The 144,179-nt window shown below is 44.2% G+C and overlaps 3 protein-coding genes across 5 annotated transcripts; 1 reads left to right on the top strand and 2 right to left on the bottom strand.

The window, feature by feature from the left end:
- Positions 1-18,485: 18,485 nt before the first annotated feature.
- LOC123086035 (uncharacterized) lies at positions 18,486-20,580 on the bottom strand. Its single transcript, XM_044507732.1, has 3 exons — positions 20,228-20,580; positions 19,461-19,672; positions 18,486-19,230 (listed from the first exon to the last, which is right to left on the bottom strand). The coding sequence occupies exons 1-3, from the start codon at positions 20,469-20,471 to the stop codon at positions 18,628-18,630; spliced, it is 1,059 nt and encodes a 352-aa protein (XP_044363667.1). The 5' UTR covers positions 20,472-20,580; the 3' UTR covers positions 18,486-18,627.
- A 5,748-nt stretch (positions 20,581-26,328) lies between these two features.
- LOC123105807 (uncharacterized) lies at positions 26,329-102,159 on the bottom strand. 3 transcript variants are annotated; one of them, XM_044527965.1, is made up of 3 exons: positions 101,823-102,159; positions 100,960-101,171; positions 26,329-27,053 (listed from the first exon to the last, which is right to left on the bottom strand). In XM_044527965.1, the coding sequence occupies exons 1-3, from the start codon at positions 102,100-102,102 to the stop codon at positions 26,454-26,456; spliced, it is 1,092 nt and encodes a 363-aa protein (XP_044383900.1). In that variant the 5' UTR covers positions 102,103-102,159; the 3' UTR covers positions 26,329-26,453. The 3 variants fall into 3 exon arrangements, with proteins under 3 accessions (XP_044383900.1, XP_044383908.1, XP_044383897.1); XM_044527973.1 differs by lacking the exons at positions 100,960-101,171; positions 101,823-102,159 and adding exons at positions 27,560-27,771; positions 28,236-28,517 and having other exon boundaries at positions 26,354-27,053; XM_044527962.1 differs by lacking the exon at positions 26,329-27,053 and adding an exon at positions 99,966-100,728.
- A 25,469-nt stretch (positions 102,160-127,628) lies between these two features.
- Positions 127,629-128,448, top strand: LOC123086024 (uncharacterized). The gene has a single exon (XM_044507727.1). It carries the CDS (start codon positions 127,711-127,713, stop codon positions 128,443-128,445), a length of 735 nt encoding a protein of 244 aa, XP_044363662.1. The 5' UTR covers positions 127,629-127,710; the 3' UTR covers positions 128,446-128,448.
- The last annotated feature ends 15,731 nt before the right edge of the window (positions 128,449-144,179 follow it).

Below are 144,179 nucleotides of genomic sequence, written 5' to 3'. Positions count from 1 at the left end.
GTAATGCTTCATAACCCACTGACTTAAGTCTCCTGGCATGCTACATGTTGCAATCTGCAATAGACCTTCAAACTCAATTCGAATTACCTTGTCCTTCTGAAATTGCACTAAATCTTTGTTTAGTTTGAAAAACCTTGCTGGTGATGCCCTGTTCCTGCGACCCTACAAGCACGAAAAAAATGGGCTAAGTTAAACTTTGTGTGACAGAAATTAGCAAGTATCAATATTGTTTCCATGATGATGCGATGTTTATCCTATACATAATACCATCATTTGTTCTTACAACTTCAACATGCTCAAAACTGCTAGTGGCCTTGCTTACGCACGAGTTAACAGCCAAAAACCATACCTAGAATTGCTAAAAAATAACACATTCATCTCGCAACTTCTAAAAAGAACGCACAAAATCCATACAGCCTTGAAAAAAATGGAATCTGAAAACTACGATTCATGATGCATGAATACCTCATTTCCGCATGTTTTTCGGCATTTTGGCTTTGATTCACCCTTCTCTGTGACCTCCTTGCCTTCTGAATCATCATCTTGTGCACTGGCATTGCTATCTGTGTCTGACGGGCGATTCCCGCGACAAATTATTCCTTTAGTGCACATACGCTTGTAGCCAATCATAGTTGGGTTCTGTTGTTGTAATGAGTGTGCCTGCATTGGAGGAAATGTGTTCATCTGTTTCGCATTAGAAAAAGTCACGAAACTCGAACATGGCAAACATGACAGACGCTCCACCGTGCCACGCTCAAAGCTCTTACCTCTGCTCCTCGTACACCCTCTTGGTTTGCTTGTAAACCCTGACCATCACTTTCCTTCCTTGCCTCGAACATTTTGGACACTGCAAACACATAATACAGTATTTTCAGGTTGCTAATAAAAAAGGGACTTCACTACTTGTAACACTGTAGGTTGCTTACAACACATGAAAAAAGACATTTCCTAGAGCTCATTGATGAACCATTAAAGCAACACAAACTTGATTTAGGCAACGAAGACAAACTTACACAACTACTGATTAGGAAACTTTGGTTCAGACTAACGCACAACTTCTATGCTGATTTGTGGCAAGTTACTAGAAAAAAAGGGCCTGACAAAAATCTAGAAAGACAAGTCCAACAAATTCTGTTTAAAACGCTGCCCCAACAATCTGTTAATTTCAGCAAACTACACCATCATTGATCAGACATCTTATATATTAAGAAAAGTTTGGGCATCTTAAAGCTTGTAATCCTCTTATACAATTGGCAATTTTGCAGTTCGAGAAAATTGTGATGGAAATATACAACACAATAATAGATGTCCATAAGAGATACATGCAGAAAACAACAAACAAACACTTGTCAAACACATCTATGAATTGTTATCATGAGTATAACGGAAAGACACGGTTCAGGGAGCACCATGTGTGGTGCCAAACACATGGCATAACAAAAAGCAAGTATTCCGTGAAGTGGTCTGTTGTAGTATGATACTTTAGCATATGTGTTGCAAATGGCAACGGCTATCGACGCTATTCGATGAAAACTGAACTAAACAAACTCCTTTAAAAGTTTCGGCAACTCATCCAGCCTCAATCAAGCAACCCATGCACAATGTTGAAGCAACTCGGTTAACAGCCCCAGTACAGGTAGTTCAGACAGCTCTAAAAAAGTTTCGGCAACTTAATCAACGTTGAACAGGCAACTTGTATACAATGTCAAATCAACTCGGTGAACGCTCCCACGCCTAGTAGTTCAAACAACTCTAATTTTGCCAACTCATATAGCCTCAATCAGGCAACTCCTGCACAAAATTGAAGCAACTCCATAAGCTGTTTGAAGCAACTCTTCAAACAGTTCTAATTTCGCCAACTCATATAGCCTCAATCAGGCAACTCTTGCACAAAATCGAAGCAACTCCTCAAAAAATCCTAAACGAAGTTCACAAACATCTGCCAAAACAAATGCCCATCTCATACCAACCAGATCTGGGACGAGAACTGATAGCACACCAACAATCCCTCACGGCATGACCCCATGGTTTCCCACCACGAGGCACCACGATTCGTCCCTAAGTGAAGCAAAACCACTACAACCTATGGGAGTGTGATTACATCCACCTCCATGCTCGCATGAATCCCCGCTAAATCCCAACCCTCCGCAACCGAGGACACGCAGAAAGCAGAGAGAACGGCGGCGATGGGTGCATACCTCAGGATTCCAGAATCCTATAGAATACTAGGCCATCGGACACGCAGCGCCGTCGGCGACCTTCACCACGCACCCTTTTGGCCCTGGGCGCGGCGAGATTGAACCCGTTCCGCCTTATTCTGCGGGGGCTGCGCGCACCTACGCACACTCGCGGAGCTCTGTCGCTCAAACACCGCCGCCGTGCACGCCCTTCGCTCTCCGGCAGCCGGCGGCGGCTTGGGGGCCGCGGTTGAACTGCGGCTTGGGGGCTTGGCGTCGAGGAGGGAGAGAGAGAAGGGGAGAGAATGGGGGGCGGATTGGGAGGATTGGGGCGGTGGCTCTCGGCAGTTTCGAACACTCCACCAACGGACGGGACGTGTGGGTAGTGGTGGGCCATCCCAGGTGAATACGTGTCCGCGGGGGGAGGCCGAACCGTTCGTCCCGACCAAGAATACCTGGGCTCGATCGCGCGCGGTTCGTCTCGATCGAACGGTGATAAAGGGTGTGTGCTGAAACGTGACAACCAGCATCCAGTTGCTTTTTAGCATTTAGAAAGATTAAAAAACTGAAGGAGTGTACGGTACAGTAAGTATGGGCATCTTATTTGATTTTAGGAAAACACTTGTTTTCCACCGGCTAATAACAACGAAGCTTAAGCCGTCTCTCTCTCCCACCACGTGTCCCCTGTGAACCACGCACCTCTTCCTCTCTCCTTGTTGTCTTCTTCAACAGCCACAACGAGGTAGCAGCGAGTCACCACCGGCTACCGGCACAACAAGGGATGAAGCATGATTGCTTCCCATCCCGGCCATTGGCCATCACCGCCGTGTGCTGCAAAGCAGCAACCGCCGTTGATGCCCCGCTTTGCGTCGCATCCGCCGTTGGTGTCATGCACTTCGTCCAGCATCTGCCATCGCCGTCGCCGTCACACGCTGCATAGCATCAACTGTCGTCGCCGCCATGCGTTGCATTGCAGCATCCGCTGGCGCCCCCGTGCGCTGCATAGCAGCAACCGTCAAAGCCGCGCGCTGCGTCGCAACCATCGTCGCAGCCATGTGTTGCCTCGTAGTCATAGCATCCGTCGGCGTCGTCGCGAGCTGCATAGCAGCAACCGTCGTCAAGTTATGTTGTTGGAAAGGGATCGCCGGGATGGCTGTTGGCCACCATGCTGCGATGCAACACTTGTCGGCTCAGCTAGTGTTGTGTTGCTGGCTTCAGCACCCACCGGCGCTACTAGCCGGATGGACAGCGACGCCGTGGGGTCATAGCTGGTGCTGCGATGCAGCTTTGGCTGGTGCTGCTAGCCAGCTGGGGGAACGATGCCATGTGGCTGCGATGCAACGCTTGTCGGCGTAGCTACCGCTAATAGCCGGATGTGTAATGACGCCCGCGGTGCAACCCTCGTCGGTGTAGTTGGTGCTCGTCGCAGCTGCCAATGCTATAAGCCGGATGGGGCGTCGTGGTACTGCTTGGCTGAGTGGCCGACGAAGCGGGCGTCAATTCTTCCAGCGACAATGCGCGCACTTGATTTCAGCGGACAGAGAAGCCTGAAGTGGGGCAATTTGGAGGCGGCAGCCGACGCGCTGCGGGGTACCGCCGTGCTGCAAAGAAGCCGCTGATGTTTTGGAGCGACATCGGTGCTGCATTGCGGGAAGCCGGCGGTGTTGCGTCCAGTGTTGCAGAGCGCCGCCAGAGCTGCGGCCAGGGCCGTACCTTAAAAAATGGAGGCCCGGTGCAAAATCAAAAACAAGGCCCTCGGCATAGAAAAATGGCAAGTAGAAAACAAGGCTTTGTTATGTATATCATCTTTCTTTCTGTGCTTTTTAATTGATAATCTCATCGCCATGAACCTCAACAGCACAAGTATCTACACTACAAATTTCAGAAGGAATATTCGATTCTTTTGCTAATAAGTTATCAAAAGCGTCTTTTTGAGGTCGAGTGAGTTTTTCAATCTCTTTCATTTTCTTACATTTTTCATACCCGACTCAAATTTCCTAATTCTAGAACTACAAGACATCTCAGAAAATAAAACTAAAGAGGCAAATTTCATGCACTAAAAACTGAACATAGAAACAACAAGGGATGAAGCAACCTTTGATTCCATAAAAAAAAATCCTTTGATAGACATGGAAAGAAGATCATGTGGCGGTACTGTATGTGGCATTGGTACTGGTAGTCCAGTTGATCCTCTTGATGAACCAATGACCTAGCGATGGTGGCCTCCCTCTGACTTTGATCGGTGCACGGGCCACCAGCAAGCAAAAAGGGGATTGAAATAATCAGATGAGAGAACAGAGAAAAAGGCACCGAATAGACATATGGATTGAGGGTGGAGCAGTTCATACTGATTGCGTCAGGGATTTGTTTTGGGGAAAATGTGAGTGCATTACTCCATTGGAGAAGACCGGGAGCTGAGATAAAATACTTGGACTATGCGAAGAGAAAGGGATGTTTGTGCTGCAAGAGAGAGAAGAGGAAGACGTGAATGAGATGGGGTTGGGAGTAAATTTCTTGCAGATTCCGAAGCAGCATTGTTTGCTAGATGCATTGTTTAACCATAGTTAAAGTATTCATTAGTACTAGTAAAAATTTGGGGGCCCTGCCAAGTTGGGGGCCCTGTGCACTTGAACACCCTGCACAGGTGTCCGGTACGGGCCTGGCTGCGGTGACACCGGTCGTGCGTTGACGATGCCGCGAACTTAGGGAAGCAACAAACCGTGATGTGTTCGATAGGGAAGACGAGGCAAAGTGCTCTGTTTGTGTTGGCATCCAATGGCTAGGTGCGTTCTAATCAGGGTGGATCGGACGGTGGAAGAGCCTGACTTATTTTCCACCAAAATCAGCCGGCTGATCCCTAGCATCGGCCTTAATTTCAAGTTTGAAAAAAGTCAAAGTTGGTACAAAGTTGAGTCACTTATTTTGGTATGGAGGGAATAATATATTCTACGATATATTGTCACAACCAAGGCTGTAATTAAAAATATTTTAATATTACATTTCATTGTTATTCAAATTTTCAATGCTATGAGAGCAAAACTTGATTATTATTACACCTCTTTTAACTTTAACGGATAACCAACTAGATTGTTTGCACTTGTATTTATGTCCGGTATTTTATTTTATACTAGCACATATGCCCTTGCGTTGCAACGGGAGATATGTTTTTTATGAGAAACAACGGGAGCCATAATTGACGTGTCAATCGAAAACGGTCTCAGCGACAAATCTAGGAGATGCGGTCTTCTCTCTCGTCATGTTTTGCCGGTGAGATCTTGATACTCGTGGGGTTGGTCGGTGTGGCGGCAACCATCCAACTCATACCTTTTTTCTCCCTCCGGGTCTACCTCCGTCTTGGGGTTGTGGCCACCTCCTCCTATGGTGGCGCGACGACTATGGTTGCTTCGACCACTCTCTTCTACGATGGCGTAACCAGATGGGTTACTAACTGCAGCGCATAAATTCTGTTTCATTAGAATAATAAACGCTTATAACTATGTATGAATGTCTCTTCTTTATCAGGGTTTATTTTAAGTATTTTAGCGCTCACATGCCCATATTTTTTACGTTAGAAACAAACAGACATATCCCCTTTTTATTATCAGGTGCCCACAATTTCTTTCAATTATAGCCAACCAATATATACTCCCTTTTATTGGCATGTGTAAGTTACCACCGGCAATAATTTATGGAGTGCCTTGTTCTGCTCATGATTCTTAAGACAATTTCCTTATTCCCAGACAACCTCTTTATTTCCAGACAACGTAAGCTGGCGTGATTTGGTATAAAGCTTCAAGGTGTGATTATTCCTATCATAATTGCAAGCTAACTAAGTTGGTTTTGTTGATCGGCACAATAGGGAAGGTCCATAGTTCAATCCTCTCGCGGCCTAAATTTTTTGTTACTCATCTGTCCGACAAAAAGGAAAATATGTGGTAGACCCAATTCGGACCAGTAGGGGGACAAAGAGAAAAATGTCGTGAACTATGTGCGAAATGGGCGGAACAAAATCTTTACTTATATTTAATAGGAGGACCAACCGTTTTTATGTAACAAAGGAGACCTACTCGGTTCATCCTCTTGAGGAATTGGACGAGACCTTGCAAGTTCGATTCCTTATGGCTGCAAAATATGTTTGCCTAGCTCGGTGAAGATCGATGGGCTGCATACGGAGCTGGCCTAGTAGGGAGTGCGGATGAGGCCAATATAGCCTGAGCGGTAGAGCAATTATTTTTGTCTTTTCCTGTTTAAGTGCGGCTAACCACTCGAACAAATGTGTCCTACTAACCAATGGCCAGCATGAATACTTCACAACATACTGCAGCATTAGAGTTGAAACATTTTTTGATATTTTTTACTTTAAAAAAACTATGAATTGCCGAATATTCTTGGAAATGTTAACTAATTCAAAATTATGAAATAGTCTTTTGAAATTCCATATATTTTTTGGAAAACACGAACAAAATTTGAAACAACAATTTTTTTTGAAATTCAGAAAAAGTTGTAAAAACATGATCCTTTAATAAAAACATGAATATTTTTTGAGTTTGTACATATTTTGAAAATGGAAACATGTTTTGAACATTCAGAATGAATTTAGAAAATGTGTTTAATAAATATGAACATTAGTTTGAATTCATGAACATTTCACTGAAACAAGAAAATTTTCTGGATTTAGCACCTTTTTAAAAATGAACTTTTAAATCTTGAATAGTTTTAGAAAAACAATTTTTTTTGAAAAAAAGGGGAATTATGTAGAATTTCTAAGAAAAATTGGAGCAAGAAAAAAATTTAAATTTTGTTTATTATTCAAATCCGGAACATTTTTTAAAATTTTGACTCTCTTTTAACAATTTGAAAAATTGAAATTCTATTTTTTTGGAAATTTTGAATTAATAAAAATAGGAAAAGTAAAAATAAACTTGGAAGGGATAAAAGAAAGAAAGGAACAGAAACGGTAAAATAGAAACAAGAGATAAAAAACAGAAATGGGCTGGCCCAATCATGGGAGCCCAGTGCAAAGCAAAGACTATTTGCCGCATAGGGCTTTCCAAGCTGCATTGGCAGGAAAATGACTAGGCTAGTTTCACTCTACGAAAAGCGCAACCTACATATGAAATTCTAGACAAACCGGTTTTCCTATGATGGCAGACGACAAAAATTTAGTACCACCTCAGATAAAAATATATCTTTTCGACGAAAAACGGATGGAAAAATCGAAGAGACACACCTTGCTTTATTAGATAAATATAGATATATAGAGATATAGATTGAGACAAGATGCCTTTATTTTAGGACCATAATAACTGACTGTCTTCAGCGGCCGGGAAAGCGCGCAAAAATGGCTTATAGTAGCAACCGTTGTCGAGCTATGTTGCTGGAAAGGGGATCGCCGGGATGGCTGTTGGCCACCATGCTGCGATGCAACACTTGTCGGCTCAGCCAGTGTTGTGTTGCTAGCTTGCAGCACCCACCGGCGCTGCTAGCCGGATGGACAATGACGTCGTGGGGGCGTAGCTGGTGCTGCGATGCAGCTTTGGCTGGTGCTGCTAGTCATCTGGGGAACGATGCCATGTGGCTGCGATGCAACGCTCGTCGGCGTTGCTGCCGCTAATAGCCGGATGTGTAAAGACGCCCGCGGTGCAACCCTCGTCGGTGTAGCTGGTGCTCGTCTCAGCTGCCAATGCTATAAGCCGGATGGGGCGTCGTGGTACTGCTTGGCGGAGTGGCCGACGAGGCGGGCGTCAATTCTTCCGGCGAGGATGCGCGCACTTGACTTGCAGCGGACAGAGAAGCCTGAAGTGGGGCAATTTGGAGGCAGCAGCTGACGCGCTGCGGGGCACCGCCGTGCTGCGAGGAAGTCGCTGATGTGTTGGAGCGACATTGGTGCTGCATTGCGGGAGGCCGACGGTGTTGCATCCAGCGCTGCAGAGCGCCGCCAGAGCTGCGGCGACAACGGTCGTGCGTTGACGATGCCGCAAACTGAGGGAAGCAACAAACTGTGATGCGTTCGATAGGAAAGATGAGGCAAAGTGCTCTGTTTGTGTTGGCATCCAATGGCTAGGTGCGTTCTAATCAGGGTGGATCGGACGGTGGAAGAGCCGACTTTTTTTCCACCAAAATCAGCCGGCTAATCCCTAGCATCGGCCTTAATTTTAAGTTTAAAAAAAGTCAAAGTTGGTACAAAGTTGAGTCACTTATTTTGAGGCAATAATATATTCGACGCTATATTGTCACAACCAAGGTTGTAATTACAAATATTTTAATATTACATTTCATTGTTATTTAAATTTTCAATGCTATCAGAGCAAAACTTGATTATTACTACACCTCTTTTAACTATGACGGATAAGTAACTAGATTGTTTGCACTAGTATTTATGTCCGGCATTTTATTTTATACTAGCACATATGCCCTTGCGTTGCAACAGGAGATATGTTTTTTTATGAGAAACAACGGGAGCCATAATTGACGTGTCAATCGAAAACGGTCTCAGCGACAGAGCTAGGAGATGCGGTCTTCTCTCTCGTCATGTTTTGCCGGTGAGATCTTGATACTCGTGGGGTTGGTTGGTGTGGCGGCAACCATCCAACTCATACCTTTTTTTCTCCCTCCGGGTCTACCTCCGTCTTGGGGTTGTGGCCACCTCCTCCTATGGTGGCGCGACGACTATGGCTGCTTCGACCACTCTCTTCTACGATGGCGTAATTAGATGGGTTACTAATTGCAACGCATAAATTCTATTTCATTAGCATAATAAACGCATATAACTATGTATGAATGTCCCTTCTTTATCAGGGTTTATTTTGATTATTTTAGTGCTCACATGCCCATATTTTTTACGTTAGAAACAAACAGACATATTCCCTTTTTATTGCCAGGTGCCCACAATTTCCTTCAATTATAGCCAACTAACATATACTCCCTTTTATTGGCATGTGTAAGTTACCACCGGCAATGATTTATGGAGTCCCTCGTTCTGCTCATGATTCTTGAGACAACTTCTTTATTCCCAGACAACCTCTTTATTTTCAGACAACCTAGGGACATATAAAAACTGGTGTGATTTGGTATAAAGCTTCAAGGTGTGATTATTCCTATCATAATTGCAAGCTAACTAAGTTGATTTTGTTGATCGGCACAATAGGGAAGGTCCATAATTCAATCCTCTCGCAGCCTAAATTTTTTGTTACTCATCTGTCCGACAAAAAAGAAAATATGTGATAGACCCAATTCGGCCCAGTGGGGGGACAAACAGAAAAATGTCGTGAACTATGTGCGAAATGGCCGGAACAAAATCTTTACTTATATTTAATAGGAGGAGCAACCGTTTTTATGTAACAAAGGAGACCTTGCTCGGTTCATCCTCTTGAGGAATTGGACGAGACCTTGCAAGTTCGATTCCTTACTGCAAAATATTTTTGCCTAGCTCGGTGAGGATCGATGGGCCGCATGCAGAGCTGGCCTAGTAGGGAGTGCGGATGAGGCCAATATAGCCTGAGCGGCAGAGCAATTATTTTTGCCTTTTCCTGTTTAAGTGCGGCTAACTACTCGAACAAATGCCTTTTCCTTTTGTGGAGGAGGCTAGGTTGAGGTGCTTGGTAGAGGAGTTGGAGGAGAAGAAGAACACCATGTGGAAACAGAGGGCGCATGTCTGGTGGCTGGTAGATGGTGATCGGAATACAAGATACTTCCACCTCGTGGCGTCAGGGAGGAAGAAAGCTAATAGGATCAAAGAGTTGAGAAGGGAGGATGGGTCGGTTGTGGAGGAAGGAGACTTACCTAACTATGTCTGCTCGTTTTTTCAGGAACTTTTCTCCTCTTCGGCCGGGGATAGAGCCCATGAACTGATCGATACGGTCAGCCACGAGTAACTCCTGCCATGCGTCGTACCCTTGATGCTGTATACACGAGATAAGAAATCAAGTCAGCCCTGGATCACATTGGCGACCTCAAGGCACCGGGTCCGGACGGCATGCCCTCCGTGTTCTTCAAACGACATTGGCATTTCATGGGTGACCAAGTGGTTGAGGAAGTCCTTCGGGTGCTGAATGGTGGTAATATGCCCGCGGGTTGGAATGACACTCTTGTGGTCCTCATACCCAAGGTGAAAGACCCCTCCAGAATAAAGGATCTGCGACCGATCAGCCTCTGCAACGTTGTTTACAAGCTCATCTCGAAGGTCATAGCAAATCGGTTGAAGGTGGTGCTCCCGGACCTTATCTCTGAAAACCAAAGTGCCTTCGTACCGGGCCGGCTGATAACGGATAATGTTCTGATCGCCTATGAGATTTCGCACTTACTAAACAAGAGGAACGGACAGGAGGGGGTGACAGCGGTAAAGGCTGATATGAGCAAGGCATACGACAGAGTTGAGTGAAACTTTCTCCAGGCAATGCTGACCAAGATGGGCTTCAGTACTCGATGGGTAAATCTCGTCATGTCTTGTGTGCGTACGGTGCGTTATCAGATCAAGGTTAATGGCATCCTGACGGACCAGTTTTGCCCATCGCGTGGCCTGCGTCAAGGAGATCCTCTGTCGCCCTACCTCTTCGTCCTTTGTGCCGAGGGTCTCTCTTCTTTGCTGCATGAGGCTGAACGGGCGGGCAGGATCTCGGGCGTCAAGATATGCCAAGCTGCACCGAGCGTCTCACATCTCTTTTTTGCTGATGACTCTATGATCATGCTTAAAGCGAACCAGCAGGAGGCGGTTGCCCTCAGGGAGATTCTGGATTTGTATGAGAACTGCTCGGGACAATGTATCAACTTAGAAAAATTTGCTCTTATGTTCTCACAAAACACTTCGGAGGAGTCCAAAGACGAGGTCAAGGCTGCACTTGGCATTGTCAGTGAGGATTGGAAAGAAAGATATCTCGGGCTACCGGTACATGTGGGTAGATCACGAAGGAAGGTGTTTGCATACATCAAAAAGAACCTGTGTGGACGCATGAATGGATGGCAGGAGCGGCTGCTGGCCAAGACGAGCAAGGAAACTTTGGTTAAGGCGGTTGGACAGGCTATACCGACCTTCGCCATGTCATGCTTCGACTTAACCAAGGGTTTTTGCAAGGACCTCGATTCTCTGATGAACAAATTCTGGTGGAGTCAACAAGATAAAGAGAATACGATGCATTGGATCAGTTGGGATACGTTGACACAACCAAAGGCGCTGGGAGGGCTGGGATTCAGGAACATGCACGATTTCAATATCGCAATGCTTTCAAGGCAAGGGTGGCGATTTCTTCAAGACCCAGAGAGTCTATGTGCGCGCATTCTGAAGGCTCACTACTTTCCTCACTGCTCAATTCTGGAGGCCGAGGCGAAAGAGGGTACCTCTTATTCCTGGAGAAGCATTTTGCATGGTCTTCAGCTCATCAAGCAAGGGTACATCTGGCGTATTGGGGACGGTACTCAAGTGAACATATGGACGGACCCGTGGATTCCTAGGGCCTGGTCGCACCAAGTTATCACCCCCAAAGGGCAGAACATCCTAACACATGTCAGCGAGTTGATTTGCCCCATCACGGGCTCTTGGGACTCACAACTGGTGCATGATTTATTTTGGCCGGATGATGCCCAACGCATCCTACAAATTCCCCTACGGGAAGGTGCTACTGACTTCATTGCGTGGCACTTTGACTCCAAAGGGCAGTTTTCGGTCCGAAATGCGTATAAGCTTCAGGTTCACCTTGAAAGAAGGAGCACCACGACTCGAGCTGGGAGTAGCACTACGAGCATGGGAAACTTTGAGAGATGCGAAGGCCTGGAAGCGCCTCTGGAAGCTTCCATGCCCACGGAAAATTCAGATGTTTGCATGGAGGATAAAACACGAGTCACTTGCCTTCAGAACCAATTTCACCCGGAGAGGGTTGAAGCTCGACAACACAAAGTGTCTGTTCTGCGGATGTGCTGACGAGGATGGAGCTCATCTCTTCATCAAGTGTAAACACGTGAAGCCAGTGTGGAGGGCACTCAGGTTCGAGAAGGAGAGGAATGAGCTTGAAGAGATCACGTCTGTGCATGCAATGCTGGACTATTTATGGGGTCTAAATGAAAAAAAAACGCGTGCAGATTCTCACCATGTGGTGGCACTGGTGGAACAATCGCAATAAGCTTAGAGAGGGAGAGCTGACAGTACCTTGCGAAGAACTGACACGACGAGTGTTGGCAAACTCGCTGGAGTACTTGCAGCTCTTCGCGAAAATGAAGGAGGAGCTAAAATGGCAGCCCCCGGAGGAAGTGATGATCAAAATTAACCTGGATGACGCCTTCAGACCGGGCGACAACTTTGCCACTTGGGGAGTCGTGGCCCGGGATGGATCTGGAGAGGTAATCACTGCCCGAGCAGGCAAGACGGAACAGGTGACAAGTCCCTTCGGAGCTGAAGCCATTGCACTCTCGGAAGCAATCAACACTGCAGCGGATCTCGGGGCGTTACGTGTGGTTTTTGAAACCGACTCGACACTTCTCCAGGAAGCTATGAACATGAGGAGAGCTGACTCGTCACCGTATGCAGCACTCATCGAAGATACCAAGCTCCAACTCAGGCTGCAACAGGTCCAAGTGTGCCGTAGGGAGGCAAACTCAATTGCACATGAACTGGCCCAACTAGGACGTCAGTGTATGTCTAATAAATGTATCGTGTGGAACGATGATGTACCGCCCCGAGTGGCGATTTGGCCAGGCACCGTTAAGTTATAAAGCTTTGCTTTACCCTAAAAAAAAATCTACTCGAACAAATGTGTCCTACTAACCAATGGCCAGCGTGAATACTTAACAACATACTGCAGCATTAGAGTTGAAACATTTTTTGATTTTCTTTAACTTTAAAAAAACTATGAATTGCCGAATATTCTTGGAAATGTTAATAAATTCAAAATTATGAAATAATTTTTTGAAATTCAATTTTTTTTGAAAAACATGAACAAAACTTGAAACAACAATTTTTTTGAAATTCGGAAAAAGTTGTAAAAACATGATCCTTTTATAAAAACACGAATATTTTTTGAGTTTGTAAATATTTTGTAAATGGAAACATGTTTTCAGTATTCAGAATGAATTTATAAAATGTGTTTAATAAATATGAACATTATTTTGAATTCACAAACATTTCACAAAAACTAGAATATTTTCTGGACTTGGCACTTTTTAAAAAATGAATTTTTTAAATCTTGAATAGTTTTATAATAACAATTTTCTTTTGAAAAATGGGGAATTATGTTGAATTTCTAAAAAAATTGGAGCAAGAATTTTTTTTTGTTTATTATTCAAATCCGGAACATTTCTTTAAATTTTGACTCTCTTTTAGAAATTTGAAAAAAAAATGAAATTCTATTTTATGGAAATTGTGAATTAACAAAAATAGGAAAAATAAAAATAAACTTGGAAGGGATAAAAGAAAGAAAGGAACAGAAACGGTAAAATAGAAACAAGAGATAGAAAATGGAAATGGGCCGGCCCAATCATGGGAGCCCAGTGCAAAGCCAGGAGTATTTGCCACATAAAACGGCAAATAGGGCTTTCCAAGCTGCATTGGCAGGAAAATAACTAGGCTAGTTTCGCTCTACGACAATGCGCAACCTACATATGAAATTCTAGACAAACCGGTTTTCCTATTATGGCAGATGACAAGAATTTAGTACCACCTCGGATAAAAAAATATCTTTTCGACGATGAACGGATGGAAAAATCGAAGAGACACACCTTGCTTTATTAGATAAATATAGATATATAGAGATATAGATTGAGACAAGATGCCTTTATTTTAGGACCATAATAACTGACTGTCTTCAGCGGCGGGAAAGCGCACAAAAATGGCTTATAGCAGCAACCGTCGTCGAGCTATGTTGTTGGAAAGGGGATCGCCGGGATGGCTGTTGGCCACCATGCTGCGATGCAACACTTGTCGGCTCAGCCATTGTTGTGTTGCTGGCTTGCAGCACCCATTGGCGCTGCTAGCCGGATGGACGGCGACGCCGTGGGGGCGTAGCTGGTGCTGCGATGCAGCTTTGGCTGGTGCTGCTAGCCAGCTGGGGAACAATGCCATGTGGCTGCGATGCAACATTCGTCGGCGTAGCCGTGTAGCTGCCGCTAATAGCCGGATGTGTAATGACGCCCGCGGTGCAACCCTCGTCGGTGTAGCTGGTGCTCGTCGCAGCTGCCAATGCTATAAGCTGGATGGGGCGTCGTGGTACTTCTTGGCGGAGTGGCCGACGAGGCGGGCGTCAATTCTTCCGGCGACAATGCACACACTTGATTTGCAGCGGACAGAGAAGCCTGAAGTGGGGCAATTTGGAGGCAGTAGCCGACGCGTTGCGGGGTACCGCCGTGCTGCGAGGAAGTCGCTGATGTTTTGGAGCGACATCGGTGCTGCATTGCGGGAGGCCGGTAGTGTTGCGCCCAGTGCTGCAGAGCGCCGCCAGAGCTGCGGCGACACCGGTCGTGCGTTGACAATGCCGCGAAATGAGGGAAGCAACAAACTGTGATGCGTTCGACAGGGAAGACGAGGCAAAGTGCTTTATTTGTGTTGGCATCCAATAGCTAGGTGCGTTCTAATCAGGGTGGATCGGATGGTGGAAGAGCCGACTTATTTTCCACCAAAATTAGCCGGCTGATCCCAGCATCGGTCTTAATTTGAAGTTTGAAAAAAGTTAAAGTTGGTACAAAGTTGAGTCACTTATTTTGATATGGAGGGAATAATATATTCGACGATATATTGTCACAACCAAGGTTGTAATTACAAATACTTTAATATTACATTTCATTGTTATTCAAATTTTCAATGCTATGAGAGCAAAACTTGATTATTATTACACCTTTTTTTATCATTGACGGATAACCAACTAGATTGTTTGCACTAGTATCTATGTCTGGCATTTTATTTTATACTAGCACATATGCCCTTGCGTTGCAACGGGAGATATGTTTTTTTATGAGAAACAACGGGAGCCATAATAGACGTGTCAACCGAAAACGGTCTCAGCGACAGAGCTAGGAGATGCGGTCTTCTCTCTCGTCATGTTTTGCCAGTGAGATCTTGATACTCGTGTGGTTGGTCGGTGTGGCGGCAACCATCCAACTCATACCTTTTTTCTTCCTCCGGGTCTACCTCCGTCTTGGGGTTGTGGCCACCTCCTCCTATGGTGGCGCGACGACTATGGTTGCTTTGACCACTCTCTTCTACGACGGCGTAACCAGATGGGTTACTAACTGCAGCGCATAAATTCTGTTTCATTAACATAATAAACGCATATAACTATGTATGAATGTCCCTTCTTTATCAGGGTTTATTTTGATTACTTTAGCGCTCACATGCCCATATTTTTTACGTTAGAAACAAACAGACATATTCCCTTTTTATTGCCAGGTGCCCACAATTTCTTTCAATTATAGCCAACCAACATATACTCCCTTTTATTGGCATATGTAAGTTACCACCGGCAATAGTTTATGGAGTCCCTTGTTATGCTCATGATTCTTGAGACAACTTCCTTATTCCCAGACAACCTCTTTATTTCCAGACAACCTAAGGACATATAAAAACTGACGTGATATGGTATAAAGCTTCAGGGTGTGGCTATTCCTATCATAATTGCAAGCTAACTAAGTTGATTTTGTTGATCGGCACAATAAGGAAGGTCCATAGTTCAATCCTCTCGCGGCCTAAATTTTTTGTTACTCATCTGTCCGATAAAAAAGAAAATATGTGGTAGACCCAATTCGGCCCAGTGGGGGGACAAACAGAAAAATGTCGTGAACTATGTGCGAAATGGGCGGAACAAAACCTTTACTTATATTTAATAGGAGGACCAACTGTTTTTATGTAACAAAGGAGACCTAGCTTGGTTCATCCTCTTGAAAAATCTTGAATAGTTTTAGAAAAACATTTTTTTTTTGAAAAATGGGGAATTATGTTGAATTTCTAAAAAAAATTGGAGCAAGAAAAAAAATTTAAATTTTGTTTATTATTCAAATCCGGAATTTTTTTTAAATTTGACTCTCTTTTAAAAAATTGAAATTCTATTTTTTAGAAATTTTTTATTAATAAAATTAGGAAAAATAAAAATAAACTTGGAAGGGATAAAAGAAAGAAAGGAACAGAAACAGTAAAATAGAAACAAGAGATAAAAAACGGAAATGGGCCGGCCCAATCATGGGAGCCCAGTGCAAAGTCAATACTATTTGCCGCATATAGCGGCAAAAAGGGCTTTCCAAGCTGCATTGGCAGGAAAGTAACTAGGCTAGTTTCGCTCTACAACAACGCGCAACCTACATATGAAATTCTAGACAAACGGGTTTTCCTATTATGGCAGACGACAAAAATTTAGGACCACCTCGGATAAAAAATATCTTTTCGATGATGAACGGATGAAAAAATCGAAGAGACACACCTTGCTTTATTAGATAAATATAGATATATAGAGATATAGATTGAGACAAGATGCCTTTATTTTAGGACCATAATAACTAACTGTCTTCAGCCAAGAATGCTAGGCAGGGGGATGGGGAGCGAACGATTTCATTGGCCAGAAAATAGCCCAGCGCGGCCTTCCCGCTTCATTTATGCCAAACAAAAAATCATGGACATATTCAAACCCAAAACAACAATCCAAACATTTACTAAATACTATGAAAATGTCAATTAGCTAAAAAATGTGTGCTAAATATATTTAATTACCATGTTATTAAAAATACTATTAAACGAGGACTTAGGAACACAAATTTATAATGACCATACTCTAAATTATAAAAAGTGAGGCAAAAAGTGCTAACCATCATAATTAAATTGAAAATTGTATACAATTTGCCATGAGGCATTTCAAGACATTCCAATAAAATTTGCATGGGCATAATTCTTTACAAATCTTCGATGAGTATTATTTTCAAAAATATTGTTGTGTGTACAAAGATATTTTTTTTCCCGGAAGTTGCCAATTGTATAAATTAAGCATCACCTGAAAAAAAGGAATTGTCATGTTATGTGCAATGAACTTGCCAAATTATTGATTGTAGATTTATTTACTGGCCCACAAGATCCAAGTCAATTTTATTCGTGGTTGATATCTTCAATTGTTACATGTCTGCTGGTTTCATAACAGCCCTCAAGGTGTGCAAGAACATCATAAGCCTTTGTTTTTGTGCTGTTTAAATAATGGTTCACAGAAAATCGATAAATTATGGTAAGGAGAAGCATGCCTCTTGATGCTCATCAATGCGTTCAGAACAGCCAGTTAGGCCAAGCCATCAAGAGTGTTGCAACCAACTGTTTTGAGAGGTAGAGATGGCAATCATTCAGAAGTTCAGATTGAAGTGGCAAATATCACAACATACTAACCTTTATCCTCTCATGGTGCTAAATCCATGTAGCCAAGTCAGCAATTCCAAAATTTTCCTTCTTATTTTTTGCGGTAATTCCATCATTTTCTAGTGCACTTCTCATTACCACCAACTTCACGCACTAGCATATTTAGAACAAGAAATTACACTCATGCATAACTTAAGAGCAAAATCATATACTGTAAAAATCATCAGTTGTTTGTCTATGGGCTAATGACATTCACGTATGTGATAGGAAAGGCACTAGGTAATATACTTGATTTAGTGGGAAAATAAACGTATGCCCTAGGTAATAGACTTGATTTAGTGGGAAAATAAACGTATGCCCTAGGTAATAGACTTGATTTAGGAGAAAAATCAGCATAGATGTTGTAAATTAGCATATCCACATATGCATATGTAGAGGCATGCCAGAAGCACAGAACCAACACTATTTATAAAAGAGAACATGGGAAGAAAAAGTACCTCCAGCGGCATGATGTCTTGAAGATCGTTTCCTTTGTAAAGATCCTCAAATTTATTATGTACCACCAAATTTTTGTCTCTTGAACAGGCAACATGGATCTAAAAATGAAGCCACATTCGGGAAGGAGACGCCTTCTCAACAAACATGTGGTTCAGAACCTTGAACATGCAGGTACCTCCTGCCTTCCTAGTTGAACCATCTTCCTAGTTGTGCATCAGAAGTTAGTTCAGAATAACAGCAACGAAATGCAATGGAAGCCATCTTCCAAATAATTTAATTTTAAGGATATTTAGCTAACACAGGAGTGACCATGAGCAATCAATACAAACCGTAGATAAATATGATAGAAAAGTCCCTTAAAGTGACATATATATGTTCATATTTCCGCCTAATGCATGTCTAAAAAAAACGCCAAGTGCACTAATCTGCTTTAATTATGCCAAAAAATTAAACCAACAAATTCAGTATAACATTCCACCATAATACATAATAACTTACTAGTTCGCTACTCATTACTTATAATCCATCAGTTTACTTAATAACAAAAATATAACTTAGTGGACGATATCACTACATCATGATTAACTTAGTTCACTACATCATTACATCACTCCATTACATCAGAACTAAGTTTATAAAGGCACAAGATTACAGCCTGAAGTCCATCAAGGACCAGACAACCCTAAATCCGAACTTCCCAGCACCACACGTAATTTCCTCTTCATTTGCGCCAGTGCGGTGTGGAGTGAAATAAAAGGTTCGTTCAGCACAAACACCAGCAGCCACATTATTGATTTGAAACTCCACCGTTCCTTCCAGACAGATAGTAATGACACTTCGCCGGAGTTTGATAACTCCACTTTCATCACTTCTAACCACGCCATCTAAAATGCTATCATGAATCACAATCGCTTTGTCAATATTCAGCTTGCGAGCTTTATCCGCTATGCCAACTGTTATATTTCCTTTAAAATGCCCCTCAGTGAGCTTGATTTCAAAGGTGCACTCGACTGCGTTAAGAACAGTTGCGAATCTCACTTCCGTAGTGCTGAGCCAGCTCTCAAGGGTTTCACTTCTAACCATGACATCTTCCTCTCTAGACAGTACTCGGCCATCAATGCTTATCAGACCCTTGCTGAATGGCCTGTCTGGAGACACTCCATCTTCCCTGATTTTAAGATCTATCTCTAGATAGATGAAATCAACCAGCACTAGACCTCGGCTTGGGCCAGTTAAAATCAGCATTCCATCCTATGAAAAGAATTGCACGAGAGATTAGAGTATGCTCATCCAAACACTGCTCAAAATGAAAATTGGAAGCATGCCATAAAAGCTACTCCATTTATATGCAAATGACTATCTGGATCGACAACCAGCAGCACTAAGATGACTCCATTTAGATGCCAATTAACAGTTGATATTAAATGCATCACGGAATAAAGTGAAACCCGGCTGGAACGAACTTAGAAACAAGGATGTACCTCGTTGAGACGCTGACAATCATCTCTATTGCGGTGGAAGAGATAAATGCACTTGTAGTCAATGCTGTCTCTGGCAATGACACGGCCATAGACATTGACTGGGAAGCCTACATCCGAGGAGACTATGCTGACGGAGAGGATGTTTGCAGAGTCTTCTAGCCCAAATTCATCTTGGTAGATACTATCGGTGTATCGCATTGGACGGACAGAAGCTGCAATGTATGGGCAATATAAATCAATCAAATTATTTCATCACAATAGACAGCCCCAGTTTGTGTTTTCCCCATTTCAATCCCACCGAGTTAAACCATCTAATATTCCTATTTCACTTCCGAGTTAACTTCAAGAGAAGCTATCATCTTACCATTTGTACCAAGTTAATTTCAGGTTTAGCCAAATCCGCGGTTTCTGTTGCTAAGTGATAATTCCTCCGTCCGGAAATATTTGTTGTAGAAATGGATGTATCTAGATGTATTTTAGTTCTAGATACATCCATTTTCATCTATTTTGATGACAAGTAATTCCGGACGGAGGGAGTACATATGCAGCATAAAAATGAATTCAGACTCGCTGTTCACTGCTATCCATCAATAATGAACATGTCGAGGATTCTCCAAATAGACGATTATACAGGTGAGAGACATCCTACTGTAACGTAATTCAGTTGCCAGACATCAGAAATTTAGTAATAACCCCTCCTTCCCAAAATCCCTGTCTTAGATTAAACAAGAAAAGAACAAGCAAGGATGAAGATGGAGGCCACTTACACTCCTCGTCGATGTTGAAGACGGAGAAGTCTCTGAGGAAAAACCGCGTGTAGACCTTGCGCCCTGCCTTGGGGTCGTGTTGGATGATGGAGTCCATGACCGCATCGTGTGCCTCGCTTCTCCGTCGGTTCTCCTCCGTCTTCCGCGCCTTCTCCTCCTCCTCCCGCCGGCGCCTCTCCACTTCCTTCTCCTTATCTGCCTCCATCTCCGCCCAGTCCTCCTCGTCAAGGAAGAGAAACTCCATGTACACGACCTCCTCCTCCCAACTCGCCGCCGCCCCAAAGCCGCCGCTGCCGCCGAGCCAATCGAGCGAACCCTACAGCGCCGCTGTCGACCCCTTTCCTTTTGTTGATCTATTTTTCTTTCTTTTTGAGCCGAACTCTTGATTCTTTGGGCTGGGCCAAAGCTCCTAGTGGCGTGTCAGCCACTCAGCTTACGCACAGTCCGTAATATTAGCGAGAGGTGTCCAAAAAGAAAAAAAAATCGTTTGAAGAATATACACAAGGTTTATCGGTTTTTTTTCGTTCATGTGTACTCTATGCAGTCACAAACTAAATAAACTAGTAGAACACCCGTGCGTTGCCACGGGCTCTTAATTCTTTTATTATTGTATCTATCAATACAATGCATATGAAATTTTGCATGTATAGATTTTATCTGATTGCGCATATAATGTATTATATTTTGTATGTAGAGAAAAGATAGCCGGCAACAATTAAAAATTAATGGAAATCCACTTCACGTGCAATGTAACTTGGCGATATATACACATAGAATAATGATTCAAATAATTATACGTTACAAACTAAGATCTACTTGATGTGATTAAGATATTACCTTACAACATCAAGTATGTTGTCTTAAGCTTCATTTGCATGGTACTTTAGCAAATGTAATAAAAAATTATTTCTCAACTTATCCTGCACAAGGAATATATATATTATATTTCAAACATAAAGTTTTGGAAGGATAAGGCACATCAAATGGCATATTTTAATGAAACATAGCCAACCTTTTTGTACCCATACATCAGAAATTCAGAAAAGATAATGTATTAGCAAAGTAAAAAACAAGCATGGATTTCTACTTACACTCTTCATCGATGTCAAAGACGGAGAAATCTCTAAGGAAGAACCGGGTGTAGACATCGCGCTCGACCTTGGGATCGTGCTGGATGATGGAGTCCATAACCGCTTCGTGTGCCTCGCATCTCCGCCGGTACTCTTTCTCCTCCCGCATCTTCGCCTCTTCCTCCCGCCGACACCTCTCTTCCTCCTCCTCCACATCCGCCACCATCTTTGCCATGTACGCCTCGCTAAAGAAGAGGGGCTCCATGTCCACGACCTCCTCCTCCTCTACATGCACCATGAATCCCAAGTCCCCACCGCCACAAGTCACCCAAGTCGTCGCCGCCGATGAGGCCTCGCCTGTCCGATACCTGTTTTTTTCTTTGGGCATCTAGAATAAGTTGTCTCCGAGCCCATCCAAAATATTTTCCTAGAAGTTTACTAGTAAAGTTTTAGTTAGTACTCCCTCCGTAAAGAATCATAAGAGCGTTTAGATCACAAAAGTAGTAATCTAAACGCTCTTATATTTCTTTACAGAGGGAGTAGGACTCTAAAACAATTGGCTGCGCTTCAAAATAAGATGAGCATATTCCAACTTATTCTAAAAGCCAGCAAAAAAACTGGCCCTTAAGATCATTTCTGGCCAACTAAAAAGGGATTTCCATGTTTTTCTGTAAGCCAATAGATTCAGAAAAATTCTATCCTTGTTGTGGACAATGGATAGGATGAATCGCTCAAATTGCGCACCTTGCTTGGCCATTTCATAAGATATGGGCAACAACTGGTTCTCCTTTAATAAAAGGCCAACAGTCCCACCAGTTTTGTTTCTCTTCTCTTTTCCTGGGTTGATCGTTCATTCTGTGCTCTCTTTTCCGCTTTTGTTTTGCTTGTTTATTTCTTATTTTTAATTTTTTAAACTATGGTGGTCCTCCCATCGCTCTTAGAGCAACTCTAGCAGAGTCATCATATCGACAATGGTGCACAAACCTACCTCCCCCCGCTCTCTCTCTCTCTCTCTCTCTCTCTCTCTCTCTCTCTTAAACACAAAGACACAACAATCCCTAAAAAAGCACAACAAAATATTCAACAATTTTAGAAACATATTTTTATTTATATGGAAACAAATCCACTTAAATTACTATTTGGGGCAAGATGGGCGTTAAGGTTGAGAAGGACATTATGTTTTATTGAAGAATGTCTTGGATTGTACTCCCTCCATTTCTAAATATTTGTCTTTCTAGAAATTTCAACAGTGACTACATACGGAGCAAAATGAGTGCATCTAAACTCTAAAATATGTCTATAGGGTTCGAGTGGCATTTCACCCCTAACCACAACTCATCCGCTGATTCTTCAACATCAATCGGTTCGGACCTCTGCTTAGTTTCGTCCAAGCTTCATCCTGGTCATGGATAGATCACCCAGGTTCGGGTCCATAAGCAGTGACATCCGTATGTGGTAATCCATTTGAAATCTTTAAAAAGACAAATATTTAGGAATGGAGGGAGTAGCTCTTAAGGAAAAATATGAGGGTTGAATAAATCCTCATTTCCAATTAAATTAAATTGAATTAAATTAAATTAAATTAAATTAAATGCTGATGAAATGATTATGATGCAGAATCAATTCCTAATAAAACATGTTGCTCCTGGGTTGTTACATCTTTCTACATCACACATTAAAACCATGTGTTGTACACTTAACCACAATATTCTGATTTAAATTTACTTCAAATGAGTAGCAAATAGCAGGAACAAGAGACTGCTTAATATACCGCAAATGCATCAAAGTACAAATGGCCGAAAAACTTGTATATAATGCCTAGCAAGATAGAGAAAAGTTGACATCATGCTACTGCAACATAAACTAGCATGTAAACATAAAAATGCAAAGCCCAGAAGCACCATGTAACACTAGTCAGCCACTCAGCCTTCCCTTCAAGCTCCATACAAGATATAGGGCCGGGTTGGGGCACGCTGCCGCCTGATCCTTTCAACTTTGTATAGTTATAAGACAATGCTCAAGCTTCATTTGTCATGTTGGGACTCGAAGAGGAAGCCAGTCAATATAAGAACAATGTGTTGACTGTTTAGGAAAATTAGCGTCATCATTAATGGTGAACTTCTCTGCTTGCACTTGGATGATTCCTTCACTGAAACCTTCATTGATCACCTGCACGAGTAAAGGTGGGTTCAGATGCTTCCAAATTCAGTTCAACATGTCTCACAAGCAAATAAGTTTCAGATTTAGGGTCATTGACAATGCTAAGCATCAAAGTTTGCTCTGAAGCATCAAATCGGTATATGAAAACTAAGAAAACACACTATGATGCTCTGCTCTACACTATTTCATGTCTTCAGTTCATGTTCAGCGACTATAGTTTTGATTATCTATAACTCTAGATTTTGTTTACTGACCCTCAAGATCCCTGATACCAGTCCAATTTATTTGTAGTTACCATCTTCAGTTGTTACCACTGGTTTCATAACAGCCCTCAAGGTGTAGAGCAGAGCATCTGAACAAAATACAGCATGAACATATGCAGGACCTCTCTGTGTAGTAAGCGTGTCAGCTTCCATCAGTTCTGACTGTCCTGTGCTGTTTAAATAGTGATTCACAGAAAATCGATCAAGTGCTGATCATTTCTTGAATTATGGTCAGGAGAAGTTCTTGGTGCTCACTTTCTTAAATTATGATCCAGAAAATTGATAAACCTCTTGGTGCTCATTTTGAAGTCAAAACATAATTTCATCATATCAATGCGTTCAAGACAGCTGGTTAGGCCACACCATCAGGAGTGTTACAACCAACGGTTTTTGCAGGTAGAGATGGCAATCATTCACAAGTTCAGATTGAAGTAGCAAATCTTAGGACATACCAACCTTTATCCTCTCATCATGCTAAATCTATGTAGCAAGCCAGAGATTCCAACATTGTCCGATGCACATCTCATCACCACTGACTTCACTGCAGTAGCATATAGAACAAAAAATTGCCACAGTTTAGAAAAGAGAAGATGGGTAGAAAAAGTACCTCTTGCGTCATGGTGCCTTATAGATCATTTTTAAGAAAGATACTTAAATTTCTAATGTAGCAGCCAATTTCTGTATTGACTTGAACAGGCAACATGGATATTATGAAAATAAAGCCACTTTCTCCTTCCCAACAAAAATGCGGCACTGCACAAGACCAAGAACATACAGGCGCTTCCTAGTGGAAGTTGATGGATTTGATGGTTCAGAACTGGGAACCCAGGTTGGGCTTCAGAAGTTAGTTCAGAATAACAGCGACCAAATGCAATGCATATCCACCTTCTAAATATTTAAATTTTCAGGAATTTAGATAACACAGGACATTTATATTTCAGCCTAATGCATGTCTTACAAAACACCAAGTGCACCTTCGACCCTGCCCCACCAATAAAAGAAGTCTGCTATTCAAACACGCACCTACAGAGTTTTTTATTAAATTCAACAACTTTGGAAGTACAAAAAATTGGTAGATAACGTAATCCCCTCCCCTTAGCCTCCTCATTTGCGTTCCAAAGAAAATTTCTTTTCATTTTGTCCGTTCTCTTGGTTGTCCATTTGCTTGGAGCAAAAACAGTGAGGAAATAAGTGGCAGTGGCCGTGAGGAAAGCATTAATCAAGTCAGCCTCCCAGCTCTAGCCAGTAGCTTTCCTGTGATGTTCTGTTCTATACTATTTCAGGTTTTCAGTTCATGCTCAACGTATTATAATTCTGATGTTCTATAACTCCAGATTTATTTACTGGCCCTGAAGATCCGCGATTCCAGTCCATTTTATTTGATGTTACCATCTTCAATTGTTGTTACCAGTCCACTGGTTTCATAACAGCCCTCAAGGCGTGAAAGAACAAAAGACAGGATGAACCTTGTTTTGTGCTATTTGAATAGCGATTCACAGAAAATCGATCAAGTGTTGATCATTTCTTAAAATATGGTCAGCAGAAGCATGCCTCTTGGTGCTCATCAATGCATTCAAAATAGCTAGTTAGGCCAAACCATCAAGAGCGTTACAAAAAAAGGGGTTTTAGAGGTAGAGATGGCAATCATTCGGAAGTTCAGATTGAAGTGGCAAATATTACAACATACTGACCTTTATGCTCTCATCGTGCTAAATCCTTGTAGCCAAGTCAGCAATTCCAACATTTTCCAGTGAACTTCTCGTCAACACCTACTTCAGGCACTAGCATATTAGAACAAGAAATTACACTCATGCATAACTTAAGAGAAAAATCATATACTGTAAAAATCATGAATTGTTGACATTCACGTATGACAGGAAAGGCACTAGGTAATATACTTGATTTAGTGGGAAAATAAATGTATGCCCTAGGTAATATACTTGATTTAGCAGAAAAATTATCACAGATGTCCTAAATTAGTATATCCACGTATGCATATGTAGAGGCATTGCCAGAATCCCAGAACCAACACAGTTTATAAAAGAGAACATGGGAAGAAGAAAAAGTATCTCTGGCGGCATGGTGTCTTGAAGATCGTTTCCTTTGTAAACATCCTTAAAAAAATTATGTACCAGCCAAATTGGCTTGAACAAGCAACATGGATCCAAAAATGAAGCCACTTTCTCAGGCAAGACACTCCTTCCCAACAAACATGTGGTTCAGAAGTTAGTTCAGAATAACAGCACAGAAATGCAATGCAAAGCCATCTTGCAAATATTTTAATTTTCAGGATATTTACATAACACAGAAGTGACCATGAGCAATCAACACAAACCATAGATAAATATGGTAGAGAATCCCTTAACAGTAACAGATATTCATATTTCTGCCTAATACATGTCGAACAAAACGCCAAGTGCACTAATCTACTTTAATTATGCCAAAAAATTAAGCCAACGAATTCGTTTATAACACACCACCATAATACATATAACTTACTTCGCTGCATCATTACTTATAAGTCATCAAGTCAAATTACTTAATAGCAATAATATAAAGTGCACCACATCATTACATCACGATTAACTTTGTTCACTGCATCATTACACCATGATTAACTTAGTTCACTACATCATTACACCACGATATAACCCAGTCCACTACATCTACTTATCCATTACATCACTGACTCACGATATAACTTAGTTCAACTTAGTTTATAAAGGCACAAGATTACAGCCTGAAGTCCATCAAGGACCAGACGACCTTGAATCCGAACTTCCCAGCACCACACGTAATTTCCAATTCATCTGCACCAGTGCGGCGTGGAGTGAAATCAAAGGTTCGTTCAGCACAAACACCAGCAGCCTCATTATCTATGTGAAACATCACCGTTCTTTCCAGACAGATAGTAATGACACTTCGCCGGAGTTTGATAACTCCACTTTCATTACTTGTAACCACGCCATCGGCTGTGCTATCATGAATCACAATCGGTTGTTCATTGTCCAGCTTGCGAGCTTTATCCGCGATGCCAACTGTTATATTTCCTTTAAAAAGCCCCTCAATGAGCTCGATTTCAAAGGTGCACTCGACTGCGTTCAGGACAGTTGTGAATCTCACTTCTGTAGTGCTGAGCCAGCTCTCAAGGGTTTCACTTCTAACCATGACATCTTTCTCTCTAGACAGTACTCGGCCATCAATGCTTATCAGACCCTTGCTAAATGGCCTGTCTGGAACTCCTTCTTCCTTTATTTTAAGATCTATCTCTATATAGATGAAATCAACCAGCACTAGACCTCGATATGGGCCAGTTAAAATCAGCATTCCATCCTATGAAAAGAATTGCACGAGAGGTTAGAGTATGCTCATCCAAATACTGCTCAAAATGAAGATTGGAAGCATGCCATAAAAGCTACTCCATTTATATGCAGATGACTATCTGGATCGACAACCACCAGCACTAAGGCTGGTCACAGTGAGGAGGAACTTAGGAGTAACATCACACACTCCAATACAACTTTGCTTATGTGGCACGTATTTAATGAAGAGCGAGGTGTTTGTGGTAACTAGCTAAGTTACCGGAACATCACACACTCCAAGAAACAATGAGTCTATAACCTAATAAATACATCGTTGCATGACACTACATAGATGTTCCTACCCACTATGGAGGTAGTAACATAGTCTAGGAAAGTGTGAAGTTACTAGCTTATGTTCTTGCCCATTGTGACCAGCCTAAGATGACTCCATTTAGATGCCAATTAACAGTTGATATTAAATGCATCACCTGATAAAACGAAACCCGATTGAAATGAACTTAGAAGCAAAGGATGTACCTCGTTGAGACGTTGGCAGTCATCCCTATTGCGGTGAAAGAGATAAATGCACTTGTAGTCAATGCTGTCTCTGGCAATGACGCGGCCATAGACATCGACTGGGAAGCCTACATCTGAGGAGACTATGCTGATCGAGAGGATGTTTGCAGAGTCTTCTAGCCCAAATTCATCTTTGTAGATACTATCAGTGTATCGCATTGGAGGGACAGACGCTGCAATTAATAAGCAAAATAAATCTATCAGATTATTTCATCACAATAAACAGTCCCAGTTTGTGTTTTTCCCATTTATATCCCACTAAGTTAAACCATCTAATATTCTTACTTGACCTGCGAGTTAACTTCAAGAGAAAGCTATCATCTCACAATTTGCAGAAAGCTGTTATCAATTTTAACAGAATCGGTGATTCCTCTTGTTAAGTGATGCAGATATATGAACCAAATCAAAATCTAATCGAAATAAATGATAGCAGATATATGATGTTCACTGCTATGCATCAATAACGAACATGGCATGTCAGAGGATTCTCCTAACAGAGGATCATACATGGTGAGAGACATCCTACTGTAACGTACTAGTTCAGTTCCCATACCCATACATTACTGTCAACCAGAAAATTTTACAAAACAGAACAGCACTACACTACACCGGCTTGAGAAATGGAGAGGCCACTTACACTCCTCGTCGATGTTGAAGACGGAGAAGTCCCTGAGGAAAAACCGCGTGTAGACGTTGCGCCCAGCCTTGGGATCGTGCTCGATGATGGAGTCCATGACCTTGTCGTGTGCCTCTGCTTCTCCGCCGGTTCTCCTCCCGCTTCCGAGTCTTCTCCTCTTCCTCCCGCCGGGACCTCTCCTTCTCCTCCACCGCCCAGGCCACCCACTTTGCCCGGTCATACAATAAAGGCTCTAAGCCCTCCACCTCCTCCTCATCCTCCAACTCTTCTACAGATACCATAATGAATCGCTAGCCGCTGCCGCCGCCGCCGAGCCAATCGAGCAACCCTAGAGCGCCGCCGAGCTGCTTTGGGCTGGGCCAAAGTCCACGACTCGTCAGCCCCTCAGGTGTGGGTTAGAGCAACTCGCATACCCCGCATCTCGCCGGCCCGCAAAACGCGTTTGTATTTCACGCAAAACAGCTTTTGCGGGTCGGCTTGGACTGGCACAGATGCAGACCCCCAAACAGATCTGTAAAAAAGTATATTCACGAAATATTCTTTTTTACGGGTCGGCTTTGCGGGATCTGCTCTTTGCACTGCTGCATCCCACCTATCACCAGCCCGTAAATATCAAATAAAACATAATTCAACAATAAAAAACAAACTGAATTATTCCAATCAAACATGATACAATAATCATCCGCATTACAAATAATTATTCAAATAACCGTAGCAAACTTTGTCACGAGTACAAATACAAATGGATACAAAAATAAGTCACTGTCCAACCATTTGCCAATGGTGCTCAATAAGATCTTCCTGAAGTTGAAAGTGGGTGTCTACATTTTCAATCTCCTTGTATGTCTGAAGAAAAACTCTAATGCGGTTTGGGTCTCTTGCTGGTTTGACACGCCTACCCACATTGTCGTAAAAGAATTCTAAGTTCAATCCTCTTTCATCTTTAAGAATAATATTGTGCAGGATAACACACCATGTCATTATGTTCTTCAAGTTTTTTTATCAAAAACGAGTAGGACCACGGACAATAGCAAACCTAGATTGCAAAACACCGAAGGCTCTTTCAATGTCTTTTCGAGCTGCCTCTTGCACCCTTGCAAATACACATTATTTTTTATTTTGGGTTCTTTGATGCTCTTGACAAATGTGCACCAAGGAGGGTATATGTCATCTGCAAGATAGTACCCCTTTGTGTATTCATACTCATTGATAGTGTAGTTGCAAGCAGGAGCATCACCACTAGCAAGCCTAGCAAACAAATGAGACCGTTGCAACACATTGATATCATTGAGAGTGCCCGACATACCAAAAAAGCAATGCCAAATCCATAAATTCTCGGATGCTACCGCCTCTAGCACAATCGTTGCATCACGAGACTTGCCACAATACATTCCTTGCCAAGCCTTGGGGCAATTTTTCCAATTCCAATGCATACAATCAATGCTACCTAGCATGCCAGGCCACCTCTCCTCTCATTTGATGCCATTAATTTTGTGTCATCTTCATTGGGTGACCGAAGATACTCAGGACCGAGGACACGAAAGATCACTTTCGCAAATCTACGCACTGACTCAATTGTGCTATCTTCACCAATGCGAAGATACTCATTGACATTGTCAGCCGGAACGCCATATGCAATCACCCGCATAGCTGCGGAGATTTTTTGATATGCACTAAATCCCTTTAAGCCCGCGACATTTCTTCTTTGAGTAAAATACCGGCAATTTGCCTCGCAAGCTTCAACAATTTTCACAAAGAGGGATCGGCGCATTCGGTACCTTCTCCAGAAGAGGTGCGGAGGATATGTAGGATTCTCCGCGAAATAGTCTTGCATCAACATCTCGTTCCCAGGATGGCGATTCCGAGGAATGCACAAACGACCGACAGTCGATCCTCGCCTCCTCTTCTGGTGCTCGTCTTCATGCTCCTTCACGGCAAGCGCCATGACTAATGTTTGCTGCCAGAAGTTCGCAAGCATGCTCTCAACATCCGAGTCGTCCGAATCGGACAAATCGAATAGCAAGAACTTCTCGCACGGGGTCAACTCCATCTACACGCACACCGGCGCATCAATCTACTATGCAGCTCGGAAAAATCACAAAAAAGGACTCACTGGTGACGGCTGATCCCGGGGCGACGACGAGGGGGTGCACTCGATGGTGGTTGATCTCCGGTGGCGGCGGCGACGGGGGGCGGCTCTTCTAGCCGGATCCGAAGGGGTGGTGCCGCGGCTCGGAGCGGGAGGGTGTGGGGCGGCCCCGGGGCGCGATTCCCCCCGCAGATATGGCCAGAATCACGGGCGGCGGGAGGGCGGAAGCAAAGGGCAGGCGGCGGAGGAAGGAGGGGGAAAGCGCGCGGGCTGAAATGTCCCTCCGGCCAACTGCTTCTCTCTGATGCAGGGCACCGCAGCCGCGAGGGCGAAACCCGTGTTTTCCCGGGTTGTGGCGGAGAATTTGCTGCGCCCTCTAAAATTTTTTGCGGGCCGGGGCGGGATGCGGGGTCTGGTCGGACAGGCTTTCCGGTCCGTACCCGCATTTTGACAGTTATTTTGCGGGTCGGGACGGATGCGGGGTCTGCTAACGTTGTTCTTAGTTCACCTAAAAAAAGGTGTCCATTAGCGATAAGAAAAAAATGTTGCTAAAAATACATTAATTTCACTGGAGGACTTTTTTCTAATTTGCACACAATTTCTTAGGGGTGACTTAGTTGGTAAAATAATGTACTATTTCTTTTAGAATAAGTATACATCCAAAAATTGATTTTAAAATCAGCATTCCATCTTCGCTAATTTTAAGATCTATCTCTACGGGGCTGTTTGGATCTGTGCCTTGGAGCGCCCAACAAAAAAATCACGTGCACTTCGGACAACTATTTGGATGGATGCCAATTTTTTCACCTTTGCTAGCATATTTAGGGCATCTCGAACGGTGTACATCAAAACATACATGTCAAACTTTTGTGGACACGGATACGACAAACGGTCATCCAACCCTGTGTATCAAACGTTCGCCCCTGTACGGGCTCCTCCATTTGAATCAATAGCATTTTTTGCGGATGTATCACAACCAAAAAACATCGGATGCATCACAAACAACAAAATGTCATGTGCTCAATAGGCCAGATGGTACTATTGGGGAGTATAAGGCACAACTCGTAGCCAAGGATTATACCGAAAAGAAAGGTGAAGATTTCTTTGATACTTACTTACATGTGGTTCGATTGACCACTATTCGAATACTACTTTCACTAGCCGTCTCACATGGTCTTTTCGTTCCTCAAATGAATGTTAAGACTGCTTTCCTAAATGAGGTGTTGGATGAGAAAATTTACATAGAACTGAAGGAAATATGCCCTAGAGGCAATAATAAAGTTGTTATTTATTTCCTTATATCATGATAAATGTTTATTATTCATGCTAGAATTGTATTAACCAGAAACTTAGTACATGTGTGAATACATAGACAAAACATAGTGTCCATAGTATGCCTCTACTTGACTAGATCGTTAATCAAATATGGTTATGTTTCCTGATCATAGACATGTGTTGTCATTTGATGAACGGGATCACATCATTAGGAGAATGATGTGATGGACAAGAACCATCTGTTAGCTTAGCATTATGACCGTTACAGTGTCATTGCTACTGCTTTCTTCATGACTTATACATGTCCTCAGACTATGATATTATGCAACTTCCGAATACCGGAGGAACACCTTGTGTGCTATCAAACATCACAACATAAATGGGTGATTATAAAGATGCTCTACAAGTGTCTCCGAAGGTGTTTGTTGGGTCGGCATAGATCAAGATTAGGATTTGTCACTCCGTGTTTCGGAGAGGTATTTCCGGGCCCTCTCGGTAATGCTCATCACTATAAGCCTTGCAAGCAATGTAATTAATAAGTTAGTTGCGGGATGAAGCATTACGGAACGACTAAAGAGGCTTGTCGGTAATGAGATTGAACTAGGTATGATGATACCAACGATCGAATCTCGGGCAAGTAACATACCAATAACAAAGGGAACAATGTATGTTGTTATGCGCTTTGACCGATAAAGATCTTCATAGAATATGTAGGAGCCAATATGAGCATCTAGGTTCCGCTATAGGTTATTGATCGGAGATGTGTCTCGATCATGTCTACATAGTTCTCGAACCCGTAGGGTCCGCACGCTTAACGTTCGATGATGATTTGTATTATGAGTTATGTGTTTTGATGACCGAAGTTTGTTCGGAGTCCCGGATGAGGTCACGTACGTGACGAGGAGTCTCGAAATGGTCGAGACATAAAGATTGATATATTGGAAGGCTATATTCGAACATCGAAAAGGTTCCGGAGAAGTTCGGGTATTTTCCTGAGTACCGGGAGGTTACCGGAACCCCCCGAGGAGTTGATGGGCCTTAGTGTTGGGGAACGTAGTAATTTCAAAATTTTCCTACGCACACGCAAGATCATGGTGATGGCATAGCAACGAGAGGGGAGAGTGTTCGTCCACGTACCCTCGTAGACCATAAGCGGAAGCGTTATGACAACGCGGTTGATGTAGTCGTACGTCTTCACGATCCGACCGATCCAAGCACCGAACGTACGGCACCTCCGAGTTCAGCACACGTTCAGCTCGATGACGATCCCCGGGCTCCGATCCAGCAAAGCTTCGGGGAAGAGTTCCGCCAGCACGACGGCGTGGTGACGATGATGATGTTCTACCGGCGCAGGGCTTCGCCTAAACTCCGCAACGATATGACCGAGGTGGAATATGGTGGAGGGGGGCACCGCACATGGCTAAGGAACGATCCGTAGATCAACTTGTGTGTCTATGGGGTGCCCCCTGCCCCCGTATATAAAGGAGGGAGGGGGGAGGCCGGCCGGCCCTTGTTGGGCACGCCAGGAGGAGGAGTCCTCCTCCTAGTAGGAGTAGGACTCCTCCTTTCCTACTCCTACTAGGAGGGGAAGGAAGGGGGAGAGGAGGGGAAGGAAAGAGGGGGGCGCCGCCCCCCCTCCTAGTCCAATTCGGACCAGAGGGAGAGGGGGCGCGCGGCCCTTCCTGGACGCCCCTCTTTCTTCCCACCAAGGCCCATGTGGCCCATTAACTCTCCGGGGGGGGGGGGTTCCGGTAACCCTTTCGGCACTCCGGTTTTCTCTGAAATCACCCGAAACACTTCCGGTGTCCGAATATAGTCGTCCAATATATCAATCTTTATGTCTCGACCATTTCGAGACTCCTCGTCATGTCCGTGATCACATCCGGGACTCCAAACAAACTTCGGTACATCAAAACTTGTAAACTCATAATAAAACTGTCATTGTAACGTTAAGCGTGCGGACCCTACGGGTTCGAGAACTATGTAGACATGACCTAGAACTATTCTCGGTCAATAACCAATAGCGGAACCTGGATGCCCATATTGATTCCTACATATTCTACGAAGATCTTTATCGGTCAAACCACATAACAACATACGTTGTTCCCTTTGTCATCGGTATGTTACTTGCCCAAGATTTGATCGTCGGTATCCAATACCTAGTTCAATCTCGTTACCGGCAAGTCTCTTTACTCGTTCTGTAACACATCATCTTATAACTAACTCATTAGTTACAATGCTTGCAAGGCTTAGGTGATGAGTATTACCGAGAGGGCCCAGAGATACCTCTCCGACAATTGGAGTGACAAAACCTAATCTCGAATTATGCCAACCCAACATGTACCTTCGGAAACACCTGTAGAGCACCTTTATAATCACCCAGTTACGTTGTGACATTTGGTAGCACACAAAGTGTTCTTCCGGTAAACGTGAGTTGCACAATCTCATAGTTGCAGGAACTTTGTATAAGTCATGAAGAAAGCAATAGCAACATACTAAACGATCAAGTGCTAGGCTAACGGAATGGGTCATGTCAATCACATCATTCTCCTAATGATGTGATCCCATTAATCGAATGACAACACATGTCTATGGTTAGGAAACATAACCATCTTTGATTAATGAGCTAGTCAAGTAGAGGCATACTAGTGACTTTATGTTTGTCTATGTATTCACACGTGTATCATGTTTCCGGTTAATACAATTCTAGCATGAATAATAAACATTTATCATGATATGAGGAAATAAATAATGACTTTATTATTGCCTCTAGGGCATATTTCCTTCAGTCTCCCACTTGCACTAGAGTCAATAATCTAGATTACATAGTAATGATTCTAACACCCATGGAGTCTTGGTGCTGATCATGTTTTGCTCGTGAGAGAGGCTTAGTCAACGGGTCTGCAACATTCAGATCCGTATGTATCTTGCAAATCTCTATGTCTCCCACTTGGACTTGGTCCCGAATGGAATTGAAGCGTCTCTTGATGTGCTTGGTCCTCTTGTGAAATCTGGATTCCTTTGCCAAGGCAATTGCACCAGTATTGTCACAGAAGATCTTCATTGGTCCCGATGCACTAGGTATGACACCTAGATCGGAAATGAACTCCTTCATCCAGACTCCTTCATTTGCTGCTTCCGAAGCAGCTATGTACTCCGCTTCACATGTAGATCCCGCTACGACGCTTTGTTTAGAACTGCACCAACTTACAGCTCCACCGTTTAATAAAAACACGTATCCGGTTTGCGATTTAGAATCGTCCGGATCAGTGTCAAAGCTTGCATCGACGTAACCGTTTACGACTAGCTCTTTGTCACCTCCATATACGAGAAACATATCCTTAGTCCTTTTCAGGTATTTCAGGATGTTCTTGACCGCTGTCCAGTGATCCACTCCTGGATTACTTTGGTACCTTCCTGCCAAGCTTATTGCTAAGCATACGTCAGGTCTGGTACACAGCATTGCATACATGATAGAGCCTATGGCTGAAGCATAGGGACATTTTTCATTTTCTCTCTATCTTCTGCTGTGGTCGGGCATTGAGTTTGACTCAACTTCACACCTTGTAGCACAGGCAAGAATCCTTTCTTTGCCTGATCCATTTTGAACTTTTTCAAAATTTTGTCAAGGTATGTGCTTTGTGAAAGTCCTATTAAGCGTCTTGATCTATCTCTATAGATCTTGATGCCCAATATGTAAGCAGCTTCACCGAGGTCTTTCATTGAAAAACTTTTATTCAAGTATCCTTTTATGCTATCCAGAAATTCTATATCATTTCCAATTAATAATATGTCATCTACATATAAAATTAGAAATGCTACAGAGCTCCCACTCACTTTCTTGTAAATACAGGCTTCTCCAAAGGTCTGTATAAAACCATATGCTTTGATCACACTATCAAAGCGTTTATTCCAACTCCGAGATGCTTGCACCAGTCCATAAATGGAACACTGGAGCTTGCACACTTTGTCAACACCTTTTGGATCAACAAAACCTTCCGGCTGCATCATATACAACTCTTCTTCTAGAAATTCATTCAAGAATGCAGTCTTGACATCCATTTGCCAAATTTCATAATCATGAAATGCAGCAATAGCTAACATGATTCGGACGGACTTAAGCATCGCTACGGGTGAGAAAGTCTCATCGTAGTCAACCCCTTGAACTTGTCGAAAACCTTTTGCAACAAGTCGAGCTTTATAGACAGTTATATTACCATCAGCGTCAGTCTTCTTCTTAAAGATCCATTTATTCTCAATGGCTTGCCGATCATCGGGCAAGTCAACCAAAGTCCATACTTTGTTTTCATACATGGATCCCATCTCAGATTTCATGGGTTCTAGCCATTTTGCGGAATCCGGGCTCATCATCGCTTCCTCATAGTTCGTAGGTTCATCATGGTCAAGTAACATGACTTCCAGAATAGGATTACCGTACCACTCTGGTGCGGATCTTACTCTGGTAGACCTACGAGGTTCAGTAGAAACTTGATCTGAAGTTTCATGATCATTATCATTAGCTTCCTCACTAATTGATGTAGTTGTCACAGGAACCGGTTCTCGTGATGAACTACTTTCCAATAAGGGAGTAGATACAGTTATCTCATCAAGTTCTACTTTCCTCCTACTCACTTCTTTCGAGAGAAACTCCTTCTCTAGAAAGGATCCATTCTTAGCAACGAATCTCTTGCCTTCGGATCTGTGATAGAAGGTGTACCCAATAGTCTCTTTTGGGTATCCTATGAAGACACATTTCTCCAATTTAGGTTCGAGCTTATCTGGTTGAAGTTTCTTCACATAAGCATCGCAGCCCCAAACTTTAAGAAACGACAACTTTGGTTTCTTGCCAAACCACAGTTCATAAGGCGTCGTCTCAACGGATTTTGATGGTGCCCTATTTAACGTGAATGCGGCTGTCTCTAAAGCATAACCCCAAAATGATAGCGGTAAATCAGTAAGAGACATCATAGATCGCACCATATCCAGTAAAGTACGATTACGACATTCGGACACACCATTTCGTTGTGGTGTTCCAGGTGGCGTGAGTTGCGAAACTATTCCACATTGTTTCAAGTGTAGGCCAAACTCATAACTCAAATATTCTCCTCCACGATCAGATCGTAGAAACTTTATTTTCTTGTTACGATGATTTTCCACTTCACTCTGAAATTCTTTGAACTTTTCAAATGTTTCAGACTTGTGTTTCATCAAGTAGATATACCCATATCTGCTCAAATCATCTGTGAAGGTGAGAAAATAACGATACCCGCCGCGAGCCTCAACATTCATTGGGCCACAAACATCAGTATGTATGATTTCCAACAAATCAGTTGCTCGCTCCATAGTTCCAGAGAACGGCGTTTTAGTCATCTTGCCCATAAGGCACGATTCGCAAGTACCAAGTGATTCATAATCAAGTGATTCCAAAAGTCCATCAGTATGGAGTTTCCTCATGCGCTTTACACCGATATGACCCAAACGGCAGTGCCACAAATAAGTTGCACTATCATTATTAACTCTGCATCTTTTGGTTTCAACACTATGAATATGTGTATCACTACTATCGAGATTTAATAAAAATAGACCACTCTTCAAGGGTGCATGACCATAAAAGATATTACTCATATAAATAGAACAACCATTATTCTCTGATTTAAATGAATAACCGTCTCGCATCAAACAAGATCCAGATATAATGTTCATGCTCAACGCTGGCACCAAATAACAATTATTCAGGTCTAAAACTAATCCCGAAGGTAGATGTAGAGGTAGCGTGCCGACCGCGATCACATCGACTTTGGAACCGTTTCCCACGCGCATCGTCACCTCGTCCTTGGCCAGTGCTCGTTTATTCCGTAGTCCCTGTTTCGAGTTGCAAATATTAGCAACAGAACCAGTATCAAATACCCAGGTGCTACTACGAGCTCTAGTTAGGTACACATCAATAACATGTATATCACATATACCTTTGTTCACTTTGCCATCCTTCTTATCCGCCAAATACTTGGGGCAGTTCCGCTTCCAGTGACCAGTCTGCTTGCAGTAGAAGCACTCAGTTTCAGGCTTAGGTCCAGACTTGGGTTTCTTCTCTTGAGCAGCAACTTGCTTGCTGTTCTTCTTGAAGTTCCCCTTCTTCTTCCCTTTGCCCTTTTTCTTGAAACTAGTGGTCTTGTTGACCATCAACACTTGATGCTCCTTCTTGATTTCTACCTCCGCATCTTTTAGCATTGCGAAGAGCTCGGTAATAGTCTTGTTCATCCCTTGCATATTATAGTTCATCACAAAGCTCTTGTAGCTTGGTGGCAGTGATTGGAGAATTCTGTCAATGACGCTATCATCCGGAAGATTAACTCCCAGTTGAATCAAGTGATTATTATACCCAGCATTTTGAGTATATGCTCACTAACAGAACTATTCTCCTCCATCTTGCAGCTGTAGAACTTATTGGAGACTTCATATCTCTCAATCCGGGCATTTGCTTGAAATATTAACTTCAACTCCTGGAACATCTCATATGCTCCATGACGTTCAAAACGTCGTTGAAGACCCGGTTCTAAGCCGTAAAGCATGGCACACTGAACTATAGAGTAGTCATCAGCTTTGCTCTGCCAGACGTTCTTAACGTCGTTAGTTGCATCAGCAGCAGGCCTGGCACCCAGCGGTGCTTCCAGGACGTAACTTTTCTGTGCAGCAATGAGGATGATCCTCAGGTTACGGACCCAGTCCGTGTAATTGCTACCATCATCTTTCAACTTTGCTTTCTCAAGGAACGCATTAAAATTCAACGGAACAACAACACGAGCCATCTATCTACAAACAAACATAGACAAGAAAAATACTATCAGGTACTAAGTTCATGATAAATTTAAGTTCAATTAATCATATTACTTAAGAACTCCCACTTAGACAGACATCTCTCTAGTCATCTAAGTGACCACGTGATCCAAATCAACTAAACCATAACCGATCATCACGTGAGATGGAGTAGTTCTCAATGTGAACATCACTATGTTGATCATATCTACTATATGATTCACGCTCGACCTTTCGGTCTCCGTGTTCCGAGGCCATATCTGCATATGCTAGGCTCGTCAAGTTTAACCTGAGTATTCTGCGTGTGCAAAACTGGCTTGCACCCGTTGTAGATGGACGTAGAGCTTATCACACCCGATCATCACGTGGTGTCTGGGCACAACGAACTTTGGCAACGTGCATACTCAGGGAGAACACTTCTTGATAATTTTAGTGAGAGATCATCTTAAAATGCTACCGTCAAACAAAGCAAGATAAGATGCATAAAGGATAAACATCACATGCAATCAATATAAGTGATATGATATGGCCATCATCATCTTGTGCTTGTGATCTCCATCTCCGAAGCACCGTCATGATCACCATCGTCACCGGCGCGACACCTTGATCTTCATCGTAGCATCGTTGTCGTCTCGCCAACTATTGCTTCTACGACTATCGCTACCGCTTAGTGATAAAGTAAAGCAATTACAGGGCGTTTGCATTTCATACAATAAAGCGACAACCATATGGCTCCTGCCAGTTGCCGATAACTTCGGTTACAAAACATGATCATCTCATACAATAAAATATAGAATCACATCTTGACCATATCACATCACAACATGCCCTGCAAAAACAAGTTAGACGTCCTCTACTTTGTTGTTGCAAGTTTTACGTGGCTGCTACGGGCTTAGCAAGAACCGTTCTTACCTACGCATCAAAAACCACAATGATAGTTTGTCAAGTTGGTGCTGTTTTAACCTTCGCAAGGACCGGGCGTAGCCACACTCGATTCAGCTAAAGTGAGGGAGACAGACACCCGCCGGTCACCTTTAAGCAACGAGTGCTCGTAGAGGTGAAACCAGTCTCGCGTAAGCGTACGCGTAATGTCGGTCCGGGCCGCTTCATCTCACAATACCGCTGAACCAAAGTATGACATGCTGGTAAGCAGTATGACTTATATCGCCCACAACTCACTTGTGTTCTACTCGTGCATATGACATCTACGCATAAAACCAGGCTCAGATGCCATTGTTGGGGAACATAGTAATTTCAAAATTTTCCTACGCACACGCAAGATCATGGTGATGGCATAGCAACGAGAGGGGAGAGTGTTCGTCCATGTACCCTCGTAGACCGTAAGCGGAAGCGTTATGACAACGCGGTTGATGTAGTCGTACGTCTTCACGATCCGACCGATCCAAGCACCGAATGTACGGCACCTCCGAGTTCAGCACACGTTCAGCTCGATGATGATCCCCGGGCTCCGATCCAGCAAAGCTTCGGGGAAGAGTTCCGTCAGCACGATGGCGTGGTCACGATGATGATGTTCTACCGGCGCAGGGCTTCGCCTAAACTCCGCAACGATATGACCAAGGTGGAATATGGTGGAGGGGGGCACCGCACACGGCTAAGGAACGATCCGTAGATCAACTTGTGTGTCTATGGGGTGCCCCCTGCCCCCGTATATAAAGGAGGGAGGGGGGAGGCCGGCCGGCCCTTGTTGGGCGCGCTAGGAGGAGGAGTCCTCCTCCTAGTAGGAGTAGGACTCCTGTTGGAAATATGCCCTAGAGGCAATAATAAATTAGTTATTATTATATTTCCTTGTTCATGATAATCGTTTATTATCCATGCTATAATTGTATTAATAGGAAACTCAGATACATGTGTGGATACATAGACAACACCATGTCCCTAGTAAGCCTCTAGTTGACTAGCTCGTTGATCAATAGATGGTTACGGTTTCCTAACCATGGACATTGGATGTCGTTGATAACGGGATCACATCATTAGGAGAATGATGTGATGGACAAGACCCAATCCTAAGCCTAGCACAAAGATCGTAGTTCGTATGCTAAAGCTTTTCTAATGTCAAGTATCATTTCCTTAGACCATGAGATTGTGGAACTCCCGGATACCGTAGGAATGCTTTGGGTGTACCAAACGTCACAACGTAACTGGGTGGCTATAAAGGTGCACTACAGGTATCTCCGAAAGTGTCTGTTGGGTTGGCACGAATCGAGACTGGGATTTGTCACTCCGTGTAACGAAGAGGTATCTCTGGGCCCACTCGGTAGGACATCATCATAATGTGCACAATGTGACCAAGGGGTTGATCATGGGATGATGTGTTACGGAACGAGTAAAGAGACTTGTCGGTAACGAGATTGAACAAGGTATCAGATACCGACGATCGAATCTCGGGCAAGTAGAATACCGCTAGACAAAGGGAATTGTATACGGGATCGATTGAGTCCTTGACATCGTGGTTCATCCGATGAGATCATCGTGGAACATGTGGGAGCCAACATGGGTATCCAGATCCCGCTGTTGGTTATTGACCGGAGAACGTCTCGGTCATGTCTGCATGTTCCCGAACCCGTAGGGTCTACACACTTAAGGTTCGATGACGCTAGGGTTATAAAGGAAGTTTGTATGTGGTTACCGAATGTTGTTCGGAGTCCCGGATGAGATCCCGGACGTCACGAGGAGTTCCGGAATGGTCCGGAGGTAAAGATTTATATATGGGAAGTCCTGTTTTGGTCACCGGAAAAGTTTCAGGTTTTATCGGTAACGTACCGGGACCACCGGGAGGGTCCCGGGGGTCCACCAAGTGGGGCCACCGGCCCCGGAGGCTTGCATGGGCCTAGAGTGGAAAGGGACCAGCCCCAGAGTGGGCTGGTGCGCCTCCCACCCTTGCCCAAGGCGCAGCTAGGAGGGGAGAGGGGAAACCCTAGGCGCAGATGGGCCTATAGGCCCACCCTAGGGCGCGCCCCCTCTCTCCCCCTCTTGGCCGCCCCCTCCAAGTCCCATCTAGGGCTGGCCGCCGCCCCCTAGGGGTGGAAACCTAGGTGGGGGCGCAGCCCCCTCTCCCCCTATATATAGTGGAGGCATTGGAGCAGCCCAACACATGAGTTTTCCTCTCTTGGCGCAGCCCTACCTCTCTTCTCCTCATATCTCGCGGTGCTTGGCGAAGCCCTGCTGGACTACCACGCTCCTCCATCACCACCACGCCGTTGTGCTGCTGCTGGATGGAGTCTTCCTCAACCTCTCCCTCTCTCCTTGCTGGATCAAGGCGTGGGAGACGTCACCGGGCTGTACGTGTGTTGAACGCGGAGGTGCCGTCCGTTCGGCACTAGGATCTCCGGTGATTTGGATCACGACGAGTACGACTCCTTCAACCCCGTTCTCTTGAACGCTTCCGCTTAGCGATCTACAAGGGTATGTAGATGCACTCTCCTTCCCCTCGTTGCTGGTTTCTCCATAGATAGATCTTGGTGACACGTAGGAAAATTTTGAATTTCTGCTACGTTCCCCAACAGTGGCATCATGAGCTAGGTCTATTGCGTAGATTCTTTGCACGAGTAGAACACAAAGTAGTTGTGGGCGTTGATTTTGTTCAATATGCTTACCGTTACTAGTCCAATCTTGTTTCGACGGTATTGTGGGATGAAGCGGCCCGGACCGACCTTACACGTACTCTTACGTGAGACAGGTTCCACCGACTGACATGCACTTGGTGCATAAGGTGGCTAGCGGGTGCCAGTCTCTCCCACTTTAGTCGGAACGGATTCGATGAAAAGGGTCCTTATGAAGGGTAAATAGCAATTGGCATATCACGTTGTGGTTTTGCGTAGGTAAGAAACGTTCTTGCTAGAAACCCATAGCAGCCACGTAAAACATGCAAACAACAATTAGAGGACGTCTAACTTGTTTTTGCAGGGTATGCTATGTGATGTGATATGGCCAAGAAGAATGTGATGAATGATATGTGATGTATGAGATTGATCATGTTCTTGTAATAGGAATCACGACTTGCATGTCGATGAGTATGACAACCGGCAGGAGCCATAGGAGTTGTCTTTATTTATTGTATGACCTGCGTGTCATTGAACAACGCCATGTAATTACTTTACTTTATTGCTAACCGGTAGCCATAGTAGTAGAAGTAATAAGTTGGCGAGACAACTTCATGGAGACACGATGATGGAGATCATGATGATGGAGATCATGGTGTCATGCCGGTGACGATGATGATCATGGAGCCCCGAAGATGGAGATCAAAAGGAGCAAAATGATATTGGCCATATCATGTCACTATTTGATTGCATGTGATGTTTATCATGTTTATGCATCTTATTTGCTTAGAACGACGGTAGTAAATAAGATGATCCCTCATTAAAATTTCAAGAAAGTGTTCCCCCTAACTGTGCACCGTTGCGAAAGTTCGTCGTTTCTAAGCACCACGTGATGATCGGGTGTGATGGATTCTTACGTTCACATACAACGGGTGTAAGACAGATTTACACACGCGAAACACTTAGGTTAACTTGACGAGCCTAGCATGTACAGACATGGCCTCGGAACACAAGAGACCGAAAGGTCGAGCATGAGTCGTATAGTAGATACGATCAACATGAAGATGTTCACCGATGATGACTAGTCCGTCTCACGTGATGATCGGACACGGCCTAGTTGACTCGGATCATGTAATCACTTAGATGACTAGAGGGATGTCTATCTGAGTGGGAGTTCATAAGATGAACTTAATTATCCTGAACATAGTCAAAAGATCTTTGCAAATTATGTCGTAAGCTCGCGCTTTAGTTCCACTGTTTAGATATGTTCCTAGAGAAAATATAGTTGAAAGTTGACAGTAGCGATTATGCGGACAGTAGAAAGCTTATGTCCTTAATGCACCGCTCAGTGTGCTGAACCCCAAACGTCGTTTGTGGATGTTGCGAACATCGGACATACACGTTTTGATAACTACGTGATAGTTCAGTTAAATGGTTTAGAGTTGAGGCACCAAAGACGTTTTCGAAACGTCGCGGAACATATGAGATGTTTCGAGGGCTGAAATTGGGATTTCAGGCTCGTGCCCACGTCAAGAGGTATAAGACCTCCGACGATTTTCTTAGCCTGCAAACTAAGGGAGAAAAGCTCAATCGTTGAGCTTGTGCTCAGATTGTCTGAGTGCAACAATCACTTGAATCGAGTGGGAGTTGATCTTCCAGATGAGATAGTGATGTTTCTCCAAAGTCATTGCCACCAAGCTGCTAGAGCTTCGTGATGAACTATAACATATCAGGGATAGATATGATGATCCTTGAGGTATTCACGATGTTTGACACCGCGAAAGTAGAAATCAAGAAGGAGCATCAATTGTTGATGGTTGGTGAAACCACTAGTTTCAAGAAGGGCAAGGGCAAGAAGGGATACTTCATGAAACGGCAAATCAGCTGCTGCTCTAGTGAAGAAACCCAAGGTTGAACCCAAACCCGAGACTAAGTGCTTCTGTGATAAGGGGAACAGTCACTAGAGCGGAATTACCCTAGATACTTGGTAGATGAGAAGGCTGGCAAGGTCGATAGAAGTATATTGGATATACATTATGTTAATGTGTACTTTACTAGTACTCCTAGTAGCACCAGGGTATTAGATACCGGTTCGGTTGCTAAGTGTTAGTAACTCGAAATAAAAGAGCTACGGAATAAACGGAGACTAGCTAAAGGTGAGCTGACGATATGTGTTGGAAGTGTTTCCAAGTTTGATGTGATCAAACATCGCACGCTCCCTCTACCATCAAGATTAGTATTAAACCTGAATAATTGTCATTTGGTGTTTGCGTTGAGCATAGACATGATTGGATTATGTCTATCGCAATACGGTTATTCATTTAAGGAGAATAATGGTTACTCTATTTATTTGAATAATACCTTCAATGGTCTTGCACCTAAAGGAATGGTTTATTGAATCTCGATCGTAGTGATACACATTTTCATGCCAAAAATTATAAGATAGTAATGATAGTACCACTTACTTGTGGCACTGCCATGTAAGTCATATTGGTATAAAACGCATGAAGAAGCTCCATGTTGATGGATCTTTGGACTCACTCATTTTTGAAAAGTTTGAGACATGCGAACCATGTCTATTGGTGCATACGCATGAAGAAACTCCATGCAGATGGATCGTTTAGACTCACTTGATTTTGAATCACTTGAGATATGCAAATCATACCACATGGACAAGATGACTGAAAAGCCTCGTTTCAGTAAGATGGAACTAGATAGCAACTTGTTGGAAGTAACACATTTTGATGTGTGCAGTCCAATGAGTGCTGAGGCATGCAGTGAATATCGTTATGTTCTTACTTCACAGATGATTCGAGTAGATGTTGAGTATATTTACTTGATGAAACACAAGTCTGAATTATTGAATGGTTCAAGTAATTTCAGAGTGAAGTTTAAGATCTTCGTGACAAGAGGATGGAATGTCTATGATATGATCATAGAGATGAATATCTGAGTTACGAGTTTTGGCACACAATTAAGACATTGTGGAAATTGTTTCACAATTAATACCGCCTGGAACACCATAGTGTGATGGTGTGTCCGAACATCATAGTAGCACCCTATTGGATATGGTGCGTACCTTGATGTCTCTTATCGAATTACCACTATCGTTCATGGGTTAGGCATTAGAGACAACCGCACTCACTTCAATAGGGTACCACGTAATTCCGTTGAGACGACACCGTTTGGAGAAAACTAAGTTGCCGTTTCTTAAAAGTTTGGGGCTGCGACGCTTATGTGAAAAGTTTCAGGTTGATAAGCTCGAACCCAAAGCGGATAAAATGCATCTTCATAGGACACCCAAAAGGTTGGGTATACCTCCTAATTCAGATCCGAAAGCAATCGAGTCCTTTCTCGAGGAATAGTTTGTCTCGAAAAGTTGAGTGGGAGGATAGTGGAGACTTGATGAGGTTATTGAACCATCACTTCAACCAGTGTGTAGCAGGGCACAGGAAGTTGTTTCCGTGGCACCTACACCAATTGAAGTGGAAGCTTATGATATTGATCATGAAGCTTCGGATCAAGTCACTACCGAACCTCGTAGGACGACAAGGACGCGTACTGCTTTAGAGTGGTACGGTGATCCTGTCTTGAAGGTCATGTTGCTAGACAACAATGAACCTACGAGCTATGGAGAAGCGATGGTGGGCCCAAATTCCGACAAATGGTTAGAAGCCATGAAATCCGAGATAGGATCCATGTATCAGAACAAAGCATGGACTTTGGTGGACTTGCCCGATGATCGGCAAGCCATTGAGATAAATGGATCTTTAAGAAGAAGACGGACGTGGACGGTAATGTCACCGTCTATGAAGCTCGACTTGTGGCGAAGAGTTTTTCACAAGTTCAAGGAGTTGACTACGATGAGATTTTCTCATCCGTAGCGATGCTTAAGTCCGTCGGAATCATGTTAGCATTAGCTGCATTTATGAAATCTGGCAGATGGATGTCAAAACGAGTTTCCTTACCAGTTTTCGTAAGGAAAGGTTGTATGTGATACAATCAGAAAGGTTTTGTCGATCCTAAGGATGCTAAAAGGTATGCTGGCTCCAGCGATCCTTCTAAGGACTGGAGTAAGCATCTCGGAGTTGGAATGTGCGCTTTGATAAGATGATCAAAGATTTTGGGTTTATACAAAGTTCATGAGAAACTTGTATTTCCAAAGAAGTGAGTGGGAGCACTATAGAATTTCTGATGAGTATATGTTGTTGACATATTGTTGATCAGAAATGATGTAGAATTTTCTGGAAAGCATATAGGGTTATTTGAAAGGTGTTTTTCAATAGAAAACCTGGATTAAGCTACTTGAACATTGAGCATCAAGATCTATGAGGATAGATCAAAATGCTTAATAGTACTTTCAAATGAGCATATACCTTGACATGATCTTGAAGGTGTTCAAGATGGATCAGTCAAAGAAGGAGTTCTTACCTGAGATGTAAGGTATGAAGTTAAGACTTAAAGCTCGACCACGGCAGAAAAGAGAGAAAGGACGAAGGTCGTCCCCTATGCTTTAGACGTAGGCTCTACAGTATGCTATGCTATGTACCGCACCTGATGTGTGCCTTGCCACATGTCTGGCAAGAGGGTACAAAGGTGATCAAGGAGTGGATCACCAGATAGCGGTCAAAATTGTCCTTGGAGTAATAAGGATTATTTCTCAATTATGGAGGTGATAAAGAGTTCGGCGTAAAGGGTTACGATCGATGCAAGCTTTAACACCTATCCGAATGACTCTGAGTAGCAAACCGGATACGTATAGTGGAGCAACCATTTGGAATAGCTTCAAGTGGAGCGTGGAAGCAGCATTTACAATATGACATAGAGAATTGCGAAGTACATACGGATCTGAATGTTGCAGACCCGTTGACTAAAACCTCTCTCACAAGCAAAACATGATCAAACCCCAGAACTCATTGAGTCTTAATCACATGATGATGTGAACTAGTTTAATGACACTAGTAAACTCTTTGGATGTTGGTCACATGGCGATGTGACCTGTGAGTGTTAATCACATGGCGATGTGAACTAGATTATTGACTCTAGTGCAAGTGGGAGACTGTTGGAAATATGCCCTAGAGGCAATAATAAATTAGTTATTATTATATTTCCTTGTTCATGATAATCGTTTATTATCCATGCTATAATTGTATTGATAGGAAACTCAGATACATGTGTGGATACATAGACAACACCATGTCCCTAGTAAGCCTCTAGTTGACTAGCTCGTTGATCAATAGATGGTTACGGTTTCCTGACCATGGACATTGGATGTCGTTGATAACGGGATCACATCATTAGGAGAATGATGTGATGGACAAGACCCAATCCTAAGCCTAGCACAAAGATCGTAGTTCGTATGCTAAAGCTTTTCTAATGTCAAGTATCATTTCCTTAGACCATGAGATTGTGCAACTCCCGGATACCGTAGGAATGCTTTGGGTGTACCAAACGTCACAACGTAACTGGGTGGCTATAAAGGTGCACTACAGGTATCTCCGAAAGTGTCTGTTGGGTTGGCACGAATCGAGACTGGGATTTGTCACTCCGTGTAACGGAGAGGTATCTCTGGGCCCACTCGGTAGGACATCATCATAATGTGCACAATGTGACCAAGGGGTTGATCACGGGATGATGTGTTACGGAACGAGTAAAGAGACTTGCCGGTAACGAGATTGAACAAGGTATCGGCATACCGACGATCGAATCTCGGGCAAGTACAATACCGCTAGACAAAGGGAATTGTATACGGGATCGATTGAGTCCTTGACATCGTGGTTCATCCGATGAGATCATCGTGGAACATGTGGGAGCCAACATGGGTATCCAGATCCCGCTGTTGGTTATTGACCGGAGAACGTCTCGGTCATGTCTGCATGTTCCCGAACCCGTAGGGTCTACACACTTAAGGTTCGATGACGCTAGGGTTATAAAGGAAGTTTGTATGTGGTTACCGAATGTTGTTCGGAGTCCCGGATGAGATCCCGGACGTCACGAGGAGTTCCGGAATGGTCCGGAGGTAAAGATTTATATATGGGAAGTCCTGTTTTGGTCACCGGAAAAGTTTCGGGTTTTTCCGGTAACGTACCGGGACCACCGGGAGGGTCCCGGGGGTCCACCAAGTGGGGCCACCGGCCCCGGAGGCTTGCATGGGCCTAGAGTGGAAAGGGACCAGCCCCAGAGTGGGCTGGTGCACCTCCCACCCTTGCCCAAGGCGCAGCTAGGAGGGGAGAGGGGAAACCCTAGGCGCAGATGGGCCTATAGGCCCACCCTAGGGCGCGCCCCCTCTCTCCCCCTCTTGGCCGCCCCCTCCAAGTCCCATCTAGGGCTGGCCGCCGCCCCCTAGGGGTGGAAACCTAGGTGGGGGCGCAGCCCCCTCTCCCCCTATATATAGTGGAGGCATTGGAGCAGCCCAACACATGAGTTTTGACCTCTCTTGGCGCAGCCCTACCTCTCTTTCTCCTCATATCTCGCGGTGCTTGGCGAAGCCCTGCTGGACTACCACGCTCCTCCATCACCACCACGCCGTTGTGCTGCTGCTGGATGGAGTCTTCCTCAACCTCTCCCTCTCTCCTTGCTGGATCAAGGCGTGGGAGACGTCACCGGGCTGTACGTGTGTTGAACGCGGAGGTGCCGTCCGTTCGGCACTAGGATCTCCGGTGATTTGGATCACGACGAGTACGACTCCTTCAACCCCGTTCTCTTGAACGCTTCCGCTTAGCGATCTACAAGGGTATGTAGATGCACTCTCCTTCCCCTCGTTGCTGGTTTCTCCATAGATAGATCTTGGTGATTCGTAGGAAAATTTTGAATTTCTGCTACGTTCCCCTCCAACTCCTCCTTTCCTACTCCTACTAGGAGGGGAAGGAAGGGGGAGAGGAGGGGAAGGAAAGAGGGGGGCGCCGCCCCCCCTCGTAGTCCAATTCGGACCAGAGGGAGAGGGGGCGTGCGGCCCTTCCTGGCCGCCCCTCTTTCTTCCCACCAAGGCCCATGTAGCCCATTAACTCTCCGGGGGGGGGGGGGGTTCCGGTAACCCTTTCGGCACTCCGATTTTCTTCGAAATCACCCGGAACACTTCCGGTGTCCGAATATAGTCGTCCAATATATCAATCTTTATGTCTCGACCATTTCGAGACTCCTCGTCATGTCCGTGATCACATCTGGGACTCCGAACAAACTTCGGTACATCAAAACTTGTAAACTCATAATAAAACTGTCATTGTAACGTTAAGCGTGCGGACCCTACGGGTTCGAGAACTATGTAGACATGACCTAGAACTATTCTCGGTCAATAACCAATAGCGGAACCTGGATGCCCATATTGATTCCTACATATTCTACGAAGATCTTTATCGGTCAAACCGCATAACAACATACGTTGTTCCCTTTGTCATCGGTATGTTACTTGCCCGAGATTTGATCGTCGGTATCCAATACCTAGTTCAATATCGTTACCGGCAAGTCTCTTTACTCGTTCTGTAACACATCATCTTATAACTAACTCATTAGTTACAATGCTTGCAAGGCTTAGGTGATGAGTATTACCGAGAGGGCCCAGAGATACCTCTCCGACAATTGGAGTGACAAAACCTAATCTCGAATTATGCCAACCCAACATGTACCTTCGGAAACACCTGTAGAGCACCTTTATAATCACCTAGTTACGTTGTGACGTTTGGTAGCACACAAAGTGTTCTTCCGGTAAACGTGAGTTGCACAATCTCATAGTTGCAGGAACTTTGTATAAGTCATGAAGAAAGCAATAGCAACATACTAAACGATCAAGTGCTAGGCTACCTGAATGGGTCATGTCAATCACACCATTCTCCTAATGATGTGATCCCATTAATCGAATGACAACACATGTCTATGGTTAGGAAACATAACCATCTTTGATTAATGAGCTAGTCAAGTAGAGGCATACTAGTGACTTTATGTTTGTCTATGTATTCACACGTGTATCATGTTTCCGGTTAATACAATTCTAGCATGAATAATAAACATTTATCATGATATGAGGAAATAAATAATAACTTTATTATTGCCTCTAGGGCATATTTCCTTCACTTAGTGGGCCGTAGTGGGAAAGAAGAGGCAGTGCCAGGAGGTGGCGCCCCCCACCCCCAAGCCCAGTCCGAATTGGACAAGAGGTTGGGGTGCGGCCCCCTCTCCCTTCCTCCCCCGTCTCCTTGAGGTGGAATCCTAATAGGACTTGCAGTCCTAGTAGGACTCCCCTCTCCCCGCGCGCCTAGAAAGGGCCGGCCAGCCTCCACCTCCCTCCTTTATATACGGGGGCAGGGGCACCCTAGAACACATAAAGTTTTGCCTTAGCCGTGTGCGGTGCCCCCCTCCACAGTTACACACCTCGATCATATCGTTGTAGTGCTTAGGCGAAGCCCTTCGTCGGTAACATCATCATCACCGTCACCACGCCGTCGTGCTGACGTAACTCACCCTCGTCCTCAACTGGTTCAAGAGCACGAGGGACTTCATCAAGCTGAATGTGTGCTGAACGCGGAGGTGCCGTACGTCCGGTACTTGGATCGGTTGGATTGCGAAGACGTTCGACTACATCAACCACGTTACTAAACGCTTCCGCTTTTGGTCTACGAGGGTACGTGGACACACTCTCCCCTCTCGTTGCTATGCATCTCCTAGATAGATCTTGCGTGATCGTAGGAAAATTTTGAAAGTACTACATTCCCCAACAGTGGCATCCGAGCCAGGTCTATGCGTAGATGTTTATGCACGAGTAGAACACAAAGAGTTGTGGGCGATAATAGTCACACTGCTTACCACCAACGTCTTACTTTGATTCGGCGGTATTGTTCGATGAAGCGGACCGGACCGACATTACATGACCGCGTTCATGAGATTGGTTCTACCGACGTACTTTTGCACATAGGTGGCTGGCAGGTATCTGTTTCTCCAACTTTAGTTGAATCGTGTTTGATGACGGCCGGTCCTCGTTGAAGGTTAAAACATCACACTTAACGAAAAATCGTTGTGGTTTTGATGCGTATGTAAGAACGGTTCTTGCTAGAAGCCCGTAGTAGCCACGTAAAATTTGCAACAACAAAGTAGAGGACGTCTAACTTGTTTTTGCAGGGATTGTTGTGATGTGATATGGTCAAGACATGATGTGATATAAACTGTTGTATGAGATGATCATGTTTTGTAACAGAGTTATCGGCAACTGGCAGGATCCATATGGTTGTCGCTTTATTGTATGCAATGCAATCGCCATGTAATTGTTTTACTTTATCACTAAGTGGTAGCAATACTCGTAGAAGCAATAGTTAGCGAGACGGCAACGATGCTACGATGGAGATCAAGGTGTCACGCTGGTGAAGATGGAGATCATGATGATGCTTTGGTGATGGAGATCATAAGCACAAGATGATGATGGTCATATCATGTCACATATTTTGATTGCATGTGATGTTTATCTTTTATGCATCTTATTTTGCTTAGTACGACATTAGCATTATAAGATGATCCCTTACTAAATTTCAAGGTATAAGTGTTCTCCCTGAGTATGCACCGTTGCTACAGTTCGTCGTGCCGAGACATCACGTGATGATCGGGTGTGATAAGCTCTACGTGATACAACGGGTGCAAGCCAGTTTTGCACAGGCAGAATACTCGGGTTAAACTTGACAAGCCTAGCATGTGCAGATATGGCCTCAGAACACTGAGACCGAAAGGTCGAACGTGAATCATATAGTAGATATGATCAACATAGTGATGTTCACCATTGAAAACTACTCCATCTCACGTGATGATCGGACATGGTTTAGTTGATTTGGATCACATGATCATTTATATGACTAGAGGGATGTCTATCTAAGTGGGAGTTCTTAAGTAATATGATTAATTGAACTTTAATTTATCATGAACTTAGTCCTGATAGTTATTTTGCATGTCTATGTTATTTTAGATCAATGGCCCATGCTACCGTTCCTTTGAATTTTAATGCATTCTTAGATAAAGCTAAGTTGAAAGATGATGGTAGCAATTACACGAACTGAGTCTGTGACTTGAGGATTATCCTCATTGCTGCATAGAAGAATTATGTCCTAGAAGCACCGCTAGGTGCTAGGCCTGCTGCAGACGCTACTGATGATGTTAAGAACGTCCGGTAGAGCAAAGCTGATGACTACTCGATAGTTCAGTGTGCCATGCTTTACGGCTTAGAATCTGGACTTCAAAGACATGTTGAACGTCATGGAGCATATGAGATGTTCCAAGAGTTGAAGTTAATATTTCAAGCAAATGCCCGAGTTGAGAGATATGAAGTCTCCAACAAGTTCTATAGCTGCAAAATGGAGGAGAATAGTTCTGTCAGTGAACACATACTCAGAATGTCTGGGTACCATAACCACTTGACTCAGCTGGGAGTTAATCTTCCTAACGATAGTGTCATTGACAGAGTTCTTCAATCACTGCCACCAAGCTATAAAGCTTCGTGATGAACTATAATATGCAAGGGATGAACAAGACAATTCCCGGGCTCTCCGCAATGCTAAAGGTAGCGGAGGTAGAAATAAAAAAGGAGCATCAAGTGTTGATGGTACACAATGTGACACTCCAAAAAAAAAATTATTTTGTTTTCAGCAAAAGCCTTGCTTGGTTTGAAGAAGGTCATTTAAATCCTTCCTAAAACCTCTCTCTCAAAAAAAAATTCCCTTGGCAAAGGCTTTGATTTTTGCATCCTCTGCAACCCTGGTATTTGGTTATTAAAAACCTTTCTTCTGAGTTTCCATTCTCAAAAACATTTCTTGGAATTTATTTTCTTTAAACAAAAGAAACCCTAAGGATTTTGGAGCTACTCTTTTGTTTTGAACCATCCTTGGTTTTACCATGCCTCATGTGGTAAATCCTCCCAAAACCCCTCCATCCACTTTGGGGCAATCCAAACATTCCGTCCCAACAAGTTAAATCCATTTTTGGATTTTATTTCATTTATTTTATTTCCCAAAACAATTCTGTCATTTATTTTAAGCCTAGGTGATTTGCAAAGCAAGTGCCTAATTCCCTTTGAGTTTTGATCTCAAACCAACTCCTCTGGATAGTCCTTAGCACCCACAACCTATAACCATCAAGATCCACTCTTTCTCTGTTCAAAATTTTCAAGTTTCAACCTCTGCAAGTTTGGACCAGATTCATCATTTTTGAGGAAATTCATATTTTCCTTTCCCCAAAAATTCTACCAAAATTCAGGCAGCCCCCAGATGCAATGAGAGGCCACCCCACCAAAAATCAGCTCAAGGAAAATTGCCCACATGCCAAAATCATTTTGTCGAACACTTGGCCGGCACTGTTCCTGTACACTTTCAGTAAAATTCAGAGTTCAGAGTATCTTCAGTGTCGTTTTTTGTCAGTGACCTGTCATCGATCACCCGTGCACACTGGCGCGTTGCGCACATCCCTTCTCACTGGCCAGAGCACCGCATGCCCGCTTGGACGGACGCAGGTGTCAGTGGCGGCGAGCATTGCCGACGCCGGCAGCTTCTGCGGTGGCAGAGCCACCCGTGGCGGCCAATTGGAGCCAGCACCGGCTCGCAACGCCGTTCTGCACCGTCCAATGCTCCCTAGCCCTCCGCGTGGCTTCATGCATGCCAGCGCACAGCACAACACTGTCGCCGTGGCCCGGCAAGCACAGGGCGCGCCCTCTGCCGCTGACGGGCCCGCGCCACCCCGTTCTGCCGAAACTAGCCAGCACGCCCGATCCAGCCAAGGTTAGATGCTAAGCGGAGCCCGTGGCCCTCCACGTCGATGATCAACCGCCTAATCTCCTCGACCAAGCACTGCGCCGCCGTAACCATCGCCGGTGATCCCCGTTCTCGGCCACCGCCTTGGATCGCCTATAAAAAGGAGTCCCGAGCTCGTTCTCGAGCACGCACCACCACTGCACCTCACAAGTACCCCGCCAAGCCACTAGGAGGACCTCGAGGAGGTCTCCTCCCCCAACTCCGGCCGCCCCGATCCGCCTCGGCCGCCAGCTGGAATCACTCCGGTGAGGCCATCCCCGACGCCCAAACCTCGTCAGTAGCCTCCTCGGGAACCCAGTGATCTAACCCCGGCTCCAATTTGACCTCCGCAGCCCTCCCCGACGAGATCCAACTCCACCCGAGCCGCCGTCCGCCGGAGCAAGGACCACCGTCGACGTGGTGCACGCCGACGACCACCACTACCACCCACCGACACGGAAGGACACCCTGAGCACGTAGGTACTCTCCGATCACCCTAACTCGCCGTGGATCGCCGCCGCCGACCACCGCAGCTCTCGGGCGCCGACAAGCCCTGTTTCTCCCCTTTGAAAATTTAAACCTGACGGGTGGGACCCCCTCGTCAGTGTTTTCTCTTTTTTTCGAATCGTTTTCTGTTTTATCAGTTGACCCCCTGGAAACTTTCTGTTTCATTACAGATGAGTCCCTAGTTAAAACCTTTATAACTTTTAAACAGAAACTGATTTTTGATTGATTCTTTTTCTGTCATCTTTATTTTTCTGTGTAGTTTTTTTTCATATTTATTTGAAAAATATTTGGAACACTTTTCTGTGCACTTGCGGTATTTACGTTAAGTACGTATATTTCTTATACCGTAGATACCGGAGGAGGTGGCGGAGCCGCGAACTTCGCCAAGTTAGACTCTGACTACTCCGAACCAGGCAAGCATGTTTGAACTTTTGATATGATGAGTGGTTGTTGCATGTTTGCATTTAGTAGTTTCATGGCATGTTTATGAGCATTTCTTTAAATGTTATATTTCATGCAAAGATGAGGCAAGTGAGTTTCGGAAATCCATACGTTGTTGGATATAAGTTTGCATGGCCATGAGATGGCATGAGAATGGATAAGATGGTAGTTTGTAGCATGCCAGTCTTATGCCAGACCACTTAACTTCAGTATTAACGTGAATCAAGTCACGTTCCCATTCGTTTCCCTTCTCGTATTACCACATGTTTTCCGCAAGGAATATGGCTTAGTAAGTTGCAAACCACTTTCCTGGTACACACCAAATAGAGAGGCCGTGATGAGGGTTCCATGGACCTGGATTAAAGCCCGTCATCCGGTCAGGGGGCATGGGTGTTTCCGGTTGGGACAGAGAGGGGGGCACCCCTTAGAGCGCGCGTATAGAAATTTGATCCCATGCTATTCGAGGTTGTGACCTCCCCATCTCAATGTTTTTCTTGGACGTTGTCTAGGGAGATTCCTGGCATCATGAGGTGGAATGGGTGTGTACTGGTTAGATGTGTTTCTACTGAAATACCGTAAACGGAACTAGTCCTTCGTGACCACGGAAATCCGTTGGCTGTGGGCAATTAGTACAAACTCTGTAGAGTCAAAAATCCTTTGAATCATCTTGTACATGTCCAAGTACTGTGTTCATCTTATCTTGTCAAATGTCAGTCCCAGTGACATAACTCCGGTGAACCACATGTGTGTTAAGTCCGGTTAAAAGTTTAATCTTGTGGATGGACTAACCTGATATTTACTTTTGATATAAGCCCTTTTTGTGATGTCTCTCAGACGTCCGACTGTGGCACACTTGTTATTTACTTTTGATATAAGCCCTTTCTGCGATGCCGCGCAGACGTCTGACTGTGGCACACTTGTTATTCATTGTTGATATAAGCCCTTTCTGCGATGTCGCTCAAACGTCCGACTGTGGCACACTTGTTATTTATTTTTGATATAAGCCCTTTCTACGATGTCGCTCAGATGTCCGACTGTGGCACGCTTGTTATTTACTTTCGAGATAAGCCCTTTCTGTGATGTCGCTCAGACGTCCGATTGTGGCACTCTTGTTATTTACTTTTGATTAAGCCCTTTCCGTGATGTCGCTTAGACGTCCAATTGTGGCACGCTTGTCATTTACTTTTCAAATTAAGCCCTTTATGTGGTGTCGCTTAGACGCCCGACTGCGGCATGATTATTTATTTGTTTACCCTTCGAGGCGTCGCTCCAGACACCCGATCGGTCTTCAGTTGGTTGTTGGGATTTCGGGAGGACTACCACCCGACTTCCTTTTTACTTATCATGGCGTGCAAATATTTATTGTTTGAATGAGCATTATTATTTTTGCTCATGACGCATTCATGCATGCATTTGTTATATCTTTTGTCCGAACTGCCTTGCGAGTACTTTCAAAGTACTCACCTGGCTTGTTGATTTGGCCAGATGTTGATGAAGGCGATCTCATGGATGAAGAGTTCGATAGCGAGTCCGACGCCTAGTCCCAGTTAGTCCCGTGCGATCCTGGATTTGGTCACTGTATTATATCTGCTTCCGCTACCCCAGAAATAAATTCATCGAGCCTCACCTCGACGCTCGATGAGCTGCCAGTTTAGGAGTCAAGTTATCCACCACCACTTTTCTCTCGAGTTAGTAGCATGTCACCACACCCATGTGTCATAACCGCCCTTATGTACAATATTGGCATGTTTGTAATAAATTGTTGAGCAACCTCAGCTCAATCCTGTAATATATTTGATGCTACTGGTCTTCTGTATTCAAGTATGTGTCTACCAGTAAGGATAACTCTTCCTATACTGGAATCAAGAGATCGATTTCTCAATAAGTATTTTATTGAAAAACCGGTCATGACAAACTTGGTACTAGAGCCAGGCTGTCTGTAGGAAGCCACTAGGTGCGATCGATAATCGGTTATTAGCATAGTAGAGTTCATTCATATTTTTACAAATGTAGTCATTTTCTGGCAGTCGGCATAAATTTATGATCTGACCATTCAGAATTTTTGCCTATTTTTGTAGATGGCTGGCAACGACTGTGAGTCACAGGTGTTCACCAACGTGCCTGAGGGGTTTGTCAAGCTCCTCTCCTTCATCGTCCAGGTCACGATGGGGCCATCAATACGCCCAGTCTTCACACTCTACCCACACAAGATCAACGACAGTCTGACCATGCACCAGGTCACGGTGCAATTCAAGGGAGGGCGTGTTGAGTTACGCCGCTTCCGGTTCTTGCGGAGAGCCATGCCTACGGAGAGGCATGCTATGCAGATGGCTGCCCATGAGGCGATAGCTCGTCTCCGGAATGTTCTTCCTTCAATGAAGACCCATCGCTACCGCTACCTTCCATGCCACGTGCCATACACCTGTCATTACTCATTCGCTTGCCCCAGAGGAGAGCGAGACGAGGCCTTTGAGATGCTTGTCGAGTACCTCCGAGCTCTGGAGGCAGCCTTCGACAGCATGGTGGACGACCTTGTAGCTGCCCGCATGGACTCAGTCCATGGCTGTGCCGCCAACAGGGGGGAGCTCCTGCAAACCGCTCCACCGCTGACTTTCATCTCGTCCTCGGCATCTCATTCACCTACCATTCTCGCCACTGCTCGTCGTCTGCCTAGCACCGAGGAGTTCAACCAAGTCATTGCACCCACTCCAGTTTGTTCTGCACCACCTATTGTGCCCACTCCTATTCGTGTTACTCCGCCTATGGCACCCGCTCCACCAGCTCAGCGCAACGCTTCGCGTCTGGAGCCCATTAGCGAGGAGGAAGTTGAGTCCCCCGCCTCACTGCGCCTCACCCTTGGCAGGCCAAGGGAGATCCTCACCATCTCCGACTAAGTACGCTTAGCCGCCTTACCGACTTGTGCTATTTGTTTATATGTACATAGGTTGTGAGAAGTAGCTTGTTTGCGCATCATGTAGGGTCTGGAGAAGTGCACTAGCCTAAATAACATGTCAGGAATATGTACGCATATCCTGAGTGATGTATTGTATAATTACTGCTTGCATGTAAGATATGTAATAATCCTTCTCCGTGCGCAATCGTTTATTTTTCTTGAAAAATTCTGGAGCTTTTAAAATTTCCGTATTTGTGAATTTATTGACTGTTGTGACTCAATTTCTTTTCATACGAGTTTTACAAAATATATCCCCAGAGTGAAAGATGTCTCGTCCTTGGACACGCTCCATGCCAATTCCGCCAGAGGAAAATTATGGCACACCACCAAACAACAATTTCACACAGGGGCAGTCAAGTCAACAGGACAGTGAAACAACATTTACCCAAGCATGTCGCCTTTATGAACAGAGTCAGCAACAACATCAGGAAATGATGAACCAAGTCATCAATATGGGAAATCACCGTGGACAGTATCAGCAGCAATCCAAGTTGTCTGAGCTACAAAAGACGCGTCCCCCAACATTTTCTCATACTGACAAACCTCTTGAGGCTGACGACTGGCTTCGAGACATGGAAAGAAAATTAGTTATTGCACAGTGTTCAGACCGTGAGAAAGTACTATATGCACCCCACTATCTCACTGGAGCAGCTGCATCATGGTGGGAAAATTTCCTACACATGCACCCCAACGAAAATGAAATAACCTGGGAGGAATTCAAAGAAGGTTTTCGTGGGGCACACATTCCTAAAAGTGTTATGAAGATCAAGGAGAGAGAATTTGATGACCTCAAACAAAGGACCATGACGGTGTCAGAATACAACAGCCAGTTTACTCTGCTGTCTCGCTATGCCAACGAAGAGCGTATGACTGAAAGCAAGAAGATGGAAAAATTCTTGGAAGGCCTGGTACCCACGCTTAGATGCCAGCTGGTTGTACACACCTTCCCAGATTTCAAAACACTGGTGGATAAGGCTATTACCTTGGAAAATGAGCGACGCAGCTTGGAGGATTTCCGCAAATGCAAAAGGGACCAGACTACTCAGGCTCGAAACCCCCGAAGCAAGACGGAATTCCAGAAAGTTGGGACACCCAAACCCACGACGAATACTTCACGCCCAATCAAGAATTTCCATGCAAGGGACAAGGAGTTCACATATCGCCCAGGCGTTACTTGCTACGCTTGTGGAGAAGAAGGGCACTATGCCAAGCAGTGCCCCAAGCCAAGGAACTCAACCCCAAAGCCTAACAATAGTGGCAATGATTCAGCACCCAAGCGAAACAATTTCAACCCCAATAACAATCACAGGAAGGGTCATCTGAACCACGTGACCAAAGCGGAAGCTCAGAACGCCCCAGATATCGTACTCGGTACGTTCCCTATCAACACAATACCTGCCACGGTTTTGTTTGATTCTGGAGCTTCTCACTCATTCATTTCGAAGAGTTTTGCTTTGCAAAATAATTTTTCGATGCTTCCCTTGGAAAAATCCATGATCATCAAGTCCCCTGGGATTAAGCAAGTGACCCAGAGTTACTGTCAAGGTCTGGTTATTGAATTTGAAGGATTGAAGTTTTACGCCAACCTTATTGTATTGGAAAATAAAGGACTGGATGTCATCCTAGGGATGGATTGGTTAACCACCAACAAAGGTTTTATTGACTGCTTCAACCGGACCGTAATTCTCACTCATCCTCACGGGAAGACAATAAAGGTTTCAGCCAAAGAAAGACAAATATCTCGGCAACCGAGGTTGAACAAAGTGGATGTTTCTGAGTTAAGCAAGGTTCCAGTAGTGTGTGAATTTCCAGACGTATTTCCCGAAGAACTACCGGGCATGCCACCAGACCGAGAGATAGAATTCAGCGTTGAGCTAGCACCAGGAACCGCTCCCATTTACAAGAAACCATACAGAATGGCACCATCCGAGTTGGTAGAATTGAAGAAGCAAATAAAAGAATTGTTGGACAAAGGATACATACGAGCCAGTTCCTCACCTTGGGGTTCACCAATTTTATTTGCCAAGAAAAAGGATGGGACACTGAGATTGTGTATAGACTATCGAGCACTTAACATGGTCACAATCAAGAACAAATACCCAATGCCACGGATAAATGATTTATTTGATCAGCTCGCTCAAGCCAAAGTCTTCTCAAAAATTGACTTAAGGTCGGGATACCATCAATTAAAAGTGCGAACGGAAGATATCCCCAAGACAGCCTTCACCTCCAGATATGGACTGTATGAGTTCACAGTAATGCCATTTGGACTAACAAACGCCCCGCATATTTTGTTCACCTCATGAACAAAGTATTTATGAAGTTTATGGACAAGTTTGTTGTGGTATTCATCGATGATATTCTGATATACTCCAAGACACGAGAAGAGCACGCTAAACATCTCAGAATTGTACTAGGAGAACTCAGGAAACATCAGCTGTACGCCAAGTTCAGCAAATGTGAATTTTGGCTAAGACATGTGGGTGTTCTGGGCCACGTACTGACCCAAGAAGGTATTGCAGTAGACCTAAAAAAGGTCAAGGCTGTACTTGGCTGAAAACCACCAGCCAGCATAACGGACGTACGAAGTTTCTTGGGAATGGCAGGATACTACCGAAGATTTATTGAAGGATTCTCCACCATAGCAAAGCCAATGACGCAGTTACTCAAGAAAGACAAGAAGTTTGAATGGACGGAAGCTTGTGAGAAAAGCTTCCAAGAACTAAAAAGGAAATTAACAACGGCACCAGTATTAATTGTGCCAGACATACACAAGAATTTTGAGGTGTATTGTGACGCATCCCGGAAGGGCCTCGGATGCGTATTGATGCAAGAAGGCAAGGTAGTTGCGTATGTCTCCAGACAACTTCGCAAGCATGAAGAAAATTATCCTACTCATGACTTGGAGTTGGCAGCAGTCATCCATGCACTCAAAGAATGGAGACACTTTCTACTTGGAAATCATTGTGAAATATACACAGACCATAAGAGCCTTAAGTATATTTTCACACAGCCGGAACTCAATTTACGGCAACGACGCTGGTTGGAATTAGTGAAGGATTATGATGTTGGAATCCACTATCATCCAGGAAAAGCAAATGTAGTGGCAGATGCGCTTAGTTGGAACCCTAGCTCGGGCAATGACATCATACCAAATTTGAGACCAGAATTTCAGCAGGAATTTGCCAAACTCAACCTAATAATGGTCACCGAAGGCAGTGTGTCGAGTTTGGAAATACAGCCTACCCTGATAGAAAAGATTAAGGAGGCTCAGCATGGACACCCCAGCATTGACGGCATAAAAAAGAAAGTGAGTTTGGGCAAGGCCTCAGAATTCAACATAGACGAGCAGGGAATATTATGGTACGGAGAAAGACTTTGCGTACCAAATATCAAGGACCTCAAACAGCAAATTCTAGCTGAAGGCCACACCGCTCCGTATTCAATCCATCCCGGAGGAACAAAAATGTACAAGGACCTTCAGGAATTTTTTTTGTGGCACGGTATGAAAAGGGACATAGCCACATTCATTGCATGCTGTGATTCTTGTCAACGCATCAAGGCCAAGCACCAGAAACCAGCCGGACTATTATAGCCAAACAAGATACCCGAGTGGAAATGGGACGAGATTGGAATGGATTTTATTGTTGGGCTACATCGGTCACGACACGGAAATGATGCCATATGGGTCATCACCGACAGATTAACTAAGGTGGCACATTTTGTCCCGGTGAAGTCAACTCACACCACTCAAAAGCTTGCCCGGCTTTATCTTGCCTGTATCGTCTGCCTGCATGGGGTCCCAAAGACTATAATATCTGACAGAGGCACACAATTCGTCTCTAGGTTCTGGGATCACCTACAACAGGCACTAAGTACTCAACTAGCATTCAGTACCGCATACCACCCCCAGACTAATGGACAGACAGAACGCGTAAACCAAATTCTAGAAGACATGCTGAGAGCATGTGTCCTCACCTATGGGACCAGTTGGGAAGAAAGCTTGCCTTACGCAGAGTTCACATACAACAACAGCTACCAGGCCATCCTACAAATGGCACCATTTGAAGCTCTGTACGGGCGAAGATTCCGGACACCGCTAAATTGGTTAGAGACCGGAGACAGCCATATCTTCGGCCCAGATATGCTCAAGGAGGCTAAGGAAAAAGTTAAGATGATTAGGGATCGACTCAGCACAGCTCAAAGTCGACAAAAGAGTTATTACGATCGAAAGCATCGGGGAATCAGTTTCGAACCCGAAGAATTTGTGTACCTACGAGTATCTCCTATGAGGGGCCTGCAACGATTCAAGGTTAAGGGAAAGCTAGCACCAAGATTCATCGGACCATTCTGTATAGTGGCCCAAAGGGGCACGGTAGCCTACCAGCTAGACTTACCCGAAGAATTATCCGATGTCCACGACGTGTTCCACGTCTCGCAGTTGAGGAAGTACGTGAGCAATCCAGAGAAGCAAGTATCCCATGAAAACATTGACGTGAAACTAGACCTCACCTACCGGGAACGTCCAATAAAAATATTTGAGGAGTCTGAAAGGAGGACCCGACAGAAAACCATCAAGTTTTTCAGAGTTCAGTGGAGCAATCATACCAAAAATGAAGCAACTTGGGAAAGAGAGGATTTTTTCGGACAGAGCACCCACACCTATTTGAGGATCAGCTGAAATCTCGGGGACGAGATTTTTCCTAAGGGGGTAGGTGCTGTGACACTCCAATTTTTTTTGTTTTGTTTTCAGCAAAAGCCTTGCTTGGTTTGAAGAAGGTCATTTAAATCCTTCCTAAAACCTCTCTCTCTCAAAAAAAAATTCCCTTGGCAAAGGCTTTGATTTTTGCATCCTCTGCAACCCTGGTATTTGGTTATTAAAAACCTTTCTTCTGAGTTTCCATTCTCAAAATCATTTCTTGGAATTTATTTTCTTTTAAAAAAAGAAACCCTAAGGATTTTGGAGCTACTCTTTTGTTTTGAGCCATCCTTGGTTTTACCATGCCTCATGTGGTAAATCCTCCCAAAACCCCTCCATCCACTTTGGGGCAATCCAAACATTCCGTCCCAACAAGTTAAATCCATTTTTGGATTTTATTTCATTTATTTTATTTCCCAAAACAATTCTGTCATTTATTTTAAGCCTAGCTGATTTGCAAAGCAAGTGCCTAATTCCCTTTGAGTTTTGATCTCAAACCAACTCCTCTGGATAGTCCTTAGCACCCACAACCTAGAACCATCAAGATCCACTCTTTCTCTGTTCAAAATTTTCAAGTTTCAACCTTTGCAAGTTTGGACCAGATTCATCATTTTTGAGGAAATTCATATTTTCCTTTCCCCAAAAATTCTACCAAAATTCAGGCAGCCCCCAGATGCAATGAGAGGCCACCCCACCAAAAATCAGCTCAAGGAAAATTGCCCACATGCCAAAATCATTTTGTCGAACACTTGGCCGGCACTATTTCTGTACACTTTCAGTAAAATTCAGAGTTCAGAGTATCTTCAGTGTCGTTTTTCGTCAGTGACCTGTCATCGACCACCCGTGCACACTGGCGCATTGCGCATAGCCCTTTCTCCCTGGCCAGAGCACCGCACGCCCGGTTGGCCGGACGCAGGTGTCGGTGGCGGCGAGCATCGCCGACGCCGGCAGCTTCTGCGGTGGCAAAGCCACCCGTGGCGGCCAAACGAAGCCAGCACCGGCTCGCTACACCGTTCTGCACCGCCCAATGCTCCCTAGCCCTCCGCGTGGCTTCATGCATGCCAGCGCACACCACAGCACCGTCGTCGTGGCCCGGCAAGCATAGGGCGCGCCCTCTACCGCCGACGGGCCCGCGCCACCCCGTTCTGCCGAAACCAGCCAGCACGCCCGATCCAGCCAAGGTTAGATCTTAAACGGAGCCCGTGGACCTCCACGTCGATGATCAACCGCCTAATCTTCCCGACCAAGCATTGCGCGGCCGTAACCATCGCCGGAGATCCCCGTTCTCGGCCACCGCCTTGGATCGCCTATAAAAAGGAGTCCCGAGCTCGTTCTCGAGCACGCACCACCACTGCACCTCACCAGTACCCCGCCAAGCCACTAGGAAGACCTCGAGGAGGTCTCCTCCCCCAACTCCGGCCGCCCCGATCCGCCTCGGCCACCAGCTCGAATCACTCCGCTGAGGCCATCCCCGACGCCCAAACCTCGTCAGTAGCCTCCTCGGGAACCCAGTGATCTAACCCCGGCTCCAATTTGACCTCCGCAGCCCTCCCCGACGAGATCCAACTCCACCCGAGCCGCCGTGCGCCAGAGCAAGGACTGCCGTCGACGTGGTGCTCACCGACGACCACCACTACCACCCACCAACGCGGAAGGACACCCTGAGCACGTAGGTACTCTCCGATCACCCTAACTCGCCGTGGATCGCCGCCGGCGACCACCGCAACTCTCGGGTGCCGACAAGCCCTGTTTCTCCCCTTTGAAAATTTAAACCTGACGGGTGGGACCCCCTCGTCAGTGTTTTCTCTTTTTTTTCGAATCGTTTTCTGTTTTATCAGTTGACCCCGTGGAAACTTTCTGTTTCATTACAGATGAGTCCCTAGTTTTAAAACCTTTATAACTTTTAAACAGAAACTGATTTTTGATTGATTCTTTTTCTGTCATCTTTATTTTTCTGTCTAGTTTTTTGTCATATTTATTTGAAAAATATTTGGAACACTTTTCTGTGCACTCGCGGTATTTACGTTAAGTACGCATTTTTCTTATACCGTAGATACCGAAGGAGGTGGCGGAGCCGCGAACTTCGCCAAGTTAGACTCTGACTACTCCGAACCAGGCAAGCATGTTTGAACTTTTGATATGATGAGTGGTTGTTGCATGTTTGCATTTAGTAGTTTCATGGCATGTTTATGAGCATTTCGTTAAATGTTATATTTCATGCAAAGATGAGGCAAGTGAGTTTCGGAAATCCATACGTTGTTGGATATAAGTTTGCATGGCCATGAGATGGCATGAGAATGGATAAGATGGTAGTTTGTAGCATGCCAGTCTTATGCCAGACCACTTAACTTCAGTATTAACGTGAATCAAGTCACGTTCCCATTCGTTTCCCTTCTCGTATTACCACATATTTTCCGCAAGGAATATGGCTTAGTAAGTTGCAAACCACTTTCCAAGGAAACACACCAAATAGAGAGGCCGTGATGAGGGTTCCATGGCCCTGGATTAAAGCCCGTCATCCGGTCAGGGGGCATGGGTGTTTCCGGTTGGGACAGAGAGGGGGGCACCCCTTAAAGCGCGCGTATAGAAATTTGATCCCATGCTATTCGAGGTTGTGACCTCCCCATCTCAAAGTTTTTCTTGGACGTTGTCTAGGGTGATTCCTGGCATCGTGAGGTGGAATGGGTGTGTACTAGTTAGATGTGTTTCTACTGAAATACCGTAAACGGAACTATTTCTTCGTGACCACGGAAATCCGTTGGCTGTGGGCAATTAGTACAAACTCTGCAGAGTCAAAAATCCTTTGAATCATCTTGTACATGTCCAAGTACTGTGTTCATCTTATCTTGTCAAATGTCAGTCCCAGTGACATAACTCCGGTGAACCACATGTGTGTTAAGTCCGGTTAAAAGTTTAATCTTGTGGATGGACTAACCTGATATTTACTTTTGATATAAGCCCTTTCTGTGATATCGCTCAGACGTCCGACTGTGGCACACTTGTTATTTACTTTTGATATAAACCCTTTCTGCGATGTCGCTTAGACGTCCGACTGTGGCACACTTGTTATTCATTGTTGATATAAGCCCTTTCTGCGATGTCACTCAGACGTCCGACTGTGGCACACTTGTTATTTATTTTTGATATAAGCCCTTTGTGCGATGTCGCTCAGATGTCCGACTGTGGCACGCTTGTTATTTACTTTCGAGATAAGCCCTTTCTGTGATGTCGCTCAGACGTCCGATTGTGGCACTCTTGTTATTTACTTTTGATTAAGCCCTTTCCGTGATGTCGCTCAGACGTACGATTGTGGCACGCTTGTCATTTACTTTTCAAATTAAGCCCTTTATGTGGTGTCGCTTAGACGCCCGACTGCAGCATGATTATTTATTTGTTTACCCTTCGAGGCGTCGCTCCAGACACCCGATCGATCTTCAGTTGGTTGTTGGGATTTTGGGAGGAATACCACCCGACTTCCTTTTTACTTATCATGGCGTGCAAATATTTATTATTTGAATGAGCATTATTATTTTTGCTCATGACGCATTCATGCATGCATTTGTTATATCTTTTGTCCGAACTGTCTTGCGAGTACTTTCAAAGTACTCACCTGGCTTGTTGATTTGGCCAGATGTTGGTGAAGGCGATCTCATGGATGAAGAGTTTGATAGCGAGTCCGACGCCTAGAGGAGTCCCAGTCAGTCCCGTGCGATCCTGGATTTGGTCACTATATTATATCCGCTTCAGCTACCCCAGAAATAAATTCATCGAGCCTCACCTCGACGCTCGATGAGCTGCCAGTTTAGGAGTCAAGTTATCCACCACCACTTTTCTCTTGAGTTAGTAGCATGTCACCACACCCATGTGTCATAACCGCCCTTATGTACAATATTGGCGTGTTTGTAATAAATTGTTGAGCAACCTCAGCTCAACCCTGTAATATATTTGATGCTACTGGTCTTCTGTATTCAAGTATTTGTCTACTAGTAAGGATAACTCTTCCTATACTGGAATCAAGAGATCGATTTCTCAATAAGTATTTTATTGAAAAACCGGTCGTGACACACAAGACCACTAGTTTCAAGAAAAAGGGAAAAGGAAAAGAAGGGGAACTTCAAGATGAACAGCAAGAAAGTTGCTGCTCAGGAGAAGAAACCCAAGTCTGGTCCTAAGCCTGAAACTGAGTGCTTCTAGTGCAAAGGGACTGATCACTGGAAGCGGAACTACCCCAAGTATTTGGCGGATAAGAAGGATGGCAAAGTGAATGGAATATTTGATATACATGTTATTGATGTGTACCTTACTAATGCTCGTAGTAGCGATTGTGTATTTGATATTGGTTCTGTTGCTCATATTTGCAAATCGAAACAGGCGCTACGGATTAAATGAAGATTGTCTAAGGACGAGGTGACAATGCGCGTCGGAAATGGTTCCAAGATCGATGTGATCACCGGAGGCACGCTACCTCTACATCTACCTTTGGGATTAGTATTAGACCTGAATAATTGTTATTTGGTGCCAGCGTTGAGCATGAACATTATATCTGGATCTTGTTTGATGTGATACGGTTATTCATTTAAATCAGCGAATAGTGGTTGTTCTATTTATATGAGTAATATCTTTTATTGTCATGCACCCTTGTTGAGTGGTCTATTTTTATTGAATCTCGAACATGGAGATACACATGTTCACAATATTGAAACCAAAAGATGCAAAGATGATAATGATAGTGCAACTTATTTGTGGCACTGTCGTGCAGGTCATATTGGTATAAAGCGCATGAAGAAACTCCATGCTGATGGGCTTTTGGAATCACTTGATTATGAATCACTTGGTGCTTGCAAACCGTGCCTCATGGGCAAGATGACTAAAACTTCATTCTCCGGAACAATGGAACGAGCTACTGACTTATTGGAAATAATACATACCGATGTATGCGGTCCAATGAGTGTTGAGGCTCATGGCGGGTATCGTTATTTTCTTACCTTCATAGATGATTTGAGCATATATGGTTATATCTACTTAATGAAGCATAAGTCTGAAACATTTGAAAAGTTCAAAGAATTTTAGAGTGAAGTGGAAAATCATCGTAACAAGAAAATAAAGTTTCTATGATCTGATCGTGGAGGAGAATATTTGAGTTACGAGTTTGGTCTTCATTTGAAACAATGTGGAATAGTTTCACAACTAACGCCGCCTGGAACACCATAGCGTAATGGTGTGTCCAAACATCGTAACCGTACTTTATTGGATATGGTGCGATCTATGATGTCTCTTACTAATTTACCGCTATCATTTGGGGTTATGCTTTAGAGACGGCTGCATTCACTTTAAATAGGGCACCATCAAAATCCGTTGAGACGACGCCTTATTAACTATGGTTTGGCAAGAAACCAAAGTTGTCGTTTCTTAAAGTTTGGGGTTGCAATGCTTATGTGAAAAAGCATCAACCTGATAAGCTCGAACCCAAATAGGATAAGTGTGTCTTCATAGGATACCCAAAGGAAACTGTTGGGTACACCTTCTATCACAGATCTGAAGGCAAGATATTCGTTGCTAAAAATGGATCCTTTCTAGAGAAGGAGTTTCTCTCGAAAGAAGTGAGTGGGAGGAAAGTAGAACTTGATGAGGTAATTGTACCTTCTCCCGAATTGGAAAGTAGTTCATCACAAAAATCAGTTCAAGTGATTCCTACACCAATTAGTGAGGAAGCTAATGATGATGATCATGAAACTTCAGATCAAGTTACTACAGAACCTCATAGGTCTTCCAGAGTATGATCCACACTAGAGTGGTATGGTAATCTTATTCTAGAAGTCATGTTACTAGACCATGATGAACCTACGAACTACGAGGAAGCGATGATGAGCCCAGATTCCGCGAAATGGCTTGAGGCCATGAAATCTGAGATGGGATCCATGTATGAGAACAAAGTGTGGACTTTAGTGGATTTGCCCGATGATCGGCAAGCCACAGAAAATAAATGGATCTTCAAGAAGAAGACTAACGCTGACGGTAATGTTACTATTTATAAAGCTCGACTTGTTGTGAAAGGTTTTCGACAAGTTCAAGGAGTTCACTACGATGAGACTTTCTCACCCGTAGAGATGCTTAAGTTTGTCTGAATCATGTTAGCAATTGTTGCATTTTATGATTATGAAATTTGGCAGATGGATGTCAAAACTACATTCCTGAATGGATTTCTGGATGAAGAGTTGTATATGAGGCAACCAGAAGGTTTTGTCGATCCAAAAGGTGCTAACAAAGTGTGCAAGCTCCAGCGATCCATTTTATGGACTGGTGCAAGCCTCTCGGAGTTGGAATAAACGCTTTGACAGTGCGATCAAAGCATATGGTTTTATACAAACTTTTGGAGAAGCCTGTATTTACAAGAAAGTGAGTGGGAGCTGCGTAGCATTTCTAATATTATGTGTGGATGACATATTGTTGATTGGAAATGATGTAGAATTTTTGGATAGCATAAAGGGATACTTGAATAAGAGTTTTTCAATGAAAGACCTCGGTGAAGCTGCTTACATATTGGGCATCAAGATCTATAGAAATAGATCAAGACGCTTAATTAGACTTTCACAAAGCACATACCTTGATAAGTTTTGAAGAAGTTCAAAATGGACCAGTCAAAGAAAGGGTTCTTGCCTGTGTTACAAGGTGTGAAGTTGAGTCAGACTCAATGCCCGATCACTGGAGAAGATAGAGAGAAAATGAAAGTCATTCCCTATGCTTCAGCCATAGGTTCTACCATGTATGCAATGTTGTGTACTAGACCTGATGTGTGCCTTCTATAAGTATAGCAGGGAGGCACCAAAGTAATCCCGGAGTGGAGCAGATAGCGGTCAAGAACATCCTAAAATACCTGAAAAGGACTAAGGATGAGGTGAAAAAGAGCTCGTCGTAAATGGTTACGTCGATGCAAGCTTTAACACTGATCCGGATGACTCTAAGTCACAATCCGGATATGTATTTTTATTGAATGGTGGAGCTGTCAACTGGTGTAGTTCCAAGCAGAGCGTTGTGGCGGGATCTACGTGTGAAGCGGAGTACATAGCTGCTTCAGAAGCAGCACATGAAGGAGTCTGGATGAAGGATTTCATATCGGATCTAGGTGTTACCTAGTGCATCGGGTCCAATGAAAATCTTTCGTGACAATACTGGTGCAATTGTCTTGGCGAAGGAATCCAGATTTCACAAGAGAACCAAACACATCAAGAGATGTTTCAATTCCATCCGGCATCAAGTCGCGGAGGGAGACATAGAGATTTGCAAAATACATACAGATCTGAATGTTGCAGACCCGTTGACTAAGCCTCTTCCACGAGCAAAACATGATCAACACCAAGACTCCATGGGTGTTAGAATCATTACTTTGTAATCTAGATTATTGACTCTAGTGCAAGTGGGAGACTGAAGGAAATATGCCCTAGAGGCAATAATAAAGTTATTATTTATTTCCTTATATCATGATAAATGTTTATTATTCATGCTAGAATTGTATTAACCGGAAACTTAGTACATGTGTGAATACATAGGCAAAACATAGTGTCCCTAGTATGCCTCTACTTGACTAGCTCATTAATCAAAGATGGTTATGTTTCCTTACCATAGACATTTGTTGTCATTTGATGAACGCGCACCCCCCCAAGCCCAGTCTGAATTGGACAAGAGGTTGGGGGCACGGCCCCCTCTTCCTTCCTTCCCCCTTCTCCTTAGGTGGAAACCTACTAGGACTTGGAGTCCTAGTAGGACACCCCTCTCCCCGCGCGCCTAGCAAGGGCCGGCCGGCCTCCCCCTCCCTCCTTTATATACAAGGGCAGGGGCACCCTAGAATACACCAAGTTTTGCCTTAGCCGTGTGTGGTGCCCCCCTCCACAGTTACACACCTTGATCATATCGTCGTAGTGCTTAGGTGAAGCCCTGCGCCGGTAACATCATCATCACCGTCGCCACGCCGTCATGCTGACGGAACTCACCCTCGTCCTCAATTGGATCAAGAGCACGAGGGACGTCATCGAGCTGAACGTGTGCTGAATGTGGAGGTGCCATACATTCGGTACTTGGATCGGTTGGATCACGAAGACGTTCGACTACGCCAACCGCGTTACTAAACGCTTCTGCTTTCGGTCTACGAGGGTACGTGGACACACTCTCCCCTCTCGTTTCTATGCATATCCTAGATAGGTCTTGCATGATTGTAGGAAAATTTTGAAATTACTACGTTCCCCAACAAGAACATCTAGATGGGTTTGTAGTGGACGGTCAAAAAAGAAAGGTGTGCAAATTGTTAAAGTATTTCTATGGGCTTAAGCAAGCACCTATGAGGTGGCATGATAAGTTTGAAAGAACTTTAACTGACGCAGGCTTTGTTATAAACAAAGATGACAAATGTGTGTACTATCGCCATGGTGGGGGCGAGGGAGTTATCTGTTGCTTGCATGTTGATGCCATATTGATTTTCGTGACAAATTTGAATGTTGTGACGAAGGTCAAGGATTTTCCATCTCATTGTTTTGAGATGAAGGATTTAGGAGTAGCTGATGTAATTCCGACATCGATCTATTGAGAGATGGTGATGGTAGGATTACATTGCTTCAATCTCAGTATGTGGAAAAGATCTTGAGTCGCTTTGGCTATAGTGACGGTAAGCCCTCTCCAACACCATATGATGCTAGTGTGATGCTTCAAAAGCATCAAATAATTTCTAGAGATCAATTGAAATATTCTCAGATTATTGGCTTGCTTATGTATTTAGACACCGAAAGATGATCATTGGAAAGCTTTAAAGATAGTAATGTGTTATCTGAAAGGCATTGAGAGTTATGAAATTCACTACACTAGGTACCCAATCGTACTTGAAGGGCATAGTGATTCAGACTGAATTTCGGATGCTGATGAGATAAAGACCACAAGTGAATATGTACTCACCCATGGAGTGGCATTGTTTCTTGGAAGTCTTGCAAGCAGACCATTTTAACAAGGTTAACAATGGAAATAGAGCTCACACACTAGATACAACTATGGTCAAAGCAGATTGGCTTCGTCGGCTCTTGAATGACCTGCCGGTTGTCAAGAAACTTGTACTAGGTATCCTTATTAAATGCGACAATCAAATTATGATCGCCAAAATGAGTAGCTTAAAGGATAACATGAAGTCATCAAGGCATATATAGAGAAGATTAAAGTCAGAAAATGAGAAACTCCAGACACTATAAAAAAAGACACATCCATGACATTTTTGGCCAAACAATTTTTTTTCTATCATGCTTATGGCACTTCTATGACGATAATTATGACAAAACCCGGTATCATCATAGACGTGGTGGGCTCCTACTTCTATGACAAAAAATCATGACCGAAAATGGGCTTTTCGTCCTGGGCGGGCCAGAGACGCAGCTACATGACATTCTTTGGGCCATCCATGACTTCCTGGTAGAAGCGAGGGCGAGGAAAATATCACGGAGTTCCCGGTTACGGTCGGTGGTCGGGGCCGAGCGATGCACTGTGGTTTGCGCGTTTCTCTTGTGTACACTCGTGTGTGTAAGGCGTTGTCTAACTGAACCCGAGCGATCGCATGTTACTGAACCCGAGCGATCGATCCCTTGGCTATTAACTGAACCTGAGTGAGTCATTCGCTCCTGACTGAACCTGAGCAATTCCTTCGCTGTTATTGCTGCTAACTGAACCCGAGCGATCGATCACTGCTGCTGCTTACTGAAACCGATCGAACCCCCGTGCGAGACGTAGCCAGCCGGTGTTAGGTTGCCTCTCGATGAACAGTGATCGTTGCTACCGTGCACGCGGTATGTAGAACGAGTCAAGACGTGGTGAGTCGAGCCGGATGGTTGGTTGTGGACGAATAATTCCCGGTAGGGGTTGGATGAACAGGACCCCGTGGTAGTAGGTCATTGCCGTTGGATGAACATGACCCCGAGGAGGCCGTCACACCCCAGCTGGTTGGGGGTGGATGAACAAGACCCCGTGGAGGCTCTATGAACAGACGCTGGTGGAGGCTGGATGAACAGTAGTCGTGGATGAATAGTAGCCGTGGAGGCTGGAGGAGGTTGACGGTGGATGAACAGGAGCCCATGGAGGCTGGAGCGAGGCAGTAGAGGGTGGATGAACAGAATCCCGTTTCAACCGTATGCGCTCCAACACAAGTCGGTTTCCTCCATTTTGCGCTACGCCACACCCCTTTCGATCAACAGGACCCGTTTTTGACCATAGGCACTTGAAAACAAGTTCGTTCTTCCGTTTTGCGGTACTCCAGACCCCTCCCGATGAACATGATCCAATTTCGACCGTGGCCGGTCGAATAGAAGGCCGTTTCCTCCGTTCTACAGTACGCCAGACCCCGTTTTGGCTATTCCGCCCAAGACGGTTGGCTCCCGTTGAACAGGATGTTGGGGAACGTAGTAATTTAAAAAAAATCCTACGCACACGCAAGATCATGGTGATGCATAGCAACGAGAGGCGAGAGTGTTGTCCACGTACCCTCGTAGACCGAAAGCGGAAGCGTTAGCACAACGCGGTTGATGTAGTCGTACGTCTTCATGATCCGACCGATCCAAGTACCGGACGTACGACACCTTCGAGTTCAGCACACGTTCAGCTCGATGATGTCCCTCGAACTCCGATCCAGCCGAGCTTTGATGGAGAGTTTCATCAGCACGACGGTGTGGTGACGGTGATGATGTTGCTACCAACGCAGGGCTTCGCCTAAGCACCGCTATGATATGATCGAGGTGGAATATGGTGGAGGGGGGGCACCGCACACGGCTAAAAGATCAAGAGATCAATTGTTGTGTCTATGGGGTGCCCCCTTCCCCCGTATATAAAAGAGTGGAGGAGGGGGAGGGCCGTCCCTCTCTATGGCACGCCCTAGGGGAGTCCTACTCCCACCGGGAGTAGGATTCCCCTTTTCCTAGTAGAACTAGGAGCCCTTCCAAGTAGTAGGAGTAGGAGAGAAGGAAAGGGAAAAGAGAAGAGAAGGAAGGAGGGGGTGCCGCCCCTCCCCCTAGTCCAATTCGGACTAGGCCTTGGGAGGGGCAGCCTCCCCTCTCTCTTTCCTCTAAAGCCCAATAAGGCCCATCTACTCCCCGGCGACTTCCCGTAACTCTCCGGTACTACGAAAAATACCCGAATCACTTGGAACCTTTCCGATGTCCGAATATAGTCGTCCAATATATCAATCTTTATGTCTCAACCATTCCGAGACTCCTCGTCATGTCCCTGATCTCATCCGGAACTCCGAACTACCTTCGGTACATCAAAACACATAAACTCATAATACCAATCGTCACCGAACTTTAAGCGTGCGGACCCTACGAGTTCAAGAACTATGTAGACATGACCGAGACACGTCTCCGGTCAACAACCAATAGCGGAACCTGGATGCTCATATTGGCTCCCACATATTCTACGAAGATCTTTATCGGTCAAACTGCATAACAACATACGTTGTTCCCTTTGTCATCGGTATGTTACTTGCTCGAGATTCGATCGTCGGTATCTCAATACCTAGTTCAATCTCGTTACCGACAAGTCTCTTTACTCGTTCTGTAATGCATCATCCCAGAACTAACTCATTAGTTACAATGCTTGCAAGGCTTATACTGATGTGCATTACTGAGTGGGCCCAGAGATATCTCTCCCACAATCGGAGTGACAAATCCTAATCTCGAAATACGCCAACCCAGCAAGTACCTTCAAAGACACCTGTAGAGCACCTTTATAATCACCCAGTTACGTTGTGACGTTTGGTAGCACACAAAGTGTTCCTCCAGTAAATGGGAGTTGCATAATCTCATAGTCATAGGAACATGTATAAGTCATGAATAAAGCAATAGCAACATACTAAACGATCAAGTGCTAAGCTAACGGAATGGGTCAAGTCAATCACATCATTCTCTAATGATGTGACCCCGTTAATAAAATGACAACTCATGTCTATGGTTAGGAAACTTAACCATCTTTGATTCAACGAGCTGGTCAAGTAGAGGCATACTAGTGACACTTTGTTTGTCTATGTATTCACACATGTACTAAGTTTCCGGTTAATACAATTCTAGCATGAATAATAAACATTTATCATGAAATAAGGAAATAAATAATAACTTTATTATTGCCTCTAGGGCATATTTCCTTCAGTCTCCCATTTGCACTGGAGTCAATAATCTAGTTCACATCACCATTTGATTTAACACAAATATTCACATCTGTATGTGATTAACACCCATAGCTCACATCGTCATGTGACCAACACCCAAAGGGTTTACTGGAGTCAATAATCTAGTTCACATCTCTATGTGATTAACACCCAAAGAGTACTAAGGTGTGATCATGTTTTGCTCGTGAGAGAAGTTTAGTCAACGGGTCTGTCAAATTCGGAGTCGTATGTATTTTGCAAATATTGTATGTCTACAATGCTCTGCATGGAGCTACTCTGGCTAATTGCTCCCACTTTCAATATGTATCCAGATTGAGATTTAGATTCATCAAGATTAGTGTAAAATCTTGCATCGATGTAACTCTTTACGACGAGCTCTTTTATCACTTCCATAATCGAGAAATATTTCCTTAGTCTTCACTAAGGATAATTTTGACCGATGTCCATTGATCTACTCTTAGATCACTATTTGTACTCCCTTGCCAAACTTAGTGTAGGGTATACAATAAATTTGGTACACAACATGGCATACTTTATAGAACCTATGGCTGAGGCATAAGAAATGACTTTCATTCTCTTTCTATCTTGTGCCGTGGTCGGGCTTTGAGTCTTACTCAATTTCACACCTTGTAACACAAGCAAGAACTCTCTTTGACTGTTCCATTTTGAACTACTTCAAATGTTGGGGAACGTAGTAATTTCAAAATATTTCCTACGCACACGCAAGATCATGGTGATGCATAGCAACGAGAGGGGAGAGTGTTGTCCACGTACCCTCGTAGACCGAAAGCGGAAGCGTTAGCACAACACGGTTGATGTAGTCATACGTCTGCACGATCCGACTGATCCAAGTACCGAACGTACGGCACCTCCGAGTTCAGCACACGTTCAGCTCGATGACATCCCGCAAACTCGGATCGAGCAGAGCTTCACGGGAGAGTTCCGTCAGCACGACGGTGTGATGATGGTGTTGATGATGCTACCGATGCAGGGCTTCGCCTAAGCACCGCTACGATATTACCAAGGTGGAATATGGTGGAGGGGGGCACCGCACACGGCTAAGAGATCAATGATCAATTGTTGTGTCTAGAGGTGCCCCCTGCCCCCATATATAAGGGAGGGAGGGAGAGGCTGGCCCTAGAGGGGGCGCGCCAAGTGTGGGGAGTCCTACTAGGACTCCCAAGTCCTAGTAGGATTCCCCTTTCCTTTCCGGAGTAGGAGAGAAGGAAAGAGGAGGAGAGGGAGAAGGAAAAGGGGGCTGCAACCCTTGTCCAATTCGTACAAGAGGGGGGGGGGGCGTGCGCCTCCTTCCTTTTAACCTCTCTCCTCTATTCCCGTATGGCCCAATAAGGCCGATATACTCCCCGGTGAATTCCCGTAACTCTCCGATACTCCAAAAAATACCCGAATCACTCGAAACCTTTCCGAAGTCCGAATATAGTCGTCCAATATATTGATCTTTACCTCTCGACCATTTCGAGACTTCCCGTGATGTCCCCGATCTCATCCGGGAGTCTGAACTACCTTCGGTACATCAAAACACATAAACTTATAATATAACCGTCATCGAACTTTAAGCGTGCGGACCCTATGGGTTCGAGAACTATGGAGACATGACCGAGACACGTCTCCAGTCAATAACCAATGGCGGAACCTGGATGCTCACATTGGCTCCCACATATTCTACAAACATCTTTATCGGTCAAACCGCATAACAACATACGTTGTCCCCTTTGTCATCGGTATGTTACTTGCTCGAGATTCGATCGTCGGTATCTCAATACCTAGTTCAATCTCATTACCGGCAAGTCTCTTTACTCGTTCTGTAATATCATCCCACAACTAACTCATTAGTTATAATGCTTGCAAGGCTTATAGTGATGTGCATTACCGAGTGGGCCCAGAGATACCTCTTCGACAATCGGAGTGACAAATCCTAATCTCGAAATACGCCAACCCAACAAGTACCTTCGGAGACACCTGTAGAGCACCGTTATAATCACCCAATTATGTTGTGACGTTTGGTAGCATACAAAGTGTTCCTCCGATAAACGGGAGTTGCATAATCTCATAGTCATAGGAACATGTATAACTCATGAAGAAAGCAATAATGACAAACTAAACGATCAAGTGCTAAGCTAACGGAATGGGTCAAGTCAATCACATTATTCTCTAATGATGTGATCCCGTTAATCAAATGACAACTCATGTCTATGGCTAGGAAACTTAACCATCTTTGATTCAACGAGGTAGTCAAGTAGAGGCATACTAGTGACACTTTGTTTGTCTATGTATTCACACATGTACTAAGTTTCCGGTTAATACAATTCTAGCATGAATAATAAATATTTATCATGAAATAAGGAAATAAATAATAACTCTATTATTGCCTCTAGGGCATATTTCCTTCAGTCTCCCACTTGCACTAGAGTCAATAATCTAGTTCACATCATCATGTGATTTAACACCAATATTCATATCTGTATATGATTAACACCCATAGTTCACATCGTCATGTAACCAACACCCAAAGGGTTTACTAGAGTCAATAATCTAGTTCACATTGCTATGTGATTAACACCCAAAGAGTACTAAGGTACGATCATGTTTTGCTCGTGAGAGTAGTTTAGTCAACGGATCTGTCACATTCAGAGCCGTATGTATTTTGCAAATATTCTATGTCTACAATGCTCTGCACGAAGCTACTCTAGCTAATTGCTCCCACTTTCAATGTGTATCCAGATTGAGACTTAGAGTCATCTGGATCGGTGTAAAAGCTTGCATCGATGTAACTCTTTACGACGAACTCTTTATCACCTCTATAACCGAGAAATATTTCCTTAGTCCCCACTAAGGATATTCTTGACCGTTGTCCAGTGATCTACTCCTAGATCAAAATTGTACTCCCTTGCCAAACTCAGAGCAAGGTATACAATAGGTCTGGTACACAACATAGCATACTTTATAGAACCTATAACTGAGGCATAGGGAATGACTTTTCATTCTCTTTCTATTTTCTGCCATGGTCGGGTTTTGAGTCTTACTCAACTTTACACCTTGCAACACAGCCAAGAACTCCTTCTTTGACTGTTCCATTTTGAACTACTTCAAAATCTTATCAAGGTATGTTCTCATTGAAAAATCTTTATCAAGCGTCTTGTTCTATCTCTATAGATCTTGATGCTCAATGTGTAAGCAGCTTCACCGAGGTCTTTCTTTGAAAAACTCTTATTCAAGTATCCTTTTATGCTATCCAGAATTTCTATATCATTTCCAATCAACAATATGTCATCTACATATAGTATTAGAAATGCTACAAAGCTCCCACTCACTTTCTTGTAAATACATGCTTCTCCAAAAGTCTGTATAAAACCATATGCTTTGATCATACTATCAAAATAGTTATTCCAACTCCGAGAGGCTTGGACCAGTCCATAAATGGATCACTGGAGCTTGCATACTTTGTTAGCACTTTTAGGATTGAAAAAACCTTTTGGTTGCATCATATACAACTTTTCTTTAATAAATCTATTAAGGAATACATTTTTTGACATCCATTTGCCAGATTTCATAAAATGTGGCAATTGCTAACATGATTCGGACAGACTTAAACATCGATACGACTGAGAAAATCTCATCGTATTCAACACCTTGTACTTTGTCAAAAACCTTTTTCGACAAGTCTAGCTTTGTAGATAGTAACACTACTATCAGTGTTCGTCTTCCTCTTTTAAGATCCATTTATTTTCTATGGCTTGCCGATCATCGGGCAAGTCCACCAAAGTCCACACTTTGTTCTCATACATGGATCTCATCTCAGATTTCATGGCTTCAAGCCATTTCGCGGAATCTGGGCTCATCATCGCTTCCTCATAGTTCGTAGGTTCATCATGGTCTAGTAACATGACTTCCAGAACAGGATTACCTTACCACTCTGGTGTGGATCTTACTCTGGAAGACCTACGAGGTTCCGTAGTAACTTGATCTGAAGCTTCATGATCATCATCATTAGCTTCCTCACTAAGTGGTGTAGGAATCACAGGAACTGATTTCTGTGATGAACTACTTTCCAATAAGGGAGCAGGTATAGTTACGTCATCAAGTTCGACTTTCCTCCCACTCACTTCTTTTGAGAGAAACTCCTTCTCTAGAAAGGATCCATTCTTAGCAACAAAGATTTTTACTTTGGATCTATGATAGAAGGTGTACCCAACAGTTTCCTTTGGGTATTCTATGAAGACACACTTCTCCGATTTGGGTTCGAGCTTATCAGGTTGAAACTTTTTCACATAAGCATCGCAGCCCCAAACTTTAAGAAACGACAACTTTGGTTTCTTGCCAAACCACAGTTCATAAGGCGTCGTTTCAACGGATTTTGATGGTGCCCTATTTAAAGTGAATGCAGCTGTCTCTAATGCATAACCCCAAAATGATAGTGGTAAATCGATAAGATACATCATAGATCGTGCCATATCCAATAAAGTGCGGTTATGACATTCGGACACACCATAACGCTGTTGTGTTCCAGGTGGTGTGAACTGTAAAACTATTCCACATTGTTTTATATGAAGGCCAAACTCGTAACTCAAATATTCTCCTCCACGATCAGATCGTAGAAACTTTATTTTCTTGTTATGATGATTCTCCACTTCACTCTGAAATTCTCTGAACTTTTCAAATGTTTTAGACTTGTGTTTCATTAAGTAGATATACTCATATCTGCTCAAATCATCTTGTGAAGGTCAGAAAATAACGATACCCGCCACGAGCATCAACACTCATTGGACCGCATACATCAGTAAGTATCATTTCCAATAAGTCACTAGCTCGTTCCATTGTTCCGGAGAACGGAGTTTTAGTCATCTTACCCAGAAGGCATGGTTCGCAAGCATCAACTGATTCATAATCAAGTGATTCCAAAAGTCCATCAGCATGGAGTTTCTTCATGTGCTTTACACCGATATGACCCAAACGGCAGTACCACAAATATATTGCACTATCATTATCAACTTTGCATCTTTTGGCATCAATATTATGCATATGTGTATCACTACAATAAAGATTCAATAAACCATCAACATTGGGTGTATGACCATCGAAGGTTTTATTCATGTAAACAGAATAACAATTTATTCTCTGTCTTAGATGAATAATCGTATCGCAATAAACATGATCTAATCATATTTATGCTCAACGCAAACACCAAATAACATTTATTTAGGTTCAACACTAATCTCGAAAGTATAGGGAGTGTGCGATGATGATCATATCAATCTTGGAACCACTTCCAACACACATCATCACTTCACCCTCAACTAGTCTCTATTTATTCTGTAACTCCTGTTTCGAGTTACTAATCTTAGTAACCGAACAAGTATCAAATACTCAGGGCTACTATAAACACTAGTAAGGTACACATCAATAACCTGTATATCAAATATACCCTTGTTCACTTTGCCATCCTTCTTATCCACCGAATATTCAGGGCATTTCCGCTTCCAGTGACCATTTCCTTTGCAGTAGAAGCACTTAGTTTCAGGCTTTGGTCCAGCTTTGGGCTTCTTCACGGGAGTGAAAACTTGCTTGCCATTCTACTTGAAGTTTCCCTTTCTTTCCCTTTGCCCTTTTCTTGAAACTAGTGATCTTGTCAATCATCAAGACTTGATGTTCTTTCTTGATTTCTACCTTCATCGATTTCAGCATCATGAAGAGCTCGGGAATCGTTTTCGTCATCCCTTGCATACTATAGTTCATCATGAAGTTCTACTAACTTGGTGATGGTGACTAGAGAACTATGTCAATCACTATCTTATCTCGAAGATTAACTCCCACTTGATTCAAGCGATTGTAGTACCCAGACAATTTGAGGACATGCTCACAAGTTGAGAAATTCTCCTCCATCTTTTAGCTATAGAACTTGTTGGAGACTTCATATCTCTCAACTCGGGTATTTGCTTGAAATATTAACTTAAACTCCTGGAACATCTCATATGGTCCATGACGTTCAAAACGTCTTTGAAGTCCCGATTCTAAGCCGTTAAGCATGGTGCACTAAACTATCAAGTAGACATCATATTGAGCTAGCCAAACGTTCATAACGTCTGTATCTGCTCCTGCAATAGGTCTGTCACCTAGCAGTGCATCAAGGACATAATTCTTCTGTGCAGGAATGAGGATAAACCTTAGATCACGGACCTAGTCCGCATCATTGCTACTATCATCTTTCAACTTAGTTTTCTGTAGGAACACATATAAAACATAGGGAAGCAACAACACGTGCTATTGATCCACAACATTATTTGCAAAATACTACCAGGACTAAGTTCATGATAAATTAAAGTTCAATTAATCATATTACTTAAGAATTCCCACTTAGATAGACATCCCTCTAATCATCTAAGCGATCACGTGATCCAAATCAACTAAACCATAACCAATCATCACGTGAAATGGAGTAGTTTTCAATGGTGAACATCACTATGTTGATCATATCTACTATATGATTCACGCTCGAACTTTCGGTCTCAGTGTTCCGAGCCATATCTGCATATGCTAGGCTCGTCAAGTTTAACCTGAGTATTCTACGTGTGCAAAACTGGCTTGCACCCGTTGTAAATGGATGTAGAGCTTATCACACCCGACCATCACATGGTGTCTGGGCACGACGAACTTTGGCAACAGTGCATACTCAGGGAGAACACTTTTATCTTGAAATTTAGTGAGAGATCATCTTATAATGCTACCGTCAATCAAAGCAAGATAATATGCATAAAGGATAAACATCACATACAATCAATATAAGTGATATGATATGGCCATCATCATCTTGTGCTTGTGATCTCCATCTCCGAAGCACCGTCATGATCACCATCGTCACCGGAGCGACACCTTGATCTCCATCGTAGCATCGTTGTCGTCTGGCCAACTATTGCTTCTATGACTATGGCTACCGCTTAGTGATAAAGTAAAGCAATTACAGGGTGATTGCATTGCATACAATAAAGCGACAACCATATGGCTCGTGCCAGTGGCCGATAACTTGGTTACAAAATATGATCATTTCATACAATAAAATATAGCATCACATCTTGACCATATCACATCACAACATGCCCTGCAAAAACAAGTTAGATGTCCTCTACTTTGTTGTTGCAAGTTTTACGTGGCTGCTATGGGCTGAGCTAGAACCGTTCTTACCTACGCATCAAAACCACAACGATAGTTTGTCAAGTTAGTGTTGTTTTAACCTTCTCAAGGACCGGGAGTAGCCACACTCGGTTCAACTAAAGTTGGAGAAACTGACACCCGCCAGCCACCTATGTGCAAAGCACGTCGGTAGAACCAGTCTCGCGTACGCGTAATGTCGGTCCGGGCCGCTTCATCCAACAATACCGCCGAACCAAAGTATGACATGCTGGTAAGCAGTATGACTTGTATCACCCACAACGTGTTCTACTCGTGCATATAACATCTACGCATAAAACCAGGCTCTGATACCACTATTGGGAACATAGTAATTTCAAAAAAATTCCTACGCACACGCAAGATCATGGTGATGCATAGCAACGAGAGGGGAGAGTGATGTCCATGTACCCTCGTAGACCGAAAGCGGAAGAGTTAGCACAACGCGGTTGATGTAGTCGTACGTCTTCACGATCCGACTGATCCAAGTACCGAACGTACGGCACCTCCAAGTTCAGCACACGTTCAGCTCGATGACGTCCCACGAACTCGGATCCAGCAGAGCTTCACGGGAGAGTTCCGTCAGCACGACAGCGTGATGACGGTGTTGATGATGCTATTGACGCAGGGCTTCGCCTAAGCACCGCTACGATATTACCGAGGTGGAATATGGTGGAGGGGGGCACCGCACACGGCTAAGAGATCAATGATCAATTGTTGTGTCTAGAGGTGCCCCCCTGCCCCCGTATATAAAGGAGGGAGGGAGAGGTTGGCCCTAGAGGGGGCGCGCCAAGTGTGGGGAGTCCTACTAGGACTCCCAAGTTCTAGTAGGATTCCCCTTTCCTTTCCGGAGTAGGAGAGAAGGAAAGAGGAGGAGAGGGAGAAGGAAAAGGGGTCTGCAACCCTTGTCCAATTTGGACCAGAGGTGGGGCGCACGCCTCCTTCCTTTTGACCTCTCTCCTCTATTCCCGTATGGCCCAATAAGGCCCATATACTCCGAAAAATACCCGACTCACTTGGAACCTTTCCGAAGTCCGAATATAGTTGTCCAATATATCGATCTTTACCTCTCGACCATTTCGAGACTCCGCGTCATGTACCCGGTCTCATCCGGGACTCTGAACTACCTTCGGTACATCAAAACACATAAACTCATAATATAACCGTCATCGAACTTTAAGCGTGCGGACCCTACGGGTTCGAGAAATATGTAGACATGACCGAGACACGTCTCCGGTCAATAACCAATAGCGGAACTTGGATGCTCATATTGGCTCCCACATATTCTACGAAGATCTTTATCGGTCAAACTGCATAACAACATACGTTGTTCCCTTTGTCATCGGTATGTTACTTGCTCGAGATTCGATCGTCGGTATCTCAATACCTAGTTCAATCTCGTTACCGACAAGTCTCTTTACTCGTTCTGTAATACATCATCCCGGAACTAACTCATTAGTTACAATGCTTGCAAGGCTTATAGTGATGTGCATTACCGAGTGGGCCCAGAGATATCTCTCCCACAATCGGAGTGACAAATCCTAATCTCGAAATACGCCAACCTAACAAGTACCTTCAGAGACACCTGTAGAGCACCTTTATAATCACCCAGTTACGTTGTGACGTCTGGTAGCACACAAAGTGTTCCTCCGGTAAATGGGAGTTGCATAATCTCATTGTCATAGGAACATGTATAAGTCATGAAGAAAGCAATAGCAACATACTAAACGATCAAGTGCTAAGCTAACGGAATGGGTCAAGTCAATCACATCATTCTCTAATGATGTGACCCCGTTAATAAAATGACAACTCATGTCTATGGTTAGGAAACTTAACCATCTTTGATTCAACGAGCTGGTCAAGTAGAGGCATACTAGTGACACTTTGTTTGTCTATGTATTCACACATGTACTAAGTTTCCGGTTAATACAATTCTAGCATGAATAATAAACATTTATCATGAAATAAGGAAATAAATAATAACTTTATTATTTCCTCTAGGGCATATTTCGTTTATCAAAATCTTGTCAAGGTATGTACTCATTGAAAAAACTTATCAAGCGCCTTGATCTATCTCTATAGATCTTGATGCTCAATATGTAAGTAGCTTCCCCGAGATCTTTCTTTGAAAAAACTCCTTTCAAATACTCATTTATGCTTTCCAGAAAATTCTACATTATTTGCGATCAACAATATGCCATTCACATATACTCATCAGAAATTATGTAGTGCTCCCACTCACTTTCTTGTAAATACAGACTTCTCCAAAAGTCTGTATAAACCCAGATGCTTTGATCACACTATCAAAACGTTTATTCCAACTCCGAGAGGATTGCACCAGTCCATAAATGGATCGCTGGAGCTTGCACCAGTCCATAAATGGATCGCTGGAGCTTGCACACTTTGTTAGCACCCATTGGATCGACAAAACCTTTTGGTTGCATCATATACACCTCTTCTTTATAAATGCATTACAGAATGCAGTTTTGACATCCATTTGCTAGATTTCATAAAATATGGCAATTTGCTAACATGATTTGGACAGACTTAAGCATCGCTACGACTGACAAAACCTCATCGTAGTCAACACCTTGAACTTTGTCAAAAACCTTTTTCGACAAGTCTAGCTTTGTAGATAGTAACACTACTATCAGCGTCTATCTTCCTCTTGAAGATCCATTTATTTTTTATGTCTTGCCGATCATCGGGCAAGTCCACAAAATTCCACACTTTGTTCTCATACATGGATCCCATCTCAGATTTCATGGCCTTCAAGCCATTTCGCGGAATCTAGGCTCATCATCGCTTCCTCATAGTTCATAGGTTCATCATGGTCTAGTAACATGACATCCAGTTTAGGATTACCATACCACTCTGGTGCGGACTGTACTCTGGAAGACCTACAAGATTCTGTAGTAACTTGATCTGAAGTTTCATGATCTTCATCATTAGCTTCCTCACTAATTGGTGTAGGAATCACTGGAACTGATTTCTGTGATGAACTACTTTCCAATTCGGGAGAAGGTACAAATTACCTTATCAAGCTCTACTTTTCTCCCACTCACTTCTTTCGAGAGAATCTTCTTCTCTAGAAAGGATCCATTCTTAGCAACGAATATCTTGCCTTCGGGTCTGTGATAGAAGGTGTACCCAATAGTTTCCTTTTGGTATTCTATGAAGACGCACTTCTCTGATTTGGGTTCGAGCTTATCAGGTTGAAACTTTTTCACATAAGCATTGCAGCCCCAAACTTTAAAAAACGACAACTTTGGTTTCTTGCCAAACCATAGTTCATAAGGCGTCGTCTCAACGGATTTTGATGGTGCCCTATTTAAAGTGAATGCAGTTGTCTCTAATGCATAACCCCAAAATGATAGTGGTAAATCGGTAAGATACATCATAGATCGCACCATATCCAATAAAGTGCGGTTACGACGTTTGGACACACCATTACACTGTGGTGTTCCATGTGGCGTGAGCTGTGAAACTATTCCACATTGTTTAAATGAAGGCCAAACTCGTAACTCAAATATTCTCCTCCACGATCAGATCGTAGAAACATTATTTTCTTGTTACGATGATTCTCCACTTCACTCTGAAATTCTTTAAACTTTTCAAATGTTTCAGACTTGCGTTTCATTAAGTAGATATACTCATATCTGCTCAAATCTTCTGTGAAGATCAGAAAATAACGATACCCGCCACGAGCATCAACACTCATTGGACTGCATACATTGGTATGTATTATTTCCAACAAGTCAGTAGCTCGTTCCATTGTTCCAGAGAACAGAGTTTTAGTCATCTTGCCCAAAAGGACGGTTCGCAAGCATCAAATGATTCATAACCAAGTGATTCCAAAAGTCCATCTTTATGGAGTTTCTTCATGTGCTTTACACTGATATGACCCAGATGGCAGTGCCACAAATAAGTTGCACTACCATTATCAACTTTGCATATTTTGGCATCAATATTATGAATATGTGTATCACTATCGAAGGTTTTATTCATGTAAACAGAATAACAATTATTCTCTGACTTTAAATGAATAACCGTATTGCAATAAACATGATCAAATCATATTCATGCTCACCGCAAACGCCAAATAACATTTATTTAGGTTTAACACTAATCCCGAAAGTATACGGAGTGTGCGATGATGATCATATCAATCTTGGAACCACTTCCAACACACATCATCACTTCACCCTCAACTAGTCTCTGTTTATTCTGTAACTCCTCTTTCGAGTTACTAATCTTAGCAACCGAACAAGTATCAAATACTTAGGAGCTACTATAAACACTAGTAAGGTACACATTAATAACCTGTATATCAAATATACCCTTGTTCACTTTGCCATCCTTCTTATCCACCAAATATTCAGGGCATTTCCTCTTCCAGTGACCATTTCCTTTGCAGTAGAAGCACTCAGTTTCAGGTTTTGGTCCAGCTTTGGGCTTCTTCATGGGAGTGACAACTTGCTTGCCATTCTACTTGAAGTTCCCTTTCTTTTCCTTTGCCTTTTTCTTGAAACTAGTGGTCTTGTCAATCATCAACACTTGATGCTCTTTCTTGATTTCTACCTTCGTCGATTTCAGCATCACGAAGAGCTCGGGAATCGTTTTCGTCATCCCTTGCGTACTATAGGTCATCACGAAGTTCCAGTAACTTGGTGATGGTGACTAGAGAACTTTGTCAATGACTATCTTATCTCGAAGATTAACTCCCACTTGATTCAAGCGATTGTAGTACTCAGATAATGTAAGCACTTTCTCACTAGTTGAGCAATTCTCCTCCATCTTTTAGGCGAAGTATTTGTCAGAGGTCTCATACCTCTTGACACGGGCATGAGTCTGAAATATCAATTTCATCTCATGGAACATCTCATATGTTCCGTGACGTTTCAAAAACGTTTTTGTAGTCCCAGTTCTAAGCCATAAACCATGGTGCAAAAAACTATCAAGTAGTCATCATATTGAGCTAGCCAAACGTTCATAACGTCTGCATCTGCTCCTGCAATAGGTCTGTCACCTAGCGGTGCATCAAGGACATAATTCTTCTGTGCAGCAATGAGGATAAACCTCAGATCACGGACCAAGTCTGCATCATTGCTACTAACATCTTCAACTTATTTTTCTCTAGGAACACATACAAAAACATAGGGAAGCAACAACGCGAGCTATTGATCTACAACATAATTTGCAAAATACTATCAGCACTAAGTTCATGATAAATTAAAGTTCAATTGATCATATTACTTAAGAACTCCCACTTAGATAGACATCCCTCTAATCATCTAAGTGATCACGCGATTCAAATAAACTAAACCATAACCGATCATCACGTGAAATGGAGTAGTTTTCAATGGTGAACATCACTATGTTGATCATATCTACTATATGATTCATGCTCGACCTTTCGGTCTCAGTGTTCCGAGGCCATATCTGCATATGCTAGGCTCGTCAAGTTTAACCCGAGTATTCTGCGTGTGCAAAACTAGCTTGCACCCGTTGTAGATGGATGTAGAGCTTATCATACCCGATCATCACGTGGTGTCTGGGCACGACGAACTTTGGCAACGGTGCATACTCAGGGAGAACACTTTTATCTTGAAATTTAGTGAGAGATCATCTTATAATGCTACCATCAATCAAAGCAAGATAAGATGCATAAAGGATAAACATCAGATGCAATCAATATAAGTGATATGATATGGCCATCATCATCTTGTGCTTGTGATCTCCATTTCGGAAGCACCGTCATGATCACCATCGTCACCGGTGCGACACCTTGATCTCCATCATAGCATCGTTGTCGTCTCGCCAACTATTGCTTCTACGACTATCGCTACCGCTTAGTGATAAATTAAAGCAATTACAGAGCGATTGCATTGCATACAATAAAGCGACAACCACCTGCCAGTTGTCGATAACTCGGTTACAAAACATGATCATCTCATACAATAAAATATAGCATCATGCCTTGACCATATCACATCACAACATGCCCTACTACAAAAAGTTAGACGTCCTCTACTTTGTTGTTGCAAGTTTTAAGTGGCTGCTACGGGCTGAGCAAGAACCGTTCTTACCTACGCATCAAAACCACAATGATAGTTCGTCAAGTTAGTGTTGTTTTAACCTTCTCAAAGACCGGGTGTAGCCACACTCGATTCAACTAAAGTTGGAGAAACTGACACCCGCCAGCCACCTATGTGCAAAGCACGCCAGTAGAATCAGTCTCGCGTAAGCATACGTGTAATGTCGGTCCGAGCTGCTTCATCCAACAATACCGCCAAACCAAAGTATGACATGCTGGTAAGCAGTATGACTTGTATCGCCCACAACTCACTTGTGTTCTACTCGTGCATATAACATCTAAGCATAAACCTGGCTCTGATGCCACTGTTGGGGAACGTAGTAATTTCAAAATTTTCCTACGCACACGCAAGATCATGGTGATGCATATTAACGAGAGGGGAGAGTGTTGTCCATGTACCCTCGTACACCGAAAACGGAAGCATTAGCACAACGCGGTTGATGTAGTCATACGTCTTCACGATCTGACCGATCCAAGTACCGAACGTACGGCACCTTCGAGTTCAGCACACGTTCAGCTCGATGACGTCCCTCGAACTCTGATCCATCCGAGCTTTGAGGGAGAGTTTCGTCAGCACGACGGCATGGTGACGATGATGATGTTGCTACCGATGCAGGGCTTCACCTAAGCACCGCTACGATATGATCGAGGTGGAATATGGTGGAGGGGGGCACCGCACACGGCTAAGAGATCAAGAGATCAATTGTTGTGTCTATGGGGTGCCTCCTTCCCCCGTATATAAAGGAGTGGAGGAGGGGGAGGGCCGGCCCTCTCTATGGCGCGCCCTAGGGGAGTCCTACTCCCACCGGGAGTAGGATTCCCCTTTTCCTAGTAGAACTAGGAGCCCTTCCAAGTAGTAGGAGTAAGAGAGAAGGAAAGGGAAACGAGAAGAGAAGGAAGGAGGGGGTGCCGCCCCTCCCCCTAGTCCAATTCGGACTAGGCCTTGGGGGCGCGCGCAACCTCCCCTCTCTCTTTCCTCTAAAGCCCAATAAGGCCCATCTACTCCCCGACGAATTCCTATAACTCTCTGGTACTCCGAAAAATAGCCGAATCACTTGGAACCTTTCCGACGTCCGAATATAGTCGTCCAATATATCGATCTTTACATCTCGACCATTTCGAGACTCCTCGTCATGTCCCCGATCTCATACGGGACTCCGAACTACCTTCGGTACATCAAAACACATAAACTCATAATACCGATCGTCACCGAACTTTAAGCGTGCGGACCCTACGGGTTCGAGAACTATGTAGACATGACCGAGACACGTCTTTTATCAATAACCAATAGCGGAACCTGGATGCTCATATTGGCTCCCACATATTCTACGAAGATCTTTATCGGTCAAACCGCATAACAACATACTTTGTTCCCTTTGTCATCGGTATTTTACTTGCCGAGATTCGATCGTCGGTATCTCAATACCTAGTTCAATCTCGTTACCGGCAAGTCTCTTTACTCGTTCCGTAATACATCATCCGGTAACTAACTCATTAGCTACAATGCTTGCAAGGCTTATAGTGATGTGCATTACCGAGTGGGCCCAGAGATACGTCTCCGACAATCGGAGTGACAAATCCTAATCTCGAAATACGCCAACCCAACAAGTACCTTCGGAGACACCTGTAGAGCACCTTTATAATCACCCAGTTATGTTGTGACGTTTGGTAGCACACAAAGTGTTCCTCCGGTCAACGGGAGTTGCATAATCTCATAGTCATAGGAACATGTATAGGTCATGAAGAAAGCAATAGCAACATACTAAATGATCAAGTGCTAAGCTAACGGAATTGGTCAAGTCAATCACATCATTCTCCTAATGATGTGATCCCGTTAATCAAATAACAACTCATGTCTATGGTTAGGAAACTTAACCATCTTTGATTAACGAGCTAGTCAAGTAGAGGCATACTAGTGACATTATGTTTGTCTATGTATTCACACATGTATTATGTTTCCGGTTAATAAAATTCTAGCATGAATAATAAAAAATTATCATGAAATAAGGAAATAAATAATAACTTTATTATTGCCTCTAGGGCATATTTCCTTCACATGACGCATTCCGACCCAGTCGGTTACCTCCCGATGAACAGGACATTGTTTATCCGTTCCGATCCAGACGGTTCGCTGCCCGATGAACAGGACACCGTTGCTGTCGTCCGTTTCCTCTCCATGTACACAAGCCCTGGCCGTCCGTATATATGCGTGAGTACGCGCTCGAGACCCAGCCCGTATGTACGTACGTGGCCATATTTTTTGCCCTGTGGTTGTACATACGTGTACAGGACTTAGACGGGACTGCGTTAACTGCTATGTCGGGTGCTCTACAACGACACATGTCGCTACTTACTTGGCCACGGTTCATACTTGCAGAGAGACCAATCGACCCGTATGTATGTACACGTTTGCGACCAGACAAACGACGCTATGTACGGTTTGACCGGGTGGGTCCCAGCAGTCAGGGAGGATAAGGACGCACTTCCTTGCGTGCGAAGATATAGCTGGTCGGTCCCAGCTGTCAGGGGGAGGAATAGTTTTTGTTTTGCGAGTAACAAGGAGGCACTTCCTTGTGTTCGAAGATGTAGCTGGTGGGTCCAGCTACCTCACCGCCTAAAGTCCTCTTCCGATGGTTGTCCTTTGTTAACCATGTTGACCACGCCGCGCCGAGAGCACCAAGGCGGTGGACGACGGCGAGGCCTAGGAAGGGAACGACGTGGAGATTGAATACGAATGTTGCACCCTTTTTGTCACACATAACTGGTATATGAAAGGTCGCATGAGAGGTGCAACATTTTTGTTGTAGTGGAGATTGAATACGAATGTTGCACCCTTCGGCTACTGTTTGTTCGTTTCGTCTCCCATCTCTTCGTTTCACCTCTTGTCACCGTCAGTTCGCCTCCTCCTCATGTGCCTATAAAAGAGAGGCCGCTCCACTCCAGAGAGACGCACCTGAACAACATCTGCCTCATGTCACCAAGTTGCAAGCAGTGAGCTACTGCTAGGTTCTTCCCCATCCCTGCTAGCGGTGTGCACCGCATGTCAGGACAGTAGGCCTCCGAAAGCCCACCACTTCTATTCCTATATGGGAGAAGGATGATAAAGTTTTTGGGGAGCGCTCTGCGCGACTACAGAACTCTTCATCATGGACATCAAGGATCATTTTTCCAATGACGACTTCTTTCCCAACATTGACAACCTCTTTGACAATATGGGTGACACCATCAACACCAACGTGAATGGTCACTCTGTTGCATTCAAGATTATGGTAGGGTTTCTTGTCCTAGCTCTTGTTTTGGACATGTTCTGTTCAAATTGACAACTTCAGAAGCTATTCGCATACTCATTATTAGACTGCACGACTTGTTCTATCTCTGTCATTATAGTCATGTTTTATCTACTATTTCTATGGATTAAATCATTTTATAAATTGCTCATATTTTCAACAGCATCTGGGATCTAGACTGGCCCCACATACCAACACTAGTCTTTTTGGTGCGGTTCCTCGAATGGATGCCCAAAAGAAGGTGCATCTTGTTGATATAAGTAATCTGTCATTTCTATTAAGTTTGGATGTCACACAAATGAGCAAACGTTTCCGTTCGCTACAAAAACACTCCCAAGGAATGCTCAAAAATTGTGATGTTGTATAAGGAGTTGCCATGTGGTAAACTAAAAATTGCCATGCTCAAGATTTGCCATGCTGGCTGAATGAAATCGTCATGCTACATCAACAGAAAAGGATGAGAATTGCCATGCTCTAAAAACAAAAATCATCATTCACGAATGTGTTCGCTCAGATTGACATCCTGAGCAAACCAATTATGGCATCATCTCATAATTCTCTCAAAGGATGTGTTTGCAGCAATCACTTTAGGATTCGTGCGCGGGACCTGACCTGCATGAGGTCGTTTGCTCGGAATCCTTAAAAATCTGATGCCAGCCTTTTAACATTCAGGTAAAAGAAAGATAGCAGCAACAGAAAACTGCTTGGCAAATGCATCAAGTACAAATGGGCAGAAAAATTGTATGATGCCTACCAAAATAGTGAAAGTTAACATCATGTCATTTCAACATAAACTAACATTTAAACAGAATGCAAACCCAGAAGCAACCATGTAATACTGGTCTCAGGCTTCCCTTCAAGCTCCATAAAAGATTCAGAGGTTGGGGCGTGTAGCATCATCCTTTTAACTTTTTATAGTTAGACAATTCTCGAGCGACCGTCCTATGTCATGCTGAGGCTGGAAGAGGGATGCTAGTTAATATAAGAACAATGTATTGACTGTTTAGGAAAATTAAGTGCCATCATTCAAGATGAACTTATCTGCTTGCACTTGTATAATTTCTTCACTGAAACCTTCATTGATCACCTGCACGAGTAAAGGTGGGTTTAGATGTTTCCAAATTCAGTTCAGCATGTTCAATGAGCAAATAAATTTCAGAAAAGACACATCAACACTGCTAAGCATCAAAGTTTGCTCTGAAGCATCAAATCGGTATTATTTTTGACGGGCGATAGTAGGTGCTCTACTTTTTCATTGAAGGACGAAGGGGGGATGCAACATGATATACAAAACTCAGCCAGACATGGCGTTTTGTTGGACATGGTGGTGTGTTATATACTGAATATGTTGGCTTAATTTTCTGGCATAATAAGTAGATTAGTGCACTTGGCGTTTTGTTGGACATGTATTAGGCGGAAATATGAACATATGTCACTGTTAAAGGACTTCTCTACCATATTTATCTATGGTCTGTATTGATTGCTCATGGTCACTTCTGTGCTATCTAAATATCCTCAAAATTAAAATATTTGCAAGATGGCTTTGCATACGCCAAGTGCACATTGTATTAGTATTGTACTCCCTCCGTCCGGAATTACTTGTCGCATAAATGGATGAATGGATGAAAATGAATGTATCTAGAATTAAAATACATCTAAATACATTCATTTCTCCAACAAGTATTTCCGGACAGAGGGAGTATTGTATTATTGTATATAATACATAATAACTTACTTTGCTACATCATTACTTATAAGTCATCAAGTCAAGTTACTTAATAAAAATAATATAAAGTGCACCACATCTTTACATCACAATAAACTTAGTTCATTACATCATTACACCACGATTAACTTAGTTCACTGCATCATTACACCACGATATTTAACCCAGTCCACTACATCTACTTATCCATTGCATCACTGACTCGCGATATAACTTAGTTCAACTTAATTTATAAAGGCAGAGGATTACAGCCTAAAGTCCATCAAGGACCAGACGACCCTGACTCCAAACTTTACAGCACCACACGTAATGACCAATTCATCTGCACCAGTGTGGCGTGGTGTTAAATCAAAGGTTCATTGAGCACAAGCACCAGCAGCCTTATTATTCATCTGAAACACCAGCCTTAGTAATGACACCTCGCCGGAGTTTGATAACTCCACTTCGATCACTTGTCACCATGCCATCTGTCCTGCTATCTTGAATCACAATTGTTTGTTCAGTGGCCAGATTGCGATCTTTATCTGATATGCTAACTATTATATTTCCTTTGAAACGGCCCTCAAGAAGCTTGATTTCAATGGTGCACTCAACTGCTTTGAGAACAGTTGCGAATCTCACTTCCGTAGTGCTGAGTCAACTCTCAAGGGTTTCCCTTCTAACCACGACATCTTCCTCTCTAGACAGTACTCGGCCATCAATACTTATTAGACCCTTGCTAAATGGCCTGTCTGGAAACACTCAATCTTCCCTGATTTTAAGATCTATCTGTAGATAGATGAAATCAACCAGCACTATACCTCGACCTGGGCCGGTTAAAATCAGCATTCCATCCTACAAAAAGAATTGCACGAGAGATTGGAGTATGCTCATCGAAACACTGCTTGAAATGAAGATTGAAAGCATGCCATAAAAGATGCCCCATTTATATGCAGATGACTATCTGGATCGGCAACCACCAGCACTAAGATGACTCTATTTAGATGTACATTAACAGTTGATATTCAAGGCATCTTCAAATAAAACGAAACCCGATTAGAACAAACTTAGAAGGAAGGATGTACCTCGTTGACACGCTGGCAATCATCTCTATTGCGGTGAAAGGGATAAATGCACTTGTAGTCAATGCTGTCTCTGGCAATGACACGGCCATAGACATTGACTGGGAAGCCTACATCTGAGGAGACTATGCTGATGGAGAGTATGTTTGCAGAGTCTTCTAACCCAAATTCTTCTTGGTGGATACCATCTTCAGTTGTTATCACTGGTTTCATAACAGCCCTCAAGGTGTAGAGCAGAGCATCTGAACAAAACACAGCGTGTCAGCTTCCATCAGTTCTGACTGTCCTGTGCTGTTTAAATAGTGATTCACAGAAAATCGATCAAGTGCTGATCATTTCTTGAATTATGGTCAGGAGAAGTTCTTGGTGCTCACTTTCTTAAATTATGATCCAGAAAATTGATAAACCTCTTGGTGCTCATTTTGAAGTCAAAACATAATTTCATCATATCAATGCGTTCAAGACAGCTGGTTAGACCACACCATCAGGAGTGTTACAACCAACGGTTTTTGCAGGTAGAGATGGCAATCATTCCCAAGTTCAGATTGAAGTAGCAAATCTTAGGACATACCAACCTTTATCCTCTCATCATGCTAAATCCATGTAGCCGAGCCAGAGATTCCAACATTGTCTGATGCACATCTCATCACCACTGACTTCACTGCAGTAGCATATAGAACAAAAAATTACCACAGTTTAGAAAAGACAAGATGGGTAGAAAAAGTACCTCCTGCGTCATGGTGCCTTGTAGATCATTTTTAAAGAAGATACTTAAATTTCTTATGTACCAGCCAATTTCCAGGAATTTAGATAACACAGGACGTTTATATTTCAGCCTAATGCATGTCTAACAAAACACAAGTGCACTAATCTGCTTCAGTTATACCAAAAAGTAGAAACAACAAACACGATATAATACTCCACCATAATACATAATAACTTGGTTCACTGCATCATCAGTTATTAATCCATTACATCACTTAATAACGGTATACCACTACATAATTACATGATCCATTACATCACTGACTCGCGATATAACTTTGTTCACTACATCATTGCATCACTTCATTACATCAGAACATAATCATAGGATTACAGCCTAAAGTCCATCAAGGACCAGAAACCCTGAATCCAAACTTCCCAGCACCACACTTAATTTCCACTTTATCTGAACCAATGCGGCGTGGAGTTAAATCAAAGGTACGTTAAGCACAGACACCAGCAGCCTTATTATTCATGTGAAACACCAGCATTCTTTCTAGACAGATAGTCATGAAACTTCGCCGGAGTTTGATAACTCCACACTTGATCACACCTGTCACCATGCCATCTGTCTTGCTATCATGAATCACAATCATATGTTCAGTGTCCAGATTGTGAGCTTTATCTGAGATGCCAACTATTATATTTCCTTTCAAACGGCCCTCAAGAAGCTTCATTACAATGGTGCAGTTAACTGCGTTCAGAACAGTTGTGAACCTCACTTCCTACTGCTGAGCCAGCTTTCAAGGATTTCCCTTCTAACCACCACATCTTCCTCTCTAGACAGTACTCAGTGTTAGGAGCTAGGGTTCTGCCAGTTCTAGGGCAGAGATTGTAGGGGAAGGATGGAGGAGGACGAGGGCGAGGGCGCGGCGGTCGGCGGCTGGGCGCCGTCCTTGCGCGGTGTAGACGGCGGCGGCTGTGGCAGGAAGGAGATGGCGCAGGGGAGGAGGAGGCTAGGGTTAGGTCTCCCGGCTCCCTAAGGAAGCCGAGCAATTTTGATTGCTTCTTGCTTGATTAGATTGATACATCTCCTCTCCTTATATAGAGAGGTTTACTTGACTCCCAAGCCCCTAATAACGATAATTGGGCTAAGCCCCTAATAACGATAAGATAGACTAGGCCACAACTAACTGGGCTAAGCCCCTAACATGCCGGTCATAACATTTCTCCCCGCCTGCACAAACAGCTCGTCCTCGAGCTGAAAGGCGGGAAAGCGCTTGCAGAACTCCTTGAGGTGATCAACCGTCGCCAAATACCTCCGCGGCAGCTGGGGCGGGCAGGTCGCCGAGCCCGGCTGTGGCGGCGTCCTCCTCAATGTAGTCCGCAGCCTCCAGGTAGAAGAGTCACGGACAGACGTGGTCGGGCGCGTAGGGCTCGTCACAGTTGAAGCACAACCCTTGGCGGCGACGCTCAAGTTGCTCGGCCGGTGTGAGCCGGCGGAACGGCCGCGCCGCGGTCGCGGCAAGAGGTGCCGCGGAAGCCTAAGCAGGACGACCCTATGCTGGAACGTCCGGTCAGGGTGGCGACCCAGTGGCCCGGGGCGGTGACGCCTGCTGGATGGCCACTGCGCAGCGCTCGAACGCGCGGGCGTAGTACATGGCCGTCTGGAGGTCCTGGAGTCCCCGCAGCTCCATGTCCACATGGATATGATCCGACAGACCGCCGACGAAGAGCTCAGCCCGCTGGCGAGCCGTCATGCCGGGCGCGTGGCACACCAGGGCCTGAAAGCGGTCGGTGAAGTCCTGCACCGTAGAGATGAAGGGAAGATAGCCCAACTCCGCCTGCCGGCTCCCACGTATCGGCGGCCCGAAGCGAAGGAGGCAGAGCTCGAGAAAACGCTCCCATGGAGGCATGCCGCCCTCGTCCTGCTCGAGAGCGTAATACCAAGTCTGTGCGGCGCCTCAGAGGTGATATGAAGCAAGCCAGGTGCGGTCCGACGCGAGCGTACGTTGCCCCCGAAAGAACTGGTCACACTGATTAAGCCAGTTGAGGGGGTCCTCGGTGCCGTTGTAGGTGGCGAAGGTGATCTTGGCGAAGCGCGGCGCCGTCTGGGTATGACCGCCATGGGGGTACGGCGTCGTCTCGGTATGACCGCCGTGAGGGTATGGCTCAGCGGTGCGGAGCAGCGGCGCTGGGTCGGTGATCACAGGGGTTCCCCCCGTGGAACTGCGTCGCGTCAAGGCCAACGTAGGGACCCGTGGAACTGGAGGACCCGCCGTACTGCGCCTGCTGTGACAGCACATGCGGCGGTCCCGAGGCCATCGTGTAGACCAGCTGAGACGACGACTCGGTCAACCAAGCCGGTAGCGGGGACGGCGAGGACGGGAAACGGACTTGGTGGAGCGGAACTCCCGCCGGCGCGGTCGATGCAGGGTCGAAGCTGACCAGCAGTGGCTACTGCGGTGTTGCGCCGGGCGCGGCGGGGGCCGCCAAGAGCGGCTACTGCCACTTCAGCCAGGGCTGGGCGATGGTGGCGAAGGATGGCAGCCGCAGCAGCTGCTGCAGTGGCCGAGTGAGCGCAGCGAAGGTCGCCGGGTGCGGCGCCTGCCACGGCGGCACAAAGGCGGCGATGGGCACTGGAGGCGCGTCGGAACCGGCGCCGGCCACTGCGGCCACAGCGGGGCGACGGCAGGCAGCGTCCCAGCGAACGTCGCGGAGGCCCCTAGATGCGGCGAGTACCACGGTAGGGCCGGCAGCCCGGTGGCGGCGGTTGGTGGCAGGGGCGGCGACGGCCCGTAGGTGCTGGTCAGGTACAGCCGGATTTCTTGGACGGCTGTGACGAGGTCGTTGAGGACCACGGTGATCTCCTCCGGGGTGTAGGCGGCGGCCGGTGGTGCAATGGAAGGCGCCGGCATCTGGACGGTGGCGGCGCCGGAGAATGCAACCAGCAGCACGGACGGGGAGGGCAGCGGCGGGGTGGAGATTGGCAGCAGCGCGGTGGTGCCGGTCAGCAGCGGAAGCGATGAAGTGGGCGGCTGCGGCGAAGACATGATCGGAACCGAGCTACCTGATACCAAGGTGTTAGGAGCTAGGGTTCTGGCGGTTCTAGGGCGGAGATTGTAGGGTAAGGATGGAGGAGGACGAGGGCGAGGGCGCAGCGGTCGGCGGCTGGGCACCGTCCTTGCGCGGTGGAGACGGCGGCGGCTATGGCAGGAAGGAGATGGCGCAGGGAGGAGGAGGCTAGGGTTAGGTCTCCCGGCTCCCTAAGGAAGCCGAGCAATTATGATTGCTTCTTGCTTGATTAGATTGATACATCTCCTCTCCTTATATAGAGAGGTTTACTTGACTCCCAAGCCCCTAATAACGATAATTGGGCTAAGCCCTTAATAACGATAAGATAGACTGTGCCACAACTAACTGGGCTAAGCCCCTAACATGTCGGTCATAACAACCCGGCCATCAATACTTAATAGACCCTTGCTGAATGGCCTATTTGGAAGCACTCCATCTTCCCTGATTTTAAGATCTATATCTAGATAGATGAAATCAACCAGCACTAGACCTCGACTTGGGCCAGTGAAAATTATCATTCCATCCTATGAAAAGAATAACATGATAGATTAGAGTATACTCATCCAAACACTGCTGAAAATGAAGATTGAAAGCATGCCATAAAATCATCTCACAATTTGTTCAAGTTATTATCAGTTTTAACAAAATCAGTGATTCCTGTTAAGTGATATACATATATGAACCAAATCAAAATCAAATCCAAATAATTGAATGCAGATTCGCTGTTCACTGCTAGACAATTGTGTTTCGGCTCCTTTCCTACGTCCCTACCCCTCCATTAGCTTTTCACTTGGCGACTCAACATTTGTGTAGGAATATTTGAATCTTCTTGCAGCATGCACTTCTTTTGTTTTGAAATTTACATGGCGGATTATAATAGAAAACCTGTATAACAACAAAAAATCTCAAATATGTCTAAAATTAAGGGGTACTGCATGCATGAACAAAATGCTTCAGGTGCTGTACAGGCCACCAATAAAAGAACTCCACTATTCAAACACACACGTACAGAGTTTTTTATTTAAATTCAGCAACTTTTGAAGAACAAAAAAAATGGAACATAACGTAATATCCTCCCCTTAGCCTCCTCATTCGCGTTCCAAAGAAAATTTCTTCTCATTTTGTCCATTCTCTTTGTTGTCCATTTGCTTGGAGCAAAAACAGTGAGGAAATAAGTTGCAGTGGCCGTGAGGAAAGCATTAATCAATGTCAATCTCCCAGCTCTAGCCAGTAGCTTTGCTGTGATGGTCTATTCCATACTATTTCAGGTTTTCAGTTCATGCTCAACGTATTATAATTCTGATGTTCTATAACTCCCGATTTATTTACTGGCCCTGAAGATCCATGATCCCAGTCCATTTTATTTGAAGTTACCATCTTCAATTGTTACCAGTTCACTGGTTTCATAACAGCCCTCAAGGTGTGCAAGAACAAAAGACGGCATGAACCTTTGTTTTGTGCTGTTTAAATAATGATTCACAGAAAATTGATCAAGTGTTGATTATTTCTTAAATTATGGACAGGCGAAGCATGCCTCTTGGTGCTCATCAATGCGTTCAAAACAGCTAGTTAAGCCAAACCATCAAGAGTGTTACAACCAACGGTTTTTAGAGGTAGAGATGGCAATCATTCAGAAGTTCAGATTGAAGTGGCAAATATCACAACATACTGACCTTTATCCTCTCATTGTGCTAAATCCTTGTAGCCAAGTCAGCAATTCCAACATTTTCCAGTGCCCTAAGTAAAATAAACAAATGGCCTAGGTAATCATCACAGATGTCGTCAATTAGCATATCCACATATGCATATGTAGAGGCATTGCCAGAAGCACAGAACCAAACACAGTTTATAAAAGAGAACATGGGTAAAAAAAGAAGTACCTTTGGCGGCATGGGGTCTTGAAGATCGTTTCTTTTGTAAAGATCCCCAAATTTCTTATGTTCCAGCAAATTTTGTATTAGCTTGAACAGGCAACATGGATCAGAAAATGAAGCCATTTTCTCGTGAAGGACACTCCTTCCCAGCAAACATGTGGTTCAGATAACATGAAGATGTCTCCTGCCTTCCAAGTTGAACCCAGGTTGTGCTTCAGAAGTTAGTTCAGAATAACAGCAACCAAATGCAATGCAAAGCCATCTTCCAAATAATTAAATTTTCAGGACATTTAGATAACACAGACGTGACCATGAGCAATCAATACAAACCACAGATAAATATTGTAGAAAAGTCCCTAAACAGTGACAGATGTTCATATTAATGCCTAATAAATGTCTGACAAAACGCCAAGTGCATTAATCTGCTTTAATTATGCCAAAAAGCCAGCATATTATATAATAACTTAGTTCGCTACTCATTACTTATAATCCATCAAGTTATTTAATAACAATAATATAACTTAGTGCACCACATCATTACTTCACGATTAACTTAGTTCACTACATCACTGCATCACTCCATTACATCAGAACTATGTTTACCAAGACACAGGATTACAGCCTAAAGTCCATCAAGGACCAGACAACCCTGAATCTGAACTTCCCAGCACCACACGTAATTTTCTGTTCTTCTGCACCAGTGCGGCGTGGAGTGAAATCAAAGGTTCGTTCAGCACAAACACCAGCAGCCTCATTATTTATGTGAAACATCACCGTTCTTTCCAGACAGATAGTAATGACACTTCGCCGGAGTTTGATAACTCCACTTTCATCACTTGCAACCACGCCATCTGCTGTGCTATCATGAATCACAATCGTTTGTTCATTGTCCAGCTTGCGAGCTTTATCCGCGATGCCAACTGTTATATTTCCTTTAAAAAGCCCCTCAATGAGCTTGATTTTAAAGGTGCACTCGACTGCGTTCAGGACAGTTGTGAATCTCACTTCTGTAGTGCTGAGCCAGCTCTCAAGTGTTTCACTTCTAACCATGACATCTTTCTCTCTAGACAGTACTCGGCCATCAATACTTATTAGACCCTTGCTAAATGGCCTGTCTGGAGACACTCCTTCCCTGATTTTAAGATCTATCTCTAGATAGATGAAATCAACCAGCACTAGACCTCGACTTGGGCCAGTTAAAATCAGCATTCCATCCTATGAAAAGAATTGCACGTGAAATTAGAGTATGCTCATCCAAACACTGCTTGAAATGAGGATTGAAAGCATGCCATAAAAGCTACTCCATTTATATGCAGATGACTATGTGGATTGACAACCACCAGTACTAAGATGACTCCATTTGGATATCTATTAACAGTTGATACTAAATGCATCGTCGGATGAAACAAAACCTGATTGAAACGAACTTAGAAGCAAGGAGTGTACCTTGTTGACACGCTGGCAGTCATCTCTATTGCGGTGAAAGAGATAAATGCACTTGTAGTCAATGCTGTCTCTGGCAATGACACGGCCATAGACATCGACTGGGAAGCCTGCATCTGAGGAGACTATGCTGACGGAGAGGATGTTTGCAGAGTCTTCTAGCCCAAATTCATCTTGGTAGATACTATCGGTGTATCGCATCGGAGGGACAGACGCTGCAATGAATAAGCATAATAAATCTATCAGATTATTTCATCACAGTGAACAGCCCCAGTTTGCGTTTTTCCCGTTTATATCCCACTGAGTTAAACGATTTAATATTCTTATTTGACTTGCTGAGTTAACTTCCAGAGAAAGCTATCATCTCACCATATGAACCAAGTTAATTTCAATTTTAGCAAAATCAGTGATTCATATTGTTTAGTGATACATATGAATCAAAACTAAGTAAATGAATTGTGATTTGCTGGTAACTTCAAGAGAAAACTATCATCTCACCATCTGTAGAAAGTAAATTTCAGTTTTAGCCAGATCAGTGAGTTGCTGTTGTTAATTGATACTCCCTCCGTCCAGAATTACTTGTCATCAAAATGGATGAAAATGGATGTATCTAGAACTAAAATACATCTAGATACATCCATTTCAATGACGAGTATTTCCGGACAGAGGGAGTATTACATCTGAATCCAATCTAGTAAACGGATTGGGATTCACTGTTCACTGATATGCATCAATAATGAAGAGAACATGGCATGTCAGAGGATTCTCCTGATAGACAATTATACAGGTGAAACATCCTGCTGTAACGTAATTCAACTCCCATACATAACAGCCAGAAATTGAGGATGAAGATAGAGGCCACTTACACTCATCATCGATGTCGAAGACGGAGAAGTCTCTGAGAAAAAACCGGGTGTAGACCTTGCGCCCTGCCTTGGGGTCGTGCTCGATGATGGAGTCCATGACCGCATCGTGTGCCTCGCTTCTCCGTCGGTTCTCCTCCGTCTTCCGCGCCTTCTCCTCTTCCTCCCGCCGGCGCCTCTCCACCTCCTCCTCCGCCCAGGCATCCCAATCCTCGCTGTCATAGAAGAAAGGCTCGAATCCCTCCACCTCCTCCTCATCCCCCAACTCCTCTACAGACGCCATGATGAATGAATCCCTACTCACCGCCGCCTCCGAGGTCCGAGCAAATCGAGCAAACCCTAACAGCGCCGCTGTCGACTTCTTTCCTCTTTGTTGATTCTTATGCTGCTGGTGCTTTGGGCTGGTAAGGCCCAGGTGACTTATCAACGAGCCCGTTGCCAAGGCAAAGCAACATCTATATACATACTTAGCTTATTAAATACCACTCAAAAAAGTAAACTTAACTTATTAAATTTGTCTCAAAAACTAAACTTAACTTATTAAATTCTGCTTAAAAACCTATCTTATTAAATTCTCAACAAAATAAAAACTTAACTTATTAAAGAGTTTTCTTAACTGAACTTATTAAAGAGCTAACTTAAATAAAAGAGATGATTCTCAAAAACAAAAACAAAAAAAATAAGATTAACTTAAAGAGTTGATTCTAAAAAAAGTTAACTTACAGAGTCAAATCTAAAAAAACTTAACTTAAAGCGCTACCCCTCAAAAAAAAACTTAACTTTAAGAGTTTCTCACAAAAAAAGTTAACTTAAAGAGTGTGTCTCGAAAAAAAACTTAAAGAGTAAAATGCATAGCGGTCCTAATTCATTCACATAATTGTCACTGGGTCCAAATACTTTGAAAATGCACATTTGGATCATAACTCTTTTTAAGTCGTCCATCTCAGATTCTAATTATCTCTCATCACCATTGACTAGCGTGGCACTTTGACCGCAGCCACGCCGACTGTAAGGCCCAGGTGGGAGATCCCACGGCAACAATTGGGCATTTATACAATGTGGCCCTTGTAGAATTTCTTCTTTTCATTACCATGTCCCTAGGTCTCTCTCTCTCTCTGTGTCCTCTCTCTCACTCGCTCTCGCTCTCTCTCTCTCTCTCCGTGTCCTCTCTCTCGCTCTCTCGCTCTCTCTCGTTCTCTCTCTCACCATGGCCGCTCCATCACTATACCGGCCGCCTCAGCTGGCTCGTCTACTAGGAAGTGCCCCAGGAAGAAGGTTGCGCAAGCACCGCTTCCACTGGTGCAACCAACGGGGAGACTGTCGTTAGTCACATGCCATTGCTGCCGAATTCGGTCAACGGTTCATCTTGTGTCAAAATCAGACGCAAAATCCTAGGAGGGTTTTCTACAAGTACCCCAATCATCATCTAAGATTCCTTTTTTCCCGATTTTGATCTCTTTTCTGTGTGTTTTCTGACCTATGTGAATTTGTGTAACTGGCTGAACCAAATCTTTGCCAACACTACTACTTGGAAGATAGACCGGACAACTACGAGGATGTCTTCTTCAAAAATGGGCACACTGAGCATTGCTGATTCGGCTAGTGTCAATGCTAGTGAAGAAATAGAGTAGGAAGAAGACTATGAAGCAATAAAATGGAAAGCACTTTTGACATTAAATGAGCTTATTTTTCTCTATAGGAGTATTTTCAATGCATTTGTTGTATTGGTTGCAATAATGGTGCATGTAGTTTTTAAGAAGTGATGTAGTAGTAGGAAATGAGAATGAATAAAGTGACTGTTTGTTTTATGTATCCATTGTACATGACATGTATGTGCTAATGAAATTTAATCATACGTTATTGTATGTTCGAAAATGAATTTTGGCAACATTTTTTTCTGTTTGCCTATAATTTGGTAGCAGTTTGTTTTATTAGCATTGACCAGACAATTAACATTAACATAGAGAGTTAAAATTTGCACAAAATGAAACTTAAAAGTAGTCTTAGAGATAGAGTGGTGGGTTCAACATTACAAGGTACTCCCTCCTTCCATCTATATAGGGCCTAATGCGTTTTTTAAGACCGCCTTTGACTATTGACAAGATTAATAGTACATGACATGCACAATGTGAAAATTATATCATTGAAAGCTCCTTTCACACACGAATTTAATGATGTGCTTTGTGTAAGTTGCATGTCATATATTATTGCTCTAATATTTGGTCAAAGTTAGCCTCGAAAAACGCATTAGGCCCTATATAGATGGAAGGAGGGAGTATTAAACTTACAAAATTCATGCTCTCCAACATAAGGAACTAGCATTGCACTTTCATGGTTTCGTGTGAAACCTGCGACCACATCCGAGCATCAGGTTTCATTTCAAACCATCTTCTGTCCTAACTAGCAACATATCCAACTTTGCTTCTGTCCAAAATGTGCTACATTTGCATCTCACTTCTGTCACCCTCACTTCTTAACTTTGGGGGCTCTTTTCTCCTTTGTCTTTTTACTTTCTTCCTTCTCTTCAGACACAGTGTTGCGATAGTATGGTTTCTTGGAGGGGCAGGGAATCTCTGCAGTTTGCAATGGACCGACTTTTTGCTAGAGGAGCTGGCAATGCATACTAAGATTGCTGAGTAGCTATAGCCTGCAAACAAAACATGTAGTTAAAATGCAGTTAGTAATATAGGAACCATATCCAAATTGTAGTACAAGAAAATCACTCACTTAATCATGTAAAATCTCAATCACACTAGAGGGAGAAAGATCATAAGTAGATGCACTTCTGGCTGCTTGTGGGCATGTCTTTTTCTGCAAAACAAGCACAAATGTGAGAGCAATGCATTGCAATATTAGAAAATGAAGATGTTTAATAGAAATGCACTACTGGAATCAACTTCTTTGCCGTCTGCCATGGCGGACGTCCAAGGCATGGATGGCGGACGGCAAAATGTCTGGTCGAACGAGTGTCGGCAAAGGCCTTCTTTGTCGTTTGCTTCATAGAAGCGGACGACAATGGGTTGTGTCGTCCGTCATCGTAGCCAAGCTGACGACAAAGATTTTGGACGGTAGTGGGGTGGGGTAAGAGTCGTTAGGGGTTAACGGCGTGTTCTTTGTCGTCCGCCAGCAGACAGCAAAGAGGCCAAGCTCTTTGTCGTCCGCTGGCGGACGACAAAGAGCTCAGTTGGGCCAGCGATGAGAAGCTGCCACATGGCCAGCTATGCCGTCTGCCAGCGGACGACAAAGAGCTTTGAATCTTTGTCGTCCGCTGGCAGACGGCATAGCTGCCCTGTTTGCTTGTCCTATTTGGCCACTTTGCCGTCTGTTGGCGGACGGTAAAGTGACCAAATAGGCAGCCCAGTGTTCCCAGTTTGTACAGGAAGCCACCACGTGGCCTCTTTGCCGTCTACTAGCAGTCGACAAAGAGGCTATATATCCCCTTTTTTTAATCCATTTAATTTGGCAAACAACATATAACAGATATACATACATACATACAACTCCAACATATCCAACAACATATAACTCCAACATATCCAACACCATATAACAGCATGCCAACAACATATTTCATCAAATCCAACATATCCAACAACATAGTTCAACAAAGTCCAACATATCCATATATGTACATACATATCCAGAAACAAGTTTTCAACAACATATCCATATAGACATATATACATACCCAACAAGTTTTCATAAACAACAAGGAAGCAACAGAAGTACAGGACACTCCATCAATGCAAGCTTCCTCATCTAAAGCAAATCTGCAAATTGGGAAAGATGAAAGTTAGAACAAGAAAAGAAGAAGAAGACTAGCTAGAAGAAAAGGAAGAGGAGGAAAAGAAGAAGAAGAAGAAGAAGAAGAAGACTAGCTAGAAGAAAAGGAAGAGGAGGAAAAGAAGAAGTAGTAGTAGTAGTAGTAGTAGTAGTAGTAGAAGAAGAAGAAGAAGAAGAAGAAGAAGAAGAAGAAGATCTTCTTCTTTTCTTCCTCTTCCTTGATTTTCTTCATCTTATTATGTCATTTGTGGACTAAATAGGCTAAGGTAGGTAAAAATGCCATTTTTGGGCTAAGGTAGGTAAAAGTGCTAGTGTAGGTCAATTTAGAGCTAAGCTAGGTAAATAGGTCATTTTGGAGCTAGGTAAATAGGTCATGAATGAACTAGCTAAGATTAGTTTAGGTCATTATTGAACTATCGAAGGTAGTTATGCCATTTTTTAACTAACTAAAGCATATTTAGTTATTTTATAGAGATATCTAAGGTTATTATGTCATTTTAGAGCCAGTTATGTCATAAATGTACTATCCAAGGTAGTTATGCCATTTTTTAACTAACTAAAGCATATTTAGTTATTTTGTAGAGCTATGTAAGGTTATTATGTCATTTTAGAGCTAATTATGTCATAAATGTACTATCCAAGGTATTTATGCAATTTTTTAACTAACTAAGCATATTAAGTCATTTTGGAAGGGAAAAATGATAGCATGAAGAATGAAATTGCATGAATGATGTAGGAAACTACATACCCAGTGATCCCCGTACTCAAACAGGTTGGAGCTCCCTTGATGGTGTGGCACACCAACCATTTGGTCACGCTTATCCTTGGCCCTATGGTGTTCGACACGCCATTGGGGAGAGCACCACATATCCACCAACTCCTCCCAACAGTCCATCTTATCTGCACACCATCTCGGTGGCACCTAAGTTAGTCAAGAGAAATTTCAGCGCTACGCCTACGAATCAAATCAAGAAAACTAAGTTCAAGGCTTAAGAATAGATAATTACCTGCAAGTACTTCTCCTTATTCAGAAACTTGCCGCGACACTTCTTCTTACCCCTCCTAATACCCTTCAAGGCGTAGTAGTCTCGAATGGCCTGCACCCGAGCCTCGTGCCGTAAGTTCTGAAGTAGGCGCCTGCACTCGGCTTTGACAACCATAGACGCGGCCTCCTGTTCTCCATCTGAAACCCTGTAAAAGGTCTGCAATCAAACAAGACAACACTCATTAGTACAATCACTAGCTAGCACTAGTAGAAAAACCCCTATTAGTCCCGGTTGGTGAGGGCCTTTTGTCCCGGTTCTTGAACCGGGAGTAAAGGGTGGTTACTAATGCCCTAGACCTTTAGTCCCGGTTCTAACACGAATCGGGACAAATGGGCCTCCACGTGGCTGGTGCGCCGAGCCCAGGCAGGAGGGCCTTTGGTCCCGGTTGGTGGCACCAACCGGGACCAAAAGGCATCCACGCGTCAGCATTTCAGTGGCTGGGATTTTTGTTTTTTTTTTGAAAGGAGGGGGGTTGGGGGGTTTTGAGGGGTTAATTTAGGTGTTTCATATATTGTGTTAGCTAGCTAATTAATAGAGAGAAGTGTCCTCTGTTATGTCCGTGCTTGGTCGACGCTACGTACTGTACATAGAGAGCCCCTCGACACGCTAGCTAGTAAGAAAATGAAGGGAACCATTAAGTACAAAAGTTCGTCATGCATACCGAGAGAAGTGATCGATCGACCTCTCCTTCTCCGAGAGATTGGTCGAACAATAAGTTTTCGTATTATCTATCCGACGCTACTAGCTACATACATATACAATATGTAATCTCTTACAATCCCCTAGCATTTGAAATTAGCTTCCACATGGTATTCTCCGGCTTTATTGATGACGTGGTCAAGAAAGAATCCCGCCAATTCCTCTTGAATTGCTTTCATGCGATCTTCACTACTAGGAAAAGGCCTACTAATAACGCACTGGTTTTGCCTACTAATGGCGCACTACCGGTGCGCCATTAGTAGCACGCCACTAGAATTTTTTACTAATGGCGCACCACTGGTGCGCCATTAGTATCTGGTATACTAATGATGCACCAAACAGTGCGCCATTAGTATGTAACACCATGCGCCATTAGTATGCCTCCCGGGGGGCCATATGTAACCATGTGCTTTGTCATACTAATGGCGCACTCTGCCTTGATGCGCCATTAGTATCCTTTGGCATACTAATGGCGCACTCTGCCTTGATGCGCCATTAGTATGAATATTTGATTAGTTTTTTTGCTTTTCTGATTTTTGCATAGGTTACAAAATATATTATTGGACGGAATATAGACAGCAGCACACAGCAACAACAGATTCATCGAATACAATAGAAGATTAGTCTCCGAATACAGTTCATCATATCTCCGAATTCAAAAGACCGAACAAAGATGAAACATTACAAGTCTCAAGACCGCAAGTATCGAGTTTGCCTTCACATTACAAATCGATATCGATCATCTAAACTACCATCACATAAAAGAGAGCTGCGGTCATCACGATGAGCATCATCGTGATCAAACTGGTCTTCATCCGGTTCCTCCAACGCTCCCTCCTCTCTCCCGCTAGATAGCGGGCATATCTAGATTCGGCCTCCGCCCTAGTGGTGTACCGTTTGTAACTGTTACCGCTGAAACGGTGAACCTGTCTCCGACACTCCTCCCAGTCGTCGTAGACTCCGGGAACCTTACCCTTGTACACGACATCACGACATCTCTATGCACAAGCCAAACAACAGACAATAGACAATGCATAAGCAATATGTAAGTATGCAATAAAAGGATCGGAAGAGAAAAGCAAGACATTAATAGCATGATTCATGATCCTACTAATAAATAGCATCGATTACATCTAAGTTGAATGACTGTCCAAACCAAAGAGACATACGAATTCACTAAAGTTTAATTACAACATGAGCCAATCAATGTTTCAGAACTACACATCACTACTTTCGACTCGACTCATCGGATAGGAGCGTGGACGAAGCCGTCGTCTGTCGTGATGGTCATGAAATCGCGGTCGTTGTCACCCTGGATTTGTAGCGTTCCATCTATCTCATTGTTGGACGGTTGATATCTGAGGTAGAACTGCCCCGAGGTATGAAGGACATCTTGATGGATGATGTCTGCAAACTCCGACTGGATGCGAAAGAATTCTTGTCTGAGGTCCGCGTCCTGGGTTGCCGACAACCTCGTGGCCCAATCTTTGAGACTATCTGGTAGCAGAAGTTGATGATGGTCCCTTACGATCGCCCGCATGTGATGGAGGGCGTAGTAGGCATCCTTCTGACCGCCAGGCGACTGCTTGACGCAGCAGAAATTCGTATTGTGTGAGAAGGTGTGCTTGCCGTACTTACGAACTGCCCTGGTGAAGGTGCCTCCAGATTTGGTGTAGCCGGGGAGAACATCATCAAGAACTTTCTTGATATTTGTGTAGTCTATCTTGGAGTTACGGTTCGGGTCGAAATACGTGGCCATGGAATATCTCGGGCTTAAGAGGATGAGTGTGCAATGTGTGTCACTGCACAGAACACGGAATGTTAGAAAAAAAAGAACGATCGAAATCTAAGAAATCATATGTTACGGGGCGGTTAAGGGATGACTTACTCGGGAAAGTAAGCCACAAGGAAGTTATCCTTATCTGGGTTTGCCAGAATGACGCCTTCGAGGTGTGAACTCGCAACTTGGCGGTCCCCAGCACTGCTCAAGTGCTTGGCACGCATGTAGAAGGGGTCGACTATCACGATGTCCGGGGTCTTGTCTATAATGATCCGCATCTCCATACTCAGCGAAAATAGCCGAACGAAGGTGTAGTGCAGCGGATGAAGGTTAAACATAGCAAAGATGTCATCAAACCGCAGGACGATCGTACCCCCGATGTCGCCATCCACAAAGTCCTTGCCCTCTGGCACCTTGGCAATGAAAACCGGGTATGCCACATCATTCTCTCTGAGATGCCACTTCTCCAAAGAAAGAACACTATCGTGCAGACTCCGCATAGCACCGGTTGCAGCATTCAGCATATTTGGCGGTAGCATCGCCCTACCCGCCACATGCACCCTCCTCGAGATATCCTTAGGTGAAGGTGGCCCATCATGAGCACGGATCGAACTCGGTGCCGGCTGGCTCGCACCGGCGCCCTTGTTAGTCTTTCGCTTCCGTCCCTTCTTCTTGATCTCATGTAATGGGACCGAGTTCTGCTCACAGACCGCCTTCTTGAGTGTGTTGGGGCTGATAATATTTCGCACCTTAGCTATCTGAGGCTCGGTGAAGGCGGGAGCTGGAGGCGTGTCCTGAGAACTGAACGCTAGACGACGCCTGTTGCAATTGGATTTCTCCTTCGTACCAGCTAGATCGCGGTCGTCTTGGTTGGGTTCTTGAGAAAGAGGCCCGCAGAACTCGTCAGTGTACCCATGTTCGGCAAAGTACTTCTCAACTTTGGTAAATGTACCATCGTCATTGTCGTCGCCGTCCGGATCCTGTGCCATAGGGCTGTCCGGATCCTGTGCCATAGGGATGTCTGGCAAGTCCGGTAGCATTGCGGCGTTCTTGCCATGGCTTGGCGCCGGCACGACTGGCGGTCTTGTCTGTGGGGTGGTGTCCCCCGCCCCCGAACGAATCTGGCTCTTCGGCCAAAGTAGGGCCAGTTTACGCAGGCGCTGAGGGTCATCTCATCTTCTTCATCGGCCCCAGCGGGTCGAATCGGAGGTAACAGCTCGTCGCAGCCTGGCAGCACCCGAACCACTTCAACCCTATACATTGTGGGTGCCATCGGATTACCGTGGAACATGCGGTTGCCCGGTTGAACGATTCTGCCCTTGGCGACATCGACCAACTCGGCGCCCACGAAGTGCAGAAGAGTGCAAGGAACGTCGGCGGCGCCCTGCGAAAACATGTACAGGGCGTCAGGGATGCCCAGTCAAAGGCAAGGAGATGAAGTCATAGGCCGAGAGGCTTAGTTACCGTGATGCCGTCGAGCTCGGCTAATGTCGAGGCACCGCCAACGGCGGGCGTGCAACTGACGGAGGGGGCGCTTGCTGGCGAGGTGCCGGCCAGCGTACACCCGGGTGCATTAAGCTCCAATGCCCGTGCCGGCGCCGGAGACACGAATACCGCCGCCGCCGGAGACACCAACGGTGCTGCCGCCGGAGACACCAATGGCGCCGCCTGCGCGCTGTGCGAGTTGCTGGCCGTGAAGCTGGGGGATCGAGATCAAGTGTCCTCATGAATTCAAAAAGCGCCCATGAAATTTAAAAATATTCATGATATCAAAAAGTGCCCATGAAATACAATCGAGAAATGAAGACTACGATTTAAATACAATCGATCTTAGCTAGCTATCTGTTCACAATCTTCTTGCCCTTCTTTTTCGCAAATGGAGTTCTTCTGTGGAACGGACGTCCTTTAGGTAGGGTGGTCCTGCTTCTTCTTGTGGTGTGTGCTGCTACTTCATCGTCGTCGTCATGTTCGATCTTCGGGTCGCCGTACTTGTCGAAGTCTTGCTCATTGGCTACTCCATCCATTCCGATGATCTTCCTTTTGCCTCTCCTCACGACAACACGACTGGGCTTTGGCGGGCCGGTAATGAAGAAGCATTGGTCCACTTGGGAAGCCAGTACCCATGGCTCATTTTTCGCGGTGACGTTTGCGCCTGCGGTCTTGGATTTGGGTATAACCATGGTGGTGAAATACCGGTCTTCTTTTAGGACGCTCTTGGCCCATCTGACATGGAACATCGGGACCTTCTCTCCAGCGTAGCTCAGCTCCCAGATCTCCTCGATCCTTCCGTAGTATCTGTCCTTGTCGTTGCCGGTGTAGGATTCCATCGTTACCCCGGAGTTCTGATAACCATCGCTCTTCATGTCCTTGTTCTCGGTGTAGAATGTGTAGCCATTGATATCGTACGCCTCATAGGTCATCAGGTTGTGCTCGGCGCCCTGTGACAAGGCGAATATGAGTTGTTCTTCCGCGGAAGAATCCTCATGTAAAGGGCACGACAGAAGCTTCTGCTTGAACCAACACGTGAAACATGAGTTGTGCTCTTTGATTATATCTCCGTCCGTCCTCTGTTGGCCTCGGTCATTGTACATCTTCTCAATAAAGGTTTTGTGCTCTACCACCCAAGGATCGACCACGTCTATGTGTTGTAGCGAGACTAGGTTTGCTCTTTCAAAGTCGGCGAGTCGACCCTCGAAGTCGACATGCATTTCGCGGCGACCCTCACGTGACCCCATCCAGCGAGCCTGCCGAGGTGCCTATTGACGGGCAGACCAACGGGGTTCTCGATGCCTAGATAATTCGTGCAGTAGGAGATGCGCACTCTTCGGTCAGAAAGCCCCTGGCTATAGTTCCCTCTGGACGTGACATGTTTCGAATGTATCCTTTGATGACACCATTCGTCCTTTCGAACGACATCATGCTGTGCAGGAACGTCGGCCCGAGTTGGATGATATCCTCCACGATATGGACCAGCAGATGCACCATAACATCGAAGAATGCGGGCGGGAAGTACATCTCAAGCTCGCATAGTATCACCACGATCTCTTCCTGTAGCCTTCTGAGTTGCCTCACGCCAATGGACTTCCGAGAGATGACGTCGAAAAAGTTGCATAGGCCAAATAGCGTTTCACGGACGTGTGCGTCCATGATCCCACGAATTGCAACTGGAAGTATCTGCATCATCAGCACGTGACAGTCATGAGACTTCATCCCGCTGAACTTCTGCTTCGCTGGGTCTAGGTATCTGCTTATCTTCCCCGCGTAACCGTAAGGAAGTTTTACTCCTAGGAGGCAGGTGAAAAACTGCTTGATCTCCTCCTGACTTAGAGTGAAGCACGCGGGAGGGTAGTCATTTCCGGTCTTCTTGGCCTTTTTGCCTTTGCGATGACTTTCTGTGTCCTGCTTCGCCTCATCATCATCATCATCATCATCATTAGAATGAAGCTCCTGCCTGATGCCCATTGATTTCAAGTCTGCCCTTGCTTTCGGCCCATCTTTGGTCCTCTCTGGCATGTTGAGCAGGGTACCAAGCAGACTCTCGCACACGTTCTTCGTGATATGCATGACATCAAGGCTGTGAGGCACACGGTGGATCTTCTAGTACGACAAGTCCCAGAAAATAGACCTCGTTTTTCATACCTTCAGCAGCGGCTCTGGCGCCTTTCGCTTCTTTCCTGGCTCTGGCGCCTTTTGCTTCTTTCCTGGCAGTGGGCAGTCTTTCCAATTTTTCAACAGCTCGTCTATTTCCTCGCCGCTCCTCGTACACGGGCATTTTCGGGGTTCGGTTTCACCATCGAACAGATCCTTGCATTTCCTCCACGGGTCATCGTCGCGAAGCCACCTTCGATGTCCCATGAACACGGTTTTCGAAGACCCGGGATCTTTATCTAGCTGGCGATACATTGTGTCATCCATGCACCTTACGCATCCAGAAAATCCGTGGACTACCTGCCCCGCGAGATATCCGTAACCGAGATAGTCGTGCACCGTCGTGAGCAGTGCGGCTCTCATAGGGAAATATTCTTTCTCTGCGGCGTCCCACGTATTGGCTGACATTTTCCACAGCGTGTCTAGCTCCTCCTTCAGCAGCCCCAGATACAGATTGATGTCGTTCCCTGGTTGTTTCGGCCCTTCAATTAGCATACTCATGTGAATGTACTTCCTCTTCATGCACAACTAGGGGGGAAGGTTGTACATCCACACAAACACAGGCCAGGTGCTATGTGTGCTTCTCTGGCTGCCAAACGGATTGACTCCATCGGTGTTCGCGTCCAGCACGATGTTCCTTGGATCCTTCCCAAATTCTGGGTATTCGAAGTTCAACGCTTGCCACTGGCTCGCATCCTTAGGGTGACTCAGCATCTTGTCTTTTTTATTTATCTCCGGATCATTTCCGTCATCTTCCCGCTTCTTCTCCTCCCTATCCGCGTGCCAACGCATGAGCTTTGCTACCTTAGGGTCCATGAAATACCGCTGCAGACGAGGAGTGATCAAAAAGTACCAGACCGATTTTCGAGGAGCTTTCTTCCTCTTCTTGTATTGAGTGACGCCGCACACCGGACATATGGTAGACTCCGCGTGCTCGTCCCGATAAATGATGCAATTGTTCATGCACACATGGTATTTCACGTGCGGTAAATCCATAGGACACACGATTTTCTTCGCCTCCTCGAAACTTGTCGGGCACTTGTTCCCCTTGGGAAGATGTTCGTGCCAGAATGACATGTTCTCGTCGAAGCATGCGTCGGTCATTTTGTGTTTTACCTTCATCTCCAAAGCCATGAGCGTTACTTTCAGGCGGGTATCCTCGGGCCTGCATCCTTCATACAATGGAGTAACCGCGTCTATCTCAAGTTGATCCAGCTTGGCTTTCTCTCGGGCGGCAGCTCTTGCGTTATCCGTCTGCTTGCGAAGCAGCTCTTGAATATGAGGGTCCTGCACCCAGCCTCCATCGTCGTCTGCTCCGTCATCTTCATCTTCATGATCATGCCCTTCATCTTGATCTTCCTCATCATCATGTACGACATCTTCTACATGATGATTGTGTACATCATCACCGTCGTGATCATGTCCTGGAGATTCTTCATCTTCTCGCCCGCCCTCGCCGCGGTAGTTGTCTTGTTGCCCTTCCTCATTTCTTGCCCGGCCCCCATGGACGACTTCACAGTCATCTTCATCACCTTGCCACCGATAGCCATCCATGAAACCACGCAAGAGCAGATGGTCCAGCACCTGCCCGGAATCCGGGTCCGCGATAAGGCTCTTCAGCTTGCATCTTCGACACGGACATCTTATCTCCGTCTCGTTCTTTTGAAGCATCTCAGCCTTCGCGGAGCTCAAAAACCTATTCACGATGCCTTTGGTCATCGTGCGGACCATGGTCGCCTGCAGGGTAGAGCAAAACGATATTTTAGAACCAAGAAAAAATTTGGCATGACCTTCCCTAAAAATAGGACCAAAAAGAATGCATAGTGCCAAAATTCTCGCCGAAACGGAAATGAATCAACATTCCGGCAAAATATTGGCAACTATCGCATTTCAAATACCGGTACCTGCAAACACAAACATATATGCAACACCACAAACACAAGCAACACCACAAACATACATAGATCTAGCTAGGCCACAAAAAGTGCATGTGCACGTAGTTGGAGCAAGCTAAGGAGAAAAAAAGTATATCTACATCATGAAGATAGCTTTCCCTTTACTTACCTATCAAAAAAAGGTAATTTCACCACTTAATTTTGATGAATCTATGGTGGAAATGAGGTGAGGAGGAGGAGGCAGCCGAGACAAGCTTGGAGGAGGAGGTGGAGAGAATGAAGTGGGGAAAGTGAGTGGGTAGGTGGGCTGTCCAAAATATCTTGTTGGTCCCAGGTTACTAATGGCGCACCACCACAAAATGCGCCATTAGTAACCCTGGTTACTAATGGCGCACCTGCAGGGGGTGCGCCATTAGTACTTTTTGCAGAAAAGTAAAAAAACATATGTATACTAATGGCGCACTGTGGGAAAGTGCGCCATTAGTAGTTTAAACTAGTAATGATGGACTTTGAGACGGTGCGCCATTAGTAGGTTTGCAAAAAAGTAAATATATATATATATATATATATATATATATATATATAGGACAAATGTTTCCTACAAGCAGTGGTAGTTACCACCACTTGCGTTTTGTATGTTGTATGTAGTATTTATCGAAATCAAGAGTATGTACGTGTAGTATGTAGTATATAACAATGATTAGGTAGTATATATACAAATTTTTAGGTAGTATGTACCTTTTTTGAGTATGCTCTTTTTTACGTACAAATATGTACGTATTTCACAAATATAACAAAAACTATGGGCTCATATGCAATTTTTTCATGTAACTTGCTTTGAAATATCTTAGATATATTATATGAACATATTTAAAATAATAAAATAGTATATATAGTACCACATGGTAGTATATGAGATATGTGGGGTAACTACCACCGGGTGGTAGGATGGATTTTCCCTATATATATATATATATATATATACTAATGGCGCATTGTCTGGGTGGTGCGCCATTACTAGTTCTAACTAGTAATGGCGCACTTTGACATCATGCGCCATTAGAATGTATGGAAAAATGGAAAAAAATCAATACTAGTGGCGCACCGTGTGCTTGGTGCGTCATTAGTGTCTTCCACACTAATGGCGCACCCCCAACCGGTGCGCCATTAGTATATAGTAGTGGCGCACTGCTTACCTGGTGTGCCATTAGTATCAATCCTATCTATAGCCCTTTTCCTAGTAGTGCTTGTTCTAGGAGTTTATTCCGCATCTGCCATGTCTAATTTGAAGCAGGGGTTAATACATATATGAATGAAACTCAACAGAAATGATGGTGTAATAAAATGAAATTGTGAACATTATTGCTTACACACTTCATATTGTCTTTTAGAGTAGCCCCGCTTATTTTTCAAAGTCGCGTTGTAGATGAAATCGCACACGTAGTATCCAGAGAAATTATTCCCTTCTTCCTGCCACAAGCACTTTACGAGAAATAGAGGTCAATCAAACTGATAATCAAGCATTATAAATGGCATTGATGAAAGTATAGCTATAGAATCAACGGGAGATGCGCGCAACTAGCTAGCTAGTAGTACTTATTTTCGGGTATGTATATCGCAGCTCCTTCGGCAGTCCCGGAGATTCTGTGATGAACTGTTTCCAAACCCTGCAAGACAAAGAAAATAATTATTATTACTTGAGATATCAGGAAATGAACAAAAAGTTGCCGATATGGTGCGATAATGATCGATTGAACTTACTAGTTGAGCAATTTAGTCATATCCGCATAGGTTTCGGGATCTTTTCCTCTCGAGTCTAAGACGGTTACTACTCCCCGCTCAAGCTTAATCTCCAGAAGAACATAGTGGAAGCTGCGCACATATGCATAACTCATCAATTACATTACTATAACCTCGCTCGAGTAATAAGGGAAACCGAATATGCACACGACAGTAACACTCACTTGAAGTTATAAGGAAAGAGTATTAAATCTTTGTTTGGATTTTTGATCAACGATTGTAGCAAGTTGGCCTCGGCCTCTTCGGCGTGCTTTTTAACCTGAATTTCATCTATGATATTTGTGTTAATGAACCCAATATCATACATTTCTTGTTTTTTGCACTCGACGATCTTCAATCTGCATAATATAGTGAGGATAATTAATTATAAATACATGCAATGAAAGAGCCAAGCTATATATAGAGACTTAATGACAGAAATAGTACTTACAGACAGTAGCAAAAGACCGTTAATTTATCGAGGGCCTTTTGATAGAAGAACTCGAAGAACTCCTCAAATGGAACAGGCAACAGATCAGTTCCAACGAGGTCGCCTCTTTAATTCTTAGATACAAAGTATTCGTCCCCCCAGACTCTCTGCAGGTTTTCATGTACCAATTATGGAATCTTCGCATCATCGTTGTTAGAGATTTTTCATCTTTGACGAGAGGCTTCCCGTACTCGTATCTGTGTTCGTCCACCTCCAAGAAATCAAAATGTACATCATCAGGCAGGTAATCTCCAAGATTGTTTTAACCGGGCACCGTCCCCGGAGCATTAGCGACGATGTCGCTAGACACATTGAGCGGGGGGCACGATTGCTTTGCTTGTTCGCCGAGCTGGGCAATTTTTTTCCCAGCTGCTCGTTCTTTTAACCTTTTATCACTGACAGTACTTCCCGACCGGTTAGCTTCGAGATATGTCTTTGCAGTAATGCGCTCATAGTTGTTTTTCGGCAGAGACTTTGGTGGTTTCCTCAGGGCATCGATAGTGCGCTTTGCTTTCACCGGATCTACCTTCTCCTCCGGAGGTGGATGTCTCTTTGCTTTCAACCCTTCAAAGAAGTCGTTCACTTCGGTCTGCACGATCTTCGCATTTTCCTCCTCGGTCCTCTCATACGGTAACTTCTCTAGAGGCTTGAGAGAAAGACCGTATCTGTATTGCCTCCCGCCTCTGCTGGCTGTACTGCTAGACGCCGGAGCAGACGGAGCGGCTGCGGAGTTTGTCTTCTTTCATGCTTGCTTACGAGGTGGAGGAGAAGGACTACGACGCGTCCGAGCAGCCGGGGCGGCGGCGGGTCTCTTCCGCCCTTGTTGGCGAGGCGGAGAAGGAGGAGGCTGCTGGCTGCTCGGGCGCGCCGGCGCAGGCGGAGAAGGAGGCGGAGTGCCGCCACGTGCCAAAAAAGGAGGCCGAGTGCCCAGATCGCCACTCGCCGAAGGAGGAGGCGGTGGAGGAGGCGGAGTGCTCTGACTCGCCGGAGGAGGAGGAGGAGGCATCCAGTTCGGAAGCTTGATGAACTCCTTCCGCCATAGGCATGGAGTCTTCAGAGCAGAACCCAGCCGAGTCTCCCCTTCACCGGTAGGGTGGTCAAGCTGGAGGTCCTGAAATCTCTTTGTTATTTCGTCCACCGTCACCCTAGCATATCCTTCTGGAATCGGACAACGGTGAAAAGTTGCGCCGGGTTCAGAAGGTTGAACTTGGCCGACAGCCGCCTTGACTTTTAAGTTCTGCCATTGCGTCATAAGGTGGCAATTTTGAGACTCCGTGATAAAATCCATGGGGTAGCTAGCAGGAGCCGTCAAGACATGCTCCGGCTGAAGCAGCTCGGTAGAAGCCACGTTGCTTCTACGCTAAGATGGCGGGGTAGCTTCGGGGGAAGCTTCGGCAGGTTGTTTGATGCGATCTGCTTCTCGTTCCTCTAGCCCTTGTACCCTTGCGTGCAGCGCCTGCAGTTGGCTATGCTCCACTTTCTTCCTCCTCTCATGGCATTTGTAACCGCTTGCGTCCGGAAAACCAACCTTCCATGGAATGGAGCCTGGCATGCCCCGTGTCCGTCTAGGGTGCTCAGGATTCCCGAGGGCCATTGTGAGCTCGTCCTTCTCCCATTCTGGAACGAACGTCCCTTGCTGCGCTGCATCGATATAGTTCTGAAGCCTGTTGAATGGTATTTTCAGTTGCTCGTCCGTCCAATGGCACTGCCCTGATATAGGGTCCAAGGTTCCGCCAGCCCCGAAGAACCAAGTCCGGCAACGGTCTGGCCAGTTCATTGTCTCTGGTTCGATCCCTTTATCAAGAAGATCATTCTCGGCCTTGGACCACTTAGGCCGGGCTTTGAGGTAGCCACCTGACCCCGTGCGATGGTGAAACTTCTTCTTCGCAGCATTTTGCTTGTTTGTCGCCGACATCTTCTTACTCTTTTCCGATGGCTTGTGGGCCACAAATGCGGGCCAGTGATCTCTGATCTTCTCATATTTGCCGATGAATTCTGGTGTCTCTTCTTTGTCGACAAACTTTTTCAGCTCTTTCCTAATCCTCCTGAATAGGCCTGCCATCTTCTTAAGAGCACAAGACTTGATTAATTGCTCTTTAACTGGCTTCTTCGGATCCTCCTCTGGCGGTAGGGTGAAATTTGCCTTTAGCTCAGTCCAAAGATCATCTTTCTACATATCATTGACATAAGACACCTCAGGATCTTCCTCCTTAGGCTTATACCATTGGTGGATGCTGATCGGGATCTTGTCCCTAACAAGAACCCTGCACTGAGCAGCAAATGCGTTTTTTGTCCGGATGGGTTCAATCGGTTCACCGTCGCGCGCGATTGCTGTGATCTCAAACCTTTCATCCGAGCTCAACTTTTTCTTCGGGCCTCGTCTTCTTACCGAAGTTGTGCTCGATCCGGAGGGCTAGAAAAAAGAAGAAAGACGAGAGTTAATTAATATGTGTACATATACCAAAACAATGAATGCATCAATTAGCTAGTCAGCACAGGCTTAACTAATATATATACCTGGCCAGACTCGGTTCGGTCACCAGAGCCGTCATCACGGTCTCCTTCTTGCACCGTCATTGGGTCACCGGAGCCGTCCTCATGGTCTCCTTCTTGCAGTGGCATTGGGTCAAAGGAGCCATCATAATTTCCTGCTTTTTCACCCTGTCCTTCCAGACCATCGGTGTCATTCAGAAATGATAAGACGGCATCACTTCCATGTGCGATTATCTCCCCCAACATCGCTTTTGTTGCTTCGTCTCGGGGGGTGTCCATAGTTTCTACAAATATTTACAACATGGCAATTATTATTCAAACATGACATATATGGATATATTAGTGGCAAACTTAGAACTAGCTAGCTAATCACAGTAAGGAATCATATTAATTAGTGGCTTCGACGCTGCTTCTCTAGGGTTTGGGGTGGCCTCAACAATGCTTCAAGGGGGTAATATCGACAACGACGAGATACATACATGGGAAAATAATGTTATCGGGGAGGGGGTATATCGACCCCCCCCCCCCACGTGTTGAAGTTATCGGGAGGGGGTATATCGACAATGATGACGTATATACATGGGAAAATAATATTATCATGGAGGGGGTACATCGACCCCCCCCCCACGTACTAGGACGCGCGTCATGATATTGAAGAAGGATGGTGGGAACACCAGCTCGAAACTGACAAGACATTGCGCCACATCACTCCTTAGCCTTGGTACGATTTCTGGATCGATCACCTTCTGAGAGATTGCATTGAGGAATGCACATAGCTTCACAATGGCTAATCGGACGTTTTCCGGTAGAAGCCCCCTCAATGCAACCGGAAGTAGTTGCATCATAATCACGTGGCAGTCATGAGACTTTAGGTTCTGGAATTTTGTCTCTGGCATATTTATTATTCCCTTTATATTCGACGAGAAGCCAGTCGGGACCTTCATACTGAGCAGGCATTCAAAGAAGATTTCTTTCTCTTCTTTCGTAAGAGCGTAGCTGGCAAGACCTTCATACTGCTTCGGAGGCATGCCGTCTTTTTCGTGCAAACGTTGCAGGTCCTCCCGTGCCTCAGGTATATCTTTTGTCTTTCCATACACGCCCAAGAAAGCCTAGCAGGTTCACGCAAAGGTTCTTCGTAACGTGCATCATGTCGATTGAAGAGCGGATCTCTAGCTCTTTCCAGTAGGGTAGGTCCCAAAATATAGATTTCTTCTTCCACATGGGTGCGTGTCCCTCAGCGTCATTCAGAACAGCTAGTGCGTCGGGACCCTTTCCAAAGATTACGTGTAAATCATTGACCATAGCAAGTACGTGATCACCGGTACGCATGGCGGGCTTCTTCCGGTGATCTGCCTCGCCTTTGAAATGCTTGCCTTTCTTTCGACATTGATGGTTGGTCGGAAAAACTGACGATGGCCCAGGTACACATTCTTCCTGCAGCTTCCCAGGTATATACTATCGGTGTCAAGTAAACAGTGCGTGCATGCGTGGTATCCCTTGTTTGTCAATCGTTGATGGTCACGAACAGCAACGCCTTTAGGTCAAATTCCTCCTGTTTGTGCTCATCCCACGTACGTACACCATTTCCATTCCACAGCTGTAAAAGTTCTTCAACTAATGGCCTTAGGTACACATCAATGTCGTTGCCGGGTTGCTTAGGGCCTTGTATGAGAACTGGCATCATAATGAACTTCCGCTTCATGCACATCCAAGGAGGAAGGTTATACATACATAGAGTCATGGGCCAGGTGCTGTGATTGTTGCTCTGCTCCCCGAAAGGATTAACGCCATCCGCGCTTAAAGCAAACCATACTTTCCTTGGGTCACTTGCAAACTCATCCCAGTACTTTCTCTCAATTTTTCTCCACTACAACCTGTCAGCGGGTGCTCTCAACTTCCCATCTTTCTTACGGTCCTCACTGTGCCATCGCATCAACTTGGCATGCTCTCTGTTTCTGAACAGACGTTTCAACCGTGGTATTATAGGAGCATACCACATCACCTTCACAGGAACCCTCTTCCTGGGGGGGGGCTCACCGTCAACATCACCAGGGTCATCTCGTCTGATCTTATACCGTAATGCACCGCATATCGGGCATGCGTTCAGATCCTTGTACGCACCGTGGTAGAGGATGCAGTCATTAGGGCATGCATGTATCTTCTGCACCTCCAATCCTAGAGGGCATACGACCTTCTTTGTTGCGTATGTACTGTCGGGCAATTCGTTATCCTTTGGAAGCTTCTTCTTCAATATTTTCAGTAGCTTCTCAAATCCTTTGTCAGGCACAACATTCTCTGCCTTCCACTGCAGCAATTCCAGTACTGTGCCGAGCTTTGTGTTGCCATCTTCACAATTGGGGTACAACCCTTTTTGTGATCCTCTAACATGCGATCGAACTTCAGCTTCTCCTTTTGACTTTCGCATTGTGTCCTTGCATCGACAATGACCCGGCGGAGATCATCATCATCGGGCACATCCTCTGGTTCCTTTTGATCTTCAGCAGCTTCGCCCGTTGCAGCATCATCGTGCACATCGTCTGGTTCCTCTTGATGTTCAGTAGCATCACCGTATTCATGGGGCACATAGTTGTCATCATACTCTTCTTCTTCGCCGTCTTCCATCATAACCCCTATTTCTCCATGCCTCGTCCAAACATTATAGTGTGGCATGAAACCCTTGTAAAGAAGGTGGGTGTGAAGGATTTTCCGGTCAGAGTAAGACTTCGTATTCCCACATATAGGGCATGGGCAACACATAAAACCATTCTTCTTGTTTGCCTCAGCCACTTCGAGAAAATCATGCACGCCCTTAATGTACTCGGAGGTGTGTCTGTCACCGTACATCCATTGCCGGTTCATCTGCGTGCATTATATATAATTAAGTGTGTCAAAAATCATTACAGAACATCATGAATAGATAATTAAGTGATCAAATTAATAGAAGTTCATCATCACATTAAAACCAAAGTACATACATAGTTCTCATCTAACAACATAAAGCTCTGCAGAGCATCTAAATTAATTAAACCATACATTGAAACTATGTAAAACATTTCAATGCGAAAACAAATGCGATCATAATCGCAACCAAGGTAACAACTGATTCAACGGCATAATGATACCAAGCCTCGGTATGAATGGCATATTTTCTAATCTTTCTAATCTCCAAGCGCATTGCATCCATCTTGATCTTGTGATCATCGACAACTTCCGCAACATGCAACTCCAATATCATCTTCTCCTCCTCAATTTTTCTTAATTTTTCCTTCAAGAAATTGTTTTCTTCTTCAACTAAATTTAACCTCTCGACAATAGGGTCGGTTGGAATTTCTGGTTCAACAACCTCCTAGATAAATAAAAGCTATGTCACGTTGGTCGGCATAATTTTCATAAACAATAGATGAACCAATAGTTATGAAAAGATAATATATACCACATTCGAATCATAGACAGGACGAGGGCCGACGGGGGTGGATACCAAAACCATGGCACTATATAAGATGCAATAATAAAAGTAATAAAATAATACAAGTATCTATCTAAACATACAAGTAAGAATATTTTTCCTTTCAGAAAGAAGATAAGAACAAGAGGCTCACCACGGTGGTGCCGGCGATGAGATCGGCGCGGGTGATCGATGGTGGTGAAGACGGGGACGGGGCGTGACAGAACGCTAAACCTAGACAAATATTGAGAAAAATGGAGCTTGGAGGTCGAGCTTGGAGAGGAGAAAGCTTAAGTAGTGTGGCTCGGGCATTCCATCGAACACCTTGTGTGCATAGGAGGTGAGCTAGAGCACCACCAAGCCCTCTCCCCCTCAGCGGCCAGAAAAAACAGAGCAGTGTGCTCTACTCTTACGCGAGGGGGTATATATAGGCACCTCATTGGTCCCGGTTGGTGGCATGAACCGGGACTAAAGAGCAGCCTTTGGTCCCGGTTGAAGCCACCAACCGGGACCAATGGTGGTGGGCTAGGAGCGAGGCCCATTCGTCCCGGTTCGTCCCACCAACCGGACCAAAAGGTCCAGACGAACCGGGGCCAATGGCCCACGTGGCCCGGCAGGCCCCCGGGGCTCACGAACCGGGTCCAATGCCACCATGGGTCCCGGTTCTGGACTGAACCGGGACTAATGGACTGACCCGGCCTGGACCTTTACCCCCTTTTCTACTAGTGTACGGAAACTCGTCTGTTACAAAGGGATTTCATTTTTTGAACTTATTTGAACTCCATAGTTTTTCTGTGTTCAAAATGCGCCATTCAAAGTCATATCATCAATTTTCAAGCCTTTCTGACTTCATATGTTATTTTTTATGCATTTACTGATTTTTTTGAGCTATAAGACCATGAAATTGAAAAGCATTTGAAATGAACTCTGAAAAGGTTGAAAGTTGGCATGGTATCATCATTTCACCCACATAGCATGTGCAAGAAAGTAGAGAGGGTTACGGCAAAAACTGGATGCACTTCGTGTACAAAATGGACAATCTCTTTCGAAGTATCAGGGTTTCATACAGAAACTCGTCTGTTACAATGGGATTTCTTTTTTTTGAACTTATTTGAACTCCATAGTTTTTATGTGTTCAAAATGCACCATTCAAAGCCACATCATCAACTTTCAACCCTTACATTTGTTATTTTTCATGCATTTACTAATTTTTTTAGCTATAAGACCATGAAATTGAAAAGCATTTCAAATGAACTCTAAAAAGGTTGAAAGTTGGCATGGTATCATTATTTCACCCACATAGCATGTGCAAGAAAGTAGAGAGGGTTACGGCAAAAACTGGATGCACTTCATGTACAAAATGGACAATCTCTTTCGAAGTATCAAGGTTTCATACGGAAACTCGTCTGTTACAAAGGGATTTCATTTTTTGAACTTATTTGAACTCCATAATTTTTCTGTGTTAAAATGCACCATTCAGAGCCAAATCATCAATTTTCAACCCTTTCTGACTTCATTTGTTATTTTTCATGCATTTAGTGATTTTTTGAGCTATAAGACCATGAAATTGAAAAGCATTTCAAATTAACTCTGAAAAGATTGAAAGTTGGCATGGTATCATCATTTCACCCACATAGCATGTGCAAGAAAGTAGAGAGGCTTACGGCAAAAACTTGATGCACTTCGTGTACAAAATGGACAATCTCTTTCGAAGTATCAGGGTTTCATACGGAAACTCGTCTGTTACAAAGGGATTTTATTTTTTTGAACTCATCTGAACTCCATAGTTTTTCTGTGTTCAAAATGCACCATTCAAAGCCACATCATCAATTTTCAACCCTTTCATTTGTTATTTTTCATGCATTTACTAATTTTTTTAGCTATAAGACCATGAAATTGAAAAACATTTGAAATGAACTATGAATAGGTTGAAAGTTGGCATGGTATCATCATTTCACCCACATAGCATGTGCAAGAAATTAGAGATGGTTATGGCAAAAACTGGATGCACTTCGTTTACAAAACGGACAATCTATTTCGAAGTATCAAGGTTTCATACGGAAACTCGTCGGTTACACAGGGATTTCATTTTTTTTGAACTTATTTGAATTCCATAGTTTTTCTGTCTTCAAAATGCACCATTCAAAGCCGCATCTTCAATTTTCAATCCTTTCTGACTTCATTTGTTATTTTTCATGCATTTACTGATTTTTTTGAGCTATAAGACCATGAAATTGAAAAGCATTTCAAATGAACTCTGAAAAGGTTGAAAGTTGGCATGGTATCATCATTTCACCCACATAGCATGTGCAAAAAAGTAGAGAGGGTTACGGCAAAAACTGAATGCACTTTGTGTACAAAACGGACAATCTCTTTCGAAGTATCAGGGTTTCATACGAAAACTCGTCTGTTACAAAGGGATTTCATTTTTTTTGAACTTATTTGAACTCCATAGTTTTTCTGTGTTCAAAATGCATCATTCAAAGCCACATCATCAATTTTTAACCCTTTCTGACTTCATTTGTTATTTTTCATGCATTTACTTATTTTTTTTGAGTTATAAGACCATGAAATTTAAAAGCATTTCAAATGAACTCTGAAAATGTTGAAAGTTGACATAGTATCATCATTTCACCCACATAGCATGTGCAAGAAAGTAGAGAGGGTTACGGCAAAACTGGATGCACTTCGTGTACAAAATGGACAATATCTTTCAAAGTATCAGGATTTCATACGGAAACTCGTCTGTTACAAAGGGATTCCATTTTTTAAACTTATTTGAACTCCATAGTTTTTCTGTGTTCAAAATGCACCATTCAAAGCCACATAATCAATTTTCAACCCTTTCTGACTTCATTTGTTATTTTTAATGCATTTATTGATTTTTTGAGCTATAAGACCATGAAATTGGCATGGTATCATCGTTTCACACACATAGCATGTGCAAGAAAGTATAGAGGGTTACCACAAAAACTGATTATTTTGAGCTATATGCCATTCTATGTTCAAAATGCACCATATATTCAAAGCCACATCATCTAATTTCAACCCTCTCATGAATAGATAAGTGACCAAATTAATAGAAGTTCATCATCACATTAAAACCAAAGTACATACATAGTTCTCGTTGAACAACATATAGCTCTCCAGAGCATCTAATTAAACCATACATTAAAATTATGTAAAACATTTAAATATAAAAACAAATGCGGTCATAATCGCAACCGAGGTAGCAACTGATCCCACTGCATAATGATACCAAGCTTCAGTATGAATGACATATTTTTTAATTTTTCTAATCTTCAACCGCATTGCATCCATCTTGATCTTGTGATCATCGACGACATCTGCAACATGCAACTCCAATATCATCTTCTCCTCCTCAATTTTTCTTATTTTTTCCTTCAAGTAATTAATTGTTTTCTTCTTCAACTAAATTTAACCTGTCGACAACAGGGTCAGTTGGAATTTCCGGTTCAACCACCTCCAAGATAAATAAAATCTATGTCATGTTGGTCGACATAATTGTCATAAGCAATAAATGAACCAAATAGTTATCAAAAGATAATATATACCACGTCTGAATCATAGACAGGACAAGGGCCGACGGGGACGGATACCAAAACCATCGCACTATATAATAACAAGAAATAATAAAAGTAGGAAAATTAGACAAGTATCTATCTGAAGTAAGAATTTTTTTCTTTCAGAAATAAGATAAGAACAAGAGGCTCACCACGGTGGAGTGCTCTGTTGTGGCGATGGGGTATATATAGGCAACTCATTTGTCCCGGTTCGTGGTAGAAACCGGGACTAAAGCCCAGCATTCTGTCCCGGTTCAAGCCACGAACCAGGACCAATGGTTGTGGGTCAGGAGCGAGGACCATTGGTCCCGGTTCATGCCAGGAACCGGGACAAATGGGTCCATACGAACTGGGACCAATGCCCACGAGGCCCCGGCCGCCCCCCTGGGCTCACGAACCGGGACGAATTCCCCCATGGGTCTCGGTTCGTGACTGAACCGAGACTAATGGGCTGGCCAGGCCCGAACGAAAGCCCTGTTTTCTACTAGTGTAATATGATACTCAATGTCACCTCATCAAAAATGTCTAGTTGGCATGCATGATACTATCTACGATACTCCCATTAGGCTGGTTGTAATGGGGAGTATCATATACTAGTATATGATACTAGTGTATGATACTACCTCCCTAATGCATAGTATCATATATTAGTACCATGTAGTACTATATTTATTGTCATGCATGACACAAAGTATCATATCATTTATTATGATACGGTATCATGATATAATATTTCATCCTCTTTCTTTTCATTTAATGCTATGACACCTCATCAAAATTGCCTAGTTGGCATGTATGATACTAGCTATGATACTACAATTAACTCCTTCCTTGAAGAATTCCAGGACTGCCTTCACCACATCTTGCTTCACAGTGCTCCAATTTCTTTGCAGGAATCTTGCCGGAAACCCATCGGGCCCACCTTTGATCCTTGTGATTTTCACTGAAAAGTCTTTTTCCACTGAATACTTCGTCTTTACGCCAGGATACAGGTGGAGAAGATTTAGAAGAAAAATTGGATTCCGTACCGGGTGTTTACAGTTCCCAAACGACTCCTCCTTCATTACTCGTCGAGAACCCCAAGGGACAACCATAATAAACACTTCTCGGTTGATTACTGCTCCAGCAACCAAATCTCTTGGCCTCCCTCCTTAATTTCGATCGCCCTCGCTCCTATATAAATCCATCACCCTTCCTACTCATCTTCACCTCGACTGATCATCTCCGGGACGGGAACCATCAGCTAGCCATGTCTTCCAGCAACAAGATCTCGTTGAAGCTGCTGGTGGACACCAAGTCGAAGAAGGTGCTGTTCGCGGAGGCTGGCAAGGAGTTCGTCGACTTCGTCTTCAGCCTGCTGACCCTGCCCATCGGCGCCGTGGTCAAGCTCATCTCCGCCGGCACGATGCAGGGGAGCATCGGCCGCCTGTACCAGAGCGTGGACAACATCGGCTCCTCCTACCTGCAGCCCAACAAGGACAAGTCCGAGCTGCTCCAGCCCAAGGTGCTGCACCCGGACGCCCGGGAGCTGCTGCTTCTGCAGGGCGGCGGGGGCGAGGGGTCGTCCCCGTCCTCCCCGCTGGCGAGGTTCAAGATGTACACCTGTGCCGGCTACTGCGCCACCGCCACCATGGAGGCCAAGGCGGCCTGCCCGCAGTGCAAGCAGGCCATGGCGACCGAGGTCACGTTCGTGCTGCCGTCCGCCGCTCCCAAGACGTCCTCCTCCACGGCCGCTGCGGCCGGCGACGAGACCGGCGGATACGTGAAGGGGCTCGTCACCTACATGGTCACCGACGGGCTGGAGGTGACCCCCATGTCCGCCATCTCCAGCATCACCCTCATCAACAAGTTCAGCGTCAACAAGGACGTGGAGCTCGCCGAGAAGTTCGTCAGCGTCGGCATGGACGAGGGGCTCGGCCTCCTCAAGGCGGCACTTCGCTCCGACACCGTGCTCTCCGACGTGTTCCTCGTCAAGAAGAAGTGAAGTGACCGATCGACGATGCACGTACCGTACGTGCCTATGCATGCTGAGGGAATAATAATCATAAACTGAACTATTGTTTGGTCTGCCACTGCCAGCATGGTGTCTCCGAAGTTAATCGATCCTGGTTTAAGCTTGCTTGTGTGTCCAAGCTAATCGATCCGTTCATTTCCATCCGAGTCAGAGTATTTTTTTTTCTTCCACTACCGATTTACTGCCTTATCGAAATATCGAATACGGTGCAAGCTATTGCATTAGTGGAAAAGAATCCGAGACAAGTCGACGTTGCGACGGAAACGTAACCTTTTTTATAGGAAAGGCATCAGCAGAGCTCTAGGAAACAACAACATTTCCATGGTCCAACGAACGAACACACTAGCTATTTCGATCTCGCGTATAATAGTTTTGTGCACATATATAATATATAATACTCCCTCCATTCCTAAATATAAGTCTTTGTAGAGCTTCTACTAGCATAGTTTGTTACTATGAGTTGCAGCAGAGCTCGATTTGACTAGGTGTGAACAAATCTATCAATTTTGCTGGTCCGGTTGAAGTCTTTATCTTTATCTACTAACTAGTAAGTGTGCACGTGCAACGCACGTCTTGACAAATACTACAACCAAATGTGTAAATTCGCATGCATAGAATACATTCTGATAGCACTAAATATACTATAATTTAAATGAGTTTCAAGAAAGACTATAATTTAGCATTGTATGCATAGAGCAAGAACATAAGTAATTGCCTCAAACTCTCAATGATTCCCTATAAGCTTATGCAGTTCTCATCGATGTTGTCTAAAGCTTCATTATTGGTGTAGTTGAGCAAGTGCACGAAAAAAAAAATGTTATGAGAATCAACATGCATGCCGCGTATTTGGCACTATACATACTAACAAACTTTTGATGGAAGAAACCTAAACTGAGCATGATATTGTTGATAGTGATTTGCACGGGCATTGCACCACGATAAATATCATTTAGTGCCACTTTTTATGTTCATCAACGATAATGATAGGATTGTTCGTATCCACAACAAAAAAAATATCCTTGCATGTTCCTAGTCACTCGTTCATGTTGCCACTTTTTACGTTCGTCATCGATAATGATAGAATTGCTAGTGTCCCTACTTGAAAATAAATGAATTGTGGCATGAACACTCTTAAACGGTGGGCACTGCTGACACCTAAGGTCGGCTGGCGTGTGTCCAATTCGGGATCAATTTTCTAAACCTAGAGTTATGCACAACTAAAAGCAGCACCCTACGTGCGTAATTCTCCTGTGACTTGAAAGAGTCAAGATCTGGAACCAAATCTTTTGTGTGCGAAAAAATTATCATACACCTCTAACCCAGTAAGTATGGCTCAAGACTCCCATAGCTCGACATCCTCTACTCAATGTAGTCCCACCCGTGTGGACGCTTATCCTACATCTCATCCTCGTTGACAGTGGATACATGTCGGCCTAATCACAATGCATCTGAACTTGGTCGATCCCAAGGCGATGTGCCCGGACGCCTAATGGCACACCCGTTAGTGAACAACGCTAACACAATGGGATGTTTAGGACTTAAAAGCTAACTGAATTGGACTATACAAAACTGATTTATTACAATACATGGTGAATCACATTTGTTCTCCCGAGTAGCTTGCTAGCTCGACCATAATAGAAATACAAATAGTTTATTCTGAAAACTATTAGCCATTATTTATAGTTAAAGAGATCTGCCAAAATTTAGTAGTACTTCGGAAATCAGGTATACACAAACTTACGCCCTGGTTAAAACGTCTGTTACCACATATGATTCTGCAATGTAACACTAAGATAAAAACAACAATAGATGTCTAGTGATTCGCAAAAAAAAAAAAAAAATAGATCTCCAGCATTTTGTCAATAATCAGAAAATTAGAGGCCAAGTAGACACTATTTGAAGTTTGAAATTTTAGATTGAACAAAGGCATGATTAAGTTCTCAAGTAGCGCCATCAGCTCTTTTTAGTTTTGTACACCCATTTGTCTATTGTTTCAGTACTCTTATTTACATGCAACCATTAGGCAAAAAAATCGTTCTCCATGCAACATGAGCTCTTTTAAGTACTGTACACCCATCGATCTTAAAAAGTAGTGCTAGATGTACATTAACCGCAAAAAAATCCCCATAATTAAACATATCTTCTTTTGTAAATGAAACTTGACCAAGCAAACCTGAAGAATTTCATAAATAAACAGTCATTGACTTCACATGGAATCAAGCAGCATATGTACGTGAATGGTTGCCTAAAAAGTGCTAGAACAAACATGTCCAATCGAATTGTTTTGGCACTGGATCAACTAATAAACTTACTTATAGACTGAAAAGTAGGAAACATCAGGAAAACTTTCACAAAACTTACATAGCTACATGGAAATTGTAGCTTTGCACTTACCAGCTGATCTATGGATTTCACTAATGCCAAGTATCTTGGTTTGCTTTTTATTGTAGAGTTTTACTTTGACGCACATATAGAAGAACGATGAGGCATGTTTACTGATTCACATGTCCATGCAACATTCGCTTGGCCCTCTCTGCTAATGCGGATGCAATTAGAACTATTTTTGAATGCATAAAATCTGTCAAAGCAAGAAGATATGCACGGTTTATGTTCTGTTCCTCAAGAAGATATGCATGGACAGATATCTTGATAAGCTGAATACAAGTATTGCTGATGCAATATTCAACCAAAGTGTGTCATCACCAATCAGGGAGACCCATGACTCATGCAAAGTGCTAGTCTGGTACTCACCTTCATCACCCCATGCCTACTGTCGCAGCTGCATGAACAGCCATCGATGTACTCCTTGCTCTTCTATAGCTTAGACATGAACACAAATATCCGATCTGCTATTCTGCAATGAGAAGATCGGAAAATCCTTGACCACTCGAGATGTGAGGAGCGTAGGGTAGGGGTTTCCTAGGGCGTCTAGTAAACGGGAAAAAGGAAGATAACGATTAGTCTTTCCACTGAATTTTCAAGTTTGTCAGATATGCATGGATAGATATGCCATGCTTTCAATTTACACCAAAAGCTACATCTGCTTGCAAAGAAATATTGGCCTGTCCATTGCTCTCCGGTAGTTCCGCGTTTGTAATCTCAATTCTTTGTGGTGAAATCATATTCATGGGGGGTATTATTATTGTTTTTTTGCGCAGAGATGTGTCTTAGAAATAAATTGAAATTTGTTCTGATTCTGTCAGTCAAGAAAGGGAGATTTGGACAGCTACTTCAAGACAATAAACAAATGATTTTTAAATTCTCTTAGTTTCCCTTCCAAAACAATTCTCTTAGCCTGAGTATTGGATTCCTAAATAGTGGCTTAGCAGCCAGTGTTAACGTTTGAACTCAAGTCCACGCCATCATATCAGATACATTGAGCAACCTTCAGAAAATGAACCATTAATGCACTAAATCTAAACTGAATTTTGGTCATGATTTAGATGGGCAGATCGCAAGAGAGAAAAGTGAGAAGAGAAGATGTCAGTTGCAGAAAATTACCGGCCAGTACATGCATCTGATCTTGATGGTGGTGTGGCGTGCACCGGGCGGCGGCCTCATTTTCGCCACCACCAAAGAGCACGCCAGCTATGAGCTGATCTGTGCAGCAACTGTCAGTGCCACATCTCCCGTGCGGGACCGGAAAGGATGCTGTTGGCGGCAGTCCTGTCGATGGCCAACACAGCGCCCGTGGCATGGCTAGATCAGCTCGCACACGGGCCTGCTCCCGCGCTCGGCACTACGCGTCCCCCCCGGTGACGACACACCCCGATGTAGCGAGGCGCCGAGGCCTCGTCCTAGTGACAGATGCTGACAGCCGGAGGCTGCCCCACTCTGGACAAAACGGCGGCCTCCATCCCGGAGTGCACAGCAGCCTCCATCCTGGAGCGCACGGCGGTCCTCGGCCCGTTGCTACTCCTCCCGGCGCAGCCCCAAGCAATGATGAATGCAGATAATGGTTGGCAGTGGCACAGAGCTGGGAAATGCCTTCCGGCGCTCAGCCCCGCCATGGCCTCCGGTGGAGATTTTGGATCTAATTTGATACGGAGGCCGCCTCTCGCCGGAAACCGTCGCCACCAGAGGTTCACCGTCGAGGCCGCCACACCCCTGCCCTTCCTTCTGTTCTTCTCTATCTCCTCCCCACCTTCGAAGCACTCTCTCCCTGGAACCGCAGTAGACCATCCAGGAGCTCAGCCGCCGCCGCCGTCCCTCCGACTCGCCGGAGCCGCCCGTCGTCGACCCGATCCGGCTGCCATCCACCAGATACACGCCAGCCCCGTTTGAGCCCGCGCCTTGGCCATCACCGTTCCCTGCGTCGAGCTGCTGCCGCCGCCCCGCGATGACCGCATCGCTCGCCTGCAATGAGGTGTGTGTTTGTGATCTGGTTGTGTTTGTTTTCTTCCTTGAATTAGGGAGGCGATATATTCGGAGTGGGCGCTCGGCGCGGAACGGTTTCGTCTGGCAGAGTTTTCGTCCGCTGAGGCAAATTGCTAGGCGCAGTTTTAGTTGAGGGCTAGTATAATCTAATGGTTATATCGAGTTAAGTGGTTCCGATCATGAGGCTGTAATTGATCAGTGTTATTATGTGTAAAATAGGCTGGGTGTACTTAGCGATGAATATGTTTAATTGTTTAATATTAGTCTCTATCTTCTCTAATCTAATAATAAAGTAAACTGGTTTCCGCCGTCACGCATTTTTGCAGAAAGCCCCCCGCATTTCTCATGAATTAACCTGCAGTACACATTTAAGTCATAATCAAACCCTTATTTTACATTTTTACGGAAACCCCCGACGTATTAGATAATTCACCCGCCGATCATATATAAGTCAAACAAATATTTTTCTAAATTATTAATATCTTTTAAACCGTAACTTCGATTTTAACATGTTATATATGAAAATTGATTAGAAAAATGTTTAGAATTTGAATATGATATTATTTTGTTTGTTAAATATTTTTTATATATTATTTTGAAAGATAGTTAAGTCAAACAAATATTTTTCTTAATTATCCATATCTATTAAACCGTAACTCCAATTTTAACATGTTATATATGAAATTTGAATAGAAAAATATGTAGAATTTGAATATGATGTTATTTTTACCTATTAAATATTTTAAAATATTATTTTAAAAGCAAACTTGTAACCTATAGGGCACGTCCGTTTTTCTTTCGTACCACGACGATCTGGATTGCAAATAAACAACCACTAAAATCATAAAGAGACAAAAGAAAACATTGATAACCACACATGAGCACCTCTGAAAAAACTGGCAGGGGAAAAACAACATTCAAACACACTTTGATTTGTGTGAACACTGAGGCCACTGAGGGTGAGAAGGAGGATAAGCGGCAACATAATAATGATGCCTCGCTAAAATAAAGTGCATGAACATATTATGGTTATTGGGTTAAGAGTGTGTGTTATTTTTTTCTCCCGTTGCAATGCACGGGCTCTTTTGCTAGTATAGATAAAGCGGCTATCGCTTTTGGTCGTCCGTCATTAAAATTACCCTCTAAGTTAGTAAAAATTACCCACCAATGCCACCCGTATGTGACAAAACGATTTAATATTTCGGACCAAAAATCGCCGGATGTTTTATAGGGCACGACGAGTAAATCTCATAGGACCACCGGTGGCAGAGTGGTCGGCCGATTGCTCGTCTAGCGAACTAGACCTGGGTTCGATTCCCAGGTTCCACAATTTTTATCTTCTTTTTCTCACGCAGGTCGTACCCATGTATGCGTTCATGGCCGGCCCATGTGCGGAGCTTCAGTCCCCTTTTATTTCATTTTACTTTTATTTTTTCAATCTGTTTTAATTTTCTTTCTTCTTTAAAATAATCGGGATTTTAATATTCTAAAGTTGCCATTTTTCAAAAAAAATGTTTGAGAAATCATAAAATCACAATTTGGAAAAAATGTTCGGGAAATAAAATCATGTTCATGATTTTGAGAAAATGACTATGTATTCAAAACATATTCGCGAATCTGAAAAAAATGCCCATGACATTTTAGAAAATGTGCACAAAAATAAAAATAAATTTGTTTAAAAAATTATTGTTCCCCTTTTTTTTTAAAAAAGTTCATCGACTCAAAAGATGTTTGTTGAGTCAAAAAATGTTAATGAAATCGAAATCGGTTCATACATTTAATTTTTTTTGTAAACAAAACTAATGTTCATGATTTTTTTGAGAAAATAATTATAAAAAAAATGTTAGTTTACTCGAAAAATTGTTCACTGTTCAAAAGTATTTTATATCTAGGATTTGATTAGTTTTTCGAAAGTCTTTATATGTCTTGGTGTTGGGAGTAGTTTGTGCTCAATGAGATTTGTTTTTAAAGTTTTAAACATTCCCTTGTGCAATATAATGACAAGTGTGGCATGCACTGGCAAACTCATAGCCTTGCAATTTACCATGTCGAATGCATTGTGATCACATGGACATCGCGACCATCATCGGCTAGGGTGAGAAAAAAATGGCAACATGGTGAGTCAATGTGTTAAAATAGAGTACACTCATATATCATGGTGAGACAATGTGTTAAAATAGAGTACGCTCATATATCAGGATATTGAGTCATACTTATTTGGTTAGCCATACTTTTTCGTTGCAACGCACGGGCATATTTGCTAGTTTAATTTATTTGTCTTTCCTAAGGCCTCGATTGAATTTAAATTTTTGTTTGATTCATCATAAAAGGGAGAGACCAAAATTAATCTCTATAGGTTGTCGTTGCCGTTGAGTGATTGTCGTGAACCACTTAGAGCATCTCCAGCCGCGCCCCAAAACAGCCTCCTCAGGCGCTTTTTTCGTGCCAACGCCGAAAAAATGGCCAAGTCGCGCCCCCAAAGGCCTATTTTTCGCCGGCTCAGACCGAAATTGGCGCCGGCGGACCCAGGCTGAACCCGGCACGCTGTTGGGCGCTTGGGGGCGCCGGCTGAAACGTTTTTGGCGCTAAAACCGGCGGGCCTTTCTTGGCAGCGACTCGTCTCTTCTCGCCGCTTCGTCGTCCTCATCGCCCCGGTTCCCGCGGCGAATCAATGCCAAAGCTACCGCGCGCTGCCGCGCTGGTCAGCCTCCTCCATTGATGCCTCACGGGCGGCGCAGTGAAGACCGGACGACGCACGTCCCTCGCCCGCCACGCGTACGCGCATGGTGCCTCCGCCTATATAAGCCGCCCCGAGCGCGCTAGTGACGCACAGACACTTCATCGCCGACGCCCGCTCCTCCCTCTCCCCTCGCCGTCTACAGTTGAACCATGGCCGAGCGTTCCCAGGCGACGGTGCGGCGGCGAACGGCTTCGGCCGCCGCCACCTTCACGAGGACGAAGCTCGGCTCCTCTTTGAGGCCGGGTACCCGGTCCCGCCGGACATGCGGGTGCCTCAGGGCGTGAAGGATCAGCGCCGGCGGGGTCCCGGTGCCACCACCACCCACGGGGGAGGCGCGACGTGCGGAGATCGCGCGTATCCGCGCCTCTCTGCCGCAGACGGCGAGGGAAGGCCCACGATATGTCCCCGACAGCCCGCTGTGGGAGCCCTACTTCCGTCGCCGCCACGCCGAGCAGCTCGAGGACACCAACGGCGTCATACCCTTTGGGAGGCTCAACTCCGAAGGCCGCCGCCAATGGTGGGGCGTGCCCGGCCGCAAGCTGGAGTCCGTCCTCGAGTACATCGAGGGCGGCAACACGCCCAGGCTGGAGTACCCCGCTCCACCGTCCTTCTCCCGCCGGCGTGGGATCTTGTGGATGCCGAGGCACATGAACCCGGGGGCATCCTCCTCCTCGTCCGGCCGACAGCGACGACAACGAGGACGCCCCCGGATTGTCCAACTCGCCGCGCCAACCTGGGGAGGGGTGCAGCAGGGACGGCGGCCGCGGAGGCGGCGATGATGACGATGACGACGATGATGACGATGGCGGCGACTACACGCAGTTCTATAGCCGCCTCGGCATGTAGAGCTTCAAGGGCGCGCGGGTGAGGAGCGGCGAGGGCAAGGGCGGGCCTAGTGTTGGGGAACGTAGTAATTTCAAAAAAATTCCTACGCACACGCAAGATCATGGTGATGCATAGCAACGAGAGGGGAGAGTAATGTCCACGTACCCTCGTAGACCGTAAGCGGAAGCGTTATGACAGCGCGGTTGATGTAGTCGTACGTCTTCACGATCCAAGCACCGAACGTACGGCACCTTCGAGTTCAGCACACGTTCAGCTCGATGACGATCCCCGGACTCCGATCCAGCAGGGTGTCAGGGATGAGTTCCGTCAGCACGACGGCGTGGTGACGATGATGATGTTCTACCGACACAGGGCTTCGCCTAAGCACCGCAACGATATGACCGAGGTGGAATATGGTGGAGAGGGGCACCGCACACGGCTAAGGAACGATCACGAAGATCAACTTATGTGTCTAGAGGTGCCCCCCTGCCCCCGTATATAAAGGAGCAAGGGGAGAGGCGGCCGGCCTAGGGAGGAGGCGCGCCAAGGGGGGAGTCCTACTCCCACCGGGAGTAGGACTCCTCCTTTCCTTGTTGGAGTAGGAGAGAAGGAAAGAGGAGGAGAGGGAGAAGGAAAAGGGGGCTGCCCCCTTTGTCCAATTCGGACCAGAGGGGGGGCACAGGCCTCCTTCCTTTTGGCCTCTCTCCTCTATTCCCGTATGGCCCAATAAGGCCCATATACTCCCCGGCGAATTCCCGTAACTCTCCAGTACTCCGAAAAATACCCGAATCACTCGGAACCTTTCCGAACTCTGAATATAGTCGTCCAATATATCGATCTTTACATCTCGACCATTTCGAGACTCCTCGTCATGTCCCTGATCTCATCCGGGACTCCGAACTCCTTCGGTACATCAAAACTCATAAATTCATAATATAACTGTCATCGAAACCTTAAGCGTGCAGACCCTACGGGTTCGAGAACTATGTAGACATGACCGAGACACATCTCCGGTCAATAACCAATAGCGGAACCTGGATGTTCATATTGGCTCCCACATATTCTACGAAGATCTTTATCAGTCAAACCGCATAACAACATACGTTGTTCCCTTTGTCATCGGTATGTTACTTGCCCGAGATTCGATCGTTGGTATCCAATACCTAGTTCAATCTCGTTACTGGCAAGTCTCTTTACTCGTTACGTAATGCATCATCTCACAACTAACTCATTAGTTGCAATGCTTGCAAGGCTTAAGTGATGTGCATTACCGAGAGGGCCCAGAGATACCTCTCCGACAATCAGAGTGACAAATCCTAATCTCGAAATACGCCAACCCAACAAGTACCTTCGGAGACACCTGTAGAGCACCTTTATAATCACCCAGTTACGTTGTGACGTTTGGTAGCACATAAAGTGTTCCTCCGGTAAACGGGAGTTGCATAATCTCATAGTCATAGGAACATGTATAAGTCATGAAGAAAGCAATAGCAGAAACTAAACGATCAAGTGCTAAGCTAACGGAATGGGTCAAGTCAATCACATCATTCTCCTAATGATGTGATCCCGTTAATGAAATGACAACTCTTTTGTCCATGGCTAGGAAACATAACCATCTTTGATAAACGAGCTAGTCAAGTAGAGGCATACTAGTGACACTATGTTTGTCTATGTATTCACACATGTATTATGTTTCCGGTTAATACAATTCTAGCATGAATAATAAACATTTATCATGATATATAAGAAAATAAATAATAACTTTATTATTGCCTCTAGGGCATATTTCTTTCAGTCTCCCACTTGCACTAGAGTCAATAATCTAGTTCACATCGCCATGTGATTTAACACCAATATTCACATCTATATGTGATTAATACCCATAGTTCACATCGTCATGTGATCAACACCCAAAGGGTTTACTAGAGTCAATAATCTAGTTCACATCGCTATGTGATTAACACCCAAAAGAGTACTAAGGTATGATCATGTTTTGCTCGTGAAAGAAGTTTAGTCAACGGGTCTGTCACATTCAGAGCCGTATGTATTTTGCAAATTTCTATGTCTACAATGCTCTGGATGGAGCTACTCTAGCTAATTGCTCCCATTTTCAATATGTATCCAGATTGAGACTTAGAGTCATCTGAATCGGTGTAAAAGCTTGCACCAATGTACCTCTTTACGACGGGCTCTTTTATCACCTCCATAATCGAGAAGTATTTCCTTAGTCCTCGCTAAGGATATTCTTGACTGATGTCCAGTGATCTACTATTAGATCATAATTGTATTCCTTTGCCAAACACAGAGCAAGGTATACAATAGGTCTGGTTCACAGCATAGCATACTTTATAGAACCTATGACTGAGGCATAGGGAATGACTTTTCATTCTTTTTCTATTTTCTGCCATGGTCGGGTCTTGAGTCTTACTCAACTTCACACCTTGCATCACAGGCAAGAACTCCTTCTTTGACTGTTCCATTTTGAACTATTTCAAAAATTTTATCAAGGTATGTACTCATTGAAAAATCGTATCAAGCGTCTTGATCTATCTATATAGATCTTGATGCTCAATGTGTAAGCAGCTTCAACGAGGTCTTGCTTTGAAAAACTCTTATTCAAGTATCCTTTCATGCTATCCAAAATTTCTATATCATTTCCAATCAACAATATGTCATCCACATATAATATTAGAAATGCTACAGAGCTCCCACTCACTTTCTTGTAAATACAGGCTTCTCAAAAAGTCTGTATAAAACCATATGCTTTGATCAACTCATCAAAGCATATATTCCAACTCCGAGATGCTTGCACCAGTCCATTGATGGATCGCTGGAGCTTGCACACTTTGTTAGCACCTTTAGGATTGACAAAACCTTCTGGTTGCATCATATACAACTCTTCTATAATAAATCCATTAAGGAATGCAGTTTTGACATCCTTTTGCCAGATTTCATAAAATGTGGCGATTGCTAACATGATTCGGACAGACTTAAGCATCGATACGAGTGAGAAAATCTCATCGTATTCAACACCTTGAACTTGTCGAAAAACCTTTTTGCGACAAGTCGAGCTTTGTAGATAGTAACACTACTATCAGCATCTATCTTCCTCTTGAAGATCCATTTATACAATATGGCTTGCCGATCATCGGGCAACTCCACCAAAGTCCACACTTTGTTCTCATACATGGATCCCATCTCAGATTTCATGGCCTCAAGCCATTTTGCGGAATCTGGGCTCATCATCGCTTCCTCATAGTTCGTAGGTTCATCATGGTCTAGCAACATGACTTCCAGAATAGGATTACCGTACCACTCTAGTGCGGACCGTACTCTGGAATACCTATGAGGTTCTGTAGTAACTTGATTTGAAGTTTCATGATCATCATCATTAGCTTCCTCGCTAATCGGTGTAGCAATCACTGGAACTGATTTCTATGATGAACAACTTTCCAATTTGGGAGAAGGTACAATTACCTCATCAAGTTCTACTTTCCTCCCACTCACTTCTTTTGAGAGAAACTCCTTCTCTAGAAAGGATCCATTCTTAGCAATAAATGTTTTGCCTTTGGATTTGTGATAGAAGGAGTACCCAACAGTTTCGGTATTCTATGAAGATGCACTTCTCCGATTTGGGTTCGAGCTTATCAGGTTGAAAACCTTTTTCATATAAGCATCACAACTCCAAACTTTAAGAAACGACATCTTAGGTTTACTGCTAAACCATAGTTCATACGGTGTCGTCTCAACGGATTTAGATGGTGCCCTATTAAACGTGAATGTAGCTGTCTCTAATGCATAACCCCAAAACGATAGTGGTAAACTGATAAGAGACATCATAGATCTCACCATATCTAGTAAAGTACGATTACGATATTCGGACACACCATTACATTTTGGTGTTCCAGGTGGCGTGAGTTTGTGAAACTATTCCACATTGTTTTAATTGAAGACCAAACTCGTAACTCAAATATTTGTCTCCACGATCAAATCACAGAAACTTTATTTTCTTGTTATGATGATTCTCCACTTCACTCTGAAATTCTTTGAACTTTTCAAATGTTTCAGACTTGTGTTTCATTAAGTAGATATACCCATATCTGCTCAAATCATCTGTGAAGGTCAGAAAATAACGATACTTGCCACGAGCATCAACACTCATTGGATCTCATACATCAGTATGTATTATTTCCAACAAATCTGTTGCTCGCTCCATTGTTCCGGAGAACGGAGTCTTAGTCATCTTGCCCATGAGGCATGGTTCGCAAGCATCAAGTGATTCCAAAAGCCCATCAGCATGGAGTTTCTTCATGCGCTTTACACCAATATGACCTAAACGGCAGTGTCACAAATAAGTTGCACTATCATTATTAACTTTACATCTTTTGGCTTCAATATTATGAATATGTGTATCACACGATCGAGATCCAACAAACCATTTTCATTGGGTGTATGACCATAGAAGGTTTTATTCATGTAAACAGAACAACAATTATTCTCTAACTTACATGAATAACCGTATTGCAATAAATATGATCAAATCACATTCATGCTCAACGCAAACACCAAATAACATTTATTTAGGTTCAACACTAATCCCGAAACTATAGGGAGTGTGCGATGATGATCATATCAATCTTGGAACTACTTCCAACACACATCGTCACCTCACCCTCAACGAGTTTCTGTTTATTCTGCAACTCCCGTTTCGAGTTACTACTGTTAGCAACTGAACCAGTATCAAATACCAAGGGGTTGCTATAAACACTAGTAAAGTATACATCAATAACATGTATATAAAATATACCTATGTTCACTTTGCCATCCTTCTTATCCGCCAAATACTTGGGGTAGTTCCACTTCCAGTGACCTGTCCCTTTGCAGTAGAATCACTTAGTCTTAGGCTTAGGTCCAGACTTGGGCTTCTTCACTTGAGCAGCAACTTGCTTGTTGTTCTTCTTGAAGTTCCCCTTCTTCCCTTTGCCCTTTTCTTGAAACTAGTGATCTTGTCCATCATCAACACTTTGATGTTTTTCTTTGATTTCTACCTTCACCGATTTTTGCATCGCGAAGAGCTTGGGAATTGTTTTCATCATCCCTTGTATATTATAGTTCATCACGAAGTTCTACTAACTTGGTGGTGGTGACTAGAGAATTCTGTCAATCACTATCTTATCTAGAAGATTAACTCCCACTTGATTCAAGTGATTGTAGTACCCAGACAATCTGAGCACATGCTCACTAGTTGAGCGATTCTCCTCCATCTTTTAGCTATAGAACTTGTTGGAGACTTCATATCTCTCAACTCGGGTATTTGCTTGAAATATTAACTTCAACTCCTGGAAAATCTCATATGGTCCATGACGTTCAAAACGTCTTTGAAGTCCCGATTCTAAGCCGTTAAGCATGGTGCACTAAACTATCAAGTAGTCATCATATTGAGCTAGCCAAACGTTCATAACGTCTGCATCTGCTCCTGCAATAGGTTTGTCACTTAGCGGTGCATTAAGGACATAATTCTTCTGTGCAGCAATGATGATAAACCTCAGATCACGGATCCAATCCGCATCATTGCTACTAACATCTTTCAACACAATTTTCTCTAGGAACATATCAAAATAAACATATGAAAGCTATTGATCTTCAACATAATTTGCAAAATACTACCAAGACTAAGTTCATGATAAATTTAAGTTCAATTAATCATATTACTTAAGAACTCCCACTTAGATAGACATCCCTCTAATCCTCTAAGTGATTACGTGATCCATATCAACTACACCATGTCCGATCATCACGTGAGATGGAGTAGTTTCAACGGTGAACATCAATATGTTGATCATATCTACTATATGATTCACGCTCGACCTTTCGGTCTCCGTGTTCCGAGGCCATATCTGTTATATGCTAGGCTCGTCAAGTTTAACCTGAGTATTCCGCGTGCGCAACTGTTTTGCACCCGTTGTATTTGAACGTAGAGCCTATCACACCCGATCATCACGTGGTGTCTCAGCACGAAGAACTTTCGCAATGGTGCATACTCAGGGAGAACACTTCTCGATAATTTTAGTGAGAGATCATCTTAAAATGCTACCGTCAATCAAAGCAAGATAAGATGCATAAAGGATAAACATCACATGCAATCAATATAAGTGATATGATATGGCCATCATCATCTTGTGCTTGTGATCTCCATCTCCGAAGCACCTCCATGATCACCATCGTCACCGGCGCGACACCTTGATATCCATCGTAGCATCGTTGTCGTTACACCATCTATTGCTTCTACGACTATCGCTACCGCTTAGTGATAAAGTAAAGCAATTACAGGGCGTTTGCATTTCATACAATAAAGCGACAATCATATGGCTCCTGCCAGTTGCCGATAACTTCGGTTACAAAACATGATCATCTCATACAATAAAATACAGCATCACGTCTTGACCATATCATATCACATCACAACATGCCCTGCAAAAACAAGTTAGACGTCGTCTACTTTGTTGTTGCAAATTTTACGTGGCTGCTACAGGCTGAGCAAGACCCGTTCTTACCTACGCATAAAAAACACAACGATAGTTCGTCAAGTTAGTGCTGTTTTAACCTTCGCAAGGACCGGGTATAGCCACACTCGGTTCAACTAAAGTGAGAGAGACAGACTCCCGCCAGTCACCTTTAAGCACGAGTGCTCGTAACGGTGAAACCAGTCTAGCATAAGCGTACGCGTAATGTCGGTCCGGGCCGCTTCATCTCACAATGCCGCTGAACCAAAGTATGACATGCTGGTAAGCAGTATAACTTATATCGCCCACAACTCACTTGTGTTCTACTCGTGCATATGACATCTACGCATAAAACCAGGCTCTGATACCACTGTTGGGGAACATAGTAATTTCAAAAAAATTCCAACGCACAAGCAAGATCATGGTGATGCATAACAACGAGAGGGAAGAGTAATGTCCACGTACCCTCGTAGACCGTAAGCGGAAGCGTTATGACAGCGCGGTTGATGTAGTCGTACGTCTTCATGATCCGACCGATCCAAGCACCGAACGTACGACACCTTCGAGTTCAGCACACGTTCAGCTCGATGACGATCTCCGGACTCCGATCCAGCAGGGTGTCGGGGATGAGTTCCGTCAGCACGATGGCGTGGTGACGATGATGATGTTCTACCGACGCAGGGCTTCGCCTAAGCACCGCAACAATATGACCGAGGTGGAATATGGTGGAGGGGGGCACCGCACACGGCTAAGGAACGATCACGAAGATCAACTTATGTGTCTAGATGTGCCCCCTGCCCCCGTATATAAAGGAGCAAGGGGAGAGGCGGCCGGCCTAGGGAGGAGGCGCGTCAAGGGGGGAGTCCTACTCCCACCGGGAGTAGGACTCCTCCTTTCCTTGTTGGAGTAGGAGAGAAGGAAAGAGGAGGAGAGGGAGAAGGAAAAGGGGGCTGCCCCCTTTGTCCAATTCGGACCAGAGGGGGGGCGCAGGCCTCCTTCCTTTTGGCCTCTCTCCTCTATTCCCGTATGGCCCAATAAGGCCCATATACTCCCCGGCGAATTCCCGTAACTCTCCGGTACTCCGAAAAATACCCGAATCACTCGGAACCTTTCTGAACTCCGAATATAGTCGTCCATTATATCGATCTTTATGTCTCGACCATTTCGAGACTCCTCGTCATGTCCCCGATCTCATCTGGGACTCCTAACAGCTTCGGTACATCAAAACTCATAAATTCATAATATAACTGTCATCGGAA

The sequence above is a fragment of the Triticum aestivum genome, chromosome 1B, assembly GCF_018294505.1.
Source record: "Triticum aestivum cultivar Chinese Spring chromosome 1B, IWGSC CS RefSeq v2.1, whole genome shotgun sequence".
NCBI classification, from domain to species: Eukaryota; Viridiplantae; Streptophyta; class Magnoliopsida; order Poales; family Poaceae; genus Triticum; species Triticum aestivum.
Note: the sequence above shows the minus strand (reverse complement) of the source record. Positions and strands in the feature narration are given on the sequence as shown.

Bases quoted from the DNA above. Each gene is read 5' to 3' on its own strand.
- LOC123086024 (XM_044507727.1), top strand. From the start codon at position 127,711: ATGTCTTCCAGCAACAAGATCTCGTTGAAGCTGCTGGTGGACACCAAG.
- LOC123086035 (XM_044507732.1), bottom strand. From the start codon at position 20,471: ATGGAGTTTCTCTTCCTTGACGAGGAGGACTGGGCGGAGATGGAGGCA. The intron at 19,673-20,227 runs GTAAGTGGCCTC...CATACATTGCAG, and splicing joins CTTCAACATCGACGAGGAGT to CTTCTGTCCGTCCAATGCGA. The intron at 19,231-19,460 runs GTACATCCTTGT...TTCTTTTCATAG, and splicing joins ATTGTCAGCGTCTCAACGAG to GATGGAATGCTGATTTTAAC.
- LOC123105807 (XM_044527965.1), bottom strand. From the start codon at position 102,102: ATGGCGTCTGTAGAGGAGTTGGGGGATGAGGAGGAGGTGGAGGGATTC. The intron at 101,172-101,822 runs GTAAGTGGCCTC...TATTCATTGCAG, and splicing joins CTTCGACATCGATGATGAGT to CGTCTGTCCCTCCGATGCGA. The intron at 27,054-100,959 runs GTACACTCCTTG...TTCTTTTCATAG, and splicing joins ACTGCCAGCGTGTCAACAAG to GATGGAATGCTGATTTTAAC.